The sequence below is a fragment of the Phoenix dactylifera genome, chromosome 5 (genome assembly GCF_051530095.1).
Source record: "Phoenix dactylifera cultivar Ajwa chromosome 5, Ajwa_hap1_PhDact_Kaust_v1.1, whole genome shotgun sequence".
In the NCBI taxonomy this organism is placed as follows: domain Eukaryota; kingdom Viridiplantae; phylum Streptophyta; class Magnoliopsida; order Arecales; family Arecaceae; genus Phoenix; species Phoenix dactylifera.
Window position 1 is genome coordinate 22001802 of NC_143194.1, and position 143365 is coordinate 22145166.

At 43.6% G+C, this 143365-nt stretch overlaps 7 protein-coding genes, 1 long non-coding RNA gene and 1 pseudogene across 12 annotated transcripts; 5 read left to right on the forward strand and 4 right to left on the reverse strand.

Moving 5' to 3' along the window:
• Positions 1-19442: 19442 nt before the first annotated feature.
• LOC149753490 (uncharacterized) lies at positions 19443-36050 on the reverse strand. Its single transcript, XM_089923533.1, has 5 exons — positions 35646-36050; positions 35247-35536; positions 34933-35160; positions 34750-34842; positions 19443-19844 (listed from the first exon to the last, which is right to left on the reverse strand). The coding sequence occupies exons 1-5, from the start codon at positions 36001-36003 to the stop codon at positions 19443-19445; spliced, it is 1371 nt and encodes a 456-aa protein (XP_089779659.1). The 5' UTR covers positions 36004-36050.
• Positions 36051-36883: 833 nt separating this feature from the next.
• Positions 36884-39128, reverse strand: LOC149753491 (uncharacterized). 4 transcript variants are annotated; one of them, XM_089930733.1, is made up of 4 exons: positions 37680-39128; positions 37278-37583; positions 37160-37182; positions 36884-37011 (listed from the first exon to the last, which is right to left on the reverse strand). In XM_089930733.1, exons 1-4 carry the CDS (start codon positions 39083-39085, stop codon positions 36971-36973), a joined length of 1776 nt encoding a protein of 591 aa, XP_089786859.1. In that variant the 5' UTR covers positions 39086-39128; the 3' UTR covers positions 36884-36970. The 4 variants fall into 4 exon arrangements, with proteins under 4 accessions (XP_089786859.1, XP_089786858.1, XP_089786856.1 ...); XM_089930732.1 differs by having other exon boundaries at positions 37127-37182; XM_089930730.1 differs by having other exon boundaries at positions 36904-37011; positions 37095-37583.
• Positions 39129-44741: 5613 nt separating this feature from the next.
• LOC148700091 (uncharacterized) lies at positions 44742-50329 on the reverse strand. Its single transcript, XM_089930734.1, has 7 exons — positions 49958-50329; positions 46962-47138; positions 46638-46882; positions 46318-46521; positions 45932-46215; positions 45437-45829; positions 44742-45329 (listed from the first exon to the last, which is right to left on the reverse strand). Exons 2-4 carry the CDS (start codon positions 47128-47130, stop codon positions 46336-46338), a joined length of 600 nt encoding a protein of 199 aa, XP_089786860.1. The 5' UTR covers positions 47131-47138; positions 49958-50329; the 3' UTR covers positions 44742-45329; positions 45437-45829; positions 45932-46215; positions 46318-46335.
• A 374-nt stretch (positions 50330-50703) lies between these two features.
• Positions 50704-53650, forward strand: LOC103706868 (7-deoxyloganetin glucosyltransferase-like). The gene is made up of 2 exons (XM_008791126.6): positions 50704-51403; positions 51502-53650. Exons 1-2 carry the CDS (start codon positions 50893-50895, stop codon positions 52422-52424), a joined length of 1434 nt encoding a protein of 477 aa, XP_008789348.4. The 5' UTR covers positions 50704-50892; the 3' UTR covers positions 52425-53650.
• A 16555-nt stretch (positions 53651-70205) lies between these two features.
• Positions 70206-72013, forward strand: LOC103699677 (7-deoxyloganetin glucosyltransferase-like). Its single transcript, XM_008781683.6, has 2 exons — positions 70206-70841; positions 70932-72013. The coding sequence occupies exons 1-2, from the start codon at positions 70331-70333 to the stop codon at positions 71852-71854; spliced, it is 1434 nt and encodes a 477-aa protein (XP_008779905.4). The 5' UTR covers positions 70206-70330; the 3' UTR covers positions 71855-72013.
• Positions 72014-76905: 4892 nt separating this feature from the next.
• Positions 76906-78657, reverse strand: LOC148703468 (uncharacterized). The gene is made up of 2 exons (XR_015987114.2): positions 78338-78657; positions 76906-78100 (listed from the first exon to the last, which is right to left on the reverse strand). It is a non-coding gene; the product is annotated as an uncharacterized LOC148703468 (long non-coding RNA).
• A 5-nt stretch (positions 78658-78662) lies between these two features.
• LOC120111566 (translocon-associated protein subunit alpha-like) lies at positions 78663-81932 on the forward strand. Of its 2 annotated transcripts, XM_039128912.3 has the most exons (5): positions 78663-79144; positions 80125-80202; positions 80391-80594; positions 81270-81341; positions 81593-81932. In XM_039128912.3, exons 1-5 carry the CDS (start codon positions 79016-79018, stop codon positions 81641-81643), a joined length of 534 nt encoding a protein of 177 aa, XP_038984840.1. In that variant the 5' UTR covers positions 78663-79015; the 3' UTR covers positions 81644-81932. The 2 variants fall into 2 exon arrangements, with proteins under 2 accessions (XP_038984840.1, XP_038984841.1); XM_039128913.3 differs by lacking the exon at positions 80125-80202.
• A 3898-nt stretch (positions 81933-85830) lies between these two features.
• On the forward strand, positions 85831-85928 carry LOC120111807 (small nucleolar RNA R71; annotated as a pseudogene).
• Positions 85929-101679: 15751 nt separating this feature from the next.
• On the forward strand, positions 101680-102408 carry LOC120111708 (uncharacterized). The gene has a single exon (XM_088722985.1). It carries the CDS (start codon positions 101680-101682, stop codon positions 102406-102408), a length of 729 nt encoding a protein of 242 aa, XP_088579111.1.
• Positions 102409-143365: the final 40957 nt, after the last annotated feature.

Here is a 143365-nt window from a genome sequence, read left to right on the forward strand (position 1 = left end):
TCGATAGGATCCCCATCCCGGACCAAGAAACTGTAGTATCTGTCCGGCTGACGTGGTACTCTACCCGATCGCCTTAATGGTGCATCTAATATGGGTTCTGGATCTGATCTAATCAAATCCGACTCAACTGGTTCAGTAGATGGTGTCGGATCTTCTACATGTTGAACTTCTCTAAGCTCAACATTAGAGCTATTTGTTCCTTCACCAATGAATTTCTTTTCTAAGAAAATTGCTCTATTGCTTACGAACAACTTTTGTTCTTCAGCAAAGTAGAAGTAATATCCTTTAGTTTCTTTAGGGTAACCAACAAAGAAACATTTGTCAGACTTGGGTTCAAGTTTGTCTGTCTTCAAACGTTTGACGTACGCCAGACACCCCCAAATTCTAAGGTGAGAGAGCATCGGCTTGCGTCCAGTCCACATCTCATGTGGTGTTTTATTTACAGACTTACTTGGAACCTTATTTAGAATATAGCAGGCTGACTCAAGAGCATATCCCCAAAAGGATATGGGCAGATTAGCAAACCCCATCATGGATCGAACCATGTCTAACAGAGTTCGATTTCTCCTTTCTGACATACTATTATATTGTGGTGTATCAGGAGGAGTCCATTGGGAGAGAATTCCATTTTCTCCTAGATATGTCAAAAATTCACTGGAGAGGTATTCACCTCCTCGATCTGATCGAAGAGTTTTAATACTCTTTTCAGTTTGTTTTTCTACTTCATTACGATATAATTTGAACATTTCAAATGATTCAGATTTATATCTCATTAAATAGACATAACCATACCTAGAAAGGTCGTCTGTAAACGTAATGAAATATGAATACCCACCTCTAGCATCTGTGCTCATTGGCCTACATACATCAGAATGTACAAGGGTCAATAAATCACTGGCTCGTTCACCTTTTCCGGTAAAAGATGATTTGGTCATTTTACCAAGAAGACATGATTCACAGGTTGTCAATGATTCACAATCATTAACATCAAGGATTCCCTCTTTACTTAACCTGTTCATCCTGTTCTTGTTAATATGACCTAGCCTATGATGCCAAAGGTAGACATCCGTGACATTATCTATTCTAGGGCGCTTATTGGATTTATACATTACATGAACAGGCTGTGACAAAATGTAAATGCCATTACTCAGAATTTCATTCATTACAACAACACCATTCCAAATGACATTGCAATAATCCTTTTTTATTGATATTTCATAACCATTTTTGGCCAAAAGGCCTACAGAAATGATATTCAATAGAAAACTTGGACAATAATGACAATCACTAAGGACATTTACATAAGAGCTGAATTCAAGTTTAGGAATTCCTAAAGCTAGAACTGGAACTGGTCTTCCATCTCCAACATTCAGGAACCTTTCTCCTTCTTCAAACCTCTTACTGACTTGTAGCCTCTGCAACGAATTGCAAATATTAAAAGGACGACCGGTATCCAATACCCAGGTCGAATTATTACAAATAGAAAAATTGCAAGGTGTTATCATATAAGTACCTTGATTGGCAACTGATTGCCCACTTTTCTTAGGCCGGTTCGGATCGAGGGATGCAATGTAAAGAGGACAGTTCCTCTTCCAATGTCCTTGCTTCTTGCAGAAGAAGCACTCCGTCTTGCTCTGATCAGCCTTTTTATTCTTTTTCTGACTAGGCTGAGCATGGTGCACCTGTTTCTTTTGGATTTTATTTTTCTTTTTCCCTTTCTTAAAGGAGCGACCCTTGGATGAACCTCCCACTAAGTTCACCGTCTTCTTAAGAAGTTGGTGATCATTCTCAAACGTCTGTAGTAACCCCAACAATTGGTGATAATTCACTACAGGTTTCGTCATACGAAAATGAGTGAGAAAAGGACGGTATGATCCAGGCAATGAGTTTAGTATGGCACCCTTCCCCAATTGATCATGAAGGGGAAAGCCAAGAGAGCTTAGACGCTCGATCAACTCAATCATGTACAGTACATGATCAGTTACCGAGGTCCCATCTTTCATTCGGGCGCTGAAGATGGCACAACTAGTTTTGTGCCTCTCAACGTCGTCAGGAACACCGAATGATTCATTCAACACTTGAATGATATCTTCCGGCTGCGTATTCTCAAAACGCCTACTAAACTCATCACTCATTGCTGCCAACATGATGCATCGAACAGTGATCCGGTCACTGAGCCACTTCTGATAAGTGTCTCTGGCCGATTTTGATGCATTAGCAGTGGGCTGCTCAGGTGCTTGATCCGTTATCACATAAAGGATCCTCTCATGCTCTAGCACTATTTTCAGTTTCCTATGCCAATTATTGAAATTTGGACCAGTCAACTTGTCATTGTCCAACAATGAGCGAAGTGACAAATTAGTGGCCATTTCTGCATAAAAAAAATTTGGCTATTAGTATATGAATTGACTAAACTCAATAGACTTGGACTTTAGTCTAAAGGTATTCCCACTATTTTATACAAATTGGTAGCCTCTACCTCTAATTCGAAAAATTACTCCTAATTTTTTAGTGGGCACTAGAACCCAATAGATCACATATAGGCCCGAGTGTGGCTCGGCCAACCCATATGCACCTATTGGTAGGTTCTTAACCAATTGCTTCACCAAGCAACTTCTAGTGATGATTTTGCCCTAGGTTTTCCGGCAGGCGTGTGGCGCCTCCACCGAATATCCTAGTCAGGTCCAACCATTAAATGATAGGGTTAAGTCTAATCAACTAATAGACGACCAAGCCCGAGTGTGGCTCGGCTCACCTGACCGCCTATTGAAGGTACACTTAACTCATCATATATTGAATGACAATTCCAATGCTTGATAAGTACCAGGCATGTGGCGCCTCCAATAATTATCAAAACATTGGACCCATTATCACCCAACTTAATGGGAGGCTATGACCTGGTTATCCCCATAACCATTTCATTTTAAGGACCTAATAATTTTAGAGGATTTCATAATTAGGATATATGAGAAGATCCGGTTAGTCTAATTTCTCCCACTGACTTCACCAAATCAGATTAGACTCAAACCGGTTAAGGAGACACCTAAATCAGTCATACTAATTTTTCTTAAGGCATGGGCTAACTCGAATCATTAAGTGATCCAATCAAAATGTGATTGACCATGTCGGCCAGGTAAGTGAGATCGGTGGAAGGGATATGCCATTAACTCGACAAAGACGAATCAGTGTGAGTAGCTCCCAATTAAAAACCACCGGTCAAAACTGCCAAACTTACCTTAGACACCGACTGGTTAATCAATTTCGATTTGATTACTCAAATGACTCGGGCTACACCTCTGAGCCTAAATCAAGTTCCATCTTGGTCTAATCAAAGACATGGAATTGATCAATCTACAACTATTGTATTTAACCTAGAGTTTTCTTGACCTAATCTAGTTACTACTTAATTAGATTTGATCAACTAACTCTAATTAGACCATGTTTGATTCTAACCTTAGGTCTAACCCAATCCTAAGAACTTGATTCAAGCTAACCCATATGCCCAAAGAATTATGCAATGTAAATTAATTGAGTTACAATTCTATTTCATAACACTTAATTCTCAATTAAGTTTAGACTTATGAAAATTTTGATCATTGCATATTTCTTTTTAATTACATATTAATTACAATCTTTCAGTTCTTAAAACACATTTTCAGATCTGAGTTTTTGTAATTAATCACATGTAATCAGATTTAATTCATGTTTAAGTCATTATGTTTTATGTTCATGCATCACATATATATAACAACATGAATTAATACAAACAACATACATCTTATGCATTTGTTTTTTCACTTTTATTTTCAGATCTAATTTGTTCATTAAAATCAGAGATCATATGAATCATAAACTTTATTTAGATCTAATCTAAACAATATTATGATTTCAGATTTATTCATGTTACTAATCCTAACACAAACATGCATCATACGCATCCAAAATTTCAGATCTACTTAATCATGCATAATCAGTAATTAAATCAATCATAAAAAGCACTTTAGATCTAATCTAAACATGTTAATGATTTCAGATTTAATTACAAGAATTAAAACATAAAAGTTTAAACATAAACCTGGCTCTAATACCACTGAAAGTTATTCCTAGGTTCTTCGGTGTTTAGCATGCTGAATTTTTTTTTTTTTTTGAAAACCATGGCTGAACCTGATCGGGTTGCCTACATACCCCTTCACAAGGAGAATCAAGCCACACATAGTTCTTTTAAAGTTTCAAAAATACAGCGAAAAAATGAATCAAACAATTTAATTCATGCATGCTTACAAGATCAAATCTAGAAATCAGCATATTAAGAACACATAGGATTATGCCGGAATCGTTTAAACAATTATGCTAAAACTTTTATGCATGATTAACTATCAGATCTGAAACTTAAGAACTCTATTCCAATTAATCTCTGAATATCCATCGAATGGATTCTGGAGATATCTCCATGGGGAGCCCCAAAAGAGGGTAAAACCTCGGAAAATCGGACCTAGACCTTGACACCATAATAAATGATTAATGCTAGATTAATACCTTTTATGATGGATGAAAGTTGTGAATCTGATTCTTGACTTCGCAGCCACGCACATGAATGGCCTCTACGAGAAGTACACGCGAAGTCCTGAAGGATCTTCTTCCGCAACAGTGCTAGCAGCTGCAGAACACTTAAAAGCTGAAATCTGCCCACCGGGATTCAATCAACTCTTGATCAATTGTCTTGAAGTAGATAGAGATGAGGTTTGTAAGGAAAGTAGAGGATTCAGATCTGATCTTGAATCTTCTAGATATTCATCCTGAAAATCCTATCTAAAATGGAGAAGAAGAGGAGGAGGAGGCGGGTGAGGAAGAAGGCTGCAATGGATGTGTTTTCGGTACCCATGTTTGACCCCTTTTAATGGCCTCCGAATTTTCATTCAAAATTCAAAATTTATTTTCAGAAAATCTCCTTTAGTTGGCGCATGCAAAGGAATAGGAACAACCCAAATCAGATCTCAACCAAATCTGATTTAAATTCAAATTTTAAACACATGTGCAAGAGGGGAGGAATTTGAAATCCATGCAGCAGAATTTTCCTACCTCTTGTCGCATATATTTCATTTGAAATTTGAATTTAAATGATTCAGAGGTTCACACGCCAGCTAGGGAAGTTATTTAATGTATGAAATCATTTAATATATTGCTTAATGTTTGAATTCAAATTCAAACAGCAAACAATGTCGCCATGTGTCAAGCAATGGGTCCATGCGCCATGCAATAATTTTGGTTTATTTAAAATTCATGAAATCCAATTCCATGTCACCACTAATTGCCACATCATCTGAGCCTAATCCTCTTGGGTTGCACCTAATCAAATTTGGTCAAACTCAGATTAAAACAAAGCAATTTGGTTGAACCCAATCTAATCAGGTGAGATCCTGATTGAGCTCAAATTGAATCCAATTCAATTTTTGGCTCATCCAAACTCAATCAAATTGAATTAATTACTTTGTGTTGGACCTAATCCAATTAGGTCAATCCCCAATTAAGAACAAATTAATTTAAAATTAATTTGATCAGCTTAAGTCCTTTTTGGTTCTGATCTAATCCAATTAGGTCAAAACCCTGATTGAGCCCAAACTTGAATCCAATTCAATTTGGCTCATCCTTAGCACAATTACTCAATCAAATTGAGTTTATTAGTAATTTAATTACTAATTAATCTTTCAATAATTACTTTAATTATTTTATAAGATAATTTGCCAATCAAATTGACCAAATTACCCTTGAATGATTCTTAATCATTCATCAGCTTTCTTGATCAATCAGGAATCTTCTATGCGTGTGACCTCATAGGTTCGAACCTAAGCCGATAGTATAGGAACAATTTCCTACACTAATCGATGTGACCATCTAGCAATGGTATCCGACGTCCGGATAGGCCGAATATATGCGAAGCAAATATTCTGGAATCCTGAACTATGGTTACTGTATAATTCAATCCCTTTGACTCCTAATGCCAGGATGACTTAGAGCTCACTGTCAACCCTATAATTAGTACATCCATTATGTGATTAACTTTAGATATCCCGTGACTCCTCACTGGGATTACCCTGGCCAAGGTTTTGCTAAATTAATCACAAGACATTATCTTCTATTTTCAGGAGGGGTCAATTCCATCTTGACTCACAACTGACTACGCAAGTACTTGACTGCACCTAGTGGCCTTCCGTCACTGAATTAGAAATTCAGGTAGTCCGGTACCAAAGTACAGTGAGTTGCTTGCTAGTCATAGGTTGCGGTCTCAAATCAGAGGGCCAAACTTATACCTATATCCACTCGGAACATCTCTCGACAGTAGAGCATTCCGAAATTGGTCACGTTCAGTGAAATGTACTTCTACACTTCACCTGTGTGGCATACTAGTGTCTCCACACTCCTTGGTTAAGAGGACAACTAACGTATATGTCACACAACGACCTAATCTCGATAATGCTGTCGTCCTAGTAACAACATATCATTTGGTCGCGAACAAGTTTAAGGACTCAAAGATAAATCCTCCTTTATCATAACATAAGTCCTAAGGACTTCATCATATAAGAGTTCATTTGAAGATGAAATGATGAATAATGTCAAATAACACTTTATTAATTTGTCAATTCATTTACAAAATTCAATCATCAATATGCTGACGATTGACATTTAGGATACAAATCTCAACAACTCCCACTTAGTCTAATGCCAATCGGCACAGTATCTAATACCTATCTTCGACTTGTGTTCGTCGAACTCTTTGATGCTGAGAACTTTGGTAAATGGGTCAGCCAGATTTTCTTTTGTGTCAATCTTCTGAAGATCAATATCACCTCGATCGATGATCTCTCGAACCAGGTGGTAGCGACGTAGAATATGCTTGGTCCGCTGATGTGCTTTGGGTTCTCTTGCTTGAGCTATGGCCCCAGTATTGTCACAAAATACAGGCACTGGACCATCAATGAAGGGTGTCACTCCAAGCTCGGTGATGAACTTCCGCAACCATACAGCTTTCTTGGCGGCATCAGATACTGCGATATATTCTGCTTCACATATAGAATCTGCCACTGTATGCTGCTTGGAACTCTTCCAGCAGATGGCCCCACCCTTAAGAGTGAAGATATATCCTGACACGCTCTTGCTATCATCTTGATCTGACTGAAAACTTGAATCAGTATATCCCTCAAGTTTTAAGTCAGAATCACCATAGACAAGCCACTGATTTTTAGTATTTCTCAAATACTTAAGGATAGTTTTTACAACCTTCCAGTGGTTGCTACCTGGATCAGACTGGTATCTGCTCACTACTCCTAGTGAGTATGCCACGTCTGGTCGAGTACATGTCATGGCATACATTATAGATTCCACTGCCAAAGCATATGGAATTCTATCCATACTCTCTCTTTCTTGAGGGGTTGTCGGACAACCGCTTTTAGAGAGGTTAATTCCATGGCCCATCGGAAGATAGCCTTTCTTGGAATTAATCATACTGAACCTCTTCAGTATAGTATCAATGTATGTGGATTGGGATAATCCAAGCAATCTTCTAGATCTATCTCTATAGATCTTCATCCCTAGGATGTAAGATGCTTCTCCCAAATCCTTCATGGCAAATTGAGATGATAGCCAAACCTTTATTCCTTGTAATGCAGGAATGTCATTTCTGATTAAAAGAATGTCATCCACATACAAAATAAGGAATATAATAACTGAACCATTTGCCCATTTATAAATGTAAGGTTCCTCTTCATTCTTAATGAAGCCATATGTTTTGATTACCTTATCAAAACGTATATTCCAACTCCGTGCCTACCTGGCGAGTGTTCACAGGTATTGCGGGAACTCCTTCAGTTCAGGTAGCCATAGTCACTCAGGGCTATTGTACAATTTACTATAGCTTGACTTCATTTCGTCTAGAGCTCGTGTTGCGTAACGAGACTACAAGAAAAGAATGAAACTAGAAGTTGTTGGCAACTAGTGAACCCGGCGGTTCAGCCGGGTGAGAGGTAGATCTTCCCATGGGGGAAGCTTGCTTTAATCCATAAATGGATTTTTGAAGCTTGCACACTTTAGACTCATCTGCAGATGTAAAACCTTCAGGTTGTATCATATACACTTTCTCTTCTAAATCTCCATTTAGAAATGCGATCTTTATATCCATTTGCCAGGTTTCATAGTCTAAATGTGCTGCTATCGCAAGCACAATCCGAATGAACTTGAGCATTGCCACAGGAGAAAACGTCTCGTCATAGTCAATGCCATAACGTTGACGATAACCCTTGGCAACCAGACGGGCTTTATAGGTCTCTACCTTTTCGTCTGCGCTCCGTTTTCTTTTGAATCTCCACTTACACCCTATGGATTTAATTCCTTCGGGTGGGTCAACTAATGTCCAAACATCATTGACCTTCATGGATTCCATTTCGGATTGCATGGCTCCAAGCCATTTATCAGAGTCATACCTCTGCATTGCATCCATATATGTGATCGGATCCTCATCGTTTTCATCAAGTTCGATAGGATCCCCATTCCGGACCAAGAAACTGTAGTATCTGTCCGGCTGACGTGGTACTCTACCCGATCGCCTTAATGGTGCATCTAATATGGGTTCTGGATCTGATCTAATCAAATCCGACTCAACTGGTTCAGTAGATGGTGTCGGATCTTCTACATGTTGAACTTCTCTAAGCTCAACATTAGAGCTATTTGTTCCTTCACCAATGAATTTCTTTTCTAAGAAAATTGCTCTATTGCTTACGAACAACTTTTGTTCTTCAGCAAAGTAGAAGTAATATCCTTTAGTTTCTTTAGGGTAACCAACAAAGAAACATTTGTCAGACTTGGGTTCAAGTTTGTCTGTCTTCAAACGTTTGACGTACGCCAGACACCCCCAAATTCTAAGGTGAGAGAGCATCGGCTTGCGTCCAGTCCACATCTCATGTGGTGTTTTATTTACAGACTTACTTGGAACCTTATTTAGAATATAGCAGGCTGACTCAAGAGCATATCCCCAAAAGGATATGGGCAGATTAGCAAATCCCATCATGGATCGAACCATGTCTAACAGAGTTCGATTTCTCCTTTCTGACATACTATTATATTGTGGTGTATCAGGAGGAGTCCATTGGGAGAGAATTCCATTTTCTCCTAGATATGTCAAAAATTCACTGGAGAGGTATTCACCTCCTCGATCTGATCGAAGAGTTTTAATACTCTTTTCAGTTTGTTTTTCTACTTCATTACGATATAATTTGAACATTTCAAATGATTCAGATTTATATCTCATTAAATAGACATAACCATACCTAGAAAGGTCGTCTGTAAACGTAATGAAATATGAATACCCACCTCTAGCATCTGTGCTCATTGGCCTACATACATCAGAATGTACAAGGGTCAATAAATCACTGGCTCGTTCACCTTTTCCGGTAAAAGATGATTTGGTCATTTTACCAAGAAGACATGATTCACAGGTTGTCAATGATTCACAATCATTAACATCAAGGATTTCCTCTTTACTTAACCTGTTCATCCTGTTCTTGTTAATATGACCTAGCCTATGATGCCAAAGGTAGACATCCGTGACATTATCTATTCTAGGGCGCTTATTGGATTTATACATTACATGAACAGGCTGTGACAAAATGTAAATGCCATTACTCAGAATTCCATTCATTACAACAACACCATTCCAAATGACATTGCAATAATCCTTTTTTATTGATATTTCATAACCATTTTTGGCCAAAAGGCCTACAGAAATGATATTCAATAGAAAACTTGGACAATAATGACAATCACTAAGGACATTTACATAAGAGCTGAATTCAAGTTTAAGAATTCCTAAAGCTAGAACTGGAACTGGTCTTCCATCTCCAACATTCAGGAACCTTTCTCCTTCTTCAAACCTCTTACTGACTTGTAGCCTCTGCAACGAATTGCAAATATTAAAAGGACGACCGGTATCCAATACCCAGGTCGAATTATTACAAATAGAAAAATTGCAAGGTGTTATCATATAAGTACCTTGATTGGCAACTGATTGCCCACTTTTCTTAGGCCGGTTCGGATCGAGGGATGCAATGTAAAGAGGACAGTTCCTCTTCCAATGTCCTTGCTTCTTGCAGAAGAAGCACTCCGTCTTGCTCTGATCAGCCTTTTTATTCTTTTTCTGACTAGGCTGAGCATGGTGCACCTGTTTCTTTTGGATTTTATTTTTCTTTTTCCCTTTCTTAAAGGAGCGACCCTTGGATGAACCTCCCACTAAGTTCACCGTCTTCTTAAGAAGTTGGTGATCATTCTCAAACGTCTGTAGTAACCCCAACAATTGGTGATAATTCACTACAGGTTTCGTCATACGAAAATGAGTGAGAAAAGGACGGTATGATCCAGGCAATGAGTTTAGTATGGCACCCTTCCCCAATTGATCATGAAGGGGAAAGCCAAGAGAGCTTAGACGCTCGATCAACTCAATCATGTACAGTACATGATCAGTTACCGAGGTCCCATCTTTCATTCGGGCGCTGAAGATGGCACAACTAGTTTTGTGCCTCTCAACATCGTCAGGAACACCGAATGATTCATTCAACACTTGAATGATATCTTCCGGCTGCGTATTCTCAAAACGCCTACTAAACTCATCACTCATTGCTGCCAACATGATGCATCGAACAGTGATCCGGTCACTGAGCCACTTCTGATAAGTGTCTCTGGCCGATTTTGATGCATTAGCAGTGGGCTGCTCAGGTGCTTGATCCGTTATCACATAAAGGATCCTCTCATGCTCTAGCACTATTTTCAGTTTCCTATGCCAATTATTGAAATTTGGACCAGTCAACTTGTCATTGTCCAACAATGAGCGAAGTGACAAATTAGTGGCCATTTCTGCATAAAAAAAATTTGGCTATTAGTATATGAATTGACTAAACTCAATAGACTTGGACTTTAGTCTAAAGGTATTCCCACTATTTTATACAAATTGGTAGCCTCTACCTCTAATTCGAAAAATTACTCCTAATTTTTTAGTGGGCACTAGAACCCAATAGATCACATATAGGCCCGAGTGTGGCTCGGCCAACCCATATGCACCTATTGGTAGGTTCTTAACCAATTGCTTCACCAAGCAACTTCTAGTGATGATTTTGCCCTAGGTTTTCCGGCAGGCGTGTGGCGCCTCCACCGAATATCCTAGTCAGGTCCAACCATTAAATGATAGGGTTAAGTCTAATCAACTAATAGACGACCAAGCCCGAGTGTGGCTCGGCTCACCTGACCGCCTATTGAAGGTACACTTAACTCATCATATATTGAATGACAATTCCAATGCTTGATAAGTACCAGGCATGTGGCGCCTCCAATAATTATCAAAACATTGGACCCATTATCACCCAACTTAATGGGAGGCTATGACCTGGTTATCCCCATAACCATTTCATTTTAAGGACCTAATAATTTTAGAGGATTTCATAATTAGGATAGATGAGAAGATCCGGTTAGTCTAATTTCTCCCACTGACTTCACCAAATCAGATTAGACTCAAACCGGTTAAGGAGACACCTAAATCAGTCATACTAATTTTTCTTAAGGCATGGGCTAACTCGAATCATTAAGTGATCCAATCAAAATGTGATTGACCATGTCGGTCAGGTAAGTGAGATCGGTGGAAGGGATATGCCATTAACTCGACAAAGACGAATCAGTGTGAGTAGCTCCCAATTAAAAACCACCGGTCAAAACTGCCAAACTTACCTTAGACACCGACTGGTTAATCAATTTCGATTTGATTACTCAAATGACTCGGGCTACACCTCTGAGCCTAAATCAAGTTCCATCTTGGTCTAATCAAAGACATGGAATTGATCAATCTACAACTATTGTATTTAACCTAGAGTTTTCTTGACCTAATCTAGTTACTACTTAATTAGATTTGATCAACTAACTCTAATTAGACCATGTTTGATTCTAACCTTAGGTCTAACCCAATCCTAAGAACTTGATTCAAGCTAACCCATATGCCCAAAGAATTATGCAATGTAAATTAATTGAGTTACAATTCTATTTCATAACACTTAATTCTCAATTAAGTTTAGACTTATGAAAATTTTGATCATTGCATATTTCTTTTTAATTACATATTAATTACAATCTTTCAGTTCTTAAAACACATTTTCAGATCTGAGTTTTTGTAATTAATCACATGTAATCAGATTTAATTCATGTTTAAGTCATTATGTTTTATGTTCATGCATCACATATATATAACAACATGAATTAATACAAACAACATACATCTTATGCATTTGTTTTTTCACTTTTATTTTCAGATCTAATTTGTTCATTAAAATCAGAGATCATATGAATCATAAACTTTATTTAGATCTAATCTAAACAATATTATGATTTCAGATTTATTCATGTTACTAATCCTAACACAAACATGCATCATACGCATCCAAAATTTCAGATCTACTTAATCATGCATAATCAGTAATTAAATCAATCATAAAAAGCACTTTAGATCTAATCTAAACATGTTAATGATTTCAGATTTAATTACAAGAATTAAAACATAAAAGTTTAAACATAAACCTGGCTCTAATACCACTGAAAGTTATTCCTAGGTTCTTCGGTGTTTAGCATGCTGAATTTTTTTTTTTTTTTGAAAACCATGGCTGAACCTGATCGGGTTGCCTACATACCCCTTCACAAGGAGAATCAAGCCACACATAGTTCTTTTAAAGTTTCAAAAATACAGCGAAAAAATGAATCAAACAATTTAATTCATGCATGCTTACAAGATCAAATATAGAAATCAGCATATTAAGAACACATAGGATTATGCCGGAATCGTTTAAACAATTATGCTAAAACTTTTATGCATGATTAACTATCAGATCTGAAACTTAAGAACTCTATTCCAATTAATCTCTGAATATCCATCGAATGGATTCTGGAGATATCTCCATGGGGAGCCCCAAAAGAGGGTAAAACCTCGGAAAATCGGACCTAGACCTTGACACCATAATAAATGATTAATGCTAGATTAATACCTTTTATGATGGATGAAAGTTGTGAATCTGATTCTTGACTTCGCAGCCACGCACATGAATGGCCTCTACGAGAAGTACACGCGAAGTCCTGAAGGATCTTCTTCCGCAACAGTGCTAGCAGCTGCAGAACACTTAAAAGCTGAAATCTGCCCACCGGGATTCAATCAACTCTTGATCAATTGTCTTGAAGCAGATAGAGATGAGGTTTGTAAGGAAAGTAGAGGATTCAGATCTGATCTTGAATCTTCTAGATATTCATCCTGAAAATCCTATCTAAAATGGAGAAGAAGAGGAGGAGGAGGCGGGTGAGGAAGAAGGCTGCAATGGATGTGTTTTCGGTACCCATGTTTGACCCCTTTTAATGGCCTCCGAATTTTCATTCAAAATTCAAAATTTATTTTCAGAAAATCTCCTTTAGTTGGCGCATGCAAAGGAATAGGAACAACCCAAATCAGATCTCAACCAAATCTGATTTAAATTCAAATTTTAAACACATGTGCAAGAGGGGAGGAATTTGAAATCCATGCAGCAGAATTTTCCTACCTCTTGTCGCATATATTTCATTTGAAATTCGAATTTAAATGATTCAGAGGTTCACACGCCAGCTAGGGAAGTTATTTGATGTATGAAATCATTTAATATATTGCTTAATGTTTGAATTCAAATTCAAACAGCAAACAATGTCGCCATGTGTCAAGCAATGGGTCCATGCGCCATGCAATAATTTTGGTTTATTTAAAATTCATGAAATCCAATTCCATGTCACCACTAATTGCCACATCATCTGAGCCTAATCCTCTTGGGTTGCACCTAATCAAATTTGGTCAAACTCAGATTAAAACAAAGCAATTTGGTTGAACCCAATCTAATCAGGTGAGATCCTGATTGAGCTCAAATTGAATCCAATTCAATTTTTGGCTCATCCAAACTCAATCAAATTGAATTAATTACTTTGTGTTGGACCTAATCCAATTAGGTCAATCCCCAATTAAGAACAAATTAATTTAAAATTAATTTGATCAGCTTAAGTCCTTTTTGGTTCTGATCTAATCCAATCAGGTCAAAACCCTGATTGAGCCCAAACTTGAATCCAATTCAATTTGGCTCATCCTTAGCACAATTACTCAATCAAATTGAGTTTATTAGTAATTTAATTACTAATTAATCTTTCAATAATTACTTTAATTATTTTATAAGATAATTTGCCAATCAAATTGACCAAATTACCCTTGAATGATTCTTAATCATTCATCAGCTTTCTTGATCAATCAGGAATCTTCTATGCGTGTGACCTCATAGGTTCGAACCTAAGCCGATAGTATAGGAACAATTTCCTACACTAATCGATGTGACCATCTAGCAATGGTATCCGACGTCCGGATAGGCCGAATATATGCGAAGCAAATATTCTGGAATCCTGAACTATGGTTACTGTATAATTCAATCCCTTTGACTCCTAATGCCAGGATGACTTAGAGCTCACTGTCAACCCTATAATTAGTACATCCATTATGTGATTAACTTTAGATATCCCGTGACTCCTCACTGGGATTACCCTGGCAAAGGTTTTGCTAAATTAATCACAAGACATTATCTTCTATTTTCAGGAGGGGTCAATTCCATCTTGACTCACAACTGACTACGCAAGTACTTGACTGCACCTAGTGGCCTTCCGTCACTGAATTAGAAATTCAGGTAGTCCGGTACCAAAGTACAGTGAGTTGCTTGCTAGTCATAGGTTGCGGTCTCAAATCAGAGGGCCAAACTTATACCTATATCCACTCGGAACATCTCTCGACAGTAGAGCATTCCGAAATTGGTCACGTTCAGTGAAATGTACTTCTACACTTCACCTGTGTGGCATACTAGTGTCTCCACACTCCTTGGTTAAGAGGACAACTAACGTATATGTCACACAACGACCTAATCTCGATAATGCTGTCGTCCTAGTAACAACATATCATTTGGTCGCGAACAAGTTTAAGGACTCAAAAATAAATCCTCCTTTATCATAACATAAGTCCTAAGGACTTCATCATATAAGAGTTCATTTGAAGATGAAATGATGAATAATGCCAAATAATACTTTATTAATTTGTCAATTCATTTACAAAATTCAATCATCAATATGCTGACGATTGACATTTAGGATACAAATCCCAACAATCATAATTTGGGCCGCAAGCCTAGCATGGGTAATGGCTCATGTGGACTGCAGACGGAAGAGGGAGAAGAGGATGCCTATTTAGAGTCCGACTTCCTCCTCCAATCCCGTCGGAAGGAGGAGACTAAGGAGCCGATCCTTCCATGATTAAGCCTTGAATTTCATCTATAAAAGGGGCTCTTCCCTTTCCTCTAGGATTTATCTTTGGAATCCCTCATTTAGAGAGTGGTTTTGAGTTTATTACTGCAGAGGATCTCGAAGATTTTGCCGTTGATCCAGCCAGAAGAACTCTTCGGAGGTAAGTCTTTGTTGACATCCCCTTGTTCCCAAACTATTACACATGGGCTTATAGGACTAGGTCCAGTGGACCTATCCAATAGTCGCTCGCCACATTACCCTCCTTGTATATAAACTATTCAAGATCAAAACATAGAAATAATTCATTATATAATCAGCTGCATATATGCCTCGGGATTTGGACTGGCCCACCAGATCTGGTCCATCAAATAATTTCTTGACTACTTAGAATAACATGAATCTTTCATGTCATAAAAACACCTCGTGCTCTTTTATTTCAAATGATTGGATAAGGGTTCCGCCATACTTTTCACTTTGAGAACTTCTCTCAAAAGTCGAGCGCCCCTGGGGAATTTTTTTAACAGACCTCTTCGCTATCTAGTTGATGTGGGACTAAGTCCGAGATCCCTTATTCCCACAACATAGCCCCCCCAGCGGAGGGGTCTGTGCCGGGGTCAAGAGCTCTCAACGAAAGCACCATTATTGAGGTCAAGGTGAGGTCGGCCTCCGGCCCGTGCGTCCAGCACTACGGGGGGATCTGCCGCCTTCCGACCTCGTCCCCACCAGTCTCAGACAGCGGTGGCGACTGCTTCTCTTCAGAGGTATTGTCCGCTTTGGAGCAGGTCGAAGCCTTCCTCATGGTTTTGCCCTTTAAAAGGCGCCTCTGAAGAGAAAGGGGTTGCCCCCCTCTATTTAAGGAACAGACCTCTCTGCTATCTAGTCGATGTGGGACTAAGTCCGAGACTCCTTATTCCCACAACACATCTTTTATTGGTTGAGCCAAACGACAAAGAAGACTGAAAGGATTAATAAGAAGTATGGCTTCCTCGTAGAATAAGACAACCGCTAAGAAAGGAACAAAAGAAGTTACAAAAGAGAGAATTCAGAGTGCTTCTAGAGTTGTTCTTGCAACTAGGAAAAGACAATCGGCAATATTCAGAGAGCAAACTTGGCAAATTGACGCAAAGCAGGGAATTGGAGAGGATGAATTACAGATACTTAGGCACCACCCTAGTGAATGTCACAAAATTGCTAAGAATGAAAGAAACTTTGTGGCTACAAAAATCAAGATCTCAATGGCTACAAAATGGAGATGGCAATATTAGGTTCTATGCCCAATCAATTGTTTTTAGGAGGAGGAGGAACATAATTTTGCAGGTTATGAACTCAAAGAGTAGTGAAGAAGGAGGATTCTATTGTTGTTGCCTTTCTGCATTTTTTGAAACAAAAGGTGGACTTCCTCCTAGGATCTAACACAACCATGCTCTCAGCTCATGGACAATACTATCCATGTAGGGAAGTCAGTATGGATGAGATTATAACTACCCAGCACCTCACCCAAAAAGACTAGCCGAAAGTTTTTTTTTTTTTTGGTTTCCTAGTTCTCTATAAGTACCCAAAATCTTCTCGATGAATAATCAATATAAAACTAAACACAGGACCGCACAGGTCCTCACAAAGATTGAGAAAGAACTAGAGTCATTGAGATTGGACAAATGTTCATGGTCTATTGGAAAACAGGATGTGTATAAAGTTGTATGTCATTTCTTCTCTATTCACTCACATGCTTGATGCTTGGGAGGCATTTCATGTGGTCTAGGTTTTCGAACCCTACCAAGCCGAAGCATTCTAACATATAGATTATGTAATACTATTTATAAACCGATAGTAAGATCATTAGCTAATAGACTTAAGATGGTGTTGGGTTCACTAACTTCCATGCCCCACAACGTTTGGAGTGGACTTATAATGTCGAAATATAATTTTCATAATGACTGGACCATCTAAAATCTTCCTCTAAGAAGTTCGACTTGTTGGAAGGTTGTGTATAAAAGTAGCAAAGGATTGATTGGGTCATTCGGATGGACGATTGGTGATGGAAGCTCGATCCATATATGTGTGGAAAGATCCTTGGTTTTCAAGCTAGCTTCTAGAATGGCCTGTCCTTTGGATGCTAAGGATATTGATCTACACAAGAAACAACTAGTTGTTACTACCTAATGGTTAATGGAAAGAAACTCTAATGAGAAACATGTTTCCAATATTCCGTTGATATCTATGGATGGCCATAAATGGAGAGGTGTTACTACAAGAAAATACATATTCAGCGACTAAGATTCTAGTCACCGAATAACCATATTTGGTCGCCGAAATCTTTTCGCGACTAGAATACTCTTCGTCGCCGAACCATAGTCACTGAAAGATTTTGGCGACCAATATTGTGTGGTCACCTAAGGTACACCAACAACGACCAACGTTTGGTTGCCGAAGAAACTTTTCAGCGACCAAATTTGTTGTCGCTAATTTCAACGCCGATCAAATAGTTGGTCGTGGAATGTTTGTCTTCCGCTACCAAAAAAATGGTCACTGAATGTCTATCTTCCCCCACCAATAGTTTGGTCGTAGAATGTATTGGAATGCATTGGCAACAAACATTTTTTGGTGGCAGAAAGTATTAACCTGTATTTAATTAATAATTCAAATTATAAGCTTAATATTTATTTTTGGGCTCGTTCCAAATCCTATACAACCAACACAGCCTATCCATTATCCATATTGCACAATATATTTGCTCATCCAAATAGAAGTATACACAATGTTGGAGAATCCATAATCATTCATTATAAATATCATCATCTATAAGTCTAAAGTCAAGCATACCTATTAACCATTCATCAAAATGTTTCATCCATACCATATGTTAAGGTGATAATCATCACCAAACACCTCAAAATGTAAATTAAAAATTCCAAAATATCTGATCTTGCTATTCATCCAAACAACCATCATGTAGACAAAAATATGAATAAACCAAAAACTGGATTCTGCTTGTAGACAACTCCACCATGATCATCTGAACAAAAGCTATCCATGTACCAGAAACTAGATTTCACATGCTCATAACTCCACCATGTATCTGAGAAAGCAAAAAAGAATACACAATCAATAACCACATGTGAAAAATAATAAACTAAAATTCAAGTATAAGTTCACAATGACATTTCGCTTAATTTGGTCCAAATCTCTAAATAACCTACGTAATATAAATGAGAATACATACCAACGAGTATTTGTGCCACCAGTTGAATACATGGCCCCATCATGATGGATAGATGACTTGTGCATTTGAGTCTTTTCCTTTAAGAACTCTGTCACCAAACTTGTAAAATGTGCAATTTGCTTCTGTTCTTCCTCTCGCTCTTTCTTTTCCTCCTCACGCTCTCTCCTTTCCTGCTCCAATTGCCTCCGCAGCTCTTCACGCTCCATCTTCATCTCCTCCATCTCAGCTTTAAGTTTCTGCAACTCCCCAACATGGTCTTGTGACACACGACTAGGTATGGAAGAAGATGAAGAGGGCTTCGGCCCATCCTCAAATCCAAGAATGTATCTCTTCCTTTTTCTAAGTGCCTGCCTAGACATCTCCTCTGATGTTAATTGCACACCGGATTGAGAAGATTCTTCTCGCAAGCTCAACATCTTTGACTGTCAATGCAAAGGTAACAACAGAATTAAATGTATATATAACCTTGCAAAAGCAGAAAGTGATTTAAATGATTATTAAGATTTTAGATACCTACATGTTTCACGGCGCAAATAGGATCAATCCACTCTTTGTTCTTCTTAGTATGAGTTTTCTTATAGAATTCTGGAAATTCAAGGTTTTCAGAACCATTAAACTCTGGCTGCAAAGTGTAATTTAGATTAGCATATAGCCACTACATAATATGAAAACTAGAATAACTGTCAGATCTACTTGCATAAAAGAATTCCAAAAATATACTTGCAGCAAACTAGAATAAAAAATCTACTTGCAGCAAATTGTTTATTTTACAATAGCCAAAACTATCCCATAGACCGTTTTACAGGCAATTCACTAAAAATATAGCCAGTACATACTCAAAAACATATTACCTGTATAGTCATTGTTGCAACAAATGACCGAGATCCTGAACAATAATTGTACTCAAGCTTTTTCCTATTTTTTTGCCAGCTTTTGATCTCACCTTCAAAAAAATACAAATTAAAAATCTAAAGAAAACATTATGATCAAATATTTTACTTATAAACTCTGAAGCACTAAATATGTAAGTTACCTTGTGTTCTTTGCTTTTCCACACATCGTCAATTAAGTGGCGCCAATCCTCTTGAGTCACATGTTCGTATGGATGACTATAAGGGTCCACATGTAAGACGTTCTTAAGATGCTTGTAATGCAATTTCATATTGTGCCTCCAATTTCTGTGAATATTGTAGCATTTTCTGTGGACAGCTTGCTGAGCTACTAGATTGCCATGATAATCATCCGAGATTTTGAACTTGTCCTAAAAACATAAGTAAAATCATTATGTAGTATGATCAATGCAACTATTACAAGTACCTAAAAAAATATTATGCAATAAATAATTACAAGGACAGATTGTATGATAGCAGATTGAGTAGCCTCGTCTACATGACGCCACGTCGGTATGCCCTTAATTGGACACATTCTCCTAATATACACCCCCAACAGACTGGCTACCTTTGGGGCATTAATACCATATAAAGCATTCCACTCATCAAGTACTGGAATGGAAAGCTTTTCTCCGCCATTCTGGGCAATGAGCTTATCAATTCCTTTCCCAACTGTCTTACCCCGCACGCGCTTTGATGATGAACCTGCTAAAATAGTTAAATACTTTAGGCCATAAGACAAACCTGCTAATGATAGACAGAGAACGCAAAAAAAAAACACAAAACCACTGAAATGCCATCATTTTACCAAGAGTATCTTAGCAATAACAAGATTCAGAAAGATGAGTTTCTCACCCACGCTGTTGGCAATATTAGGTTCTATGCCCAATCAATTGTTTTTAGGAGGAGGAGGAACATAATTTTGCAGGTTATGAACTCAAAGAGTAGTGAAGAAGGAGGATTCTATTGTTGTTGCCTTTCTGCATTTTTTGAAACAAAAGGTGGACTTCCTCCTAGGATCTAACACAACCATGCTCTCAGCTCATGGACAATACTATCCATGTAGGGAAGTCAGTATGGATGAGATTATAACTACCCAGCACCTCACCCAAAAAGACTAGCCGAAAGTTTTTTTTTTTTTTTTGGTTTCTTAGTTCTCTATAAGTACCCAAAATCTCCTCGGCGAATAATCAATATAAAACTAAACGCAGGACCGCACAGGTCCTCACAAAGATTGAGATAGAACTAGAGTCATTGAGATTGGACAAATGTTCATGGTCTATTGGAAAACAGGATGTGTATAAAGTTGTATGTCATTTCTTCTCTATTCACTCACATGCTTGATGCTTGGGAGGCATTTCATGTGGTCCAGGTTTTCGAACCCTACCAAGCCGAAGCATTCTAACATATAGATTATGTAATACTATTTATAAACCGATAGTAAGATCATTAGCTAATAGACTTAAGATGGTGTTGGGTTCTCTAACTTCCATGCCCCACAACGTTTGGAGTGGACTTATAATGTCGAAATATAATTTTCATAATGACTGGACCATCTAAAATCTTCCTCTAAGAAGTTCGACTTGTTGGAAGGTTGTGTATAAAAGTAGCAAAGGATTGATTGGGTCATTCGGATGGACGATTGGTGATGGAAGCTCAATCCATATATGTGTGGAAAGATCCTTGGTTTTCAAGCTAGCTTCTAGAATGGCCTGTCCTTTGGATGCTAAGGATATTGATCTACACAAGAAACAACTAGTTGTTACTACCTAATGGTTAATGGAAAGAAACTCTAATGAGAAACATGTTTCCAATATTCTGTTGATATCTATGGATGGCCATAAATGGAGAGGTGTTACTACAAGAAAATACATATTCAGCGACTAAGATTCTAGTCGCCGAATAACCATATTTGATCGCCGAAACCTTTTCGCGACTAGAATACTCTTTGTCGCCGAACCCTAGTCACTGAAAGGTTTTGGCGATCAATATTGTGTGATCACCTAAGGTACACCAACAACGACCAACGTTTGGTTGCCGAAGAAACTTTTCAGCGACCAAATTTGTTGTCGCTAATTTCAACGCCGACCAAATAGTTGGTCGTGGAATGTTTGTCTTCCGCTACCAAAAAAATGGTCACTGAATGTCTATCTTCCCCCACCAATAGTTTGGTCGTAGAATGTATTGGAATGCATTGGCAACAAACATTTTTTGGTGGCAGAAAGTATTAACCTGTATTTAATTAATAATTCAAATTATAAGCTTAATATTTATTTTTGGGCTCGTTCCAAATTCTGTACAACTAACATAGCCTATCCATTATCCATATTGCACAATACATTTGCTCATCCAAATAGAAGTATACACAATGTTGGAGAATCCATAATCATTTATTATAAATATCATCTATAAGTCTAAAGTCAAGCATACCTATTAACCATTCATCAAAATGTTTCATCCATACTATATGTTAAGGTGATAATCATTACCAAACACATCGAAATGTAAATTAAAAATTCTAAAATATCTGATCTTGCTATTCATCCAAACAACCATCATGTAGACAAAAATATGAATAAACCAAAAACTGGATTCTGCTTGTAGACAACTCCACCATGATCATCTGAACAAAAGCTATCCATGTACCAGAAACGAGATTTCACATGCTCATAACTCCACCATGTATCTGAGAAAGCAAAAAAGAATACACAATCAATAACCATATGTGAAAAATAATAAACTAAAATTCAAGTATAAGTTCACAATGACATTTCGCTTAATTTGGTCCAAATCTCTAAATAACCTACGTAATATAAATGAGAATACATACCAACGTGTTGCCCAGTAGATACAACCCAAGAGGGGGGGTGAATTGGGTCTTTTAAAACTTTTAACCTACTTCTGAAAGTTTTTGATTAATTATGCTAAGTTGTATGGATGCACAGTGAAAGTCAAACTTAGCAACAGTTTGATGTATAGAATGTGACTTGATTGAATATGCTTGCAACTAAAGGATGCGCGGATAACAGTTAAGCAAGCAATCTATCTAAGTAAGTAAGTGTGTTAGTTAGACAATGACAAGAGGCATTACAAACACAACAAACATATAGTGGTTCGGTGCACCCCAGCACCTACATCCACTCCCCAAGACCTCTTGGGAATTTCACTATAATCCTACAGATTACAGCCGGTTGTTTTACAAGCTCACAACCCAACTTGCGCACAACGAACTCGGTCGGTTTTCCCAGGCTCACCGACTAGAACCACTCCGATTGTTTTCCCGGGATCACAATCGAACCCTTACACGTTGGTTTTACCCTCGGCTCACCAACAAACCTAACACCGTTGGTTTTCCCTTTGGCTTACCAACAAACCTTAACCCCTTGATTCAATCCCTTGATTGAATCAAGTTACAGGATATTAAAACAAAGTGTAAAACAAATCAAAGCTTCTTAAATAAGCAGATATAACAATATAAACAAAGAGAGTAAAGAGAAGCCCTCAAACGAGTTTTGAAGATGAAGGAGCTCGGCTTCTTCTTTACTTGACCCTCTTCTGATTTGGCACGAAGTAGAGGATTTCCGAGGCAGCACACGGATGAAGAGGAAGCTTTGGGATTCACCTGGATGCTCTTCTTCTCTCTATTTCACTTTGAATGGCCCTTTTTGTGCTTATGGGAGATTTTCCTTGTAATCTCTTTCCTAAATGTTTTCTCCCACTTCCCTCTATTCTTCCCTAGCTCTTTTCTTGTTTTTATAGCTTTAGATGGCGTAGAAACAAGAATATAGCCGTTAGAGACAAAAATAGAGCCGTTGGACACAGTCTGCACTTCCTGACAATATTACCGTTGGGATCGGAGTCGACTCGCGCGATCAGGAGTCGACTCGTCTGTTGCAGGAGTCGACTCGTGCTTTACTGGAGACGACTCGGCCACTGTTCCAAATTTGAATTATTGTGCATCCTCGACTGGGAGTCGACTCGACTTAACCCGGAGTCGACTCGCCAACATCTGGAGCTGACTTGGCATTTTCGGAGTCGGCTCATCCCATGAATTCAGAGGACATACTTTCTGATTTTCTTCCTCGAGTCGACTCGAATTCTCTTGGAGTCGACTCGGCTCTCAGAGCCCGAAAACTGATCCTCTGTATTTTTGGCTTGTCTGGTCTTGGAGTCGACTCAAATTGTTCCGGAGTCGACTCGGCTCTCAGTTTTCGAAACACAGCCTTCTGCCATCTTGGTGTAGCGCTGCCTTGGAGTCGACTCGAGATGTCTGGGAGTCGACTCGAATCTCAGAGTCCGAAAACTGCTCTCTGACTTTTTCCTTGTGTTCCACTGAGAGTCGACTCTCGCTTTCTTTGGAGTCGACCTGCCAACCATTGGAGTCGACTCGCGTTCCACAGGAGTCGACTCGAATCTCAGGGTCGAAAATCGCTCTCTGACTTTTGCCTTGTTTTCCTTAGGAGTTGACTTGCCAGCTATTGGAGTCGACTCGAGTTCTTTAGGAGTCGATTCGCCTCTCAGGGTCCAAAATATCTTTTCTGTCTTTCTGTCTGTTACTCCCTGGAGTCGACTCGTTCTACTCTGGAGTGGACTCGACAAGCATCGGAGTCGACTCGAATTCCTCAGGAGTCGACTCGAAGACTATTCTTTTGAATTTTCCTTTGAATTTGCTCCTCCAATTTGAATCCTTTGAACTTGAGACTTGGGCCAATAAATTGTAGCTATCTTCCAACTTTTCTTGAGAGCTTTGGAGGCCTTCTTGTGTTTTTCCAACTTGCTATGTTCCTTGCAAAATAAATATCTTTCTCCTTGCAACACAAATATTAGTATTTATACTTCAAGGTTTTGTGATCATCAAAATCAATCTTTAAATCAATCTTTGGGTCATCAGTCTCCCCCTTTTTGATGATGACAAAACTTGGAGTATATGCAATATAAAATATATTGTGTTCTAGAAGTAATACATAGCTAAGTTGCATGAAGTAGAAAACATATATATTTAAAAACATACTTCATGATAATGCTTTAGATTTAATCAGCTTAACACAATCAACATATTTCAATTTAAGCTGAGTTGGTGTTCAATGCAAAACACAAAGCATTATGAGCATATACTTAGATATTTCTCCCCCTTTTTGACAACATCAAAAAGATAGTGAAACATTAAGCACAAAGATAAGAATACTCAAATATTTCTTTTTCTTATTGTACTCTGATTTGCATGTCAAATTATTGCAAGGATATGAATTATATAACTCAAGGCAATAATATTAGAATCAGATTAAGGAGCATAGATCAGAGACAATTAAGATAATTTCAGAGCAGAACACATCGAATGTGATTTCAAGAAGTTTTCTAATTTGATACCACAGATAGTTTTCTAATCAAGTGTAGGTGGAATCTTTCTTAAGTTAATTCAAAAAGTACCACAAATGATATTCAAGGAAAAAACACGACTGGAAATCTAACCTCTCTTCAATAATAAGTATGAAAGCTTGTTCATTTAAGAACTTTTGCCCAAAATATTAAGTATTTTATCAACATGAGAGCAATTTAATTAATTTTCAGAGTATAAGATCAAAACTCATATACTTGAAAAACATATCATCATGTTGGATCATTAATTCTTAATGACTTCAAAGTTCTTTAATGATAATAGGAGCATTGGGGCACAAATACCAAAATATGGATTCATGCAATTTTTGATATATCTTAGAGCTCTCTTAAAGACTTTCTTTTATTCCTTTAGAAAATAAGCACAATTTGATACATAAAAATAGGAATTGGCACAAAATTTAAGTTCTAAGGAGCAAGCCAATTAGGACTCATTAGTGAATTCCAAAATAGATTTTCTATGAGATACTCAAGAAAATTCAACACATTATTCTCCCCCTTTTTTCATTAAGTTAGAGGCTCTTAAGATCAACTATTTGAATTGTAATTTGGTTCATGATTGATGCATAGGATATACTAACCAAATAACAAGCCTCAAGGTGTATCGTAAAAATTTTCAGATTTAAATTTCAGATGATAAATATTGGAGAGCATTAAGATCACTTTTCATTTAGTATTCTTCCTCTCTCCTTTAGTTATAGATTTATGCGATTAAGTTTCATAGGACCTCTCCTTCTGAAATTTTCTTTCTCCCCCTCAATTGATCATTCCATTTAAGAGTTTAGAATTTGAAGATAATGTTCAATAAAATTGTCAATCTCAAAAATATATTTTCTATAAGTTTCAGCTTATTTTCATAAGACTCAAGGTTTGAGATAAGACAACCTTTATAGAACTCATCTCAAGGTAATTAAAGCATGTCTTGCAATATAAGGAGGTTCATCAAAATCAATCCATAAAATTCAAGGTATGCATCATCTGATACCAAATTAAAGTATCTTTAGAATATCTAAAGCTCCCCCTCAAAAGATGCATTCCTCTTTAATCATTCTTTTCTTTTGATATCGAGAGTGTAGAGTGATCTATAATTATTCAAAATTTATAGTAGTCACTCTTCCTAATCCTTTAAGAACAAGTTATGCTTTCTCCTAATCTTAGAGAAAATATATAGAATTATTAATCAGAAAATGATTCATTTGAAGCTCAGTTTCTTTCAAAAGCATTTACATTTTCTTTCTTTTAGAATCATTTAAGTGAGCTGAAATATTTCTAGCTTTAAGATCATTCACTCTATTTTGTCTTTAATAATGTAGGAGAGAAAAACATATAGATGATCATTGAAATATATATATTTATAGAACTCAATTTCTTAATCATAGTTTTTCAGCAATGTATACATGAAGCACAATAAATATTTTTAATATCAAAATAAAATCACATATTTAAAAATATTTGCTTGCAATCAAGATCATTGATCATTTAGACCAATATTAGTAGATTTTAATGATAAGAAAAGTTATGTTTCGGATGCGTATCGGAGCAATCAACCAAAGGCATCAAAATTAATTCTGTTTTTCTTACATTAAGATGTTATTTAGAAATCATATGGAGTTTAAGCTTTTATACAAAATCAGATTCTGAATTTTCATAAGAATTTCCAAGAAGGCTCTCAAAATTTGAGATATGTATCTTCTACTTTGTAGCTCATCTTAAATTACTAAGATTGAAAACACATATTTCAATAACATTAGAGCACTTTCAGAATCTTTGTATTTAGTATTGAGTTTCGATACAAAATGGAGGATATTTTAACAAGTATTAGGATATTATGTATCAAAGTTAGGCAAGTAGAAAGATAGATCAAGATTAATTCATTTTGCCTAAATAGAGATATCTTTCTCTTCTCATTTCAACTTTCACATTTTAACGATGATTGTGAATGACAAATCTGAATTTTCTTACCAAACAAAATTTTATGTAGTATTTCAAACAATCAATCAAATTGTCCAAGCATGAAACATTACAAAATATTGAGAATCCATAATTTAAAGCATCATGCCATATACAAAATATATTATGTGTTAAGTCATGCATTAGAATATTAAGAGTAAGAATGTTAAGGATCAAAATCAATTCTTTTCAAATAAACTCCCCCTGTTTAAGTATTATCTTGCAATGATTTCATCCTTAAAGTGTGTTTTCAAGTGATTAATAAATTTGACTTGATTCTTCTTATATAATTTCATTAACTTTGTCTTTCATTTTTACTTTCTTATGCTCTATACTCTATTTGCTCCCTATCCGGTGGAGTTGGGAAGGGGCACGAGGTACTACCACTAGCCTCCCTCTTGTGCCGTCCCTAATATGCCCTACACCGAATAGTTGGGTCAAATAGTGCCGGGTACTACCACTAGCCTCCCCATTGGCACCATCCCTATGATGAGCAATATATAAAGGTTAAAATATTTACTTCAAACTCTCCCTGTTTAAGTGTAATTAATTATGGATTTTATCCCTTTCACAAGTCAAATATATTATGCTTGTTTTGCTTTTCCTTAAGATGAAGTATTTGCCTTTACTTAGATTTTACTTCTCTTGAATAATATCCATTTTCTTTTCTTTATCTCTCTCTCTTTTTGTTATTCTCAAGTAATTTACATGAAAGAGCAGAATAAAGAATTAATCTTATGTATCATATATATGTATATCATGCAAACAACATTTTCATTATGCTCATGGATTCATAACTTCTCACAAGTTATTTTACATCCAAAATTTTAAGCATATACTTGTGTATTTCATGGTTATGATATAGGCTAAGAAATCATTTAGTTTGGGCAAACCATGAAACAGTTTCTAAAAGTATAAGTCAGTCAATACACATATAGACATGATATCAAAAATTAATAATTAAAGAATTTAATCATGCCATCATAAGATTTAAGTTATTGACTTTGCTCAATTAATTTGTGAGAAAGGTATCTAAAATTACCTATTCATTATATATATTCTTCAAGCCAAACTAGATTTCTTATGTGTGAACTTTTGGCTGAAGAAGATCCTCTCTCTTGTTTGCATGTGAATGTTTATTGTATCTTATGTGGAGGTGTCCTTCAAGTTGAAATCACTCATTTTCTTGCTCAAGGATTCTGCATTATTAACAAACTCCTTTTCTTTCTTGAAAGAAAGTCTTTAGTTTCTTTAAGATACAAACCATTCATCCAACATATTTCTAACTAGATGACTCAATATAAGATAAGACAATAGTTGATTATTGAGTCACTATACTCAAGAGATTGCCTAAATATAAGTAAGTACATATCACTTGAACTAAAGAGATAGTTTCATTAACCAAGATAGTTCAAGGATAAGCATGTAAGTCAATAGAAAGATTTATCAAGGTCAAATTAATTTCTTATTTCCAAAATCAATTTAGTTTAGATTCTATTTGCTTAAGATAATTATTAATAAGACATGTTAGCTAAGTTTTAATCAACTTTATCTTAAACAGTTGTTTCTATCAAAATTCTGATTATGATTTATTTGTTATCAATAAAATATGATTCATTAAAGTTAGATTGAAGTCTTGCACAAGATCACATAATGAGCATACAATCTGGTCTACTAGCTGTATGCTAAAATAATTATTCTATCATGCTTCAATACAGCTTTAAAACAATAGATCTACTTTGCTCATCCTTTTCAAATTCTACAAGATGGGGTCATAGATATACCTTCTTCATGCCAATCTTCTATAAGAGTTTTCTTGTGGACTAACGTTGGTCAATGAAGATCCCCTTTCTTATTTGTCTTAATTTGGAGTTTGAGAGAAGATGTTAATTCATTCATCATACATATTTCAAACTCACCTTACATGAGCTTAGTAAAATCTTCATATAATTCTTCATTAGTAGAACCAAAAATGATGTCATCAATGCATACTTTGAGCAAATAAGATATCACAAGTTCTTCTTTTTGATGCATAGATTTATCACTATTACTCTCTATCAAAAAGGTTACTTAAGCTTTTGTATCATGCTTTTGATGCTTGTTCCAAATCACACATTGCCTTATCATATATGTAATGTCTAATTTTTTTTAAAATATGGTGGTTATTTTACATAGATCTCCTTTTTAATGAAATAACCACATAGGAGTGAATTCTACACATTCATTTGACAGAATATAAAGCTCATGAAGCAAACGAATGATAATGGTGATCTTTACTTCTAGTCATGCAAGAATCTTATCAAGATCTATTTCATCTTTTCTTGATTTAGTCTTTTAGTAGTCATCAGTTTTTCTTCATTAAGTGCATTTCTGAAAAACTTAATTTGGTTATAATTATTAACAAGTTTTCAGATTGTTATATGTAAAATATTAACCATATACATACATAATTTAATTTTAGTATCTTGATAATAAATCATTAGTCTCATAAAGAATAAAATGACTTGATATTTTTGCAACTAAAAACTTTTCATTGAATATTCTATATGCATTGCTTGATGAATGATATCCAAGGATAGACATATCTCTATCAGATTTGGCATTATTTTCATAAGAGCATATCAAGCATAACATGTACGACTGAAAAATATGAAAGATATGCAATGGTTCATTTTTCATTTTTCAGAAGATCAAAATTTTCATCAAAAATAGATCTAATAGAAATCATATGTATGACAAGCAGTGATGATAGTCTTTTAAAAATTATTTAAGTAGATGACTATCATACATAATTGTCTTTTTCATTTCTTCAAGAATTCTATTAACCCTATTTTACTTATGATGTCCTTGGAGCTGAAATAATTGAATTTAATATTATTTTCTGTATAACCTTAATCAGGATTTTGGTTTTCAACACTGTGCCATGATCTTCACAGTTTGGAAACCTTTTTCATTTGAAACGCTTTTACAAGATTTAGTAAATACAGAAAAATACTTCAGTTTTATTTTCCAAGAACAAATCCAATGTAAGCTTTTGAAAACTTAGAGATGGAAACAACATCTTTAGATTTAGAAATAATTTTTGTTTGTTTCCTTAGTTAGCATGCATAGCAAAACTTTGACCTTTAAGTAGATAATCTAAGTAAGCCTATGGCAAGGTCTTTTGAGATTAAGTACATACTAGCATGAGTTGATTCTATGTGCCAAGGATGGTTTCTTTAATCTTGGTATTCATAGTGCATATATTCAAAAGCATACCAAGTACACATTATCATATCTATGATCAATAAACAATAATGCCATGGATAAAAACTCTCAATCAAGCATATAGAGAATTCATAGAATTAATCTTAATAATGATTAATCATTTAGCAACTTTATCCAATGGTGAGTAAAGTATCCTATAAAATGAAGTGATTTGATTATATTTCCAAAAGTATTTTCTATATCACAAAATTGATCAACACATGCAATTCATACTTTAATCAAATACTAAAACAAAAATAATGATGAGATGCAAGGATTACTGATTTTATTATTATTATTATTTAAAATTACTTTTCATAAGTATATTTTAAGTTTCAATATGTCTAGAACACCCATTTGTATGAATCTATTTGTTTCATGGGTATCTTGGCACATCTATGTCTACATCCTCATATTTTCATTTTGGGTACCCAAGCTTGCTTGGGTCCTTGAGAGTTAGGACATATGGTTCCTTTTGGAATCCAAATCTGTTTGATAGTAATAACTTTACTATTTAATTTAATTGTGTTAGAACGATAGGTAAAGTTGTTATGCCCATTCTTTTCATTTTTGAAATAGGTTATCTTATTTAATGGTTTGCTTGGTGAATTGATAACCTTTTTTTCTAGAGATTTATGACTAAGTGAAGGAGTCAAGCTAAATTTTGATTTATCAAAATCAGCATGTTGGCTTTCAAACATCATTTTTAATCTTTCTGAACTTACAGTGAATTTGTTAATAAAAGATCTTAATTGATTGATTTCTTTACTTAAGTTTTGATTTTCTTTAATTAAATTCTGATTTTTCTGAATCAATTGTTCTGAATTTGACCTTAAGATTTCATTTTCAGAATTTAGTTTATCTTGTATTTCATCATTAGAATTTCTTTCTTTTGAAATTTTCAAATTTAGTTTCTTAAGATTTTTATTCTTCACAGCTAATTTTCTACATTCACCATACAAATCATGAAAAGCATTTAATAATTCATCATTAGAGAATTCTTCTTGAAAAACATTTGATGTAAGAGAAGATTCAGTTTTTACCTTGTCTTCTTGTGCCATAAAGCACAAGTTAGTTACTTCTTGTAGTTCCTTGGAGCTAATATCATTATTGTTGCTCCTAGCTTTTATTTCCTTGCTTGACTCTTCCTTGGTCAAGACTTTCTTCCTTTTTATCTCTTTCTTTCTTTCTTGCTTCCTCTTCTTCTTTGTCTTTAGGAAGCTGATTTGCCTCGGAGTCGACTCGGTCCTTATTGGAGTCGACTCGGTTAACTTGAGGGTCGACTCTGGAATACTTGGAGTCGACTCGACTGAGATGGGAGATTCAACACCTTTTTCTGCAATCTCATTGTTAGTAGGCAATTGAAGCACATGTGAGCTAATCTGAGATTTATCATAAATATTTTCTAAAGTATCCCAGATCTCCTTAGCAGATAAGCATGCAGAAATTTCATTAAACTTCGTTTCTTGAATAGCACAATATAATATGTTCATAGCATTAGCATTCAATTGTGCTAAGTCTTTTTCATTAATAGTTTGAGAGAGTGTGTGAAGGTCATTTATTATAATTTTTCATAAATAATAGTTTTGTGATTGAATAAAAATGCGCATGCGTATTTTCCAATGTGTATAGTTTATGCCATTAAATAGTGGAGGTGTATCAATTGATTGTCCTTCTCCTAGAAAACTATCAATTTGAGTTGTCATGATCTTTGGCTCTAGTCGGTTAAGACTACAAATAATATTTGAGCACCTGCTCTGATACCACTTGTTGCCCAGTAGATACAACCCAAGAGGGGGGGTGAATTGGGTCTTTTAAAACTTTTAACCTACTTCTGAAAGTTTTTGATTAATTATGCTAAGTTGTATGGATGCACAGTGAAAGTCAAACTTAGCAACAGTTTGATGTATAGAATGTGACTTGATTGAATATGCTTGCAACTAAAGGATGCGCGGATAACAGTTAAGCAAGCAATCTATCTAAGTAAGTAAGTGTGTTAGTTAGACAATGACAAGAGGCATTACAAACACAATAAACATATAGTGGTTCGGTGCACCCCAGCACCTACATCCACTCCCCAAGACCTCTTGGGAATTTCACTATAATCCTACAGATTACAGCCGGTTGTTTTACAAGCTCACAACCCAACTTGTTGTTTTACGAGCGCACAACGAACTCGGTCGGTTTTCCCAGGCTCACCGACTAGAACCACTCCGATTGTTTTCCCGGGATCACAATCGAACCCTTACACGTTGGTTTTACCCTCGGCTCACCAACAAACCTAACACCGTTGGTTTTCCCTTTGGCTTACCAACAAACCTTAACCCCTTGATTCAATCCCTTGATTGAATCAAGTTACAGGATATTAAAACAAAGTGTAAAACAAATCAAAGCTTCTTAAATAAGCAGATATAACAATATAAACAAAGAGAGTAAAGAGAAGCCCTCAAACGAGTTTTGAAGATGAAGGAGCTCGGCTTCTTCTTTACTTGACCCTCTTCTGATTTGGCATGAAGTAGAGGATTTCCGAGGCAGCACACGGATGAAGAGGAAGCTTTGGGATTCACCTGGATGCTCTTCTTCTCTCTATTTCACTTTGAATGGCCCTTTTTGTGCTTATGGGAGATTTCCCTTGTAATCTCTTTCCTAAATGTTTTCTCCCACTTTCCTCTATTCTCCCCTAGCTCTCTTCTTGTTTTTATAGCTTTAGATGGCGTAGAAACAAGAATATAGCCGTTAGAGACAAAAATAGAGCCGTTGGACACAGTCTGCACTTCCTGACAATATTACCGTTGGGATCGGAGTCGACTCGCGCGATCAGGAGTCGACTCGTCTGTTGCAGGAGTCGACTCGTGCTTTACTGGAGACAACTCGGCCACTGTTCCAAATTTGAATTATTGTGCATCCTCGACTGGGAGTCGACTCGACTTAACCCGGAGTCGACTCGCCAACATCTGGAGCTGACTTGGCATTTTCGGAGTCAGCTCATCCCATGAATTCAGAGGACATACTTTCTGATTTTCTTCCTCGAGTCGACTTGGATTCTCTTGGAGTCGACTCGGCTCTCAGAGCCCGAAAACTGATCCTCTGTATTTTTGGCTTGTCTGGTCTTGGAGTCGACTCAAATTGTTCCGGAGTCGACTCGGCTCTCAGTTTTCGAAACACAGCCTTCTGCCATCTTGGTGTAGCGCTGCCTTGGAGTCGACTCGAGATGTCTGGGAGTCGACTCGAATCTCAGAGTCCGAAAACTGCTCTCTGACTTTTTCCTTGTGTTCCACTGAGAGTCGACTCTCGCTTTCTTTGGAGTCGACCTGCCAACCATTGGAGTCGACTCGCGTTCCACAGGAGTCGACTCGAATCTCAGGGTCGAAAATCGCTCTCTGACTTTTGCTTTATTTTCCTTAGGAGTTGACTTGCCAGCTATTGGAGTCGACTCGAGTTCTTTAGGAGTCGACTCGCCTCTCAGGGTCCAAAATATCTTTTCTGTCTTTCTGTCTGTTACTCCCTGGAGTCGACTCGTTCTACTCTGGAGTGGACTCGACAAGCATCGGAGTCGACTCGAATTCCTCAGGAGTCGACTCGAAGACTATTCTTTTGAATTTTCCTTTGAATTTGCTCCTCCAATTTGAATCCTTTGAACTTGAGACTTGGGCCAATAAATTGTAGCTATCTTCCAACTTTTCTTGAGAGCTTTGGAGGCCTTCTTGTGTTTTTCCAACTTGCTATATTCCTTGCAAAATAAATATCTTTCTCCTTGCAACACAAACATTAGTATTTATACTTCAAGGTTTTGTGATCATCAAAATCAATCTTTAAATCAATCTTTGGGTCATCACAACGAGTATTTGTGCCACCAGTTGAATACATGGCCCCATCATAATGGATAGATGACTTGTGCGTTTGAGTCTTTTCCTTTAAGAACTCTGTCACCAAATTTGTAAGATGTGCAATTTGCTTCTGTTCTTCCTCTCGCTCTTTCTTTTCCTCCTCACGCTCTCTCCTCTCCTGCTCCAATTGCCTCCGCAGCTCCTCACGCTCCATCTTCATCTCCTCCATCTCAGCTTTAAGTTTCTGCAACTCCCCAACATAGTCTTGTGACACACGACTAGGTGTGGAAGAAGATGAAGAGGGCTTCGGCCCATCCCCAAATCCAAGAATGTATCTCTTCCTTTTTCCAAGTGCCTGCCTAGACATCTCCTCTGATGTTAATTGCACACCGGATTGGGAAGATTCTTCTCGCAAGCTCAACATCTTTGACTGTCAATGCAAAGGTAACAATAGAATTAAATGTATATATAACCTTGCAAAAGCAGAAAGTGATTTAAATGATTATTGAGATTTTAGATACCTACATGTTTCACGGCGCAAATAGGATCAATCCACTCTTTGTTCTTCTTGGTATGAGTTTTCTTATAGAATTCTAGAAATTCAAGATTTTCAGAACCATTAAACTCTGGCTGCAAAGTGTAATTTAGATTAGCATATAGCCACTACATAATAAGAAAACTAGAATAACTGTCAGATCTACTTGCATAAAAGGATTCCAAAAATCTACTTGCAGCAAACTAGAATAAAAAATCTACTTGCAGCAAATTGTTTATTTTACAATAGCCAAAACTATCCCATAGACCGTTTCACAGGCAATTCACTAAAAATATAGCCAGTACATACTCAAAAACATATTACCTGTATAGTCATTGTTGCAACAAATGACCGAGATCCTGAACAATGATTGTACTCAAGCTTTTTCCTATTCTTTTTGCTAGCTTTTGATCTCACCTTCAAAAAAATACAAATTAAAAATCTAAAGAAAACATTATGATCAAATATTTTACTTATAAACTCTGAAGCACTAAATATGTAAGTTACCTTGTGTTCTTTGCTTTTCCACACATCGTCAATTAAGTGGCGCCAATCCTCTTGAGTCACATGTTCGTATGGATGACTATAAGGGTCCACATGTAAGACGTTCTTAAGATGCTTGTAATGCAATTTCATATTGTGCCTCCAATTTCTGTGAATATTGTAGCATTTTCTGTGGACAGCTTGCTGAGCTACTAGATTGCCATGATAATCATCCGAGATTTTGAACTTGTCCTAAAAACATAAGTAAAATCATTATGTAGTATGATCAATGCAACTATTACAAGTACCTAAAAAAATATTATGCAATAAATAATTACAAGGACAGATTGTATGATAGCAGATTGAGTAGCCTCGTCTACATGCCGCCACGTCGGTATGCCCTTAATTGGACACATTCTCCTAATATACACCCCCAACAGACTGGCTACCTTTGGGGCATTAATACCATATAAAGCATTCCACTCATCAAGTACTGGAACAGAAAGCTTTTCTCCGCCATTCTGGGCAATGAGCTTATCAATTCCTTTCCCAACTGTCTTACCCCGCACGCGCTTTGATGATGAACCTGCTAAAATAGTTAAATACTTTAGGCCATAAGACAAACCTGCTAATGATAGACAGAGAATGCAAAAAAAAAACACAAAACCACTGAAATGCCATCATTTTACCAAGAGTATCTTAGCAATAACAAGATTCAGAAAGATGAGTTTTCTCACCCACGCTGTTGGCAATAATAGGTGGACTTGAAAGCTCGTGGGTTTGCTGGGTAGAAAAGGTGGGGAGCAGAGTAGGTTGGGCAGCCATCACGGGCACAAGTTCAGCATCTCCAGAAGAATTCAGTCCTTCATTATCAGATGGCAGATACTCTTCATCATCATCGCCATTGCTAATCTTGTTCGGTCCTTCATTACCATTCTGATTTGAACCAAACAATGCCTTGGACATACCCGGTATGCCAAGAGCCTTTAATCTCATTGAGTTCATTTCAATCCTTTTTTGCCTTTGCCTTTCGTATCCCGTCAGCTTCTGGGACAAGCACCCAGGCTTCACAAATTTTTTACCTACTTTGTGCATCTTTCATAATAAAAACCAGATAGATACATTACATTCAGCCATAAAGAAATATGGAGTAAAAAGTACATCACACTCTCGATAAAAAACAGAAGCATGTAAGATAAAAATGGATGATTTTCATTAACATATAAAACAGAAGCATGTAAGATAAAAATGGATGATTTTCATTAACATATAAAACAGAAGCATGTAAGATAAAAATGTTCAACTTTGCTATAGATAGATCATTAGAGAAATATATCATGGCTCTAAATCTACGAGTGTATCACTGTCACTATCAATGTCTTCTTCATCGCTAGGCTCCTCCATTACTTCATCGACACTCCCCCCGGCTTGATCTCGCCCACGACACAGCAAAATGACCTCCTCTTGAATAATTTCAGCATCAATATCATATCTGCGCAAATTCATTGTGGTTGGCTCTTCAATGAAAATTGGTTCAACATCATTGGTTTCATCTTGTTGGAATGCATGATTGAGAACAATGGTTTCTTCAACATCATTGGGTTCTAAATCACTCATCTGTGGCACATCCCATATACCTCGATGTTTGAATCTTTGGACAACTTTCCAATTGCCACGTCTCTCTGCAGTGTCATTAATATAGAATACTTGCTGCACTTGACTCGGTAGTACAAAAGAATCATCTTTGTACCACCGACTTCTTGTATCAATGCTAGTGCAATGCGCATCAACGCAGAAAGTTTTTTTACTTCCAGTGTTGAACCATTCGCATTGGAACAAAACAACTTGTTATCCGAACATATATGTTAATTCCCAAACTTTGCACAAGTAACCGTAGAAGTCAATCGGTTGCCCTTCATGGTCCCCTTCAACAACTAACCCACTATTCTGGCTTTTGCGGCGGTTGTCACGTTCGATGGTATGGAATCGGACACCGTTACAAAAGCACCCTGAATATATGTTGACTATCGGACGAGGACCGTTGGCCAATGACCATAATTCATCAGTAGCTTCCGGTGATCGCTGGTTTCGAAGTTGAGTCATCTATAACAAAAAAGTGACATAATATGTTACTTCACTTTCAAATGCAAGGATAACGGTCCTACATGTTAATTAATTTTGCTTACGCGATCTTTGAACCACTTGGGAAATTCTTTACGTTGTCTGTTTGTGATGTCAACTTCACTCTCACCTTGTATGTAGTTCTTGTGTTCCCTATTCGACATTCCGTAACGTATAAGTAACATATAAGTCTAAAACAACTAAATATACAATAGCTGAACCTTAATAAGCAAGTTAAAAAAACATACTCTCGATATTGATCCACTTCTGAACTATTGTATAAGACAAACCATTCAGCCATCTCGAGTTCATTGACCGGCACATCAGGTCCCCTTCGGATTAACCCAAATGGTCGGGCACTTTGAGTGAAGACTGCTAACCCCGTGCCATGATCACCACCGTCATCATTCCTTTCTTCTCTGTTAAACACTGTTTCGATTCCATTGAGGTACATTGAGCAAAATGTTGTACTCTCTTTAGAAATATAAGCCTCAGCGATAGAACCTTCTGGGTGAGCTCGGTTGGCAACAAATCCTTTTAGAACTCCGAGTAACCTACGATAAATAATAGCTCAATGTTAATAGAAAAATTCTTACATGTACAATAATATATATGATTACTATTCCTACTATACGGTTGCAAACAATTACCTTTCAATTGGATACATCCATCGATATTGCACTGGCCCTCCAAGAATAGCCTCGCGAGGCAAGTGAATAGCTAGATGAACCATGACATCAAAGAAGGCAGGAGAGAAAATCTTCTCAAGCTTGCAAAGAATAAGAACAATTTGGTCCTCTAATTTTTTCAAATCAGCTTTTTTTAATGCCTTGGAGCACAATTGCTCAAAGAAATTGCCTAACTGAAATAATGCAGTATTAAGTTTTTTGTTGAGGTACCCACGCATTCCAACTGGAAGAAGGCATTGCAAAAGAATATGATAGTCATGACTTTTCAGACCCGATAATTTACCACCTTGAGTACTTACACAGCTAGATATGTTTGCCGCATAGCCATCTGAAAACTTAATCGATTTTAAAAAATCACAAAACCCTTGTCTCTCTTGCGGGGACAATGTGTACAATGCTGGAGGCTTCTCATAAGATCCGTTCGCCCATTTTTTTAGGTGTAACTCCTTCCGTATACCCATATCTGCCAAATCCATGCGTGCTTTTTCTGTATCCTTGCATTTCCCATCTACGCCCAGTAATGTCCCAACAATATTTTCTGCAATGTTCTTTTCTATGTGCATGACATCCAAGTTGTGACGCAGCTTGAGTGTTTTCCAATAATGGAGATCAAACAAAATGCTTTTCTTGGCCCAAATCGTGTCAGCATCTTTGCCCTTTTTTCTTTTCTTATTAATGCTTGGATGCTTGCCCAACGGCTTGTATGTCCCTGAATTAATTTGCTCCAAGATCTCTTCTCCCGTGAACTCTCGTGGCCTTGACCTGTCCTCACTTTTACCATTAAAGAGCTTGCTCTTTCGCCATATGTGGTTCTCAGGCAAGAAACGCCTCGCACCCATATAGCCAATCTTACTCCTCAAACGTTCTGATGAAGCATCTTCGTTACAAATGGGACAAGCCAAATAACCTTTTGTTGGCCATCCAGACATGTTACCATATGCAGGAAAGTCATTAATGGTCCACATGAGAGCAGCACGCATTCTAAATGTACTTCCACTAGAGGCATTATAAGTTTGCATGCCATCCTTCCAAAGCTCTTTCAACTCATCAATTAATGGCCTCAAGTAAACATCTATTTCTTTACCGGGAGCCATTTTTCCGGGAATAAACAATGACAGCATACAAAATTGCTCTTTCATACACTTCCAAGGTGGAAGATTATAAGGCATCACGATAACGGGCCACATACTGTACGATGTGCTCATATTTCCAAAAGGATTGAAACCATCGGTGGCTAGCCCTAACCTCACATTCCGCGGATCCTTGGAAAAATCAGGATGTTGCCGATCAAAGTTCTTCCATTCCTCCCCATCAGCCGGATGTCTTGATGTTTCGTCATCCACTCGCTTCTCCTTGTGCCATCTCATATCTACAGCTATTTTCGGAGACAAAAATAAGCGCTTCAATCTCGGTGTCAGGGAAAGTACCGCAAAATTTTATGAGGGATCTTCTTACCGTTACCATCATTCAGCTTATATCTAGGCTCATCATATATAGGGCATTTCTCCAGGTTCGCATTCTCCTTCCAAAAAAGAGCACAATCATATTTGCATGCATGAATTAGCACATATCCCAAACCCAAATCTCGTAAAAATTTCTTGACTTCATAAAGGGTCCATGGAACAGACTTATCACACTCCGGTAGAATTTTCTTGTATACCTTCATGTTCATGTCAAAAGAGGAATTGCTCCACTGGTTGTACACCTTAATATGAAGCATCTTAATAACGAATGATAATACTGTAAAAGTTTTGCAACCAGGATAAATGGGTCGTTGAGCATCATCGAACAACTTATCAAAATTCTGTGCATCCTCCCTCCCCAAGTTATTAGGCAATTCGTCAATATCGTCATTCATGAAAGCGCCCATGTAAACATCTTCCAGCATATTAGACAATTCTTCCCTATCATCGGTGCCATCCCCAGCCATTCTATCCTCAACACCTCCACCATTGTCACAGTTAGCATTATTTGAAACACAAGATTGATGCACGTGAACCGATTCTCCGTGTTGCACCCAAGTCTTGTAAGAAGGCGAGATTCCTTTCAACATCAAATGAATCTTGACAACTTGAATGCTTTATTTTTTGTCATTCATGCACTCGACACAAGGACACCAAATATCATTTGCTGAGCCTAAATTTGCCACCACAAATTCAATAAAGGACTTCACCCCTTCTTTATACTCTTTACTCTTCATTCTATTTTTTATTGTTATCCAACTCTTGTCCATTTTGACTGACCTACAAAGTACTTCATCAAGTTAGATTGATTAGTTTATAGATTTATTTTTGTATCCTGCAAAAAAAAGTTGCAGCAGAAAACCAGGGACGGCCCAATACATTTGGAGGCCTAAGACAAATTCAGTGAATGAGACATTTTCTTTTTATTATTATTATAATCATAATAAATTTTAATAAGTATAAAATAGTTAAAAAAATGATATGAAAATAGATAGCTGTCAAGTATACTATTTCAACAAAGATGCATGAATCTAACAAAGATAGACAAGAAGCCTCTTCAGTTTAATATAATTCTTGAATAGGAGCATGAAAAAATATTTAGTTTAAAAGAAATCCCATCTCCCATCTCCCATCTCCCATCTCCCCTCTCCCCTTCCATACCACAGCACGGCAACCATTCAACCCAAATAGAAAGGGGAAGAAAAAATTAAAAAAATCTCCACCCTCTAAGAAGTCCATCTCCAATCCCCCTATCTTTCTTCCCGATGGCCCAGCTGGATCGGAGTAACGTGAGGGAAGGAAAACCAAGACCAAAACACTCCAATCCCCCTATCTTTCTCCCCTCTGTTTCTCTCCACCCAAAACAAAACCACCGTCCCCAAATCCCTCCTCGCTCTCTCTCCCTGCCGGCCCAAGAAAAGGACCTCGCCCCAAATCTCCTCCCCGGTGGCTGCGGCGGCGGCGAAGGAGGAGAAGCCCTCCGCGGTGGCTGCGGCGGCGGCGAAGGAGGAGAAGCCCTCGTCGGTTTCTTCTTCTCTCGCCTCGCCTCCAAATTTCCCGACAAACCCCGAGGATCCCCGGCCACCGCTCCCTCTCCCTCTCCCTCTCCCTCCCAGCCTCTGCTAAATAAATGGGTTTCTTCTTCTCCCGGCTCGCCTCCAAATTTTCCGACGACCCCCGACGACCCCCGGCCACCTCTCCCTCTCCCTCTCCCTCCCGGCCTCTGTTTCTCTCCCAGCTTATCAATTCCCCTCCCGGCTGGCCTCCTAATTTCCCGACGACCCCCGGCCACCTCTCCCTCTCCCTCTCCCTCTCCCTCTCCCTCCCGGCCTCTGCTAAATTAAAATCCAGAGAAGAGAACGTACCTTGGGACGCCGACGCCGAAGGGATGAGCGAACGAGCGAACGGGCGATGCCGACGTGTAGGTGAAGGCGACGTGCGGGTGAAGGCAAGGAGAAGAATAGAGAATTAGGTTTTTTTTTATTTGGTTTCCCTGCATCCATACTTTTTGCAACTAAATTTTTTTAGTCGCTAGAGATGAACCTTTAGGGACCAAAATTTAGTCGCCAAAAATTTTACCTCCAGCCCGCACGAAATACTGGACTCGCTCGAACTTGGTTTTGATTTTCCACGATCAAATATGCATTTAGTTGATGTAGAACAATCATTCAGTAACTAAAAAGGATGCGTGCAAATTTATTTCTAAGCGGATTTTCGATCCTGCCCGTAGGATGTTCAAGAATTCTATATATTTTTAAGCAAATTTCCGTTCCCGCCACATCCTCATGCCGCGTATCCTGTCGATCCGTATATTTATTTGATAAGGAGTCAAGCATCGAGCTCGAGCTTTTAAAATTATATTATAATAATAAAAATAAAAAAAAATTTAAGTATGAAGAAAAGTTGTGGGATTGAGATTTAGCCGAAGAGACAAGGATATGCATGCCTAAGTGAATTAAGGTGTCAAACGGCACCGTTTGAAAATAAGCAGTTTTTTTTTTTTTTTTGAACTTAGAAATTAGCATTTTATTGGGGCTAGCACAACATCGCTCGATTTACGGGAACCTTCCACTACCAAAAGTTTGGTCACTAAAAAACTCAAACTTTCTGCCCAATTTTTTTATCGGAAAAAGGCGCCATTCGTAAAAGTTTTTCTGGACTAAATTTTTTTTAGTCGTTGGAGGTGAATTTTAAGGACCAAAATTTAGTAGCCAAAAGTTTTACCTCCAGCCCGCGCGAAATATTGGACTCGTTCCAACTTGGTTTTGCTTTTCCGCGACCAAATATGCATTTCGTCGGTGTAGGATAATTATTCCGTAACTAACAAGGATGTTGGTCGCAGATAGCCTTCTTTTCAGCGACGAAACGTTAGTCGCCAAAAGTTTAGGATAATTATTCCGTAACTAACAAGGATGTTGGTCGCAGATAGCCTTATTTTCCGCGACCAAACGTTAGTCGCCAAAAGTTTTACCTCCACCCCGCCAACTTGGTTTTGCTTTTCCGCGACCAAATATGTATTTCGTCGGTGTAGGACAATCATTCAGTAACTAATAAGGATGTTGGTCGCAAATAGCCTTATTTGCCGCGATCACAATTCATGTAGTCGCCGAAAGTGATCGCTGAAAGTGTATTTTCTTGTAGTAGGTACTTCTCTATTATTGAGTAAATTGCTTTCTAGCTAACATTTGCTGGGTCTAAAATACTTGCACTAATAGGTGCCCAAAAGTCGTATCTTCAACTAGGATTTTCTGCAGTGTGCGAGCTGCACCATAAGGCTATATAGCCCTCGGTGGCAATCATTACAAGATAGGTATTGTGTATGATACGATACATACTCATGGACCCGCTATGTTTGATGGTTGTACAGCCTACGTTGGGCACCGTCAAGAGATGGATAGTGCATGCTATATATGTAATCCAATTAGAAAGTAGGAAGATTTTTCTCAATTCGCTCAACTCAATCTTCCCAAAAAAATTTTTTGAAGAAGATGGAAGAATTGCAAAAATAAAGCTTAAATCCCCTTTACTTCTATTGATGATAAAAAAAAAACAAGATATACAATCTATGGAGAGGATTGAGGAGAGCTCGGGAACAGGAGCTGGCCGGAGGAGCATGTCAATAGAGGGAGAGGAGCATAGCTTCTCTCTCTCTCTCTCTCTATCTTGCTTAGGGAAAAGATAGACGGACGTGAAAATAATTTTCCAATATGGCGAAGGGAGGCCTCGAGTCCAAACTAACGAAACTTCTCCATCTCCGCATGGTTATCAAGCATGTCCTAATCTCAATCCGACGGTCATGGTTTGGCGTGCAAAAAAAAAAATATATGTATATAGAATAGATCGATCATACATACCTAATATTAATATATCTGTTGCTGGAAATTGGACCCGGGGGCGACCGTCGGCCGGAAGGGGGAGGCTCCGCCGCCTGAGCGGTGGGTGGCAGTCCGTCAGCGGGTGGCGTCTTCCTGGAGACCTGCAAGAAGCCGGTGGCCGGGCTCTCCGGCACCGGAGCCCAGCCACCGGCCCTCCGATGCCTAAGTCAGCACAGGGGCAGTATGTGGAGAAAGATGGACCGAGAGAGATGAAGAGAGAGAGAAATTAGAGTCCGAGAGAGAGAGAGAGTCCCCCCCTTTCAGTGGAGAAGTACTCCTTTTATAGAGAGGGCTAGTTCACCTGTGATGTGATAGAGTCTGCCGTACGATCAGTCTTTTAATGCCCGATCATGTAAGTCAATGCCATCATCGCAGGAGATTAGGCCGGAGCCCAAATCGTCATGGAGCCACGCCGTCATTTATGGGCGTGTGAGTTTGCCGTGAAAGGCTGGGTGTCCGTAGGCGATGGAAGCCATACGCCTTAATTGTTGAGTAAGCGGAGGGCCTGCGAATACCATGCGCTTTGATTGTTGAGTAAACCGGGAGTCTGCACGACTCGTATACATCGGTTGTTGGTGAAGTCAACACGTAATCTCCCGACTAAGCTATGGGAGGACGTGGCCTTAGGATATGGTTTGGGCGTTCTTGGGTTGGCCAGGCTAAGTATCGCTAAGTCGGACCCTGCCCAGAGGGTCCGCTCGGCTGGCCCCTCCTCAGCGGAACACGCTCAGCCGGCTCCTGCTCGGAGGAACGCGCTCGGGTGGTTCCCGCTCGGAGGGAGGCGCTCGGCCGGTCCCTGCTCGGAGGCGCGCGCTCTGGTGGCTCCCGCATGGGGGTTTGCTTGAGCGGCTTAGCCTGCTTGGCGGGCCTCTGCTCGGCGGTAGGCGCTCGGCCGGCTCCTGCTCAGAGGAGTGCGCTCGGCCGAGGATGCGGCGACACTTTTCCCCCAACAATATCCTACAAAATAGAAAATAAAATATTCAAAACAGATTCGGAATGAACAACAAATCAATCCATAGAAATTCGGCCGAATGCTGAACTACATAAAAGTAGGCAATCCAGTTGGCCCTTCTATTAATTTTTCTGTAAATGTTTCTAACCATACACGCACTGCAACCCGCACTACAAAAGAAGGAATAACTCCCGGCGCTTTTTTTTGTCTCTACCGACGCTTATAAGCGTCGGCGAATTCCCAGCCCACGCTTCGCAAAGCGTGGGTCAGACGTCGGGCAGGTGGGCGTGGGTCGGGTTTAACCCGACGCGTCAACAAAGCGTCGTTGGTCTATGCCGACGCTTTTAAGCGTCGTGCCTTTTATCAGACTCCGACGCTCATAAGCGTCGGCGAGAAGGGTTGGTTGCTATGGTTTTAGGCCGACGCTTAAAAGCGTCGTTAAAGGCTTGCTTTTCCCGACGCTTTTAAGCGTCGTTTATTTTATCAGACTCCGACGCCTATAAGTGTCGGCGAGAAGGGTTGGTTACTATGGTTTTAGGCCGACGCTTAAAAGCGTCGTTAAAGGCGTGCCATTAGGTTTACGTTCCTGTTGCTTTTCCCGACGCTTATAAGCGTCGGCATTAAATTTTTTTTAAAAAAAAATTTTTGTAAAAGTAATTTTTAAATACTCTGTGTACATTAAATTCTTACAAAACAATAGAAACAAATACACTGAATCACATATATAACAAAATACGAGTCACAAACAAGAACTTTGATTACATTCATATTATCATATTTGATTACATTGTACTTCAAAAACATTCTAAAAACATACAAGTCAAATTCCTAAGTACACAATCTACAATATGTATCAAGGGTCGGCATCATCATCTCTACAATATTGTCATTAAGCTTGGGGCGAGCCCAGTCAACCAAGCTCTGCTCCTTGCTCGGGCGAGTCTTGTCCACAGACCGGCGTCCTATTAAGAGCTCAAGAAGGACAACCCCGAAGCTGTAGACATCACTCCTAGCTGTCAAGTGACCTGCTCATAGAATAAAATATGATTCAAAATGAACTCACAGCAATTAATTAGAAAAGCAAATGAATGGATGTTGCATTCCATTCTAACAATGAAGGGAAGCGGAAGAAGGCACATAGGTTTTGATAGATTCTACTTATCATGTTGCTCAAAAAAGATCTCATGATCATCATACAAGATTAATCAAAGGAATCTCCAAAATTTTAAAAACATACAAGTCAAATTCCTAAGTACACAATCTACAATATGTATCAAGGGTCGGCATCATCATCTCTACGAGTAGATGAAGTATCATCAACCTACAAGAAAAAAAATTATTTTAGAAACTAAAAATACGAAAGTCATCACGCTCATACAAGAATACATTATAATTACATAAAATATTCAAATAGATTTAGTTATGTACCGAAGGAGCAAATCTCTGCAAAAAGGATGAAATATGGTCAAGCTGGTCCTGCAAAGATTGTATCTTCAACTCTTGGCTTTGCTTCAACTCCGCCATATCAGTCATATGACTCTGCCTCATCTCCTCTATCCTTGTCTCATATGACTGCTTTATCTGTGCCATCTCTGTCTTCAAACTACAAACCTCTGCAGTGCTAGTACCTTGTCTGGCATCTTGGGTATATCGGCTCACTGCAGACAGCTGAGTGGGGGTAACTCCGATACCGTAACCCCTCACGCGACCATAACGTTCTGGGCCCATCAATTCGGCATAGACCTGAGCCTCGACGCGACTGGCCGCGTCGGATGATGATGACTCCCCGATGCGCTCTGAAATAAGATTTGTAGCTCTTTCCTATATCTCTCTCAAAAAAACAAACAGTCACATTAATAATTTAAAAGAAGTAAAATTAATTAAAAAATTATGATAAAATAAAAATGAATACATAATACATACAACTATATCTCTCGACTCGTCCCGGACAAAGCTGCCATCTCGGTGAGTGTGGGTCATCTTATAAAATTCTACCTCACCAGGCTCCCTTCCATGCTCTACTATCTACACATACGGAAAGTATATGGGCAAACTATATATCATGATACGTGCTATATGTTAGTAGAGTTTCAAATAGTTTCAAAAGAACTTACGAATTCATTTCTACGTCTCGCATAACTCTTCGAGCCTGAAGTATGAGGAACTGCTTGAGATGCTCGTGCAGCTCTACCAATATTAGAATATGTCTGCCAAAATAAAAGCACACAGTATAATATGATTCAATTTATATATTTGCAATCTATATTAGTAATAAAGATAATAGAAGATATTGAAACAATATACATGACCTGTCCTCTTTCAGAAAATCAGTAGTGAACAAGCTCCCTCCACTGCTGAGGGTATACATCAGGAGGAGTCACACGAGCAACCTCCTCCTCTGTCATACCCTCGCGCTTGAAGTCCGTCTTCAATTTTGCTTTATATTCTTTCCATTTGTGGTTGAGGGACTTTAGCACCCAATCATGGCTCTCTGGAGGGAGTACAAACTTACCCTACAACAAGGTACAGAATGTTATAATAATATTAAACCTCTAAAATAAAATTATGGTACAAAGCAAATTAACATACAGAAGGTGTCGAATTAAAAAGAATAAATTCAATTCATTACCTCTATAAGTTTAAGAAGCTCAACCTTATACGAAGGAAGCATGTCATTCCACTTCGTATAGTTGAGCGGACATAGCTGACCCTTGCGTGCAACCGATCCTAAAAAGCTTGATAGTAGACTTCCAGCTCTATTGATGGGCTGCCCCAATTCGTTGCATCGGATGATGATCTTCTCACCCGGAGGAAGCTTCCACACATCCTTTGCTTGAGTGGGTCCCCGTCTCGTCCTCACCGTCCCTTGTCCATCTATTAAAATTAAATAAAATATGTCTTAAAAAGTTGAAGACAAATATGAACATAAAATATGAACTTTAAATCGAATTACCCTGGATCCGGAGATCATCCTCCGGGCAATCAGCAGGAGGCTCGCGCTGAGATCCTGACTCGTGCTGCTGATGCTCATATGGCTGCTGGGACTGTAGGGACTGATCAGAAGTAGATCCCACCTGAGAATGCTGGAACTCCACATCTCTAAATCGTCTCCCTCGGGGCATATTGTTACCTGGTATGCACAAAAAAGAATCAATATTTGGTTAAATGATAAATTTATACTAAATAAAGTTCCATTGCCATGGAGGCATCATCATCTTGCTAGAAATTTTAATGCTTTCATGGTCGTAAACATATTACTGCATGGTTGTAAGACTTGAAAAGAATGACATCAACTTTTGGTTGTTAGACTTGAAAAGAATGAACCAAATTGGACACGACATGCTACATTATAGATGTTCTTTTTGCTCTGAAAGAGACCACCAAGCTCAATTAATTGACACCACAGTTGGAGAGCATACAGAAATGATATCTGTATTCAAGATGAAGGATATATGTAAATGCAAGTGGGCAACACATACTATGCTATTTTAGATTTCCGGAAAGAGAGAAAGGGGCATTTTAGCTAGCCTAGTTAACTACTTTACCTGGATTAGTCCAAGGTACTAGCATTATACATGTATGTCAAATACTATCAATTGTTCCATGGAACGAATCTTGATTTTGTAAAATAAAGAGAGAACACATCTCAGACTTGTCCCAACAAAATGCATAAGAATCCAAAAGCTTCTTACATACTGTTGCTGCTTCTATCCCAATAGACATCAATATCTTGAATTATCTTATCGTACTGGATACATTGAAGCAGGGAAGTGGGCAGGTGATTGGTTCCACTAAGATCCAACTTGAGCTCTCAAGTGGAATGAGGGTCCAAGTAAATCATCTCCATGGTTGATTCCATCAGACAGAGAGCACTGAGATCAAAATGCTTTTCTGGCTTTTGAGCTGTTTCATATGGTGGAGGTGTTACTTGAGAGGCAGCCTTTGGTTTCATGGCTTAGCACGTTTCGATGGTCGAAATGGGGGGCATTATCACTGCCTCCGATCAGTTCCTGGTCTATCCCAATAGTTTGATTTGAAATGACTCTGTAACGTTCAAGTATCGTAGTAGAAATGGCCACTGGAATTGAGTGGTGCAATACCTAACTGCCACTTCAGTTATCATCTGAAGGATGGGTAGTTTAGGTGCTAATTTATGTGATTTATAATTTAGACCATCCATTTTAATCTGGCCATCATCACCTAACCTTTTTAGTGTGTGTGAGTGTTCAGCATAGGGAGTAGGAAAGAACAGGAAGACTGTTCAGCATCGGATTCCAATGAAGCCATAAACCACCTTCCAAAGCAGCAATAGATGAATCATCATTTAAACAATATAATTGCATAATTGGCGCTTGAAACCAATGTTAACTCTCAACTGATTCAAGGAACAGATGCCTACCAATTAGCTAAAGATATTGATTCACTAAAGATATTGCCAACCCAGATCGTCCAGCACGTGCAGTTCTGCCCACACGATGGATATAATCCTGTTTTGCAACAGGACACAAGAGGCAATGAGTAAGTGATTACAAGAAAAAGAAAAGCCAACGTTCAGAAATCATCTTTAGAACAATTGACAGAGATGAGAGGTGCACAAAAGTAGGCCTTCTGTTTATTTGGGAAATTTTTTCATTCGAGAGTCCAAGAAGCATAAAAAATGATATCAGGATCAGGAAAATATGATACAAGTAATCACTAGATTTTTAATCAGTATAAACTAACATTTAATGCACTATGAACTACAACAAAGAAAGCTGATTTTTTAAGCATAAAAATACAGACATGTAACACATTGCTTGACAACAATATGGTCTATGATTAATTAGTTAAAAGTAGAAATGACAAAGTCAAAAGAAACTGTCATCGTTATCACAATATTCACTCAAATGTAACTAAAATTAGCAATTACAGAAGACTGTAGAAATTACAACTGTGCATCACCCAAGCTGAAAATGTGTCAACCCAGTCTACACAAACATAATCCGACTAAATCTATACTTCATAACTACTGAAGATACAGAGTAATCAGAATTTTTTCAACATTAAAAGGTGCACCATCTTTTACAACACTGGAAAGCTTAGTCTACCTAAGCATGTGGTCTAAAGTCAAAATGCAGCACATTGACCCTCTCAATGCATAACTTCCTGATTAAAAGAAGATCTAAAGTTTGTTCTCAAAACCAAGCTCCAATGACCAAATTGAGTGATACAAACCTTAGAATTGCTTGGAATATCATAATTGATAACCACATCCACCGAAGGGATATCAAGACCTCTACTAGCCACATCCGTGCATATAAGAATGTTACATTCTCCAGCCTTGAACTTGTTCAAAGCTCCCAATCTCTTGGCCTATCAGAAACAGCAATTGAAAAGAGTGTCAATGATGATTCATCTTACAGTTGCTCCCAAATGCAATGTAAGGTGGCATCTACATCAACTTCACATTCCATATCAGGATCCTATCCTTCATTGCTACCGTCCTTTCTTGGCAACAAATCACTAGCAGTTGGAACATACAACAAATTATTCATTTTAACCAAGCTTTTCCTCGTTACAACAAGTTCAAATGGTACACTGCTAGAAAAATCTTGAAATTCTATACAAGCTTCAAACAATTTACTTAGCCTAGCTACTGGCTTGCCGCTGAACCTTTAATTCATAACAAATTTCTAAGGTAGGTAGCTCTTGGCTGAAACTATCTACCACAAAACCTAAATTGACAGAGAGAGCACGGAAGGAGACCTAATCATATTTTGTAAATTGTCCCGCAGTTTATGCCCATGGCGAATAAAGATCTGATCCTAAACAATAGGAAGAAGACTAAATGAACGTGACCACAGTTTAAACCCATGCTTCAAATCCTCAGACTTTAAAATATTACATACCAGAGAGGAAAATCGCAAGGCTTAAAATAAATACATGGTTGAGGATACTAGGATCACTTACCTCAGACGACGGCGAGGTCGACGGTGGCCGAGTAGCTAGGGCTCGGGATGGAGGATTGATGTCGGCGCGCAGCTAGGGCATCGACCGAGAGAGGATGGGCAGCAGGAGGAGGAGGAGGAGGAGGAGGACGAGCAGCAGCAGGAGGAGGAGGAGGAGGAGGAGGCTTACCTCAGAGGAGAAGGAGGAAGACGGCAGCGGGGAAGCACCGGCTCGCGATGGAGGTGGGAAGTCGGCGCGCGCACAAGTAGGGCATCGACCGATAGAAAATGGAGGAGAGGGGGCTGGGCGAACGGAAGGAGGAAGACGGCAGCGGGGAAGCACCGGCTCTCGATGGAGGTGGGAAGTCGGCGCGCGCACAGGTGGGCATCGACCGATAGAAAATGGAGGAGAGGGGGCTGGGCGAACGGTTGGAGGGTTTGATGTTTTCTAACGACGCTTTTATGCGTCGTCGTCTCTAAATCTTTTACCGACGCTTTTAAGCGTCGTTGTATCTAAACCTTTACCGACGCTAGGAGAAAGCGTTGGCAAAGGTTGGCGCTGAGCCAAACTTTTCCGACGCTTTCCCCTAGCGTCGGGAAAAAAGAGTCGGCAAAACTCATATTTGTTGTAGTGCCGACCCCAGGGCTGGAATCCAGACGTAAGATGATGCCAACTTTTCGTCAAACCCGTCCTCGGTACGTTTCATACTTTTCCTCACGATATCTTTCTGACATTTTCTTATGGACAGGCTGTGATCAATTTAAATTGTCGCTCGCTGGTAGCCCTCCAAAAGAGGTGACGCTGACACTCCTTCCTAATGGCCATATAAAGCTCGGCAACCAAGCCCTTTACATCTACCAAATAAACAGCCAAGCCCTTTACATTCTTCAACCAAAATAAGGAAAAAACCGCCTTCTACGCGCGCGCACGGGGAGAGAGAGAGGGAGAGCGGAAAAATGGCTTCCACAGTTCCAGAGAGGCCTCATGCAGTGCTCATCCCCATCCCAGCCCAAGGCCACGTAACCCCTATGCTAAAGCTAGCCAAGCTCCTCCATTCCCGTGGCTTCTACATCACCTTTGTCAACACCCACTTCAACCAAAACCGCCTCCTCAGGTCCGGAGCCATCTCCTCCCTCGACAGCCTCCCGGAATTCCGCTTCGAGTCCATCCCGGACGGCCTCCCTCCTAGCGACGAGGATGCCACCCAGGACGTCCCCTCCCTCTGCGATTCCATCCCAAAAAATTGCATTGCCCCATTCCGTGACCTCATCACGGAGCTCAATGACCCTTCCTCTCCTACACCCACGGTGTCATGCATAGTTTCCGACGGGGTCATGAGCTTCACACTCGATGTTGCCAAGGAGCTCCGAATCCCCGAGGTCTTGTTCTGGACCCCTAGTGCATGCGGCGTCATGGGCTACCTCCACTACCAGCATCTCATTGAAAGAGGCATCTTTCCTCTCAAAGGTTGCTAGATAACTTTCCTAGCTAGGTTAAATCAATAGATACAACCACAATATCGAGTCATCAATATTTACAGTTCTCCTCTCTTAATTGGTGCGCAGATGCCAGTGATCTCACTAACGGATATCTCGAGACCCCCATCGATTGGATATCGGGGATGAAGAATGTCCGGCTAAGGGACTTGCCAACCTTTCTTCGTACGGTAGACTCCAAGGACATCATGTTCCATTTCTGTAACCGTGAGGCCCAGAGATCATCCATGGCGTCGGCGATCATATTAAACACCTTCGACGAACTCGAACGTCCTGTATTGGATGCGATGGCATCGATGCTCCCTCCGATCTATACCATAGGCCCTTTATCCTTGCTCTCTCGCCAAATCACCACGAGCCCATTAACGTCGATAAGCTCGAACCTGTGGAAGGAGGACCCAGCTTGCTTGGAGTGGCTCCAAGGGAGAGAGCCCGGGTCGGTCGTGTACGTGAACTACGGAAGCATTACGGTGATGACGAACGAGCAGCTGATCGAGTTCGCGTGGGGGCTGGCTAATAGCAAGCATGATTTCTTTTGGGTGATCAGGCCTGACCTTGTGAAAGGTGACTCAGCTGTGCTTCCACAAGAGTTCTTGAGCGAGACCAAGGAGAGGGGTCTGCTGGCGAGCTGGTGCCCGCAGGAGGCGGTGCTATCGCACCCCTCCATCGGAGGGTTCCTGACTCATAGCGGATGGAATTCGACGTTGGAGAGCATATGCGGTGGAGTGCCGACGATAAGTTGGCCATTCTTTGCCGAGCAGCAGACTAATTGTAGGTATGCCTGCACGGAGTGGGGCATCGGGATGGAGATTGACAGCAACGTAAAGAGAGAAGAGGTGGAGAGGTTGGTGAGGGAACTGATGGAAGGGGAGAAGGGAAAGGAGATGAGGAGGAGGGCGGTGGAGTGGAAGGAGAGTGCAATCAGAGCAACGCAACCAGGTGGTTCTTCTTTTCAGAATTTCGACAGGTTGGTCAAGGACGCGCTGCTATGAAGAAAATGCGTTCATATTGATGTGTAATCAGATGCATGGAACTAGGACTTATGTAACAGTTTATTCCCTATGGTTGTAATGTGTTTTGATCCTGCTATTTCTTTCGAGCAATAAATTATCTTGTTCCCTGCAATGTCACGAATGACACTAGCTCTACTGATAAACGTACCTTGATCAAAATATATGAGAATCGTAAATTATCATATGGGTGCCAATTGATATATAGTTTCTCACGTAAAAGTTAATTTGCAGTAGTTATGACATCTTTTTGAAGATTTGAATCACACCAATAAAAAATCCCACGCGTGCTCTGCTGGGAGTATACATTTTTTTATATAAGTAAATAAGATTTATTATAGCTCTAAAAAAGCACTGAAAAAGGCTTTGTTTTTTTGTAGTGGTAGTTTTCAATGCTGGAAACAATATATAAAATTTTAGTCAAATCTGGATAAAAACAACCATCCGATGATTCTACAAAACAACACTTTTCTTCCAAGCCATGGGGGTTTCATCCTTAACATTTTGCTTTTCTTTATTTATTTTTTTTTAATAATATAGGTCCCATATGAGGAGGAACACACCAACAACTATATACAGATAAGTGGAAATCAGAAAATAAAATATGTGCAAAATTGCAAAGAATATTTATGCAAGTCAAGTGGAAAAGGCCTGGCTTAGCCTAAGCCTATCTGCAGAATTTTCTCCAGATTTGATTTTCGAGAGCGAAATGGTTTATTTTCGTGTATCAAGAAAAAAAGTTCCGGCGGCGGGGTTCTAGTTTTAAGATTACATCTTTGTCGGTCGATGGGGCTGGTTCAACTGATTGGTATTACTAACTATTCTAAACTTTTAGAAAAGTCCAATGTTTAAACCCTGTTGATGCCATATTGTACATGATATCTTTGAAAAACTTAAATAGTTTGATCAGGTCACATCAGTTACATTAATAATGTGACAGAAAAATTGCATGTGCATTGAGAGAGTAGCTGTGATGAATACACAAGTCAAAAAAATGTGAACGTGGCTGCCATTGTTGACCTATTCTGCTTGTCGACGGAGGCTAAGGTCAACAATTATTGGATTCAACGAGCAGATAACAAGAAGGCAAGTGGGGGATGCAAGGGATGATGCAACTCATTTAGGATTTCTCCTAGCAATAAAATATAGAGATACAGTATGTTACGGAGGCTAAGGTCAACACTATGGTTCCCAGGTAATGGATCCATTGCCCTTTCCCATCAATCGGGAAAGACTAAAAAAAAGGATGCCGGCTTTGGTCGGTAACATAAAATCCAATGATCCTTGTCGTGAGCAAGAAAGAAACTACAAGAGATGGGTCTCCAAGGCTATCTTCAGCATGATTCCGATTCCCGTAGTTAGTTTATCAACTAGTCTCTTGTCGGTCCCTAGCCTCCTGGCACAAGCATAGACCATGACAAAGCAGCCACCCATAGATTAATTCCGTAATCAAGCACTGCTTGAGATTTGACGATCTTGAGCTGGAGACTCAGTCAAGAATCGAAAACGCTGAGTTAATTAATCTGCAATCCAACGTAATCGGAGACGCAGTTCATGAAGCTATTATGTCAGCCATGGCTCTATATGTAACTTGAAAGCATCGTGTACTGGACCAGGAAACCTTCACCTATAATTATTATCTAAATTTTGTTATTATGTTACTTTCTCCTGTTTTCTACAAGGATCTTATTGGCCACTTCGCATCCGTGTGATGTCACAAAGTGATGGGAATATGTTTGCTGCATAGGAGGAGAAAATGAGGAATTTTGATGAGATCAAACATATCACAATTTCGACTAGCATAGAACTATTGCCGTCCTTGAATCTAACCTCCATGTTGTAGCTGCGAAATAATGCCTCAGTTGATTTCTCGTAGTTCCTTTTCCGGAGTGGTTGCCATGAACCAGGACGAGCAAGAAAGCAAGTAGGGACTGTTTGGCCCGACATGTGACGTTAAACGGCTGGCCAGGTCCATCCCCCCTTGGGGTGGACCCAAACAAAAAGCCAGGGCTGATCCAGGAAAAGTTTGCGCCTGGCGTCAAGGAAAATTGGACCGACTTAAGAAACATCCAAGCAAAACAAATGAGTGGATTTAGCTCGCCATCGCTGACCAGCGCAACGATGGCAACATGGTGAGAGCAAACTCTGTGGTGAGGTTCCCTCAACTTTGACCCTTGAAGGTGGCCAAACCAAGGAGGACAAGCAACGACAAGAAACTAAGGCGGAGGCCAAGCCAAGCCCAACCTCCCCAAATGCCCACTTGATGACTTTGGAGGTCAGCCATTTTTCATTATTGCCACGCCAAGCCGAACCTCATGTTACGCCTGACGAGGATAACTTGTTTCTCTTAGCACTGGGCACAGCACGCGTTGGCCCTGCGCGCGCGGCCTCAGCCTTGCGCAATAGGCGACCGACCCACTCGGGCACCACTGGATACTGCGCGGCGTGCGCAACCTTGGTCATTCAGGCCTTGGCTGGCGCGCACGTGCGCAAGGAGCAGGCGCGCGGCCAGACCGCACGGACACACAAGGAGTAGGCGCGAGGCCGGCAGAATGCGTGTGCGCGAAGAGGGAGCATTGCCAGCAGCCCCGCGCGCGTGTGGCCTGCGCGCCTCAGGCCCGGGCGCCTTAGGCCTGGGCTAGCACACGTGCACGCAGGACACGGGCGCTGGCAAGCGGCCCCGCGCGCACGACCCATGTCCGCACGCGGGGCGCGGCTATCCTTGCGCGCCCAAGTCAGGTCCCGCGGACGCAAGGGCGCCCAAGACCATCAGCACAGTGGCCAGACCAAGCCAACCAACCAAGAACCGCAGGAGATAGCAGGCGGCCCCTGGCCTGCCCATGCCCACGCGCGGACCACTAGATTGCATGTGCCAAGGGCCAGGCCAGAACGCCATGCCACAGCCAACTGCAGAACCATGGCCAAACCGCAGGGCCACAACCAACTGCATGCTGCAGCCAACCGCAGGGCCACAACCAACTGCAGCGCCATGCCATAGCCAAACCGAAAGCAGCCAACTGCAGGCCACAGCCAAACCGCATGGCCACAGCAACTGCAGCGCCAGCCAACTGCCAAGGCCACAGCCAACAGCAGCGCCACAACCAGCCAACCTCACGGAACCACCCAAAGGGCCTGCTGCAGCACCACAACCAGCAAACCGTAAGGAACAACTGGTCAAACCACTCAGCAACTGGACAACAACCATACCATCTCATCAGCCAACACCAATGCAAGGTTTGCAGCAGTTGCCATCAAGTTATCCAGCCATGAAGGAGTTAGAACTGCAGAAACACATGGCACCCTTTCATGAATTGTAAAGGCCTATATAAAGGCCTAAGGGAGGAGTGTTGGGGGACTTTTGGAATATTTTTTAGCCACCATAGAGTGTGTTTGGCTGCAAGGCTTGGGTAGGCATAGTGCCTGATTTCGGTCCTTAGGCACTTGGGCTAAGGTAGGGTAAATCAACCCTCCTTAAATTAGGCTAAGGTTGGGACATCAATCCCTCCTTAGAGTCATTGTATTTTCTTTCTTCAATTGGAATCAAAGCAGCCACTTGTTGCCTTAAGTATCTATTTGAGTAGTCCACAATTGGCCTTATTTGCCAAAGGTTCCGAAAAGAAAATCATCCTCCATTCTTAGCCAAGTCAAGCTTAGAGTTAGAAGGAATCAAAAGTGCCAAATTTCCACATTAGCCCGGCGTTATCTATCATCGGTCAAGGCGGCACAACATCCCAAGGCCAACACCAAGGAGCAAAAGGGACGTTATTGGTGTGGGAGGCGACTGACCAACGCGACGACCCCACTACTGTGATGTTGGCCCCCCTTCATGATGAACGTGTTGCCCCAATTCCTAGATACTGACATGAACTGTCTTCATGGATCTACGAGGCCAAGATTGGAAACCTCCCAAATTGACTCACCTTCAAGAATTTCTTTGGGTGCCTGAGTCACCACATGGAGGATGAGTTGTATCATATCACTCTGATCATTTCTTGCCATAACAATTGCCCTTACTAAGATTATAACGGTTGTATTGACAACAATAGATATAGGATTATTAGGCTTAATAGAAACAACTAAAGCACAAAAAAAAAAAACCAGGAATGGAGACTAGACATAAAAAGTTAAATATAAAATAGCAAATAAACAAATGATTGGAAATTAAATTAAACCCTTTCAGCTGTCTGATTGATGAAGGAAATGAAAAATCCAACAATTAGTATTAGAATGCCGCTAATAGCTTATTAGGGTTTTCGAAAAAAAATGAAAGGATGTCCGGAAGATCACCCAAATTCATTAAAAGAAAGAAAAAGTACAACAAAAAAAGAAAATAAAAAAAATAAATACTGGAGAACTAACAAGCCCAGCTAGTCCGTGCAATATTGAGTAGCCCCAGCCCGACAAATCCCATCGCCCCAACAACCCTAGCTAGCCTAAATAAGTACCAGCCCAACTATCTTATCTAATTTAAATTCAAAAGTCCTAGTGACATCCAGCTAGTCTCCATCGAGATGACCCTCTATAGAAGGACTTTGATCATAGCCATATCCTTCGAGGAAAAGTAAAGCAGGATAAATCTACCTTTGCACTATTGACCATTGGATCATCCATTACTCACTTTGAGATCTATGATGGTAGACGAATGAAGGACTTCGTAGCACTTTTAGAGGCGTGCATGAACCAATGGTGGATGGCCGCCAAGGAAGGCGGATCCTTCCGTCGCGCAAGGATACAATCGTGATCCTTCCGTCAGATATAACCATGACAAGTGGCTCCTCCACCATACCACCATATAATTCCATGTCCACCTCTTCGACCTTGTCGTCGAGCTTTATAATTCAAAACAAGTATATTGAGCCTGATAAGGAACTGGAACTAGACCATTTAGCCAGCCTAGATCCAAGAGTAGCCCAGACAAAAGAAGAAGTAGAAGTTCGAAGAGAAGACGAAAGCAGACTCTATCTCCTCCTCAAACTCCGACAATGAGAAGTTCTTCGGCCTCCGCTTCAACCTTATTTAGAGCCTCTCCACCTCTCTCCCTTCCACCATTAGAGAACCCAAGCCCCAATCGAAGCACGTTGTCAAATTCCTTCGATCTTCCTCTATGAACACAGCCGCCACCAATGCTTAGACCGGAACTAATTGCCATCAGGATTCCTTGGTTCCTTGGTTTAAGAGATTGAAACCCCTTTTTCTGGGTGGGTTTTGCATCACTGATGACTTGTTGCCACTGGCCGCCGATCACCAGTTAGCCAGCCGTGAATCTCCTAACCTCCAGTACCCCACCAGCAGCCACACTCTCTTTCTCTTCGTTAGTTAGATAAAGAAAAAAGTTTATTCTCTCCTTCTCTCTCCTTTCTCTCTCTTGTTTCTCTCTCTTTATCTGGACTTTATCTGTCTACTTTTTCTCTAGGATTGTTGGATTCGATAAGGACTCCTCACGGTGACTTTGAATCTACCTTGGTGAAGAATTTTGATCCATGGTCGTCGACCGGTGTTACAACCTCCACCTTGGCCTTTGTCATACATTGTTGCATTTGGTCACCCCCAATTTTTATTGAATCATCTGCACTCTAGTTCAACCATGATTAGATGATATTCGTTTTGATCAGACCAACCAGAGTATCTGGCACTCTTGCTTGATCAGCCCAAGCTAGTTAGCTAGTTTATATTCTGATGTCAATGGACAGTTAAAATTTTGTATTTGAATATTTGAATTATTTGATCATGATGGAGTTAGTAGGTGGATCCTTTTAGCTATAATCTGTTAATTTTAATTTATGGAGTTCATTAGAAAATTGTTCATCTAGGCCTTGTATGAACTTTAGGGCACCGCTATAGGGTTCACGCGGCCATGTCATGTGGTCAATCTAGATGACAAGTTCTGGGCGTGACAAAAGTGGCATTGGAGCTTAAGATTTAGGAATTCTAGAGTTTAGGTTCAAAGTGGGTGTGAATGGGAAAATCTTTAAATTGTGCATAAAAAATAAAAAAATAGAAACACAGGTTATGACTTGTTAAATACACTCCGGATATTGAAGCAATCTTAACATGATGAAAATAACTCGTGTAGGTTGACATGGGGTGAGGGAGTGGACATGGGCATAATAGAAAGCCGACCTAATTTGCTGATGGCTTCATTGCTTGAGCATCCTCTGAACAACAAGAAGGTGCTCCACCCTTGCCGACCAGGGGTACACATTAGTAGGAACACTCCAACGACCCCACTAGAAGTATTTCAGAGACAGAAACTCCAGAGATGGGAACCTCGTGTGAACCTTAAATTCAGCCTGGGAAAACACTCTATGCTTCTCAGCTGATGCAAGCAATGATGCAGCAACAAACTGCTTTCAAATTAGATATGGTAAGAATGATGGAGATGCAGCAACAGCCGCAGCAGAGTTTCATGGAGTAGCAGCAACCATTTATGCAGCAGCAATAATAATTTATGCAACAGCAGTTGCTGTAGCAACAATTGGTGCACCAGCAGCAGTTGCAGCATTAGGAGTAGGTGTTTCCTTAGTAGCAGTAGGGGGTTAGAGTTCAGCAAGAGCATCATTTTAGTTTGACAGAATTTAAGAAATTTGCACCATCAGCTTTTAAAGGCACTTCTGTCCCTTTTGAGGCTAAGACCTAGCTGAATGAGATGAAAAAAATATTTTAATGCCATGAGATCACTACAAAAGAAAGGATATCTCCCGACGGTTTTTTTGGTCTCTACCGACGCTTTTAAGCGTCGGCGAATTTTCAGCCCACGCATCCCAAAGCGTGGGTCAGACGTCGGGCAGGTGGGCGTGGGTCCGGTTTTTGCCGACGCTAAGGGAAAGCGTCGGTAAAAACAGGGATTTTCCTACGCTAATAAAAGCGTCGGCAAAAACGACATCTGCCGACGCTTTAAAGTGTCAGGAAAGCCCAAACCAGTTTTGGGTTTTCGCCGACGCTTTAAAGCGTCGTTATAAATATTTTTTTTAAAAAAAATATTTTAAAAAATATTTTGAATCAGAGCCTCGATTCCTCCCAATTTCCTCTCCGCCTCCTTCATCGCATCCCTCAGATCCCACAGATGCCCCATGCTCGCGCTCAGATCCATCTGCACCACGTCGACCCCCTCGACGCCGGCGATTGCCTCGATCTCTGCCAGCCCCGCCGCCGTCTCCACCTGGCACATCACCAGCAGCTCCTCGTCAACCCGCGCCAGGTAGCCATCGTCGATGCCGTAGGCGGAGGCGCGCACCACTGTGTCGGCGGACCCGCGGACGCCGCGCGGCGGGAAACAACAGAACGGCGAGCTCGGTGGCGCCGGGGGACTCGATCATGGGGAACATGAGGCCCTAGGGGCCGGATGGCCGGATGGTGGAACTGAAGTTGAAGCACCTCAGCTTGGAAGATTGCAAGATCTCATCCTCGCTACGAGAAGTCAGAGCAACCTTTCGCAAGATCACCGCCCAAATCTATAGCCCAAGAAAATCGAAAGACCCAAACAACTCAAGCACGCAGGCAAAATAAATGATCATGAAACTTTCTAATTAAACTAGCTGGCTGATAGCAAGCAACAAATCTTTTTAAATTGAAGTATAACTCTCTAAACAGATCAAAGCGCAACAATCTCAACTTAAAGACCCCCCAAAAATGGATAAAGTCATCCAAAAAACCATAGCCAAGCATCAAGAGGCCTCGAAAACCAAAAAGCCTCACCAGTTCATCATCATGCCTGAAGCTGAAGCGCTGTGGCAGGGGCTCTCCGCCTTGATCCTCGCGCTCCAGCAGTTCCCCATCAACAAGAACCCGAACAAAGATGCGCAACCAAACGAGAGGAGTCCGCCGCCAGATCCGCAACCAATACCACCGGATCCGGCCACCAGACCCTCCGCACCTCCCCTCCCTGCTTCCGCTGCCGGATCCGGCGACCGAGCCGGGGCGGAGCTGGCTTTCTCGTGGCTGGAGCGGGAGGGCGGCGAGGGGGAGGGGTTTTGAGCGGCCCGTGGAGGGGAGAAGAGGCGATGGAGAGTAGTTTTTCAAGGGGTGGGTGGAGAGGGGGGAGAGGGGGGAGAAGGTCATGGCAAGGAAAAGGAGCCCCATGGGGGTCCGATCCCGAAATATTTTACAACGGGGTCTGACAAGGGAATGACGACGCTTTTTAGCGTCGTCTTAGGCCTGCGATCCCGAAATATTTTACGACAGCGTGAGGATGGCTTCTGAAAAGGGATTGACGATGCTTTTTAGCGTCGTCTTAGGCCTGCGATTACACCGACATGAATTAGCGTCGTTTTTTGCCGACGCTTTTTACAAGCGTCGCCACATTTAGATGATAGACCGAAAATTGCCGACGCTTGTAAAAAGCGTCGGCAAAAAAGCATCGGTAAAACCGACTTTTCCTGTAGTGGATGCATTCCCTGAGGAGGACAAGGTCACATTTGCTACATTTATGCTGCTAGGAGAAGCAGATACTTGGTGCAATGTGCAAAGAGGAAAGATGGGGCAAAATGTTGCACCTTTAACTTGGAAAGGATTTAAGAAAATTTTTCGTGACAAGTATATTCTTTAGAGATGAGATGATAGAAGTTTCGAGAATTTACCCAATTAAAGTAGGAGAACATGATGGTCGCTTTATCTGCTGCAAAGTTTGAAGAGCTAGCTAAGTATGCTTCAGAACATGTGGAACATTAAGGTGAATAAGCTGAGAAGTTTGAAAGAGGACTTAAAGCCCGAATCAGAAAACAAGTATCCACTTTTGAGTTGTCTACTTACAAGAATGTGGTTAATAAAGCTTTAGTGGTTAAAAGGGGCATGAATGATACTCAAGAAGAGAGGAAAAGAATTATGAAAAAGAGGAATAGATAAAATGGTTCTCCAAATCAACATGACAAGAATACTGAATCAAGGCCCAAGAAACAAACTACTACGAGTGATAAACTCAATGCAAGGATGTTGTAAAATGCTATAGATATGGCTGAATGAGAATTGTTTTTTGTGTTCCACAAGGTAGTCATCTGCCCTAATAGTAGCAAGCGACAGACGACATGTATCTCAACTTGTTCAAGAAGCTCCACCAAATCGAGCATCTCAGGATGGACAACAACAATGAGGAGGGCAACGAAAGCCTAGAACTCAAGGGCGAGTCTACTCCCTTACGGAAAAGGATGCCAGTGCTTCTAACTCTATGGTCACAAGCATTTGGATCTGACCCTTAAGTTATTATTTTTGATATATGCCTAGTGATCGTAGGAGATTGGATTGCCTATCTAAGTTTGAGATAGATTTGCAGCTATGGGTTATGATATGTGACAGGTACGACTAGAGTCTCATCCACCCATGCCTGTATTTTGTTTGATCATAGAGCTACTCATTCTTTTGTATCATTTTGTTAGAGAAAATAATGCAATGATTCCTATGCCATTAGAGGTTGAACTTTGTGTCTCCATCCCAGTGGAGATGCTATTTTAGTTAGCTCTATCTGAAAAGATTATATCTTGAGTATTGGAGGTCGGAAAATGAAATAGGATGTTTCCTTTGCCAAAAATAATCTAAGCCATACAAGCTAGGCGACTCCTTTGAAAAGGTGGTGAATGACACTTATTCATAGTAATGGGCACCCAGCGGAAAGTGCTCAAGCTAGAGGATATTTCTATTGGGAAGAAATTTTTTGATATCTTTCCAGAGGATTTGTCGGGACTATCTCTTGATAGAGAGATTGAGTTCTTCATTGCTTTGATCCCTAGCTCCAGACCAATTTCTAAGGCCCCATACCAGATGGCTCTAGTTGTGTTAAGGGTGCTAAAGTAATAATTGCAAGAGCTATTGGACAAATTTCATCAGGCCTAGTGTATCTCTCTGCATTGTTCATCAAAAAAGAAGATGACAATTTCCAGCTTTGTACAGATTACCGAAAAATAAATATAGTAATAGTAAAGAAAAATACCCTTTATCGAGGATTGATCAGTTGCAAGAGGCACAAATCCTTTCAAAAATTGATCTTCCCTACGGTCATCATTAGTTGAAAATAAGGGCTAAAGACGTACCGAAGATAGCTTTCAGAACTAGATATGGACACTATAAGTTCTTGGTCATGCCATTCGGGTTGACAAATGCACCTGCAACCTTTATGGACATTATGAATTGGATGTTCAAGCCTTGCTTGGATCGGTTTGTGGTAGTATTTATCGATGACATTTGAATCTATTTAAAGAGCCTACAAGAGCATGAAGAACATTTGAGGACAATATTATAAACTCTTACAGAAAAGATTTACGGTAAGTTGTAGAAATGTGAGTTCTGATCAAATAGTGTCATCTTTTTTGGACACGTGATCTCCAAAGATACTAACTCTATCGATCCAAAGAAAGCAAAGGCAGTAGTTGAGTAAAGTAGACCTGCTCATGTGTCCGAGGTGCACAACTTTTTGGGAATGGCAGGATCTTATCAGAGATTCGTTGAGGGATGCTCTTATAATGCCATACCACTATCTCATCTAACTCAGAAGTAAGAAAAATTTGAATAAATGGAAGATTGTGAATAGAGTTTTTAAAAGTTAAAAAGATGATTGGTGACAACTCTGGTGTTGGCTATTCCATCTGGGATGGAAGGTTTCACCATCTATAGCGATGCATCTTGTAAGAGCCTTATTGTATTTTGTTGCAGAATGAGAATTTAATAGCCTATGAGTTGAACTACCCTACTCATGATTTGGACTTAGCGGTTGTGATCTTTGCTTTAAAAATATGGAGGTATTGTTTATATGGTGAACATTGCAAAATTTTTATGGATCATAAGAGTCTAAAGTATATCTTTACTCAAAAGTAGTTGAATTTGAGGCAAAGAAGATGGTTGGATCTATTAAAAGATTATGATCTAATTATCAATTATCATTTCAGAGCTAATGCTTTGAGTAGAAAATTTTCGAATGAATTAGTGGCGCTAATCACTACACAAAGAAACATTTTGTTATATTTAGAGAGATACGAGATTGAGGAGTGATTCCATGATCCTTAAGTTCGATTTACTAATCTTACAATGCATCCCACCCAAATTGAGAGAATTAAGTCATTCCAAAAAGAGGATTCAAAATTGCAGAAGATAAGAGAAGTAGTAGAGTGTGGTGTCCAATCCAAACTTTATGTATATGAGGATGGCTCCTTAAGGTTCGGTGGCAGATTGTGTATTCCTAAACTTTCAAAATTAAAGAATGAAATTTTAGAGGAGGCTCATAATTCAGCTTATATGGTGCATCCAAGAGCCACTAAGATGTACCGGGACCTAAGAAAATAATTTTGGTGGAGTGGTATGAAAAAGAATATTATTTAGTTAGTAGCTCAGTATTTAGTGTATCAGCTGGTAAAAGCAGAGCATCAGAGACCTGCTGGACCATTGCAGTCTATTCTCATTCCTCAAAGAAAGTGGCAGCATATCACTATAGAATTTGTGACTAGCTTGCCAAAAACCTCATAGGATAATGATGCAGTGTGGGTGATTGTTGATCGGCTAACTAAGTCAGCACACTTCTTACTATTTAAATTTGGTTCCTCCTTAGAGAGATTAGTGGGTTTATATATAAGCAGATTGTAAGGTTGCAAGGAGTTCCAATTACCATTTTGTCATATAGAAAGAATAGATTTGTTTCAAAGTTTTGGAGAGGTTTTCATAAAGCCCTTGGAACCAAATTGAGCTTCGACCCAACTTTCCACCCCAAAACTGATAGGCAGTCAGAAAGGACCATCCAAATTTTAGAAGATATACTAAGAGCCTATGTTATGGATTTAATAGGTGCATTGGATAGTCACCTGTCACTAGTAGAGTTTGCCTACAATAATAGCTATCAAGCAAGTATACAAATGTCTCCTTTTGAGATGTTATATGGCTGGAAGTGCCGATCTCTTATTTGCTCGAAAGATGTAGACGAGAGCCTGCATCATGGATTTAGAAGGTGCATAAGATAGTCACTTGTCACTAGTAGAGTTTGCGTGCAATAATAGTTATCAAGCAAGCATATAAATAGCTCCTTTTGAGACATTGCATGGCTAGAAGTGTGGATCTCCTATTTGTTGGGATGATGTTGGCGAGAGAAAATTATTAGGCCTAGAGATAGTGCAATAGACTATGGTCAAGATTCAAGTGATCAAATAATGACTCTGTATAGCTCAGAGACGACAAAAGAGTTATGCTGATAAGAGAAAGGAAGAGTTAAAATTTTAATTGGAGATCATATTTTTCTGAGAGTTCACCGACTAAAGGTGTGATGGGATATGGGGTTCGTAGCAAATTGAGCCCTAGGTATGTTGGTCCTTTTTGATATTTTGGACAATGTTGGAGAGGTGGCATATCGAATGGCTTTGCCACCGGCTTTATCTAGTATGCACAGCATATTTGATGTGTCAATGTTGAAGATATATATTCCATACCCTAGTCATATAGTTGCATAATGAGCCATTGATCTTCATGAGGGTTTGATTTACAAGGAGTTTTCGATACGAATTGTGGACAGAAAGGATCAGGTATTACGGTATCAAATTTGTTTTATGAAAAGATAATGGAACAATCATTCGGAAAGAGAGGCTACTTGAGAGCTCAAAGAAAAGATAAAGGTTTAGCATCCACAACTTTTTGAAACTTGAGGTATGTTAATTTCAAAGGTGAAATTATTTAAAGGAGGCAACAATGTGAGGGCTCGGTCCATTGACCAGCCTGCACATGATTTGGGCCACAAGCCTATCATGGGTAATGGCTCATGTGGCCTGTAGACGGAAGAGGGAGAAGAGGACTCCTATTTAGAGTCCAACTTCCTCCTTCAATCTTGCCGGAAGGAGGAGACTGAGGAGCCGATCCTTCCATGATTAATCCTTGAATTTCATCTATAAAAGGGGCTCTTCCCTCTCTCTAGGATTTGTCTTTGGAATCCCTCAATTAGAGAGTGACTTTGAGTTTATTACTGCAAAGGATCTCGAGCATTTCGCTGTTGATCCAGCCAGAAGAACTCGTCGGAGGTAAGTCTTTGTTGACATCCCCTTGTTCCCAAACTATTACGCATGGGCTTATAGGACTAGGTCCAATGGACCAATCCAATACTCGCTCGCCACATTACACTCCTTCTATATAAACTATTCAAGATCAAAACATAGAAAGAATTCATTCTATAATCAGCTGCATACATGCCTCGGGATTTGGATTGGCCCACCAGATCTGGTACATCAAATAATTTCCCGACTACTTAGAATAACATGAATCTTTCATGTCATAAAAGCACCTCCTGCTCTTTGATTTCAAATGATTGGAAGCCTTCATGTAGGCTCTAAGAGATTTCGACATACTTTTTGCTTTGAGAACTTCTGATTGTTCATGCAAGAGTCCTAACAGGTTGTCCACGATACATGGCAAATTCATGCTACTCAGTCTCCCACATATAATGTCTCTCAAAAGTTAAGCGCCCCTGGGGATTTTTCTTTTTTGTTGTTGTGATGGAAATGGTTGTTATGGACCATCCATCTTTTATTGATTGAGCCAAACGACAAAGAAGACTGAAAGGATTAATAAGAAGTATGGCTTCCTCGTAGAATAAGACAACTGCTAAGAAAGGAACAAAAGAAGTTACAAAAGAGAGAATTCAGAGTGCCACCAGAGTTGTTCTTGCAACTAGGAAAAGACAATCGGCAATATTCAGAGAGCAAACTTGGCAAATTGAGGCAAAGCAGAGAATTGGGGAGGATGAATTACAGATACTTAGGTGCCACCCTAGTGAATGTCACAAAATTGCTGAGAATGAAAGAAACTTTGTAGCTACAAAAATCAAGACCTCAATGGCTACAAAATGGAGATGGGAATATTAGGTTCTATCCCCAATCAATTGTTTTTACACTACAGGAAAAGTCGGTTTTACCGACGCTTTTTTGCCGACGCTTGTAAGCAATTTTCGGTCTAACGTCAAAATTTGCCGACGGCAAAAGACGACGGTAATAAGCGTCGGTTTAGTCTCCGGCCTAAGACGACGCTAAAAAGCGTCGTCGGAAGCCAACGCACCAGGTTAAATCCCAACCCTCTTCTGACCACCCCCGTCGGAAGCCACCCTCACACACCAGTCTCTCTCTCTACCCTCGAGCCTCATCTCTCTCATCCCTCCTCCCTCCTCTCTCCAGGTTTCCGTTTTCCCGGCCACCGCCCTCCTCTCTCTATTTAACCAGTAGTATTACCCACATCTTTCTCGCCCATTCCTCGTCTTCTCTCTCTCTCTAACCCATCAAAGGTGCCTTCTCATCATCATCGCCGCCCCTCCCTAACCCCCTCTGGATTCAAGAAGCAGAATGGCTCCGGCGATGATGTCTTCGCCCGCCTCTTCGCCGCCTCCCTTGGATCCCGACTCCGCCCCTCTCTCCCCCGAACCACGGATCCTCAAGTCCCGCCTCGTCGCCGGCGAGACCCTCTACGGCCTCTTCCTCTTGTGCTCCTCCCCGACCCTCGCCGAGATCACCGGCCTCGCCGGCTACAACTACGTGGTCGTCGACATGGAGCACGGCTCTGGCGGCATCGTGGAGGCCCTCCCCTGCCTCCGCGCCCTCGCCGCCACCCGCACCCCGGCCATCCTCCGCCTTCCGAAGCTCTCCGCCGCCTGGGCCAAGAAGGCCCTCGATCTCGGCCCCCAGGGCCTCATGTTCCCCATGATCGAGTCCCCCGACGCCGCCGAGACATCACTCCTATTATCTGCACTCGCCAAGAAATTTGCGATCTTCTCTTTGTCTTCACCTCGTCCATAAACCTCAGACTCAATAACAACTGAGAAGGTCTCTCGATCGGGAGTCCTTCCTGAGGTGGACCCCTCTGCCAGATGGAATTTTGCCCTCTCTTCCGTGATCTCGCCCAATCTCTTATTGATCGTTTTTATCTTTTGAGCCATCTTACAGCAAAAAGCAATTTGGTTGTCAGGAGAGAAGAAGTCGCTAACCATTCCGATCAGCTGGTTATGTCTCTGGATCCTTCGTCGCAGGGCTTCGTACCGGAACTCATCCACCACGTCGTCGGCATCGAAAGCTGCATCCTTGAGCTTCCTCAGCCAACCAGCCAGAGCTTTGTCGCGGATGGATCTCCTCTCGGCATCATCGAGTACATCACCGATCGTTGACAGCACGCTCTGCAGCCTCTCGATGTCAGAGTTGACTCTCCGTGCCAATCCCAGCTCTTCCCAAAATCTAGAACCCAGCTTCCCGATCACGACTTTCAGAATGGGCGAGGCAACTGCTATTGCTGTTGCTTCTGCCATCGCTGAACACTCCACGGATAGATTTGCGCAGGAGATTGTAAACGGTGAGGGCTTGGTGAGCGGAGGATGCTTGGGGTTGGGGGTTTCCAAGTTGACTTAGACCATCATCTGGAAGAAGGGTGCTGGGGGCAGTGGATGTGGGGATTTTCCGGCAGGCGGCGGTGGAGGACGTGCGGCGGTGGAGGAGCACGGAGGTGGACATTGGGGAGAAATTGAGGAAACGAGGCTCTGAATCAAAATATTTTTTTTTAAAAAAATTTTTTAACACACGCTTTAAAGTGTTGTTAAATTGGTTTTTAGCGACATTTAAAAGCGTCGCTAAAACACGTCGCTAAAAACCGCCTTAGCGACGCTTTCCAGAAGCGTCGACAATTCTTTTTTCCACTCTGACATAGCCGATCCTTTGGCGACGCTTTTAAAAGCATCAAAAGAAAACTGACTGACGCTTATAAGCATCGGTAAAGGCCTAAAAAAGCGTTGCCAAATCTTATTTTTCTTATAGTGTTAGAAAGAGGAGGAACAGAATTTTGCAGGTTATGAACTCGGAGAGTAGTGAAGAAGGAGGATTCTATTGTTGTTGCCTTTCTGCATTTTTTGAAACAAAAGGTGGGCTTCCTCCAAGGATCTAACACCACTATTCTCTCAGCTTATGGACAATACTATCCACGTAGGGAAGTCAGTATGGATGAGATTATAACTACCCAGTGTCTCACCCAAAAAGGCTAGCCGAAAGTTTTTTTTTTTTTTGGTTTCTTAGCTCTCTATAAGTACCCAACATCTCCTCGGCGAATAATCGATGTAAAACTAAACACAGGACCACACGGGTCCTCACAAAGATTGAGATAGAACTAGAGTCATTGGGATTGGACAAATGTTCATGGTCTAATGGAAAACAGGATGTGTATAAAGTTGTATGTCATTTCTTCTCTATTCACTCACATGCCAGATGCTTGGGAGGCAACTCATGTGGTCTAGGTTTCCGAACCCTACCAAGCGTAAGCATTCTGACGTATAGATTATGTAATACTATTTATAAACCGATAGTAAGATCACTAGCTAATAGACTTAAGATGGTGTTGGGGTCTCTAACTTTCATGCCCCACAACATTTGGAGGGGACTTATAATGTAGAAATATAATTTTCATAATGACTGGACCATCTAAAATCTTCCTCTAAGAAGTTCGACTTGTTGGAAGGTTGTGTAAAAGTAGCAAAGGATTGATTGGGTCATTCCGATGGACGATTGGTGATGGAAGCTCCATGTGTGTGGAAAGATCCTTGGTTTTCAAGCGAGCTTCTAGAATGGCCTGTCCTATGGATGCTGAGGATATTGATCTACACAAGAAACAACTAGTTGTTACTACCTAATGGTGAATAGAAAGAAACTCTAATGAGAAACATGTTTTCAATATTCCGTTGATATCTATGGATGGCCATAAATGGAGAGGTGTTTGGTACTTCTCTATTATTGAGTAAATTGCTTTCTAGCTAACATTTGCTGGGTCTAAAATACTTCCACTAAAAGGTACCCAAAAGTCCTATCTTCAACTAGGATTTTCTGCAATGTGCGAGCTACACCATAAGGCTATGTAGCCCTTGGTGGCAATCATTACAAGATAGGCATTGTGTTTGATACGATACATATTCATGGACTTGCTGTGTTTGATGGTTGTACAGCCTGCAAGGGCATCGTCAAGAGATGGATAGTGTATGCTATATATGTAATCCAATTAGAAAGTAGGAAGATTTTTCACAATTCGCTCAACTCTAACTCCCCAAAAAAGAAGATGGAAGAATTGCAAAAATAAAGCTTAAATCCCTTTTACTTTTATTGATGATAAAAAAAAAAAAGATGTACAATCTATGGAAAGGATTGAGGAGAGCTTGGGGACAGGAGCTGGCCGAAGGAGCAGGTCAATAGAGAGAGAGGAGCCCTCTCTTCCTCTCTCTTTATCTTGCTCAAGGAAAAGATAAACGGATGTGAAATTAATTTTCCAATACCGCGAAAGGAGGCCTCGAGTCCAAACTAACGTACCTTCTCCGTCTCCACATGGTTATCAAGAACTTCCTAATCTCAATCCAACGGTCATGGTTTGACGTGCAAAAAAAAGTTATATGTATATAAAATAGATCGATCATACATACTTATAAATATAAATATATCCTAAAAAAACAGAAAGTAAAATATCCAAAACAGATTCAGAATGAATAACAAATCAATTTATAGAAATTCGGCCGAATGCCGAACTACATGAAAGTAGGCAATCCAGTTGGCCGTTCGATTATTTTTTCTGTAAATGTTTCTGGCCATACACGCACTGCAGCCCGACCCAGGGCTGGAATTCAGACGTAAGATGATGCCATCTTCTCGTCAAACTGGTCCTCGGTACGTTTCATACTTTTCCTCACGATATCTTTCTGATATTTTTTTATGGACAGGTGCTGATCAATTTAAATTGCCGCTCGCTGGTGACCCACCAAAAGAGGTGACGCTGACGCTCCTTCCGAATGGCTATATAAAGCTCGGCAACCAAGCCCTTTACATCTACCACATAAACAGCCAAGCCCTTTACATTCTTCAACCAAAATAAAGAAAAAAAAGCCTTCTACGCGCGCGCGCGGGGAGAGGGAGCGAGAAGAAGGAAATATGGGTTCCATGGTTCCAGAGAGGCCTCATGCAGTGCTCATCCCCTTCCCAGCCCAAGGCCACGTAACCCCTATGCTAAAGCTAGCCAAGCTCCTCCATTCCCGTGGCTTCTACATCACCTTTGTCAACACCCACTTCAACCAAAACCGCCTCCTCAGGTCCGGAGCCATCTCCTCCCTCGACAGCCTCTCGGAATTCCGCTTCCAGTCCATCCCGGACGGCCTCCCTCCGACCGACAAGGATGCCACCCAAGACATCCCCTCCCTTTGCGATTCCATCCCAAAAAATTGCATTCCCCCCTTCCGTGACCTCATCACAGAGCTCAATGACCCTTCCTCTCCTACACCTGCGGTGTCATGCATAGTTTCCGACGGGGCCATGAGCTTCACACTCGATGTTGCCAAGGAGCTCCGAATCCCCGAGGTCTTGTTCTGGACCCCTAGTGCGTGCGGCGTCATGGGCTACCTCCACTACCAACATCTCATTGAAAGAGGCATCTTTCCTCTCAAAGGTTACTAACTTTCTTAAGTTAAATCAATAGATACCGCCACAATATCGATTCATCAATACTTACAGTTCTTCTCTCTTAATTGGTGCGCAGATGCCAGTGATCTCACTAACGGATATCTCGAGACACCCATCGATTGGATATCAGGGATGAAGAATGTCCGGCTGAGGGACTTGCCAACCTTTCTTCGTACGCTAGACTCCAAGGACATCATGTTCCATTTCTGTAACCGTGAGGCCCAGAGATCATCCATGGCGTCGGCGATCATATTAAACACCTTCGACGAACTCGAACGTCCTGTATTGGATGCGATGGCATCGATACTCCCTCCTATCTATACCATAGGCCCTTTATCCTTGCTCTCTCGCCAAATCACCACGAGCCCAACAACGTCGATAAGCTCGAACCTGTGGAAGGAGGACCCAGCTTGCTTGGAGTGGCTCCAAGGGAGAGAGCCCGGGTCGGTCGTGTACGTGAACTACGGTAGCATTACGATGATGACGAACGAGCAGCTGATCGAGTTCGCGTGGGGGCTGGCTAACAGCAAGCATGATTTCTTGTGGGTGATCAGGCCTGACCTTGTGAAAGGAGACTCAACTGTGCTTCCACAAGAGTTCTTGAGCGAGACCAAGGAGAGGGGTCTGCTGGCGAGTTGGTGCCCACAGGAGGCGGTGCTATCGCACCCCTCCATCGGAGGGTTCCTGACTCATAGCGGATGGAATTCGACGTTGGAGAGCATATGCGGTGGAGTGCCGACGATAAGTTGGCCATTCTTTGCCGAGCAGCAGACTAATTGTAGGTATGCCTGCACGGAGTGGGGCATCGGGATGGAGATTGACAGCAACGTAAAGAGAGAGGAGGTGGAGAGGTTGGTGAGGGAACTGATGGAAGGGGAGAAGGGAAAGGAGATGAGGAGGAGGGCGGTGGAGTGGAAGGGGAGTGCAATCAGCGCAACGCAACCAGGTGGCTCTTCTTTTCAGAATTTCGACAGGTTGGTCAACGAGGCGCTGCTTTGAAGAAAATGCGTTCATATTGATATTGTAATCAGATGCATGGAACTAGGATTTATCGAACAGTTTATTCTCTATGGTTGTAATATGTGTTATGATCCTTCTATGCTTTCGAGCGGTAAAATTATCTTACTCCTTGTAATTCTAAAATTCTTTGTTTTAGAATTTTGACTTAATTTTCTCGGGAAAAACAGTTTATTTCCTTGGGCCAAGAAAAAAAATCCTAGCGGCGGGGTTCTAGTTTTAAGATTATATTATAGTTTAACTGATTGATATCAGTAACTTTTCCAAAACTAGGGTCCACTGTTTAAACCTGTTAGTGCCATATCGTACACGATATTTATATATATATATATATTTGAAAAACTTAGTTGGTCAGGTCACATCAGGTACATTAATAATTTGACAGAAAACTGGCACGTTCATTGAAAGAGTAGCTGTGATGAATAAGGATGGCGATAGCCATTGTAAATTTACAAGGTCTGTCGACGGGACAAGGGGCGGCCGACAAGGAATGGCCCATGACTCGGTGGACGCCGCAAGGTTCATCTCCTTTCGCAGCAAATGCAATACAATCTGCTTCAGATTCTTACGGGATCTTTAAACAGATTTGTCTTTCAAACAAAGTTGGAACGACATTCGATTAGCATCTCTCTTGCTCCTGTGAAGATCCGTGCGGGCGCGTATTTAGTCCCACATCGGTTATTCGCTGGATAGATCTTGGGTATTTATACAGGATCAAGGAACCCAAATAGTAACTTCTGGCTAGTCATTTTGGGTGAGATCCTGGGTTGTTACAAATGGTATCAGAGCAGACCTGGCCCATAACCTATGTGGACTAGGAGACACTGCAGCATGGATCCATTGGGGTTGACCACGGACCGATCATGGTGTTTGTGATTAGATTTGAATGGATTTGAACCCTTAGCCTAACGAGAACGTCAGGGCTTGAACGGGGGGAGTATGTGAGGATCCGTGCGGGCGTGTGTTTAGTCCCAATCGGTTATTCGCTGGGTAGATCTTGGGTACTTATACAGGATCAAGGAATCCAAACAATACCTTCCGGCTAGCCATTTTGGGTGAGGTCCTGAGTTGTTACAAATGGTATCAGAGCGGACCCAGCCCATAACTTATGTGGACTAGGGGACACTGCATTACGGATCCATTGGGACTGACCACGGATTGATCGTGGTGTTTGTGATTAGATTTGAATGGATTTGAACCCTTAACCTGACGAGGACGTCAGAGCTTGAACGGGGGGAGTATGTGAGGACCCGTGCAAGCGTGTGTTTAGTCCCACATCGGTTATTCGTTGGGTAGATCTTGGGTACTTATACAGGATCAAAGAACCCAAACAATAACTTCTGGCTTGCCATTTTGGGTGAGATCCTGGGTTGTTACAGCTCCCGTGTGAGGCCAAGCACTAGATGGATTCACATGAGCATGGCATCAGATCGAGCCATCTCTTCTGCTCCTGCGCGACACCAAGCACCAGATGGGTTCACATGTGCAAAGTCTGACCTCATTGTCTGGCCACAAGTAAAATGGGCAAAACGTGTCCTTTTACGAGCCGAGTTAGACCTTTATTTCCTGCAACAGTCCTCAGATAAGCGTTGCAATTGTGGACCATCACCGCCTTTCGGCATTCTTCAAAGCTCTCTACTAATGGTCCAACTTGCCGAGCGGCAGAAATGCACGGCCGTTTCGCACGTTATTGTCTTATACATAGTGCACGATTTATTTTATCACTAGCTTGCAACGCTGACTTGATCAAAAGGTACTCCATCCGCTTTCTTAGGTGCCGCTGCACCTTTATTTAACCAATATCATCTCATCTCTTCACTTTCCCTCGTAGAGTCTAGGGACTTCTAGCTCCATTTCAAGCTTCTTGCACCAACTTCAAATTTTTCGCCATTAGTTTCCAAAGTATACGTACAGTTTACTACATCTGCCAGCTACCCTTGAACGCGTCAATTTAATCCTACTCCTCGACCAGCATCGATGGATCTCACTCTCGCAAAGAGATAAAATAAAAAAATAAGGATAAAATGGGGGCTCTAAGATCCTGCCATGGCTGGCCAGTACAAAAGTCAAAAAAATGTGAACGTGGCTGTCATTTTTGACCTATTCGGCTTGTCGATCACTATAATAAACTATGTTACTATGAATATTCGAAGTTTATAGATAAAATATTATTGGATTCAACGAGGAGATAACAAGAAGGCAAGTGGGGGATGCAAGCGATGATGCAACTCATTTAGGATTTCTCCAAGCAATAATAGAGATACAGTATCTTACGGAGGCTAGGTCAACATCATGGCTCGATCCAAGCAATAATATATAGAGATACAGTATGTTACGGAGGCTAAGGTCAAGATTATGGTTCCGAGGTAATGGTTCCATTGCCCTTCCCCATTATTCGGGAAAGTTCAACAAAAAAAAATGCCAGCCTTTGTCGACAACATAAAATCCAATGATCCTTGTCGTGCTTAGGAAGCAAGAAAGAGACTACAAGAGATGGGTCTCCAAGGCTATCTCAAGCAACCTTCCGATTCAAGTAAATATTTTATTAACTGGTCTTTTGTCGGTCCATAGCGTCGAGGCGCATGCATGCATAGACCATGACAAAGCAGCCACCATAGATTCCGTAATCAAGCATTACTTGTGGTTTGACGGTCTTGACCCGGAGACTCAGTCAAGAATCGAAAGCGCTGAGTTAATCAATCTGCAATCCAACGTAATCCGAGACGCAGTTCATGAAGCTATTATGTTAGCCATGGCTCTATATGTAATTTGAAAGCATCGTGTACTGGACCAGAAAAACTTCACCTAGTCTTATTTTCTAAATTTTTGTTATTATGCTACTATCACCTAGATCCTAGTACAAGGATCTTACTGGCCACTTCGCATCCGTGTGATATGTCACAAAATGGGAATATATATATATGCTTGCTGCATAGGTGGAGAAAATGAGGAATTTTGATGAGATCAAACATATCCCAATTTCGACTAGCATAGAACTATTGACGTCCTTGCATCTAGCCTCCATGTAGTTGCTGCCTAGTAATGCCTCAATAGTTTTTTCTCTAGCAGCCAGTATGTATCCAGGTCCTCTTTCGGAGTGGCTGCTATGAACCAGGACTAGCAAGAAAGCAAGCAGTGACTCGTTTGGCCCGGCATGTGACGTTAAACGACTGGCCAGATCCAACACCTCGTGGGGTGGAGCCAAACGCAAAGCTAGGGCTGATCCGGGAAAAGTCTACGCCTCGTGTCAAGGAAAATTGGACGACTTAAGAAACAACCAAGCAAAATAAATGAGTGGATTTGGCTCGCCATCATCGACCAGCGCAATATGATGGCAACATGATGAGGGCCAACTGTGATTGATGGTTCTCCGTCTGTGTTGCCCCCGAGTCCTAGATACCGACGTGAACCATCTTCATGGATCTACAAGGCCATAGATAAGGATCGAAACCTCACCTGATCGACTCTGGCCGGGCTCTCCAATATTTAAGTTCAAAAGAGTTTCTCGGTGGCAAAAGGATTAAAAGAAATGATAATGCTGGTACTCGAGCCGTGGAGCATTCATCTTCTATCAAAAGCCTTTTGGGCCTTTTATAGCAGGGATTCCGCATCATCAAATCATATTCGAGCAAACTTGAGATCTTGTTATAACAAACTGTTGGTGTGGGATAATAACCAAGGATGTGCTGCAAATACCTCATGCGTCATAGAATTGCTAAAATCACGTGCGCACCTAGGTGAAGAGATCAAGTTGCCTCTACCACGAAGTAGTTTCGCTTGGCTTGGATTGATCACTAAGGTCACCAGGCTAAGCTGAGCGACTTCGGCTTTGTAGGTTAGCCGCTGCTCATTCCAGCCTCTAGGTCAGCTCCAGAGGCCCAACCAAAATTCCTTGGAGAATTTCTTTGGGCGCCCGAGTCATCACATGGAGGATGAGTTGTATCATATGGCTTCGATCATTTATTGCCATAACAATTGCCCTTACTAAGAGTATAACTGTTGTATTGACAGCAATAGATATAGGATTATTAGGCGAAATAGAAACAACTAAAGCAAAAAAAAAACAAAAACAAACCATGCATAGAGATTAAACAAAAAATGTTAAATGTAAAATAGCAAATAAACAAATGATTGGTGATTAAATTAAACCTTTTCAGCTGTCTAATTGATGAAGGGAATGAAAAATTCAACAATAAGTATTAGAATGCCGCTAATAGCTTATTAGGGTTTTCTAAAAAAAAAAAGGATGTCTAGAAGACCACCCAAATTCATTAAAAAAAATAAAAAGTACAACAGAAAAAGAAAATAAAAAATAAATAAATGCCGGAGAACGAACAAGCCCAGCTAGCCCATGCAATAGTGAGTAGCCTTAGCCCGACAAATCTCATTGGCCCAACAGCCCTAGCCAGCCTAAATAAGTCCCAACCCAACTAGCTTATATAATTCAAATTTAGAAGCCCCAGTGACACCCAACTGGTCTCCATCAAGATGACCCTTAGCAAAAGGACTTGGATCATAGTTGGCAAAAGTAAAGAACGATAAATGATGCAAAAATAAAATTGGTCTCCCAAGTGCAGGAGAATCGCACAAGTAATAAATTCTCGGGAGTCCGAGGTTGAATCCTCAGGGAACGAAATATATATGAGATTATTTAATATAATTTTAGATTAATTAATTCAATAAATTTGTGGATTAAAATTATGTTTTGATTTTCAGAAATTAAAATCGGAGAACAATATAGCAATAAACAAAGTTCAATAAAATAAAGATGGTAGGGATCTGGAATCCCCCTTGACGATATTGCATCCAAGAAATAAACTCTATGATTCTTGATTAAAAATGAGTGGTAGGATAGATCTAATCATGGTATATGTTTCATGAACATATGAACTCAATTTCTAAGCATTCGTCGTGCTTTCTACGTCTACGACGAATCAAATACTAAAGCAATCCATATATTAATAATCATAATCCATTTAAGAACTATCTACGAAATAACTATGCATGGATCAAAAACATATCAGTAAATATAATTCATTCAAGGCAAAAGTTTAGAGTTTACTTCAAAGAGCAATACATCAAAGGTTCATCCATCTCCCTCCCTAAGAAATTAGCCTTCCATTTCACACATTAATCCCCCTTTCATTTTCTTTATTTTTTTTTCTCTTTTCTTTTCGGAAACAGGGCCTCCCCTGTTTCCTCTCTCTGTTTTTTTCTTTGAATGGGGACTTCCTTCCAAATGAGGGATGACAGACCCTCTTTCTTCCGAATGGCCTACCAAAATAACCAGCTCATTTCCCCACTTTCTCGCACGCGATGACGACCAGCTGAGATGAATCCCTGATCCCACGGGATGCTCCCTCCGGAAGGATCGGACGCGTAAGGTGAGGAGTTGCATGCTGGGACGCGTTGCTTGAGATGCGGACGCGTGCGGGATCAGGGAGAAGCTGAAGATCATGGGATGCTGGAATCTTCGGACTCGGACGGGAGAAGCGCAACGGACAGCAGGGATGCTGGGACGCGTGGACTGATCGCGAGTTGATGAGCCGCATGCGGACGCTGCGAAGCTTCGCGGGGATGAATGCATGGATTCGGATGATGTGCTGTGGGTTGCTGGCGCAGAGAAGACGGAAAACAGTTCCTTGGGGTCGCAAATTCGGAAGACGCCCGGATGGATCGCGCTCTTCCACGCTGGCGCTGTGAACTGGGATGACCTGGAGAGAAAGGAGATCCGAGAGGAGCTGGGACGCGTGGACTGCGAGGAAGATGCTGAAGGAAGCTTGGACTGATCACACGAACACGGGATGGGAGCTGGAGCTTGAAGCTTGGGAGGCCAGGAGATGAACTCGGACGGGAGTTGGGATGCATGGCTTTGGACTCAGGTTGCTGGATGCTTCGTGGACGCACAGGAGAAAGACCTGATTGCGGGTTCCAAGAGCTGGGAGAAAGGGTCTTCGGACGTGGCAGCTGATGCGGGGGTGACGGCTGGGATGAATGAACTCCAAAAGCCTTTGAAATGGGGGAAAGAAGAGAATGCTCATTTCTTCCACGCAGGCGGAGACGTTGAATAGATGCCGGCTTGCAAAAGACTGAAGCTGCAACGAAGTAGACAGCTGAACTTGACCTCCTCCTAGTGTGCAACTGGGGTCGACCCATGCGGTTGGCTGGTCACCTGCGGTGATGCATATTTTTGGACCCGATGCGCATTTCAACTTGATTTACGATCACCTGCACCCCAAAAAAAATAAAATATTAATGCAGCACTGTTATCATTATTTGTTAGCAATAATGCTAATTTAAGTGATGTGTAGATCGCACTTTTGTGCTCTCATCACACCCTCCAACTAGCTTATTGCTAGTCTCTAGCAATTAACGAGCAAATAATAAAATGAGAGTACAAAAGGTGTGGTTTAACCTTTGATATTTTATTAGAACTAATTGCATAAAATTAAAATAAGTACTCACTTTCGTAGGAATCACGATTGCACTTAGCACGTGCAACAAGCCGTTAAACCCCTAGGTTACCCTAGTGGACGAGTGTTGTCTCGTGAGGGTTTTCAGGGATGCTACCACTACAGAAAAATGGGCCTTTCCCGACGCATTTTTACCGACGCTAGGAGGAAGCGTCGGAAAAAATTTCACCGCTCATACATTTGCCGACGCTTTGATTTGGCGTCGAAAATTCTTAGGAGTAGACGACGATCGGGCCTAAAACGACGCTTATAAGCATCGTCAAAAATCAAATTCACATCAAAACGAGCGCCCCACCCCCCCCCCCCCCCCCCTAGCATCCCAATCGATCAAATCCTAGCTCCTCTGGCTTCTCCTTCCTCCTCTCCGACGACGAGCGACCGACCGACCCTTGTCCTCTCCGGCGCCGAGCGACGTCCGACGCCAAGCTCCTCTCGTCCTCTCTCCTCTCCGGCGCCGAGCGACCGTCCGCATCCTCCTCTCTCGTCTCCGGCGCCGAGCGACCGAGCCCCGAACCAGGGAGGCGAGACGATGGAAGGCACCAGGCTTCCCCGACGATTCAAATAAAATGCCTTCCTTGATCCATACTTCTCGTTTCGGTCTCTCCCACCGCCCTCGTGGTGGTTCTCTTCGTCGTGGCCGGAAATACCCGGGACGGGCTCCAGGGCGTGGATGGTCCAAGGCCAAGGGCTGTTGGTCGGCTCCACAGTCGCCGCGGCAGCGGTTGGTGAAGTTCCGGAGCCGGGTGGTGGTGATCATCCCCGTTCGCTTCGCCTCTTCCTCGGCAATCCCATGATCCAGGTATCCCCTCCTCCTTTCCTTCTCTCCTTTGTTGTAGTTCTCAAGTTTTTGGAATTCTGGTTGGCTTCTTGGTAAGGATGTCTTGTAAGTTCTTGATTGGAATACACGAAATCTTGATTGCATTCTTGGTGACAATATCTTGAAATTTTATATTTTCAAGTCAGCATTCTTGACCTAGAGTCATTCCTGGAATTAGGTGTGGAAAAGCTTCCTCTTAGAAAGAAGATGTTAGCCTAAGTAACTGTGGATGAAGTGTTCCAGAAATTATAAACTGTCGGTAGATTAATTATCCGAAACTTCTTTCTAGATTATGGGTTTGGCTCTGGGATCTTGATCAAATTCTTGCCCTGTTTCAATATTCTTGCGAGCACTGTTATTGGGTGTTCTAAACCTATGGGATGACAATAAATGAGTTTCGGATAGGTTTGATTCAGAAATATATAAGCACTGTCTGTATCTGTGCCAATGACCAATCTGATATGGGTTGACAGAGGCCAAGATTGTGACTCCGAAACATGGAGGCTCTACACAGAGCTACTGGTACCGTGTTTATGATATATAGTCTCCTTGGGTATTAACTGGTACTTTGAAGTAGAGTGGTCATATGTTGTATCAGTTTGTTCTGGTTTGTGTCTAATACCCATAATAGTAATAATAAAAACAAAAATATTAGCAATAACAATAACCTATAAGCTCATACTTATAACTTGTTAGCAAACTGTTGGAGCGAAAGGATCATATGAAAACCATGAGAAAGTTGACTGAGCAATGATCTATAAGCATTATCCAGACTACCAACCAAGTGAAATAGATGATTTTAAGATATGTTGAAACAGATAAATTCATATATGATATTGGTATCTGTTTTGTGCAAAGTGTATCCCTAGTTCAGTTGTTGTAAGTCTTAATTTTCCTTAATGCTATGCCTTTATTTGTTAACATTATTAATATCAAGCATTTCTATCCATTGCCTATCACAGGAGTTTTTCAATGCATCGGTGCCGTTTTCTGCTCAAGCGACATTCCCTCATAAATTTGCTGCCAGCAAATTCTTGCAGGTAGCTGCCTGTATATAGCACCTGCATTTTTCTCATGATATCTTGCCCTGTGGAAACATCCTCCTTTGGATTGGCAACTAGTCTTTTTTTGAACGAGCATGGCTATATTCAGTTAAGTTGCATATATATTCATATAGTAAGAGATTATGCTATAGTTTTGAGACTCTACTAATGTGTTCGTACTGCAGCCTGGCTTATTTGATTTAGTGGGTACCATAGTTTATGAGATTGATCATCGACGATATCAGAGTGTGTTTTATAACGGTACCATTGAAGTTGTGGAGACCGGAGGTTTCCTCAGCATAGAGTCTGTCTTCCTTGTTACTCTTGGAGCTGCCTTCATTGGCCTTTTTGGATTGTGGGCATATGGTCAAATACAACGATTTTCAAAGGTAAGCTACTTTAATGAATTCCTTCATATTCTATAAAATATTGGTTGTGATCTCAGACTGTTTGAATAAAGGAATCATATACTTTATGCTCCTCAAGAGTAGATGTTGACAAGGATTTCAGATAGGCAAATTTGTTATTCATTTTGGTGTACTTGATATATATTAGTTCTACAAGTCAAAATCTCTGCCAGATGGTATTAGTTGCTGTTTACCACTTGATCATTATTGGCTGAAGCCTGTGCTTTTAGACTGATGTATGAGCTGCGACATTGTTGAACCTTTGGTGCATGTGCTATATATTTGTCAAAATTAGTATCCATATTTTGCTTCTGGTGTTTTTCATGTCATTATTGTTGTTCTTTGGTGTGAACCTTATCAGAGTCAAGATGTGGTACAGGTCTCAAAAATTCCTGCAGGAGGCTTAAGAAACCATATTTTCAGTATAAGTCAGACTTGAGCTATTAACTTGTATTTAAAAACAAACTAAATCTACTTGTATTAAACAATTGCTAATGACAGACTTGTTGACTGTTTAATTACTGTTAGTACACGTCTTTTTTTTTCAAAAATTTAATAATGGATAAAGATATCGACTTGCGAAAATTGAGTTCTTGCTCATTTAGTGTTGTCGCATACAATTAAATTGTTCTTATGTTCATGTATAATTCTTCTTAGAAAACCAAGAGCATGCCTAAGGTGGAAGTAGGTACTCGAGCGGCTGATGCTAACATGGATGAATGGTTGCAGGTGAGTTATTAGCTGCTGCAGTATCAAATCAACATTCCTTTTTTGTGACCATCTTGTGCTTAGCTTATCATTTTTTTTCTCTTCCTCACACATATCAACACCTGCTACTTTTCTGACAGAATATTGGTATTAATGGTTCATGTTTGCTGTTTGCTCCATACTCTTTGGTTTTAAGCCTGATCAGATCCACTACATCCCGAGAGAAATGAAACCTTTTCTCTTTTTTGTGTGTGTTTATATTTGTTGTCCAGGGAACTGCATATGCTCAGTCACTTTCAAACAAGTCGAAGAAGAAGAAGTAGATTTCCATGTTCTTCAGGGTGGTTTCTATCCTTTAATCCAGTTTTATAGAGCAGGAAGATGAGAGAGATTCTGACAACATGGTAGTTTTCAAGGCTGTAGGTGAGAAACTTGGACACAAATGTTATGTCCATGTAGCTTTAATGTCAGCATCTAGTGTGTTTAGTAAACTGATTTTTTTGTGTGTACTACAAGGAAAAAATATTTTGGGAAAATTCAATTTTGGTGAAAACTGTTGTTTATGCATTATGCATTCTTAATGGTAAAAATGAATTAACGTTACTTTCTTCAGCTGCATAACGGTGATGTGTCTGTTTGGGAAATGCTGTATATGCACGCCGGACTAATTCTTGGTTGTCTCATGATCAATGAAAAAGTTCTGTCCACCAGAATATAGTGAGCTCCTAATTGCCAAATCTGCTAGTTACAGAAGTTATCATGTATCTCTTTGTATTTTGCTTAGCAGGAAAATACTGAAGAGTAAATTAGGAAAAGATTACCATCCACAGAGAATTTATGGAAATTGGGATAGAGGTGATGACGAAAGAAACATGCTTTTACCTGGCAGATGTATAAGAGCCCGTAGCATCTTATTGGTGGCTCATTCGCTTGGAGATTTGGTATCAGAAACTCGCAATTGTATTTGGCAATTCAACATATCCAAGTGAAATAGATGAGGTTTATCTGTTTCAACATATCCAAGTGAAATAGATGATTTTGGATGTTCACTGTTGTTTCTCGACTTGCAAAAATTTTCCCCAGTATTTTTGCTCTTGTATTTGGCAATTCCCAGCTGCTTTTATCCGACTCTGCTCGTGATGCAGGGCGTCCATGAATCTATAATGCATGTTTTTTGGTATCTTTGTGCGTGCTGCGAATGGATCTGGGAACATGGCTTTAGCTCTGTTTTTTCGTATTTTTATTTTTTTTAAAAAAATGGAAATCCCGACGCTTTAAAGCGTTGGTAAAAAAAGTGGTTGCACGCCTTCGCCGACGCTTTAAAGCGTCGGTAAACTATATGCCTACGCCGACGCTAAAATGCATCGGCAAAAATAGATTTACCGACGCTTTAAAGCGTCGGTGAAAACCTTTTGATTTCTGTAAACTGGGCATTCTTTGGGCTTTCCTGACGCTTTAAAGCGTCGGCGAATGTAGTTTTTGCCGACGCTTTCATTAGCGTCGGGAAAGCCCCTTTTTTGCCGACGCTTTCTCCTAGCGTCGGCAAAAACTTTTGCCACTCCGGTATCGCCAACGCTTTTGCGACGCTTCTATTTGCGTTGCGGGGACTTTAGCCGACGCTTATAAGCGTCGGAAAAGGTTATAAAAAGCGCCGGGAAAGATGAGTTTTCTTGTAGTGTACCCACAAACATCATACATGATATAACATGACATGAGATCATAATAAAAAAAATGTGAAATAAATTCTAAGCTAATACACATGTAATTAATCGATATATATTTTCAAGTATGGCAACTGTCAAAGCAAGGAATATAAAAGTGTAGTGTGCATCAAATCATATGACTTTCTCAGAGTACTAATACCTCCACCACAACAGAGCACCGCCTGAGTTTTAGGTGCACTACTCAAGTCCACAAATGTTTTCTACAATTTATTAGAACCTGATCCATCAAATTTTCAGAATATCACATGTTGTCTAAATTTGTCAAGAATGGTTCGCATGTAAAGAAAGAGCTATCAATCTCAACTAAACAACCCGGGTACACAGAGGTCCAATACAATGGAGTCAAACCAGCCATTACCACATGTGACTAGGTTCAGCCTAACCAACTCATTCATGCTTATTTTTATTTCATTTTTTTTTTTCAATACACATGACAACTACAGCTATCCAACCCCATTAGGCTCTAGTAAGGTCCATGTAGCGAGCTTTCAGTCAATGACCCCCGATCCAGTTGGCTCAAGACATTAGGTGAAACACCCCTCGGACTTAATTACTCGAACCAGACTACGCCACGAGGCCAGACTTGTCATCATAAGTATTTTTTTTTTTTTTGAATAATAATTATGCAAGAAAAGAAATGATAGACTGAACCATATAAATATTTTTATTATATATGTGACTGCATCGTGACTATAGGTCAACCAAAGTCGGATCATAAGGCACCTAAGTAATCTAGTCGGGATATTCAACCTCTATCTTTATGTGAAAACCAAATCCTGAACCTTATGGTACGAACAAGGATACTCATACTTCTTTTATGGATAAGGCTAACAAAAATGCAGTTAACAAATATGAACTCCTGAGGCCTTCCTATTGTCATTAAGTACACGTGTGGGGATCTAATAATAGGTCTCTGATTAGTCATAGTATGCATGTGTTCCTTGCCTTAATAGTTGTACACACTCAATATGAAAATACATGTGCATTTGCTCAGAAAAGAAAGTAATAGAATAAATCAAATGCAAAAACAAGTTTTTTTTTTTTTTGATCAAAATATTTCCCTCCCCCCAACTTAAACATTGCATTGTCCTCAATGTAAAAAAATGCAAGAAAACTATATATGAGAGACAATAGAGAAAATAATAGAGAGAAGAAGAATACCTTGAGCTGTTGATTTCCAGAAAAGAAGACCTACAAAATAAGAAGAAAACTAGAAATAAAAGAAAAAAAATAATAATTCTAACTAATATACACATACCTTGGCCTTCATGTTCAGTCATAAGAAGGCTCCCCCAAGGAAAAGGAGTCCTCTTCATCTGCAAAATTTTCAAGAAAAGGTTTTAATCTGTGTCCATTAACCTTAAAAATTTTGCCATCCTGTGGATTCTCAATTTCAATTGCCCCGTGTGGAAAAACAGTTTTTACAATGAAAGGACCTGTCCATCTTGATCGTAACTTTCCAGGAAACAGATGTAAGCGAGAGTCATACAAAAGAACTTTTTGTGCAGGCTCAAAAGATTTTCTTAGAATTGAGTTATCATGCCTAATTTTCATTCGTTCTTTACAAAGTCCAGTATTGTCATACGCATCCCAACGAATTTCATTCAATTCACTTAATTGTAATTTTCTAGCGAAACCAGCATCTGACATTTAATCGACGCTTGACATTTAATCGACGCTTGACAGTGCACAAATCTTTCAAAAATTTTGCATATGAAGGCACTTGTTTGATTGCATCAAGAAGAGGTACATTGATTTTTACTTGCTTAAAAAGCTCAAGAATTTCAGAGTTTGGTTCAAGCTTTTGCAAGGGCTTTAATCTTTGTGGAAATGGTGCAGGAAAAGGACATTTAATTTTTTCAGTAGATGTTGGTGCTTCGGTTTCTTCATTATCCTTTTCTTTTGTCTTGGGAGGGTCAGAATCAGGTATGACTTGTGTTTGTTCTGGGACTGGTCGGTCAATAATCTTTCCACTTCGCAATGTTATTATACTCTTTGCTTGCTCTTTATGCGAAGTTGAAGATGATGCATTGCTACCGCCGTAGACTTGAGGGTTAGGTTGTGGTTGAGCTGGTAGCTTACCCTTCTCTTGAGCACTTAAAGCAGTGGTCAGCGTTGTCAGTTGATTTCTTAATTTATCATTGATTTTAGCTTGACCTTGCATGAAAGATTGCAAAGTTTCTTCGAGACTGGATTTTTGAGGGGGTGCATGTGCATAATGAGGGTGCGGAGGTGGAGGAGTTGGGTTATATACTTGTTGAGGTAGGTCATTCCTCCACCTGAAATTTGGATGGTTCTTCCATCCAGGGTTGTAAGTACCTGAAAAAGGATAATTGAAAGATTTTTGATAGGTATTCATAACATTGGCCCGATCATGCAAGACTTCCTTGAATGCGGGTATTGTGGGGCAATCAGTGGTGAGATGGCCAGGCATCTCGCAAATCCTACAACACTCGTTGTTATGCTCTACGGTCTTGACGGGTTCAATCCTTCTAAGTTCAATTTCCTCTACCTTCCTAGTAAGGGCTGCCATTTTAGCCTGAATATCATCTTGAGTACTAAGGTTATAAAGGCCCCCATGTCCAATGTTAGTAGGCTTAGGCAAAGGTTTATTCACTCTATCCCCTGTATCCCATAATTGTGCAGTCTCTGCGAGAGAGTCTAAATAGTCCCATGCCTCATCGGGTTGCTTTTCCAAAAATAGACCATTGCACATAGTCTCTATAAATTATTTTAATTGTGGAGACAATCCCTCGTAAAAGAAACTAATGGTTCTCCATGTTTCAAACCCATGATGAGGACAAGAGAGTAGCAAATCTTTAAATCTCTCCCAGCATTCATAAAATGTTTCATGGTCTTTTTGCTGGAAATTACTAATGTGCCTTTTCAAAAAGTTAGTCCTTTGTGCGGGAAAGAATTTTTTTAAGAATTCTCTTTGCATATCATGCCATGTTCCTAACGATCTTGGTCTCAAGGAGTTCAGCCATATTTTGGCTTTATCCTTCAAGGAAAAAGGAAACAAGGTTAATTTAAGGACATCTTCCGATACATTTGGCACTCTAAATGTGATGCTAATTTCCTCAAAATCCTTAAGGTGAAGATAAGGGTTCTCGGATTCCATTCCATGATACTTTGGCAGCAATTGAATTACTCCTGGTTTGATTTCAAAGTGTCCTACATTTTCAGGAATAATCATGCATGAAGGTTGACTAGTCCTAGTGGGATGTAAGTATTGTCGAAGTGTCATAACTGGGGGTCTACCTTCATTACCATGGTGACTTCCTACATCATCATCAGCCATCTCACCAGATCTGAGATTTTGCGAAAAAGTTTCAATAATGTGATCTAAGGAATTGTCAAAAGGTTGTCGACTCAGACGTCCAGTGTTGTCCCTATTCCAACCTAGCATACAAAATTTCAGAGTTTATTTATTTGTTTGTTTTTTTTTTGTTTTTTTTTTAATGATTACCCTTGATCTTTTCTTAAAGTTCTTATCAATTTTCAAGTAGCAACAAGGGTTAATGAGATATGATGATAATAAAATTCTGATTCTAAACAAAAAAATTAAACACAGAAAATTCAAAGCAGACAACAGCAAAGTTTATATTAATTTAATGGTCGTAAAAGTATCAGAATATCAATCAGACCGTTCAGATGAAAGAAACATGTGTCCTACAGCAGCCGACGAAATTTGAGTGCAATCAGACGGTGGATTACTCAGATATCAGAGTTTGATGCAGACTGTGCAGGGAATAAAAAAACAGCAATAAAGATTTTTTTTCTTTTTCTTTTTCGAAACAAAAAGACTAACTACTAAAGTACTAATTAAATCTAAAAATTATACTAATAAATCAGCCGTTCCCCGGCAACGGCGCCAAAAACTTGATGCAAAAATTGATAGTCAACTTTAAAGACCACGCAATAGCACGTATCTAGTAGGATAGTGATTACGGGTATCGATCCACAGGGATTGGGGTACAGTTGTTTTTTTTTTTTTAAAAAAAAATATTTAAAAAGAAAGAGCTGGTGAAGAAAATTAAACTAAGGAATTTTAATAAAGCAAAATGCAATTAAAAGGATATCAGTTTGGGAGAAACCTAGGGCAAGGAATTCACCACTAACATCGAGACAAGGGTTATTTATATTTTAATTTATTCTTGGATAAACATGCAAATTGGCTACAAGCCTAATAGACATTCGAATAAAATTTCACAGAAGTAATTTAGGCATAATCCATCTTTAGTTTAGTATGAAATGTCTACCCTAATCTAAGGTGGTAGCACATCGCATCTTCCTTAAGCATGAACTATCTTATTTTTACTTCAATGATCATGAAGAGCAGTTGTATAAACTTCATATTTAAAATCACAGAAATTAAATATGAGATGAAATAAAATATTCATTAGAAGCAGAATAAGGTTTATACAATTCCAAGAATAGAAATTAAAAATATAAAAACCCTTGGCCCTTTGTTAGGGCTACATCCGGCCCTGGAGAAGAGATCAGCCCTGCATGGAGTTGGAGACGGCAGCAGCAGCACAGCAGCAGGCTCCCATCTCTTCCTTCATGATTTCTTTCTTTGAAATATTCCCAAAATAACAAAACTCTTCTCTCTCCTCTTATTTTTTTATTCTCTCATGTTCCCGTGGCTCACTCCCTCCCCTGTTTCCTCTTCTTCTTCCCGTGGGACTTGCCTCCGAGAGATTGATCTTCGGCTGCAGGGGGTGACGAGGACGTGGAGCAAAATGCAAGGGATGCTGGGATGAATCCGTGGATAAGATTTGATGCAGCTGGTGGATGCTGGATATGAGAAGGAAGCAGAGGATTTTTTTTGGATGCAGAATAGGGGAGTTGAGCGAAAGAAGAAAGATGTTGGGAGATTCGGATAAGGATGGAACGGCGTGGAAGAAACAGGATGGGGTGGAGTTCGGATTCGGAGGTTGGGAGGAAGTTGGGATCTCGGGATGAAAGGAGTAGATCTCGGCTGGATGGTTGAGAGGTAATCCGAAAGCAGAGGAGATGAAGACGAATCGAGGGGTTGCTAGGATTTTGTGGAATGACTGAAATGTGAACGGGATGATAAGTTGGGAGGTATCACGGAAGCATGAGATCCGAAGATAATCTATGGAATCAATCTAGAACGCTGGGAGGAACGTTGGAAGAGGACGTGGAGCGGGATGGGCATTCGGATGAGAAGGATGTTGGGACGGCTTCAACGCAGAGGATACGTGGTTTGTTTGAGGTTGTGCGGGCTGGGTTTTGATTTTATCCCACGGATCATGCGACTCTATTCCAGAACAGGGGAAGATGCTGGGACGTTGGGGAGTTCATGAGATCAAGATGGGATTCTATTCCGAAGAAGGGGTAAAGCTAGATTCGTGAAGAGATAAGAGCATGCTTCATTTGGCTGGGAACCGGAAGAGGCCAATGCTAGAATTCTTTAGGATCCGTGCGGCTAAAGATGATATATTTTGAGATCTGTGAGACAATTGATCGAACGGATTGTATTATTTTTAATGTTAAAACAGGAGAATTGGAATGAGTGAGAAGAAATTTAGGTGAACTTGGAAAGCACTGAATTTTGGAGAAGAGTTCTTGGAGTCGACTCCGGAGAATGTAGTGTCCGTTTAGGCTTTACCTAATTGAGCTCGACTCGACCTGCATGCATTAAGCTTAATCAATAAATAATCAAATCAAACTTGAATTATCTTTGATAATTTATTAACATGCAATGATGAAGGTAACACATTTTTTAAGTTGAATTTACGAAATATGTGAATTAAAATAATGATAAGTGCTATGAATAAGATATTAATTTATGCACTATTTAGTACTTATCACACCCCCCAACCTACTTTTTGCTAGTCCTCGAGCAAAATAAAAAAACTAACTCACTTTCGCAGGAATCGCGATTGCATTTACCATATGCAACAAGGCTTTAAACCCCTAGGTGGCCCTAGTGGACGAGTTTTGTCTCGTGAGGGTTTCCGGCTCAGATACCCACAAACTGTGATCTCTTTCCAATTTATTTTATCGTTACATAAAATCTAATTTCAAATGCATAAGTGCCAATAATTTCAAAAGTACACAAAGTTTTAATTACTAAGTCAGCCCAAATCTTAGGTCAGTATGCAACTTAAGTTGAAGTTATTAAGTTTCTGTTAGAGAGTTGTAAGGCTAATTTATACTTGGGTGCTCGGTGATGTCTGGACCATACACAAGCTAAGGCTTTAGATTTTCCAAAATACTGCTAAAACTAGTAGTTTCCAAAAATTGGTCAGATAAGACCTAATCACTGATTCAAAATCATCCTACCTTGCAGGATTTCGAGAGTTGTGGATGTTTACTTTAATACCTCATGGGCTTTATCTGTAATATTCCAGTTTACTCGAATTTTTACAACGACGGCTTTCACACTATCGTCTTTTTCAAGGTCAATATTATTTCTCTTTTTCTCTTTTTTTTATTATTATATTTTTTTTATTTTATATTTATTACGCACTTTTACTCTTGTAATGATTCCTCCATGTAACGAGCATTCAGTCAACACTCCCACACCAGATGGCATAAGGTGTTAGGCATCAAGACTCCCCTACGGACCTATGCTCGGGTTCCTCATTACAAGCCCGCTGACCTTTGACGATAGGTAGCCCTTTTCGATGTACCTGACTAAATTCACTTTTTTTTTTCTTAAACAATAAATATGGGATAATAGTGAATTAGATAGGAATGATTCATCAGGACTCAAGGTTGCTACTAGACTTAGCAACATAATGTTGAACCTAATCCTTAGAAGTGCAGGCTATGTGTGTTGTGAAATTCTAAAGTAAAAATTATCTTACAACTCGCTAAAAGAATATTTAATAAAAAGAATTCAAATTGACTTACTCCTGACTAGTTATTGGGCTTTTTAGATTTTATATACTTTGTGTGATTATCATTTCAGCACTAAGGCATAAAAATTAGGTTTTTTTTTTGAAATTCATTTTTTTTTTGAAATTCACTTAAAAATGTGAAAATGCGAAAAATTCCTTCAAAAATTCAAATCCTATTACCCCCCAACCTAGATCAGACATTGTCCTCAATGTTTTTTTTTTTGAATATTATATTATTATTTTTATTGTTTAATATATTTTTTTTATTTTGGACGAAAATATGATGCATATGGAGGATATAAGCATTTTACCGTAGTTGCATCAGTAATATGAGGGATCCTGTTAAGAAAATAAAAAAAATACGACAAGAAAATATGCAAAAATAACCTACGAGAATTGGGTTGCCTCCCAATAAGCGCTAAGTTTAACGTCTTCAGCCAGACGCAGTGCATCCTTATCAAATCATACCGGGTTTATGCGGGGTTCTCCAAGGAAGAAAATTTGTGGAAGACTGATTGTCGGGCACAGAGTTATACTCTTCTGATCAGTCAAGTCAAGCATGCACTAAAAGAAAACACGTCAAATCCTTGTATTTGCCCTAAAATCACTAGACAGCTCCTAACTGATTTGAAGAGGGCACCTAAGCCTCCAATCTGGTCTAATGAACTTAGTTGACCAGGTAAGCTCCCAGGTAAGTGGGGGGGTCACGATGCGTTGCAAAGGTCCCACTTAAAAACCATTTGCCTCGAACAGATGAACTGTCTTCCTTAAAGGGACAAAGCTTGCCTAGACATCAACTGAGCCACAGAGCGAAATTGGTGCAACTTTCGGTGATCTTCGTCCTATTGAGCTCGAATGTCCCTAGGGGCCAATGTCTAATTGATTTTAATTAATGTGATAGCTATGTGAGAATTGATTCACCTAATTTGGGCAAGAATCTGGTGATGAAATTCAGTTCTTATCTTGTTGGGGTGATTGCCCTTACTATGTGCGGATTAATTGGTGTATGTGTATCAAGCATGCATTCACACTTTTGCTGAATTTAAAATCAAACAATCACCACACAAGGAAATTTAAATAAGAAATGTTCAGATGTTACCAAGAGGAATTTTTCCAGCAATTTTTAAAGCAAACCTTTACAGCATTCCTTTGCCAATAATTCCCTTTCTGAATGTCCCAAACTTCCTCTTTGGTTCCTGATCAAATGATACCAAGAAAAATCAAAAATTAGTAAGAGAGGAGAAGGAGATAAGGAAAGTAAAAATAGAAACTATTTTTATTTTATTTTTTTTACTTTTCGAAATTTTTTTTTTGAAAATTTTTTTTAATAAAAAGAAAAACAACTATGCTACCAATCCCCGGCAACGGCGCCAAAAACTTGATGCAAAAATAAAATTGGTCTCCCAAGTGCAGGAGAATCGCACAAGTAGTAAATTCTCGGAAGTCCGAGGTCGAATCCTCAGGAAACGAAATATATATGAGATTATTTAATATAATTTTAGATTAATTAATTCAATAAATTTGTGGATTAAAATTATGTTTTGATTTTCAGAAATTAAAATCGGAGAACAATATAGCAATAAACAAAGTTCAATAAAATAAAGATGGTAGGGATCTGGAATCCCCCTTGACGATATTGCATCCAAGAAATAAACTCTATGGTTCTTGATTAAAAATGAGTGGTAGGATAGATCTAATCATGGTATATGTTTCATGAACATATGAACTCAATTTCTAAGCATTCGTCGTGCTTTCTACGTCTACGACGAATCAAATACTAAAACAATCCATATATCAATAATCATAATCCATTTAAGAACTATCTACGAAATAACTATGCATGGATCAAAAACATATCAGTAAATATAATTCATTCAAGGCAAAAGTTTAGAGTTTACTTCAAAGAGCAATACATCAAAGGTTCATCCATCTCCCTCCCTAAGAAATTAGCCTTCCATTTCACACATTAATCCCCCTTTCATTTTCTTTATTTTTTTTTTCTCTTTTCTTTTCGGAAACAGGGCCTCCCCTGTTTCCTCTCTCTGTTTTTTTCTTTGAATGGGGACTTCCTTCCAAATGAGGGATGACAGACCCTCTTTCTTCCGAATGGCCTACCAAAATAACCAGCTCATTTCCCCACTTTCTCGCACGCGATGACGACCAGCTGAGATGAATCCCTGATCCCACGGGATGCTCCCTCCGGAAGGATCGGACGCGTAAGGTGAGGAGTTGCATGCTGGGACGCGTTGCTTGAGATGCGGACGCATGCGGGATCAGGGAGAAGCTGAAGATCATGGGATGCTGGAATCTTCGGACTCAGATGGGAGAAGCGCAATGGACAGCAGGGATGCTGGGACGCGTGGACTGATCGCGAGTTGATGAGCTGCATGCGGACGCTGGGAAGCTTCGCGGGGATGAATGCATGGATTCGGATGATGTGCTGTGGGTTGCTGGCGCAGAGAAGACGGAAAACAGTTCCTTGGGGTCGCAAATTCGGAAGACGCCCGGATGGATCGCGCTCTTCCACGCTGGCGCTGTGAACTGGGATGACCTGGAGAGAAAGGAGATCCGAGAAGAGCTGGGACGCGTGGACTGCGAGGAAGATGCTGAAGGAAGCTTGGACTGATCACACGAACATGGGATGGGAGCTGGAGCTTGAAGCTTGGGAGGCCAGGAGATGAACTCGGACGGGAGCTGGGATGCATGGCTTTGGACTCGGGTTGCTGGATGCTTCGTGGACGCACAGGAGAAAGACCTGATTGCGGGTTCCAAGAGCTGGGAGAAAGGGTCTTCGGACGTGGCAGCTGATGCGGGGGTGACGGCTGGGATGAATGAACTCCAAAAGCCTTTGAAATGGGGGAAAGAAGAGAATGCTCATTTCTTCCACACAGGCGGAGACGTTGAATAGATGCCGGCTTGCAAAAGACTGAAGCTGCAACGAAGTGGACGGCTGAACTTGACCTCCTCCTAGTGTGCAACTGGGGTCGACCCATGCGGTTGGCTGGTCACCTGCGGTGATGCATATTTTTGGACCCGATGGGCATTTCAACTTGATTTACGATCACCTGCACCCCAAAAAAAATAAAATATTAATGCAGCACTGTTATCATTATTTGTTAGCAATAATGCTAATTTAAGTGATGTGTAGATCGCACTTTTGTGCTCTCATCAATAAACCTTCCTTCGCACCATTGACCTTTGGATCATCCATTGCTTGCTTTGAGATCTATGCAGGCAGACGAATTAGAGACTTCATAGCACTTTTAGAGCCATGCGTGATCCAATGGTGGATGGCTGCCAAGGAAGGTGGATCCTTCTGTCGTGCAAGGATAGAACCGTGATCCTTCTATCAGATATAACCAGAACAACTGGCTCCTCCGCCATACCACCATGTAATTCCATGTCCACCTCTTCGACCATGTCGTCGAGCTTTATTATTCAAAACAAGTAATATTGAGCCTCATAAGGAATAGAAACTGGTCCATGTAACCGACCTGGATGCAAGAGTAGCCCTAACAACAAAAATAAAAAGAAGTTCGAAGAGAAGACGGAAGCACACTCTATGTCCTCCTCAAACTCTAACAACGAGAAGTCCGCTGGCCTCCACTTCCGCCCTATTTACAGCCTCTCCCCCCCCCCCCCCCGTCCCCTCTTTTGCACCCATCGGAGAACCCAAGACCCGATCGAAGCTCGTCGCCAGATTCCTTCAATCTTCCCTAATGAACACTAGTTGCCATCAATGCTTAGACTGCAGCTAATCACCATCAAGATTCTTTGGTTCCATGGTTTAAGGAATTGAAACCCCTTTTTATAGGTGGGTTTTGCATCACTGATCGCTTGTTGCACCAGCCGCCAACCTCCAGTTAGTTGGCATTGAATCCCCAAACCTCCAGTACCCCACCAGCAGCCACCCTCTCCTCCTCTTCCTTGGTTAGATAGAGAGAAAATCTTGTTCTCTCCTTCTCTTACCTTTCTCTCTCTTTCCCATTCTTTCTCTCTCTTATTTCTCTCTCTCTCTATCTTGACATTATCTCTTTACTTTTTCTCTAGGATTTTTGGATCCGATAAGGACTCCTCTCAGTGACTTTGAATCTACCCTGGCGAAGGATTTCGATCCATGGTCGTCGACTGGTGTTACAGCCTCCACCTTGGCCCTTGTCGTATAATGTTGGATTTGGTCATCCTCGATTTCTGTCGAATTATCTGCACTCTAGTTCAACCATGATCAAATAAAATTTGTCTTGATCAGATGAACCAGAGTATCTGGCATTCCCCCTTGAACAACCCTTGCTAGTTAGCTAGTTTATATTATGATGCCAATAGATAGTTAAAATTTTGTATTTGAATAAATTGAATTATTTCATTATGATGGAATTAGTAGTTCGATCCTTTGGGCAATAATCTGCTGATTTAAATTTATGGAATCCATTAAAAAATTGTTCATCTAGGCCTTGCATGAACTTTAGGACATCGCTCTAGGGTTCATGGGGTCAACTTAAATGACGAGTTTGGGAGGAAACAGAAGTGGCATCGAAGCTTAAGATTTAGGAATTCTAGAGTTTAGGTTCAAAGGGAACGTGAGTAGAAAAATCTCTAAATTGCGCATAAAAAATTAAAAAAAATAAAAACAAAGGCTATGACTTGTTAAATACACTCTAGATATTGAAGCAATTTTAAGATGCTGAAAATAATTCGTATAGATTGATATGGTGCGAGGGAGTGGACGTGGGCATAATAGGAGGCCGACCCACTTTGCTGATGGTTCCATTTGTTGAGTGCCCTCTGAACAACAAGAAGATGCTCCACCCTCCCGACTAGGGGTACACATCAGCAGGAACACCCTAAAGACCCTACTGGTAGTACTCTGGAGATGGAAACTCTGGGGACATAATCCCTGGGGATGGGAATCTTGGGTGAACCTTGAATTTAGCCTGGGGAACTACTCTACACTTTTCAACTGATGCAAGCAATGATGCAACAACAAACTACTTCCAGATCAGACATGATAAGAATGACAGAGATGCAACAACAGCATTCATGGAGCAGCAGCAACTGCAACAGGAACAATTTATGCAGCAACAATTGCAACAACAACAGTTGATGCACCAGCAGCAGTTGCAGCATAAGCGGTGGGTGTTTCCTCAGTAGCAGCATGGGCCTGGAGGTCAGCAGAAGCATCGTTTTTGTTTCACAAAATTTAAGATGTTTGCACCATCAGCTTTTAAGAAACTTATGACCCTTTAGAGGCTGAGACCAAGCTGAACAAGATGGAAAATGTTTTTGATGCCATGAGATGCCTTGATGAGGACAAGGTCACATTTGCTACATGTAAGCTGCTAGGAGAAGCGGATACTTGATGGAATGTGGAAAGAGGGAAGATTGGACAATATGCTTTACCTTTAACTTGGAAAGGATTTAAGGAGGTTTTTCGTGACAAGTATGTTCCCAAAGCTTGAGGCCATAGAAGTTTTGAGAATTTACCCGATTAGAGTAAGAAAACATGACAATTGCTGAATATGCTACAAATTTTGAGGAGCTAGCTAAGTATGCTCCAGGATAGATGGAACATGGCAGTGAATGAGCTGACAAGTTTTAAAGTGGACTTAGAGCCCGAATTAGAAAACTACTATCCACTTTTGAGTTGTCTACTTACAAGGATGTGGTTAATAAAGCTTTAGTAGTCGAAAGGGGCGTAAATGATACTCAAGAAGACAAGAAAATAATTATTAAAAAGAGTAATAGACAAAATGGTTCTCCAAATCAATATAGCAAGAATACAGAATTAAGGCCCAAGGAACAAACTACCACAAGTGATAAAACTCAATGCAAGGATGTTGTAGAATGCTATAGTACGAATCAAATGATATTTCTGTTCCAATTTCTCCCGCTTGAACCCCACTATTACAGAGAGTGCAAATGGTTGAATGGGAACTGCTTTTTGTGTGGTCAATAGGGCCACAAGGCAGCCATCTGTCCTAATAGTAGTTAGCAACAAACACAACAGGCAACTCAACCTATCCAAGGAGCTCCAGCAAACTGAGCATCTCAGGATGGACAACAATAACAAGGAGGGCAACAAAATTCTAGAACTCAAAGGGGTGTCTACCCCCTTACGGGTCAAACCCTTATGATATTATTTTTGATATATGCCTAATGATAGTAAGAGATTGGTTTGCCAAACTAAGTTTGAGATAGATTTATAGCTAAGAGTTGTGATATGTGACAGGTACAATTAGAGTCTCATCCATCCATGCCTATATTTTGTTTGATCCTGGAGCTACTCATTCTTTCATATCTGTCAGTTTTGTTAGAAAAAATAATGCAATGATTCCTATGCCATTAGAGGTTGAACTTTGTGTCTCCATCCCAGTGGAGATGTTATTTGGTTAGCTCTATCAGAAAAGATTGTATCTTGAGATTGGATGCAGAAGAATGAAAACAAATTTACCGATCCTAGAGATGAAGGATTTTGATTTCATCCTTAGGTTGGACTGGTTGGCAGTGTATTATACCACAATTTACTATTTTTAAAAAATAGTGAAGTAAAGAAACGGCTGTGACAGGTTTTAGAGTGAGAAACACTGGTTCTAGAGAGAGAAGCCAACGGCTACTTTCTCTGGCTGATCCGTAGCCTAACGGCTAGTTTCCGGCGGCCGCGCAGGGGCTCAACGGCTGCCGTGGTGGTGACAAGGGCGCCGGGCTGTTCCCGCACGATCGCTTCTGCATTGGGTGTGCTTTCTGGTTGTCTTCCTTGCAGGTGGCCATTTCCATGGAGCGGCAGGGGAAGCGGCCAGCGGAGGAGCGGAAGGGGAAGCAGCCTGCGGAGGGACCGGCGAGAGGAAAAGGGGCCCAGCCAGCGGAGGGACCGGCGAAAGGCAAAGGTACGTACTCCGGTGCCTGGTCTAAGCCGGGGCCGTGGGTGACTCAGTGGCCCACGGCTGCTGAGGTGGAGCGGCTGAGCCGCCGCTTCCCGGAGGTCCTGGTACTCCCGGAGGAACCGATCGCGGCGGCTCGGCTAGCATGGGAAGGGCGGGCGGCGGTGGCACGCACCTTCGGCCGCCGCGTTCCGGTGGATTGGGTGGCCAAGGACGTGGCCGCCCGAGCGAAGCTTCAGGAGGTGGTGGCCGTCCCACTCGCGGACGACTACCTTGCCTTGAAGTTCCGGTCGACGGAGGACCGGGATCGGGCCCTCGGTAAGGGCCCGTGGGTGGTGGCGGGGCAGCTCCTCGCCATGTCCCCCTGGGTACCGGACTTCGAGCCCGAGGAAGACGCCGTGAAAACGGCTCTGATTTGGCTCCGCCTCCCCCGCCTTCCGCCGGAGTACTGGTCGACATCGACCATTCTCCACATCGCCGCTCGGGCGGGCCGGCCGATTGCGGTGGACGAGGTTACCGAGCAGCAGGCAGCGATGGGCTTCGCCCGCGTGAAGGTGGTGGTCGACGCCTCCAAACCTCTGTTACCGGGGGTTTTGATCCAAGGGAAGACGAAGGTGCGATGGCAGCCCTTCGTCTTCGAAAATGCTCCGGCGATCTGCCCCAGGTGTGGTCGTATGGGACATGGGGTGGCGGCTTGCCGCTTCCCGGCGACAGACCATGAAAAGGGGGGGTCGAACTCGGGGGTGGCGGACCCGGGTGGTGGCTCGGATCAGCCGCCTCCGGCTGCTGGTGAGGAGAACCAAGGGCCGGTCTACGGCCCTTGGATGGTGGCGACGCGGCGGAGACTCCAGCGGGAGAACCGCCCGCCGCAGTCGGGAGAGACGAGCGCGCCCGACCCGGGTTCGGGGCAGGCGCTGGCCCGCCAGCCGCCTCAATCGCCCAACCCGAACTCGCCGGCGGACACCGACGGCTGGCAAAAGCCAACGAAGGTGGCGCGCCGGCGGTCGCCGCTGGCCGGAGGGGGTGACGGGCTATGCCCGGTTCCTTCCTTCAAGCCCCTTCGAGTCGACCTGGCCTGTGAGCCAGGAGTCGACCCGGTCGGTGAGCCAGGAGTCAACCCGGCCGGGTTGGGGAACTCGGGGCCAGCCAAGCGGGTCGACCCAGTCACTCGACGGGCCGACCCGGGGCCTAGTGGGTCGACGGCGGCCCGGGTCCACAATCAGAAGAGGCCCCGGCCACAAGCGGGCCTTGGCCTGCTCGGGGGCCTTGGGCCGGCGGCCCAGCAGGCGGCGAGGCCTGCCCGGGTGCCGGCCCAGCGCGCCCGGGCCCAGCGAGCCGGGCGCCGGGCTCGTGGGCAGGCTACAGTGGACCAGGGCGTGCCCCGCACCGGGGGCGCGCCCCACACCGAGGGGAAGTCCTGCGTAGCGAACGCGCCTCGCGATCAGGGCGCGCGTCCGCAAGGGGAGCAGCGGGCTGCCCCTGCCACTGACGCGCGGCCCGTGGACGGGACGACCCAGGCCGAGCCTGGGGCTGGCTCGCGGGCAGCTACGGGCCCACAGGCCCTGGTTCTGGGGGGCACACAGTCACAGGGACAGGGGGCTCTGACGGAGCCGGATCTCCTGGCCCAGGAAGAACGGACCCTGGCCGGACCCCATGGGGCACCTGCAGGGCCTTTCCAGTACTGCCCACCCTGCCAGGTGCAGGAGTCTGGGTTGGGGACCTCTATGGTTACTGGCCAGGCTAGGCCCAGGGGCGGGCCGAGCGAGCCGGGGTTATGGGATATTCATGAGGGCCTTGGGAGTAGCCCAGATGGGGTCTTTCGGTTCGGCCCTCCGCCACCGATCTTAGATATGCCGGAGATGACTGCCCCAGGAGGGTGCGAGGACGGGGATCACCCTGTCTCGCACTTGGTGAGGAGCACGGCCGAGCTTGGCTCTCGGCCTCCGGCTGGGGATGAGCTGGGGGTGGCTGCGCCTAGCGGGAGTGGGGCCGGGGACCACCTCGTGCCGCTTCTGGGGGGGTCTCAGGCGGTATCGCTGATGACAGGGGGGGTACGGATCACTCGACTGCTGTGCAGCGCATCAGGGCGGCAGTCATGCAGGCCGTATCCACCGAGCAGCGGGAGGGCCCAGGTAGCGCGTTTGAAGTTGATTCCGTGCTCCAGGGGGAAGATGGGTCGGAGGCCGACTACGTGGACTGTGATCCATGAGGGTCCTAGCCTGGAATTGTAGGGGGCGGCCAAGCCGTCCTTCATGTCTTCCTTCAAACGGTTAGTGCAAGTCCATGATCCGGAGATCTGCTTCATTAGTGAGACCCGGCTATCTGGCGAGGGGCTTGTACGTTTGAGACGGCGCTTGGGGAGGGACTGGGAGTCATACGCAGTCGATTCTCGGGGGCTGTCGGGAGGTATCCTGCTACTATGGAGGCGAGGGGTGGCGACCTTTGATGTCTTCCACAACTGCCCCCAGCAGGTAGTTATGGTTGTCTCGGCACCGGATGCTGCTCCATGGGTTTTGTGTGGGGTGTATGCGAGCACGGATTATAGGACCAGGAGAGTCCTCTGGCAGGAGATTACCAGCCTTACCGCCCAGGGTCTCCCGACTATTGTTGTTGGTGACTTTAACTGCATATTGAGTTTGGGTGACAAGAGGGGTGGGGCAGCCTTTATGGACAGAGCGGATAGGAGGGAGTTTCACGATTTTGTGTCACGCACTGGCCTGGTGGACTTAGGGTTCTCTGGACCGAAGTTTACATGGTGCAATAATCAGCTCGGCAGTGCTAGGGTATGGGAGCGTCTAGATAGGGCATTTGCGTCCCCGGACTGGATCCTCCGTTTTCCTACATGCAGAGTTAGTCACTTACCTCGGATCGCTTCAGACCACTGCCCCTGCTGATCTCCACATCCTCGGGACCTAGTCACCACAGCCCCTTCCGCTTTGAGAAGGTTTGGCTATCGTACCCACAGTCCTGGGACATTGTTCGTGAGGCATGGTGCATCCCGGTGCGTGGAGATGCAATGCACCGGGTGTCGCGCAAACTAGAATTGGCCAAGAGGCGTCTTCGGCGGTGGAACCGTGAGGTTGTGGGCGATATCTTCCGGAGAGTAGAGGGGGTAGAGTCTGCGATCTCTGAGTTGCAGCGGAAAGAAGACCTAAAAGGTGCGCTCTCGGCGGATGACATGGGCGACCTTCGGGGGCTCCTAGCGACCCACCACTCACTACTACGGCAGCACGAGATCTTCTGGCGACAGAAATCTCGAGTTCAGTGGGTACGTGAGGGGGACCGTAATACTAGCTTCTTCCACCGGACCACGATCATCCGGAGACAGCGGAGTACGATACACTCGCTACGAGATGGGTCTGGACTTCGGGTGGAAGGGGAGCCTGCCATTAGTCAGGCCCTGCTGGACTTCTTCCGTGACAGATGGACGGAGGATGAGGTCTCCGGCGACCGAGACCATCCCATGCGGATGGACGCGAGAGTCGAGGATTCGGAGAATGCAGCCCTGGTCCGACCAGTGTCGGCACAGGAGGTTCAGGAGGCAGTCTGGGCTTTGGCTCCAGACAAGGCCCCGGGATCGGATGGATTCCCCCCGTTCTTCTTCCGACAGTACTGGGGTATCATTCGGGTAGCAGTGGTAGAGGCTATTCAGTGCTTTTTCTCTCAGGCGCGGATGCCTGAAGATTGGAAAGCCACCTTCATCACGCTCATTCCGAAGCGTCAGGAGGCGGTGGAGCCAGGCCATTTCAGACCCATTAGTCTGTGCACTACCTTGTATAAGGTTGTGGCCAGAATAATGGTCCGAAGGATGAAGCCTCTATTGCCTGGCATCATCAGTCAGGAACAGGGGGCGTTTATAGCTGGCAGAAACATCTCCCATAATGTTTTGCTGGCTCAGGAGATGATGTGGGACCTGCAGCGAGCATCGAAGCGACGTTGCTTGATGGCTATCAAGCTGGATATGGAGAGAGCTTATGACAGGATCAGATGGAGTTTTCTTCAGCAGGCACTCGAGGCGTACGGTTTCCACAGGCAGTGGGTTGGCTAGGTCATGGGGTGTGTCAGGGGGCCAAAGTTTTCTATCTTGGTCAACGGCACACCTTCACCTTTCTTTGAGTCCACCATGGGGCTGCGCCAGGGATGTCCTCTTTCTTCTTATTTGTTTATCCTGTGTGCTGACATTTTGTCTCGTGATTTGCATAGGGTGTGTGCCCGCAGGGAGTTGGAGGCCTACGTCCCTGCCCCAGGGGCTAGTCCTTTGTCCCATTTACTTTTCGCTGACGATTGTCTTCTTTTGGCCAGGGCGCGGGTTTCTGATGCACGAGTCCTCCGGCGGGTGGTGGCGGACTACTGCGTGGCGTCGGGTCAGAGAGTTAACTTCCAGAAGTCAGCGGTCCACTTCAGCCCGAGCATGGAGAGCAGGGTTAGACAGGAGATCAGAGGGATTCTGCAGATATCGGAGCAGGAGGAGCCACTGACCTACCTGGGTGTTCCGATCACAGGCCGCAGACTGCGAGTGGCAGAGTGCTCCCACCTGGTGCAGCGGGTGGAGAGCAGGTTGGAGGGATGGAGAGCGGCTTCCCTGTCCATGATGGGGAGACTGACCTTGATCAGATCGGTGTTGGGGTCCATGCCAGTATACCTCATGGCCAACACCGTGGTTCCGAAGACGACCCTGCTAAGGGTCGAGCGACTGCTGCGATGTTTCCTGTGGGGGTCTTACGGTGGAGGCCGCGGAGTGCACTTGGTGGCTTGGGAGCATGTCTGCCGGCCCACTAGCATGGGCGGTCTCGGAGTGCAGTCCCTACTGGAGCGGCGCGAGGTTCTCATTGCTCGGCATGCAGCTCGTTTCCTGCTAGAGCCACACGGGCTGTGGAGTTAGGTGATGGCGGCCAGATATGGCCGTGAGGTCTCAGAGGCGGCATGGAGAAGGCGGCGAGTCTCCTTCATGTGGCGTGAGATTGGGAGGTACTTGCCGTTGGTGTCGGCGAACACCAGGTGGCTGATTGGCGATGGGCGGAGTATTGATGTGACTGCGGACCCATGGGTGGACACCATCCCACTGAGGTGTTGGCCGACCATGATCGATGTTGAGGCAGTGGAGGGATTGCGGGTCTCCGATCTTCTTGCCCCAGGAGACTCAGCATGGGATGATGATAGGCTGCGACAGTTGTTCGGAGGACACCTAGCTGAGAGGATCCGGTCCCTTCCAGTGCCAGGTTGTGGGGGGGCTGATGTCAGGGTTTGGGGTACCTCTTGCCGGTCCAGTGTCAGACTGGGAGACCTTGCCAGGGTTATCCAGCAGGAGCATGAGTCGGGCCAGGATTATACTTGGATCTGGAGGTCCGGGCTTCACCCGAGGGCGGCACTCTTCCTTTGGAAGGTGGCATGGGATCGCCTTCCGACGAGGGCAGTGCTGAGTAGGCGCGGTTGGGGGATCCCTGCGGAGTGCGGGACATGCAGCGTGGAGGAGTCGGTCGACCACGTGCTCTTCCAGTGTACGTGGGCGAGGTCGGCATGGTTGTGGGCAGGGTTCCCGCAGGGGGTTTGGTGTGGGAGGCTTCAGTTTTTACGGATGATGCAGCAGTGGCTGGCCCGGCCGCAGATATGTTAGGAGGATATTCGAGCGACCTGCACAGCACATCAGATCTGGCTGGCGAGGAACGCCTGCACCCTTGGTGAGCGCAGGGTGTCACCGAGGTTCGTTGCAGAGCTCGCGCGAGTACAGGCATTGGAGTTCAGCCCCTCTTCAGATAGACCTCTGACAGCTCGGGACACCTGGGGTTCCTTTCCTGCTTCGGCAGCTCCTCAGCTGGTGTTCTTCACCTGGGAGCCCCCACCCCCGAGTTTCCTCAAGGTCAACTTCGACGGATCGGTCCTGGATGGAGGTTCGCGAGGTGGTGCGGGTTTTGTGATACGGGACCCGCACTCCAGAGTGGTGGCAGCAGGTGGCTGTCAGTTGTTCGGCACATCAGTTCCCGGGGCAGAGCTACGAGCTGCCTGGGCAGGTATTCGATGTGCGAGGCAGGTACTGCAGGCTGGATCGATTGTCTTGGAGGGCGACTCGGCTACAGTCATCAGCTGGATCCGGGCGGGGCTGAGGGGTGAGGGCTTAGACCACCCCTTGGTTCGGGATATTGGGATGATGTGTGGGGTTGGGGTGGCCATCCAGGCCAAGCATGTATTCAGAAAAGCCAATGGGGCAGCTGACTGGGTGGCTGCCTTCGCGGCTCATCATTCAGGGTACACCTTTTGGTTTGGGGAGGGAGAGTTGCCACTGGCTCTCCGTGAGCTAGTGTTTTTTGACTTTATTGGGTGTATTCGTACACGTACTGTATGAGAACCCGTTTTCAGCAAAAAAAAAAATAGTGAAGTTTCAAATTTTTGGCCAACCAGAGTTTAGTTTTAGTGATAATAGGATGTTTTCTCCACCAAAAATGGTCTCAGCCATACAAGCCAAGTGACTCCTTCAAAAAGGTAGCGAAAGAGTATTAGTCGTAGTAATGGGCACCCAGTGGAAAGTTCTCAAGCTAGAGCATATTCCTATTATGAAGAAATTTTCTAATATCTTTCCAAAAGATTTGTCGGGACTACCTTCTAATAAAGAGATTAGGTTCTCCATTGACTTGACCTCTAGCATCGGACCAATTTCTAAGGCCCTATACCATATGGCTCTAGTTGTGTTAAGGGAGCTAAAGGAACAACTGCAGGAGCTATTGGACAAAGGTTTCGTCAGGCCTAGTGTATCTCCTTCGGTTTCTCCTGTATTGTTCGTGAAAAAGAAAGATGGCAATTTCCAGCTTTATATAGATGTCCGAGAAATAAATAAAGTAATAGTGCAGAACAAATACCTTTACTGAGGATTGATCAGTTCCAAGGGGCACAAATCCTTTCAAAAATTGATCTTCGCTCCAGTTATCATCATTTATAAATAAAGGCTAAAGACATATCGAAAGCAGCTTTCAAAACTAGATATGGACACTATGAGTTCTTGGTCATGCTCTTTGAATTGACAAATGCATCTACAGCCTTTATGGACCTTATAGAAACTCCATTAAGATTCATGGCGATATATATTTTTTTATTTAAAAAAAATAACTTCTTGAGGATATTCGATTAATCTCTAACTAACCAGAGCTAGTTTTTTATTCAAAAATAAAACAAGAAAAGAAAGAAAGCTTTGCAATTGAATTCTAATGCAGAGTAGGGGTCGATTCCTCAACGTGTGAGTCGACTCCTGAAGACAGAAAGTAAATGAAAACCACAAATCGAACAGCAAAGAAAAACATTTTAGAGTTATTTTAAAATAAGATTTCCAGAACGCATAAAATAAATTGCAGAAATTAAACTGAAACTTAAAACACGGATTGCATAAAAAAATAATAGATTGCATAAAAGGACAATTATAAAAGTAAAATGAAGATTAGAAGCCTAATGTTTCTTCCGTTCTGCATAATAAAATGTAAAAAAAAATAGCAATCGCGTTGTTTCTCTCCCTCGGTGGGACTCCCAAGAGAAATGACTTTCTTCCTCTCTCTTTTTTGGAAAATAGAGCTCCTCTGTTTCCTCTCTCTTTTTTTTTTTTTGAATCAGAGCTCTCCCTGCCCAGCCGAGCACCTTCCCTTTATATAGATCGCCCCCACCCCTGGAAGCCGGCGATAGATCCTATGATTTCACATGGAGAGGAAGGGGAACGGACGCGTGATCGCTGGGAGGAATGCACGCGAACGACTGGATTGATGGGATTCGATCTCCGAAAGCTGGCCGCGGGATCGCTCACGGACGAGCTGGCCGTGCGTGAGATGGGCGGAAGAAGAGGGCGGACGCGGGATGCAGGAAGACTAGGGGAGGAGGCTAATCCGGAATGCCCATCCCGGCTGGCCGTGGGATCGCTGGGAGGGAGTTGATCACGGAAGAAGATCCGTCACGAATGATCATGCGCGGTGCCTAGAGGATCTGATCGCTGGGACACGGAGCGGACGTGGGAGGCTGGGGTGCAATCTTTGGATGCATCTCGGGATGTGGGGATTACGCTAAGAACGCCGGGATGGAGGGTGCACGTGGATGCGTTGTGAACGCGGACGGAAGAAGAGGCGGACGCTGGGTGCTTCGTGGAAGGTTGAAGAAGAGGATGGTTGGATCACGAGGATGAGGTCGGACAGATGGATGGATCGCGGGGCCCGGGACGCGCGTGGGATGTGCGGAAGAGATGCGGAGGAAGCTGGAACGTTGGATGCTGATCCGCGGGAGGGTGATGCAGGGCTGCTGCTGAAGTTGGAAAACCTGGGAGCGCGGGAGGAAGAAGAACAGTGGGAAAAAAAATTTGTATCGTAACACTGTTCATTTAAACAGTTTCATCACGAACACTGTTCATATGAACAGTTTCATCACGAACACTGTTCATATGAACAGTAATTTCAGCAATGAACAGTAATTTCAGCAATGAACCATAATTTCAGCAATGAATAGTAATTTCAGCCATTGTTCATGGGATTGGATGCTAAAAAGGTCTTTTCTTTTGTGATGAAGTGAGAGTGGTGCAAAAAGAAGGGATGCATGGTTGAAATGTGCCTGATCACAATTGATTGAGGTGAACTTCTGTCCATAACAATAGGGATGAATCGTGATGATGCAGTAGAAAGATAGGAAGTGACCTAGGTTTTAGATGGGCTTGGTCCGGAAGGACCTTCAATTACAATAAAAAAATCAAAATAAAGAAATACATCTTTTCAAGAGTTATATGCAGGAGAACTTTAGAAAATTAGGTCCAAAAGAGTGCTAAAATGTGCACAGATGTGCACTTAACACACCCCCAAACCTGAATTTTGCTGGTCCTCAAGCAATATCCTAACTCACTTTCGCAGGCATCGCGGTTGCATTTAGCAGATGCAACAAGCCGTTAAACCCCTCGGTTACCCTAGTGGACGAGTGTTGTCTCGTGAAGTTTTGCAGTGAAATTATCCACAAATTTCATCAGTCAGGGATTTCCAATATTTAGCTCGAAATTTGAACAAGTATTATTGTATGAACCTAGAATTGTAAGGACAATAGAGACTTATTGCTATCATATTTAAACTGACTCTAACTCAAGTTCCATTACACTCCATCTATCTGCTAATAAGTCAAGAATGTAGTGAGGTGCAAGATAGTATCATATAAATGAGTGGCTTTCACTTACTTCCAATATGATCGCTCTAATTTTCAAGATTTTTTAGAGTTAAATGATAATGAACACCTAAGATTTAATTTTCAATCAGACTGAATGCTAAGAAAAATGACTTGTGAATATCTAGCCTTATTAAGCTTTCTACCTAACCTATGTAGCGAGTGTTAGGCCAATGACTCCCGATCCAGATGGCTCAAGGCACTAGGTGTAAAGATACCCTAACAAGCTTAATAACTCAAGTCAATTAGGCTCCAAGGCCGAATTAGTCACTCAGAGTTTAATCTTAGTCATTCTCACCTTTTTACGCGAACACTCACTACTTGTCAGGCAAGAGACCCGGTTACTCAGTGAGAAGACTTAAAATAAACTCATTTTATTAATATATATATATATATTAAGGTGTTTATCACATACATAACTTTAAATTATCTAGAAGATTAAAAGTCTTCATATTAGTTGCAAGTTTACATACCCCACTATTCATGTGCTTACATGTAGGTGCTAAATCATCTTCTATCATGTTAGCAGGAGACAGGTGGGACGAAAACTCAAACTCGAACTGCTATCATATTCCTTAAGTCAAAGCAATTCCTAGTTTATACAGCTAAAAAGATTAGAATTTGAGTTAAAAATTTAAAATCCTCCATTTTCTCTCTTTATTTTAATTTTTTCTTTCTTTTTTTTAAATAGACAGAAAAATCAAAAATATTCTCACCCCCATACCTAAATTCAACATTATCCTCAATGTTGAGAAAATTAAAATAGTAATAGGGCAGAGGAGACATTACCTGATATTGGACCTTGATATGGCTGGATAAATTGAAGATTAGGAAAAATACCCCCAAACCTGCATGTTAGTAATTTTAATCTTTACATTTTTGGGTTGCCTTCCAAGAGCGCTAAGTTTTATGTCTTCAGCCAGACAATTCTAATTCACTTATAATAGACAGGGTGGGTGAGAAGTGTCTCCTCGACTTTTGGACTAAGATACTCAAGGTATGATTTTAAACGATGTCTATTGACTTGAAAAGACCCACCATCCTTGGTATTGCATATTACTACCGCACCATATGGATGCACTTTCTTTATCTTGTATGGGCTAGTCCAGCGAGATTTTAGTTTTCCAGGGAATAGATGTAATCGAGAATCATATAAAAGAACTTTTTGTCCTTGGTGAAACTCCTTACGAGCGATCATTTTATCATGCATGACCTTCATGCGATCCTTGTACTTCTTAACACACTCGTAAGCATCAATCCTAATTTTCTCAAGCTCATCAAGCTGAAGCTTTCTATGCTCTCCCACCTTGTCGAGATCGAAAATTAGGCGTTTGATTGCCCAATAGGCCTTGTGCTCTAACTCGACAGGTAAATGGCAAGCCTTGCCATAGACAATCTTATATGGAGACATTCCAATTGGTGTTTTGTAGACCGTACGATATGCCCACAATGCATCCGTTAACCTAAGGGACCAATCCTTTCGAGATAGATTGATAGTTTTCTCAAGGATGGATTTGATTTCCCTATTGGAAATCTCAACTTGTGATGCAAAAATAAAATTGTTCTCCCAAGTGCAGGAGAATCGCACAAGTAGTAAATTCTCGGAAGTCCGAGGTCGAATCCTCAGGGAACGAAATATATATGAGATTATTTAGTATAATTTCAGATTAATCAATTCAATAAATTTGTGGATTAAAATGATGTTTTGATTTTCAGAAATTAAATGCAAAGAATAATAAACAAAATTCAATGAAATAAAGATGGTAGGGATCTGGAATCCCCCTTGATGATATTGCATCTAAGGAATAAACTCTATGGTTCTTGATTAAAGATTAAATGTAGGATAGATCTAATCATGGTATATGTTTCATGAACATATGAACTCAATTTCTAAGCATTCGTCGTGCTTTCTACGTCTACGACGAATCAAATACTAAAGTAATCCATATATCAATAATCATAATCCATTAAAGAGCTATCTACGAAATAACTATGCATGGATCAAAAACATATCAGTAAATATAATTCATTCAAGGCAAAAGTTTAGAGTTTACTTCAAAGAGCAATACATCAAAAGTTCCTCCATCTCCCTCCCTAAGAAATCAGCCACTCATTTTAAAAATGAGTCCCCCTTTCATTCTCCCCTTTTCCTTTCTTTCTTTTCTTTTCGGAAACAGGAGAGGCCCTGTTTCCCTTTCTTTTTTTTTCCTTTTGACAGAGGGCCTCCTCTGTTTTTACCGAATGAAATCCTCCTTCTTCCCCAGCTGAGAGAGCCTCATATAGCTCGTGAGAACCCTCCAGCTTGCACGGGAATAGGCGCGGACGGCTGGGATTTGGAAGGGGATGCGAGAGATTCGCACGCGGTGGAGACACGTCGGCTGTGGATGCGGGAGAATCGGACGCGGAAACCTGACTGGGACTCGGATGATTGCGAATCCGGGAGGCTGCTGGGATGTGCTGTGATCGTAGATGCTAGGGATCGGTTAGGATGCGTGGAAGCTGAACCGTGGATGGCTGGGAAGCTCTAGGATGCAGGCGCGGAAGCTTGAACGCGGACGGATGCGGATGAGATGCTTCATGGGATGCTAAACGGCTGGCTTGATCGTTGGAACTGGGACGCGTGGACTGTGAGGAAGACGGAAGCCGCGGACGTGAGGAGATGCTGAGATACGGGATGCTGGGAACTCGGCTGAACATGTGGACTCGGAATGGATTGGGAGAAGCTGGATCGTTGGAGATCTGAGAGGAGCTGGAGCGTGGAAACATTGCGGGAGGAGCGGACTTGGATGGAAGTTGGGAGCAGGGCTTTGGAATCGTGTGACGGGCTCGGCTGAAGATGCTTGCAGATGGAACTGGAACGCAGACACTGATATCACAAGCGGAGAAGACGGAAACGATGCCTTGGGGTCGCGAATCCGGAAGCAGTGGATGCGGGAAGGCTTCACGGACGGCTGGGCTTTGCTCGTGTGGACGCTGGCGATGTCGTGATGCTGCGAGGAAGACGGAAGCCGAGATCTCGGGGGTTGCACGAACGCGGGATGATGGGGTGGTCGTTCGAAGTATGCATCCCGGCTGGCCGCGGGATCTCCGGACGCGTGAAGGAAGCTGAGAATCGGGATGAGGGGTCGCACGCTGGGATTTGGATGATGCGTTGGAAGGTTACACGGACACGGGGTGCTGGATGCTTCGTGGATGCACGAGAGAAACACTTGATCGCAGGTTCCAAGAGTTGGGAGAAAGGCTGATCGCGGCATGATTTGATCACGGATCCTGAGACGCGGACGGGTCTTGAGAGGGCTGATGTGGCTCACGGACACGTCAAGGATGCTGAAGTGCTTATGAACGGCTGAATCTAGGCTCTGCTCTGTAGCTGGGAAGAGATGAATTTATATAATGATAAAAATTATAATAAGTGCTAAGGATAAAATATTTAATCATGTAAATGTTAACACCTATTATTTATCATTATTTTGCTAGCATTAGGCTAAGTTAATTGGTACTTAGATCGCACTTTTGTGCTCTCATCAACTTGTCCTCTCGTTTATGGATAATACGATGTACCAACCTTATGAGTGATGTTGTACTTCCTAGCAAGGGTTTCAAAAATTCTATTGCAAAAATATTTTCCCCCATCACTAATGATAGCATGAGGGGTGCCAAAACGAGCGAAAACAGACTCCTTAAGAAACATAATCACCAATTTGTGATCATTGGTCTGACACGCGACAGCCTCAATCAACTTGGACACATATTCAACAGCAAGGAGTATGTACTGGTGCCCAAACGACATAGAAAAGGGATCCATAAAATCAATACCCCAAACATCAAAGATTTCTATAATTAAGATCAGGTTCAGGGGCATCTCAATTTTTTTGGAAATTTTTTTTTAGTCTTTGACATTGGTCACATGTTTTACAATACTCGTGTGAGTCATGGAATAGTGTAGGCCAATAGAATCCACACTGCAAAACCTTTGCAGCCGTCTTTTTACCACTGAAATGACCACCACAAGCATGGTCATGACAAAAGAAAAGAAATTTCCTTTATTCGTATTCAGGGATGCACTGTCGGATGATTTGATCAGGGCAGTATCTGAATAAGTATGGTTCATCACAAAAATACCTCTTCACATGAGCTAGGAAGCAAAATTGCTCTTGCTTGATCCAAGAGTTGGGCATTCGTTCAGTAACGAGGTAGTTGACTATGTCAGCATACCATGGAACATTAGTATGGAAAATCATCATTAGTTGTTCATCAGGAATCGTTTTGGATACAGGTAAGGATTCTGCAGATGACTCAATAAGTCGGTGGCCGGGGTTCCCGGCGCCGGCCCTCCGATGCTTAAGTCAGAAGGGGAGAAGTAAGAGGGAGAAAAGGAGGAGGATGTTTCTTTTCTGGATTTCGGTCCAACCCCCTCCCCCCATGGAGGGGTTCCCCTTTATAGAGGGATATTGTATTACCTGGGAGGTGACGGGGCAGATTGTCCTCTTTGTGATAATTGAGCATGATCATGTGCATTAATGGCGTCGTGGGAAATGAGACCGGATCAGACCGGAGTCAGTGAACTGTCGTGGTTGATCGGACCTGGTGGAGTGGTTCAACCGCCCGCTGTGGAGGGCCTGGGGTCCGTAGATAACAAGCGCATTGATTGTTGAGTGAACCGGTGATCGGAGAAGGTCATACGCTTTGATGGTCGAGTGATCCGGAGATCATCTTGAGTCGTGCTCATTAATGGTTGAGTGCACTGGAGGCCTGCAGAGGCCATGCGCATTAATGGTCTGGCGGTAGCCTGATATGGCGAGATTTGAGTGTCTGGAGTTAGGCTCCCGAAAGGTGTCAGGCCGAGGCCGAGCACTAGGGTGGGATGCTTCAGAACCTGGCATCCGACCGGGCACTGAGCGGGGCTGGCTGCCCCAAGTCGGGCGCTTGCGGCCCGGGTGTTGCCTGGTCGGTGCCTTCTGGTCGGGCGCCGGGCCGAGCTCGTTGCCTTAAGTCGGGCGCCTACGGCCCGGGTGTTGCTTGGTCGGCGCCCTCCGGTCGGGCTTCGGGCCGAGCTGGCAGCCTTAAGTCGGGCGCCTGCGGCCCGGGCGCTGCTTGGCCGGTGCCCTCCGGTCGGGCGCCTGGCCGAGGTGGCTGCCTTACATCAGGCGCCCCTTGAAATAGTATCTTCCGGATGATTTGAGTTTTTCCCCAACACTACCCCCCGACTTCCTAGTTCGAGCCGCTTGCGGGCTCGGACGCGGGAAGTAGTTCATTTAATGCCGCATTGGTAGGGACTGAGTTTTCGAATTTTGGTGACGTTTTGCACGTTTCAAGGTGATATTAATAAGGGGATATGGGGCGACGCCTTTTCGCCCTTCGAAACGGCCTCGTGTCGCGGGATCATGATGTGGCTTCGCGATCCGATGTGACGCCGCCTTGATTCGACATTCAAGGCGTCGATTCGAACTGGATATGCCCGTATGGCTCTCGGGATCGGCACGTGGCACGATCTAAACGGAACGTGGGATCCTGTTTCGCCGATCTGGGCTGTTGAAAAGGTTTATACAAGACCTCAACTTGGCCCTGAGGGTTTCTATTTGGCGACCTTTGCTGCTTATCCTCCAACTATCCCCTTCCCCGTTCGTCCGGCGGCCTCCCGGGACCTTCACTCCAGTTTCTCTTCATTTCTGGCGGTGATCTTGATAGGTGCTCTTTCGTCTGCTCGGGAGGCCCTTGTTCTCGTTCGTTTCCTTCTCCCTTCCCCTTTTTTTTTGTTAGGATGGGTCGTGGTCCCGATGAGGTTGGGTCCGCCATTAGTGTCAAGGAGATGGAAATGGCTGAGGAGTGGTTCTTCCCTCAGTACGGGTTCCGCTTGGAACCCGCGGGGTCGAGGGATCGGGTGACCAGGCCCCCTCCGGGCCGGATCGGAGTGTACACAAAATCACTCTGGGTCGGCCTGCGATTCCCTCTTCACGGGTTTGTGAACGAGTTGCTGGCGACATATCAGATCGTCCCGGCGCAACTTGTTCTGAATGCGTGGAGAACTATAGTCGGTTTTTTATCCTTGTGCCTTTTGCACGGGATGCCGACCTCCGTCAACGTTTTTTGGTGGTACTTCTTATTGAAGTCCAACCCGGGTGACGGGATGAGAGCACAAAAGTGCAATCATCGTACCACCATAATTAGTATTATAGTTAATTTTTAATAATAAAATTAATTAATTGACATTGTATTTGTGTTTGAGTGCAAGGAGTCCAAAAGACCCAATAACATTGGGTTTGAGTCCAATGCGCGGCAGCCCGAGCTCAATTCAAGTCCAGCCAGTCCATGCGATCACGAGAGACCCCAGCTCATTCCATGATCCAGCCTCCCACACCCGGACTGCAAGTATGATGCAAGCCGTAATCCAGCCGCATCCGTCTCCTCCTAGCATCCCACGAAGCTCGCGCCCGTCCGAGTCCGCCTCTCCCCGCATCCAGCGCATCCAGATCAGCTCCCTCCCGGCTTCTTCCGCTCCTCCCAACGGTTCACAACAGCATTTCTTCCTCCGTTTCTGCAGCTCCTCCCTCCTTCCGTGTCCAAGATCCCGTGATGCATGCAGAGATCCAGCCCGTCCCAGCCGTTTCGTGCATTCATCCCTCACAAAAATCATGCGTCTGCAGCTCCTCCCTCTTCCGTGTGGACCCGGACGACCGTCCCCTCCAGTGATCCCGCGATGCATCGTCAAGGAACCGCAGCCAATCTTCCATTCCCGATTTTAATCCATGATCCCAGCACCAAGCCGTCCACATCTCCAGCCTCCGACGCCGCGTCCGTGATCCACGCCTCCTCCCAGGCGCCCGTTCGAATGCAGTCCAGCCGTTCGTCCGCCTCCCAGCTTCTCCAAGAGATCCCGCGGCCAGTCAACCTCCCAGCAGTCCCACGGCGCCATCCACGGATCCAAGCCGTAACCGCCTCCTCCAAGTGATCCTGCATCCGTCCATCTTCCACGGCATCCTCCCATCGATCCCGGATCGCCTTCCATTCCATGTGCGATCTCGGATGATCGCCTCCTCCTCCAGCAACCGTCCCGTGATCCAGCCTCCTCCGCCTATGCTTCCGCCGTGATGCAGCCGAGATCCCGCCCACGGTCGCAGACCGCGCCCTCCTCCTCTTCCGGAATCCCAGCGGCCATGATCCCTCGCCCGTTTCTCTTCCTCCAGGCTCGGGCGATCTATAAATAGGGGAGTTCTCGGCAGGAGGAAGAGAGCTCGGAGTGGTGGTGTCCGGCGGGTCCAAGGAAACAGGGGAGCTCTTTTGAGAAGAAGAAGAAGAAAAAAAAGAAAGAGAAATGCTCTGTTTTGGTTTGAAAGAAAGAATAAAAAAAAATAGAGGAGGGGAGAACGAGGAGTTTTCTAATTTCTTTTTGTTGCTGGAGGTCCAAACCGAGAACGATTGGCACAGCGGTGTGAACAGGGTTCCCTTTGAATTGCTTTGGTAGCGCTCCGCCCTCCGCCGGAAAACCTGCAAGCAAGCCTCGCACCACCACCAGGGTAGTGGGGGCCCTCCGACGATCAAGTCAGGGGAGATCGAAGGAGAAGGAGAAGGAGAGGTAGCAGGTAAGATGATACTCTGGAAAATCTTTTCTTACCCTCCCCCTTCCCCCCCCAGCCCCATATATATCAGGCTGGGGGGTTTTTCTGGGGATTGGTCATCGTGTGGCACGATGGGGTTGCCACTGACGTGGCCGTTACAGGGCGTCGTGGGGCAGCGCTGGGTACGGCCATGGCAGGGCGTAGTGGAGCTCCGCTTTGTACGGCTGTTACAGGGGATCGTGGGGCAGCGCCGGATTCGACCGTTGCAGGGAGTAGTGGAGCAGGGGGCCGCGACGTGCCTCAGGGAAACAGTCTGTTGTTGTCAAGAGATTGCCGACCCGAGGTCGGATTGCTGGATCAAGGGGCAACCGACTCGGGGTCGGACTGCGGAGCTGAAGATATCCGACCCGAGGTCGGATTGCTGGATCAAGGGGCAGCCGACTCGGGGTCGGGCTGCGGAGCCGAAGATATCCGACCCGAGGTCGGATTGCTGGATCAAGGGGCAGCCGACTCGGGGTCGGGCTGCGGAGCCGAAGATATCCGACCCGAGGTCGGATTGCTGGATCAAGGGGCAGCCGTAGTCTTCCTGGGTGCGCGTGCCGGTCACGTGGGGCATGGTGGCTAAGTTCCCCCGTAACAGTAGCCCCCCACTTCCGAGCCTGGAACCAGGAGGGGAACGGGTGAAGGGAGTGACGCTTCGAGATTGCCGCCATCCCTCGGAAAGGTGCGCGCGCTCCGAGCTCCCCGCCTTCTTTATGGCGTATGGCGGTTGTCGCTAATCTGGCAGTCTGCGGATTTCGGCGGACATCCTTCCTTAATGGCGTCGATTCGCCTTTGGGGCGCGAACGATCCTTCGGCAGCCAGGCGTCCTCTGGCGTCACCCGCCTTTCCGCCTATTTAACCGGGGGCCCTCCCCGTCCGCCTTTCTCTCCACAGGCATCCTCGAGTTTCTCCCTTGTGCTGCTGCCGTTGCTGTCGGACTGTTCGTTCGCTCCTCTTTTGACGCTCTCGGAGCCGTTCTTCCTTCCCTTCCGGTGAGTTGCCCCATTCTTCAATTTAGGGCTCTCCGTACTTTTTCCTTTCGTATTAGTGTAGCCCAGTTGTTCCGGTCCCTTCTCCCCTCTTGACCCCATCCTGACCGTAGATTCTCTGGCCATTAGGGATGGACGAAGTAAGAGCGGACCGCATTCAGTCGGAGCTGGTCCCCGAAGACCAAGATAGGTTCGTGGCCCGGTACCACCTTCCCGAAGCCTGCAACGTTACGCTCCCGGGGCCTGAGGAGAGGATGTCCCATCCTCCTCCAGGAAAGGTCGCCATCAATGAGGACATCCTTCGGGCTGGGTTCCGCTTTCCCCCCTCGGACTTAGTCGTGCAGGTGCTTCGAGGTTTAAGAGTGGCGCCGACGCAACTGGTGCCGAACTCATGGCGTGCCCTGACGGCCTTCCAGGTTCTCTGCCGCATGCACGAGGTTCCCGCCACCCTGAATATCTTTTGGGAATGCTACGGCCTGAACGGCCACCCCCGGGACAGAGGGTGGTGGTGCTTTGCGGCGCGGCGAGGGTGCGGCCTCGTCAAGGAGGCTCCTTCCTCCATTCATGGCTAGAAGGAGCGTTTCTTTTTCATCGACGTAGATCCCTCTTGGAGAATCGGGACAACCTGGGAGACGCCGATGAAGTCCCCGATCGGCCTATCGAGGTTGTCAAGGGAGGAGTCCGATGGCGTCGCCGTTTTGACGGGGTTGGTTGCCGAGGGCCGGCTCCCCCCGGTGGCTCGCCTTATTTCCGAGGATGCCTTGGTGAACGTCGGTCTGAGCTCGGTGCCCGCCGACCGTGAGCCCGCCATCACTCCTTCTTTTTTAGCTCTTTTCTCCTCTTTCGTTTCTTCTTTCCATCAGTTTCTCAGTTTCTAACCATCTCGTTCTTTTTGCAGAAATCGACGACGTCATGCAGTCGGACAGGGCAATGGCTGTTAGTAGGGCGTCCCTACTGGAAGCGGTCCGGAGGAAGAAACGGACTCCTCCGAGCGGGGTCCCACCGGCGAAGAAGCCCCGCCAGCAGGCGACTCCGACGCCGACAGACGGGTCCGGGCCCACCGATCAGGGGGACGCCGCGGGCTCGGACCGACAGTTGACGCCGTATCAGCCCTCCGGTGATGAGACTACCGCTTTTCCGGAGGTGTCATCCGGGCGCGCCCGTGGTCGGTCCCCAGCCCGGCCTTCGACTCGGTCGGCCTCGGATGATACGAGAAGGAGGGGCGCGCCGAGGCCCCGGCCGAGCGGGACCCTGTCGATTTCTGGCGCGGCCCCCGCCCCGAGCACGGTCGGCATGACTCTCCCTCAAGCAATGGGTAAGGGTAAGGCCGCAGAACCACCGTCCGGCTCCGGGGCGAAGTCGGGGTCGGCCTTCACTTTCGCCGGCGCCCGAAACCTCATCGAGACGGTGCTGCTGGAGGGTGACCGTAGGCAGGTCCGGCAGATGAGGATCCCTGAAGTCGGAGCTGCCAGCTGCGTCTGTCTCATGTCGGTGAGTATTCTTTTGGTCGCTTTCGTCATTTATAGGCTCTATTGATCCCCGTCTGACGCTCTCATTTTTCCTGTCTCTTAGCTCGCCCAGCACATGATCCGTCTGGAGGAGAGCCACGAGGAACAGGCGAGGCTCCTGGCGAAGGCCGAGAGCCGACTGAAAGCTGTAGAGGAGGGAGGCCAGGCTGCGGCGGGGAGAACGACCAGGGACCTCGAGACGAGGCTCCAGGTGGCCGAAGAGCGGGCACTCGGCTTCGCCGCCCTCGAGAGGCAACTGTTGGAGGCTCAGGAGCAACTCAAGGTTGCCTCGGGTCTCGAAAGCGAGATCAGGAAGGCGGAGGAGCGAGCCGAAAAGCAGTCCCGGAAGGCTGCTGACTTCCGGAAAAGGTGGGAGAAGGCCCAGCAGTTGGCCGACAACGCCCGCAACCGAACCCGATCTCTTGAAGCCAAGATGGCCGAATTGGAGTCGGCCTTGGAGGGGACTCGTGCGAGCAACCAGGAGCTTCATTCGCGCCTGGAGGAGGCTGAGGCTGCTCGCGTCGCTGTCGAGGCGAAGCACACGGAGGCTCGGGCCGATCTGCTGAGGGTCTCCTCCGAGGCGGACGACCGGATTGTGGCGAAGGTCATGGAAGCGAAAGCTCAAATTACGGAGCGAGCGGAGGCGGCGCTGGCCGAGAAGAGCGCAGAAATCGGGCGTCAGGCGGTACAGGCCTATCGTCAGTCCGCCGAGTTCATCCGTGACATGTCGGATGCGGGGTCCGACTCCTTTGCCTTAGGCTTCGATGAAGGCCTGGCAAGGGTGTCCACTAAATACCCCGGAATTGACCTGAGTGGGGTCTCCCTCCTCGACTCCCCTCCGATGCCATTGCCTGCCGGTTCTCCAACCGTCTCCCTATCCTTCGCGGACGTGCTCGCCGTTCCCGATCCAGGGGTTCCTCCAAGCTGACCCTCTGTACTTTTTCTTTGTTCTTTTCTTTGTATGTTGGCGTTTTGCCATGTTGTATGGGTCTCGGCCCTGATGCAACGAAAGTTAATGCAAACAAAGTGTTTCCCCATTTCACTTTCGTCCTTCCTCTTTTTAACTCTTGGTAGCGTCTCGCCGACTCCTGACTCTTGAAGTTCCTCCGGCACTAGGCCAGGCATCCGAGGGTTAGGCCTCAGAAAATTCTTCCGGCGCTAGGCCAGGCATCCGAGGGTTAGGCCTCAGGAAATTCTTCCGGCGCTAGGCCAGGCATCCGAGGGTCAGGCCTCAGGAAATTCTTCCGGCGCTAGGCCAGGCATCCGAGGGTCAGGCCTCAGGAAATTCTTCCGGCGCTAGGCCAGGCATCCGAGGGTCAGGCCTCAGGAAATTCTTCCGGCGCCAGGCCAGGCATCCGAGGGTCAGGCCTCAGGAAATTCTTCCGGCGCCAGGCCAGGCATCCGAGGGTCAGGCCTCAGGAAATTCTTCCGGCGCTAGGCCAGGCATCCGAGGGTTAGGCCTCAGGAAATTCTTCCGGCGCTAGGCCAGGCATCCGAGGGTCAGGCCTCGGGAAATTCTTCCGGCGCTAGGCCAGGCATCCGAGGGTCAGGCCTCAGGAAATTCTTCCGGCGCTAGGCCAGGCATCCGAGGGTCAGGCCTCAGAAAATTCCGCTCATTGGTCGGCCAAGGCTGGCGCAAGCCGAGGCGACCGGTCGGGGCTTCAGGCTAGTCTGCTCCCGAGATGATCATCGGGTTAGCCTGGCATCCGAGGACTGAGCCTCGGGAAATTCCGCTCGTTGGTCGGCCAAGGCTGGCGCAAGCCGAGGCGACCGGTCGGGGCTTCAGGCTAGTCTGCTCCCGGGATGATCATCGGGTTAGCCTGGCATCCGAGGACTGAGCCTCGGGGAATTCCGCTCGTTGGTCGGTCAAGGCTGGCGCAAGCCGAGGCGACCGGTCGGGGCTTCAGGCTAGTCTGCTCCCGGGATGATCATCGGGTTAGCCTGGCATCCGAGGGCCGAGCCTCGGGGAATTCCGCTCGTTGGTCGGCCAAGGCTGGCGCAAGCCGAGGCGACCGGTCGGGGCTTCAGGCTAGTCTGCTCCCGGGATGATCATCGGGTTAGCCTGGCATCCGAGGGCCGAGCCTCGGGGAATTCCGCTCGTTGGTCGGCCAAGGCTGGCGCAAGCCGAGGCGACCGGTCGGGGCTTCAGGCTAGTCTGCTCCCGGGATGATCATCGGGTTAGCCTGGCATCCGAGGGCCGAGCCTCGGGGAATTCCGCTCGTTGGTCAGCCAAAGCTGGCGCAAGCCGAGGCGACCGGTCGGGGCTTCAGGCTAGTCTGCTCCCGGGATGATCATCGGGTTAGCCTGGCATCCGAGGGCCGAGCCTCGGGGAATTCCGCTCGTTGGTCGGCCAAGGCTGGCGCAAGCCGAGGCGACCGGTCGGGGCTTCAGGCTAGTCTGCTCCCGGGATGATCATCGGGTTAGCCTGGCATCCGAGGACCGAGCCTCGGGGAATTCCGCTCGTTGGTCGCGCGCCTATCACTTGCCGCTCGACGGGGTTTCTCCGTGGCCAGCTGCGATCGTATTTCTCCTCCTCTCGAAGCGTCGCCTGGGGAACACCAGAAGGCTATTAAATGCTAATTGAGGCGTTACCTGGGAAATCGGATCGGCCAGTTGCTGCTTGCGAGGAGTGCCAGTTAAGCGGCCGCGATACGCGCGTTCTTCGAGGCGGATGCGGCCTGGGCACGTGCGGAGATACGTGGGTCGTGGGATACACGCCGCCCGGAGTGTCCTGCATGAAGAATGCAATTAAGGAGAACGACGCTTAGGAGGTCGTGGGAGGATACGCCTCGAGAGCCGGAACGGCTCCGGATTCGATGCGCCCGCATTTATTGGAGCCACCCGCATCGGAACGACCGGGGGGCCACAGTTTGGCTATAAATATAAGTGCAGGTGCGGTGGAGCCTGCCAAGCCGGAGCTGTTCAGGTTGCCATGGATCGTGGACCTCCTCTCCGGTGCGTGGCTGGAAAACCCCTGCCGGAGGAACGGGAGGCGCGCCCCTCGCGACTTCCGCCAACTAGCCGTTTCATCTGGGATCAACAAGGAGATTCTCCCCGGCGGAACTCCGCTCTAGGCGTTTCATCCGGGATCACATCCCCCCTCTTTTCAGTCCCACCTCCCGATTGAGCTCTGCGCTAGACGCTTCATCCGGGATCGCGCCTCCTCGCGCTATTCTCCCTTGTATTCCTTTCCTCCCCTTCTCCTGAGGAGGACCGGAATATCCCTTGGAGGTGGCGTTCCTCTAGAAGCAGTGCGAACTTCTTCTTCGTCCGCGCCGGCTCTTCGTCTTTTGCGTGAGGCGTCGATGGCGCCTCCGGGGGAAAGCACCCACGCCCGGTGGGATTGCAGCTGCTTCGGATGGAGGGTTCGGGATCCCAGATCTTCAGCTTAACGGAGTCCCCACCTCTTCCTTACTTTCTTTACTCCCCAATTCTCCTCTGGGAATTCTTTGTAATCACACGAACACGCCATTGTAACCAGGAATTATTGAGATGAAAAGGACTATACATTTTTTGAACTGTCTTTCTGGCTTTGTCTTTCTACTGGTAATACACCCGTAGGTTAGCGAAATTCCAGCTCCTTGGAATTTCTCGACCATCTAGGGCCTCCAACTGGTAGGAGCCAGGTCGGTTTACCCAGCGAACCCTATACGGGCCTTCCCAATTCGGCGCCAGCTTCCCACCTTCCGCGGGTTGAGATGCTTTGGCTCACCTTAGCACCAGATCTCCGATTCTGAAAAGTTTTGGTCGGACCTTGGAGTTATAATATCGGGCCACCCTCCGCTGATACATCGCCATCCGAACCTGCGCCATTTTCCTCGCTTCTTCCAAGAGGTCCAGGTTTCTTCGGAGTTGCTCCGAATTGGCCTCGGGTCGGTGCGTAGCCACCCGGGGCGAGGGGAGTCCGAGCTCCACGGGGACAACCGCTTCCGTGCCATAGGTTAGGCTGAAAGGCGTCTCCCCGGTAGGGGTCCGATGCGTGGTCCGATACGCCCAAAGGACGTTCTCGAGTTCTTCGACCCAAGCTTGCCCCGTCCGACCGATTCGCGCCTTAATTCCTTGGAGGATTGTCCGGTTTGTCACCTCGGCCTCACCGTTGGTTTGGGGATGCGACACAGATGTGAACCGATGCTCGATCCCGAATTCCTCGCAGAAGTCACGGAAATGCTTGTTGTCGAACTGTCGACCATTATCCGAGATGAGGACCCGGGGTACCCCAAATCGGACAATGATGTTTTTCTTCACGAACTTCCGGACTTGCGCCTCCGTGATAGTGGCCAGCGGCTCTGCCTCCACCCACTTGGTGAAGTAGTCGATTGCAACAATCAAGAATTTCTGCTGGGCGGAAGTGACGGGGAATGGTCCGAGGATATCCATTCCCCACTGTGCGAAGGGCCAGGGTGCGGTGATTGGTGCCAAGGGGACAGAAGGGACTCTCTGGACGTTGGCGTGGCGCTGGCAGGCGTCGCATTTCCGTACGTGATCCTTTGAGTCCTCCAACAAGGTAGGCCAATAATAGCCTTGCCTCATGATCTTGTGCGCCAAGGACCTAGCCCCCGAGTGCGATCCGCAGACGCCTTCATGGACTTCGCCGAGGACGTAGGCCGCCTCCGAGGGGCGGAGGCACCTTAAGAGGGGGGCGGTAAACGAGGTCCGATACAGCCTCCCTTCATAGAGTACGTAGTGGGCGGACTTCCTGACAAGTCGCCGAGCTTGATCTTCGTCTTCAGGGAGGATCCCTTCGGCGAGGTAGGCGACGAGCGGGTCCATCCAAGACGGCTCTGGATCAATCGCCATCACCGCTCCAGCCTCGCCGATGCTCGGGGCATCCAGGGTCTCCAGGTAGATTGCCCTCGACAAGTTGTGCGCCTCTGCGCCCACCAAGCGGGACAACCTGTCGGCCCTGGCATTTTCGCTTCTGGGGACCTGCTGGATGTCGACACTGCCGAGGTCGGGAATGAGTGCTTGCACCTTCCGGACGTAGTTCTGCATGGTCGGGCTCCGGGCCTCGAACTCCCCACGGACCTGCCCGACCACCAGCTGGGAGTTGGTGAAGACCTTCAAACGCCGGATGCCGAGCTCCTCGGTGAGTTTGAGTCCCGCGACTAGGGCCTCGTATTCCGCCTCGTTGTTGGTAACTGGAAATCCAAACCTCAAGGCATACTCGGCTATCACTCCATCAGGACTGGTAAGGACCAGCCCGGCCCCTCCACCCTCGGGGTTCGACGACCCATCGATGTGAAGCGTCCAGGTCGGGAGGTCGAGGCTGGGCTTTTCCGGCGGTCTAGGTTCCGCCTCCTACACCGTGCACTCAGCGAGGAAGTCCGCGAGCACCTGGGCCTTGATGGCGGGTCGAGGCTGGTAGCGGATGTCGAACTCACCGAGTTCTACTGCCCACTTCACCAGCCGTCCCACATTCTCGGGGTTGCTGAGGATCTGTCGTAACGGTTGATCAGTTAAGAGGGTGACAGAATGGGCCTGGAAATAGGGGTGGAGCCTCCTGGTCGCGGTCAGCAGCGCGAAGGCGATCTTTTCAACCTTCGTATACCGCGTCTCGGCGTCCCGTAGGACCCGGCTGATGTAGTACACAGGCTTCTGGAGCTTTGCCTCTTTCCGAACCAGCACCGCACTGACCGCGGTTGGGGAGACCGCCAGATAGAGGTAGAGCATCTCCCCTTCTTGCGGCTTGGACAGTAGGGGAGGAGACGCCAGGTATTCCTTGAGCTGGTCGAATGCTGCTTGACATTCGGCCGTCCAGAGGAAGTCTTTTGGGCGTTTTAACATCTTGAAGAATGGTTGGCAGCGTTCGGCCGATTTTGCCACAAATCGTCCGAGCGCGGCGACCCTTCCAGCGAGCTCCTGAACTTCCTTTACTTTGGTCGGAGGGGACATACCTTGGATGGCCTTGATTTTGTCCAGGTTGGCTTCGATACCCCGCTGGTTGACAATGAAACCAAGGAACCTCCCGGCCGAAGCGCCAAAAGCGCACTTCGCTGGGTTCAGCTTCATGCGAAACTTCCGTAAGGTGGTGAAAGTCTCCTCCAGATCCACGATGTGCTGGTCTGCCTGGCGGCTCTTCACCAGCATATCGTCCACGTACACCTCCATGTTCCGGCCGATTTGCTCTTTGAAGATTTTGTTGACGAGGCGCTGGTAAGTGGCGCCAGCGTTCTTCAGACCGAAGGGCATTACCTTGTAGCAGTACAGCCCCCGGTCCATTATAAAGGCAGTTTTCTCCTCGTCCTGTGGGGCCATCATTATCTGGTTGTAACCGGAGAAGGCGTCCATGAAAGACAGCAGCTGATATCCGGAAGTCGCGTCGACCAGTTGGTCTATCCGCGGAAGCGGGAAGCTATCCTTAGGGCACGCCTTGTTCAGGTCGGTATAGTCGACGCACATCCTCCACTTCCCGCTCGCCTTCCGGACAAGTACAACATTTGCCAGCCACTCGGGGTAACTCACCTCCCTTATGAATCCTGCCTCCAAGAGTTTGTCTACCTCCTGGTCGACCACCCGGATCCGATCCGGGGCACAGTGTCTCTTCTTCTGCTTCACTGGCCGGTGGGTCGGGTCGACGTTGAGGGCGTGAGAAATGACCTCCGGGTCGATCCCAGGTACATCGGCCGCCGACCAGGCAAATACATCGGCATTGGCTCGGAGGAATTTCACCAACCGGGCCCGAGCTCCCGGGTCGAGATTGGCGCCGACCCGGACCATCCGGTCCCGGCGGCCTTCCTCGAGGGGAACTTCGACCACACCCTCGGCCGGCTCCCCCTGCCGCAAGGCCACCTCGTCTCTGGCATCAAGGGACTCGACGCTTAGGGCTTCTGTGGGCTTCTTCCCTTTGAGGGTCGCTAGGAAACATTGCCGTGCGGTCGGTTGGTCGCCTCGGACCTCCCCGATCCCGACCGCCGTGGGGAACCGCATGAGCAAGTGGTACGTAGAGACCACCGCGCGAAGGGCGTTCAGTCCGGGTCGTCCGAGGATAGCGTTGTAGGCCGAGGGAACACGGACGACCAAGAACCCGAGTCGCACCGTGGCTTCTGCGGGTGCGACGCCCGCAGTCACAGGCAGCTCAACGACACCTTCCGCCGGGACAGCGTCACCGGTGAATCCTATGAGGGGGGTGGATATTTTGTGCAACAATTGTCTGGACAAGCCCATCTTTTGGAAGGCCTCGTAAAACAAGATATCAGCTGAGCTTCCACTATCCACAAGAACACGCCTTACATCATAGTTTGCCATAGTGAGGGAGATCACCATGGCGTCATCGTGGGGGGTCTGAACCCCCTTTACATCCTCATCACAAAAGGTGATTACATTGCCGACCCTCTGTCTCTTTGCGACGGCCGCCCCTGACGCTTCCGTCGGGCCCCCTGCGTTCCTCACGGGCCGGGGGCAGCCCCCAGTGATAGTGTGGATCACGCCCGCAACGGGTCGATTCTGCTCCCGAGGCTCCGGAGGGGCCGGGTCGGCCGGACGCGGGTCTGCGGGGGGACGTCGGTCGCTCACATATCGACCGAGACGCCCCCGGCGGATGAGAGCCTCGATCTCGTCCCGAAGCTGGAAGCAGTCCTCCGTGTCGTGGCCGTGGTCTCGGTGGTACTCACAGTACGCCCGGGAGGGCCTCTTCCCAGGGATCCTTCGCATCTGTCTCGGGGCCGGGAGGTCCTCCCGCCCCTTGATCTCCATAAGGATCTGGGCCCGAGGAGTCAGGAGAGGGGTGTACCGGTGAAAACGTCGGGGTGGAGAACGAGGGCGTGGGGCGCCGTGGTTCTTCGCCGGCGACGGGCTTCTGCGCCGATGCTGAGGCGTCGGGCTCCTCCTCTGGCGTGCCTCTTTCCGCCTTTTCTTCCCAAGCTTTTGAGGGATCTCGGCGGCCTCCTTGCTCCGGTGGGCGGCCGCCTCCTCGGCGTCCGCATACTGGTTCGCCCGGGACAACAGCTCTGGGATGCTCCGCGGCAGGCGTTTGTCCAGGGAGAAGGTGAGTCTGCCCTTCCGGAAGCCACGCTTCAGGGCTGAAAGAGCTACCTCTTGACTCAGGTTCCGGACCTCCAGCGTAGCCCTGTTGAAGCGGGTAAGAAAATCCCGCAGGCTTTCTCCCTCGTTTTGCCGGACATCAAAGAGGGAGTCGGAGACCAGTCGCCGCCGGCTACTGACGGCGAAATGAGTGATGAAGAGGCGAGTGAACTGGTCGAAGGACCGGATTGAGTCAGCCTCCAGCCCGGCGAACCACGCCCTCGCCGGGCCACGGAGGGTTGCCGGGAAAGCCTTGCAGAGAAGGGGATCTGATGCTCCGTGGAGGAGCATAAGGGTCCTGAAACTCTCGACGTGATCCCGCGGGTCCGCCGCCCCGTCATAGGGCTCGATCGCCGGCATTTTGAACCCCGGCGGATTCGGGGTCCGCAGGATCCTCGAGGCGAGCGCCGGCTGGGAGGAGATCTCTAAGTCGGCGAAGGGATCTTTGGAATGGCCCTTCAGGACCTGGAGTTGTCGGTGGAGATCGTCCACCCGCCGGTCCAGGGAGCGCGACCGGTGGGTGGGAGACAAGGAGCGGCGAGAGGGGGACCGACTGGAGCGCGGGTTCCTCGAGGACTGGGGGGTCTGGGAACGCGCCCGGGCCCGCCTCTCGTACCCCGCGCAGCTCCGGTGGGAAGGTCCTGGCAGAATGGAGCGTGCTCGAGAATCCTCCTCGCGCCGGCGCTCCTCCCCATGAGAGAGGAAGGAGCGCGGGTTGAGGAGGACAGGCGAACGCTCAGGCAGCAGCGGCTCCTGAGCCCGCTGCGGCGCCCGGGACATCGCACCCTGCAGATTCTGCACCGCCTCCGCGAGGGTGCGAACCTGCTGGGCTAGCTGGTCGAACTGGGCGGCTTTGACCGTCTGAATGAGCGGTGGGGCGGTGGAGTGTTGCTGAGAGTGTGTTGGAGATGCAGCGGCCTCCCGGCCAGAGGCGCGAGAGGCCCCGCGACCGGAAGCATTGGAAGCTCCACGACCACCTCGCCGTGCCATTACGATCGCTCTGAGATCCGGGCCCTTCCTCTAGCGTCAACTGTTGCTGGGGGTCCAAACCGAGAACGATTGGCACAGCGGTGTGAACGGGGTTCCCTTTGAATTGCTTTGGTAGCGCTTCGCCCTCCGCCGGAAAACCTGCAAGCAAGCCTCGCACCACCACCAGGGTAGTGGGGGCCCTCCGACGATCAAGTCCGGGGAGATCGAAGGAGAAGGAGAAGGAGAGGTAGCAGGTAAGATGATACTCTGAAAAATCTTTTCTTACCCTCCCCCTTCCCCCCCCAGCCCCATATATATCAGGCTGGGGGGTTTTTCTGGGGATTGGTCATCGTGTGGCACGATGGGGTTGCCACTGACGTGGCCGTTACAGGGCGTCGTGGGGCAGCGCTGGGTACGGCCATGGCAGGGCGTAGTGGAGCTCCGCTTTGTACGGCTGTTACAGGGGATCGTGGGGCAGCGCCGGATTCGGCCGTTGCAGGGAGTAGTGGAGCAGGGGGCCGCGGCGTGCCTCAGGGGAACAGTCTGTTGTTGTCAAGAGATTGCCGACCCAAGGTCGGATTGCTGGATCAAGGGGCAACCGACTCGGGGTCGGACTGCGGAGCCGAAGATATCCGACCCGAGGTCGGATTGCTGGATCAAGGGGCAGCCGACTCGGGGTCGGGCTGCGGAGCCGAAGATATCCGACCCGAGGTCGGATTGCTGGATCAAGGGGCAGCCGACTCGGGGTCGGGCTGCGGAGCCGAAGATATCCGACCCGAGGTCGGATTGCTGGATCAAGGGGCAGCCGACTCGGGGTCGGGCTGCGGAGCCGAAGATATCCGACCCGAGGTCGGATTGCTGGATCAAGGGGCAGCCGTAGTCTTCCTGGGCGCGCGTGCCGGTCACGTGGGGCATGGTGGCTAAGTTCCCCCGTAACACTTTTATTCCTTCCTTTATTTTTTTTTATGTTTTATTTTGTAGAAGGAGGAGGCACTAGGCTTCCAAACTTCATTTTATTTCTTTTGTAATTATCCTTTTTATGTAATCAGTACATTTATTATCATGCAATCCTTGTTCTAGGTTCAAGTTAATTTCTGTTTTTTTTAATGCAATCTTTTAATTCTTCTTTGATGCAATACATTAAATTTTCTTTGATGCAATTTATATTCTAGGCATTTGATCTTCTTAGCACTTGTCTTCATCCATTTTAATGCAAAAATTCTCCTTTGAATAGTTAAACATTTCATGAATTCATAAATACTCTTTGATTTCTAAGTACTTGTCTTTTTATAAAAAAATATTCTCCGGTAGACTAGAGAATCCATCAACATCCTCAAAATAATATTTTTCTTTTATAATTCAAAAATCGATTTCAAATCCGAGTGAACGTTCTAATTTTTATGCAACTCCAATCGCCTCCCTGTGGATCGACCTCTTACAACCACTATTCTTCGAGTAAGAAAGGTAAGAGTAAAATTTAAATTTAACTTTTGTTCGTCGGTTCTAACAACGATCTGTCTAGCATATTTTTAGTTAGACAGGAAAGGACGAACAGAATTTTGGCGCCGTTGCCGGAGAGGCAAATCGAGAAGCAAGAACGATCACGAAGATCAAATTAGATTTTGGATGCCCGGAGTGAACGCACTCTGGTAGTAAGTTTTTATTTTTATTATTTTGATTATTTTCAGTTAATAATTTCGTAGTTATTAAATTCTGAAATTTGAAATTCAAAAAAAAAAATTCAAAAAAAATGGAAAAAAAATATATTTCAAAATTCAAAAATTCAAAAAGTTAAATTCAAAATTTGAATTCTGAAATTCGAAATTTGAAATTTAAATTTTAAAAAAATAAAAATAAAAATAAAATAAAAAATTCAAAATAAAATAAAATAAAATAAAAAATTATTAAAAAAAATCTATATTATTTTTGCTAGTAATTGATAAGGTGCAATCGCCCGAGGTTATCATACCTTTACTGGGGCTCCTCACGGAGTAATCTCCAGAGCTTATTCAACGGGCATTCGGAGATTAACTGACGCATAAGCATTGTGTTTAGTTTACATTCAAGTTATTGCTAAAAAAAAAAATTTATAAAAAAAATTTAAAAAAAAAGTAAAAGTGAAAAAAAAAATTGCTTGCTCATTTAATCAATACAACCTAATGACATTGCATAAACTTTTAAAAAAAATATTGATTATTTGCTGCATTTAGTATTAAGCATTTGCATAAAGTAATTAAGGGCAAAACCCATTAAAAAGATAAGATCGGGAAGTCATTACCTGTCCTTAGCCCAAAAATCACCACCTTGCATACTTATCCTAAGCCAAATTAAATTAAAATCAAATTAGACGTTGGCCTTAGGGTTTTCGAGCTCAATTAGGCTCTTGGAAAGAAGCGGCTGAAAGCCACTCCAGTGAGAATTTAGTAATTGGTGATGTCTAGGAAAGTTTTACAACAGTGAGAACTGTTACGGATATTGTGGTATCGGTGTATCCCTTCTGGCACCACCACACACCCCGGGACTTTTCTGGTCACTGATTACTGGATTGCTTAACTGGTAAGCTCAAGCTTAATCTGAAAGGGAGATTATGGGCTGTCTAATCTAGGAGAGAATTTCAGGAACTTTTTAACCTGATACATCTCTGTGCAACTAGATTTAAGAAGCTACTAAACCTCACTTAGTTCTAAGACTAATAGGGTCAAATTGTTGTGTGGTGTTGGTTGTGGTCATCTGTGTCTAGCCCTTCTCTTCTTTTAGGATTTCGTTCATTGTAGGAGTCGAGTCTAATTAAGTTGTGGAAAATGTATGCATGGTAGAAGGTCATTAAGGGATAAGTTAACCCCATTTGATCCTGAGATTGACAGAACTTTTCATCACAACCTGCGAACTGTAAACCAACCGTCGATCTCTACAACCGTCATGGCTGTATTCCCTAGCTTCAAATTCCATCACATCATGGGAACAACTATCTAGGAAGTTCATGGCTAAGTTCTATCCCATGGTAAAAACTGAAAAAATTAAGGATGCAATCAGAACTTTTAGAGAAAAATCTGAGGAGGAATTTTCCCAACTATGGGAAAGATTCCATGATCTTTTGGTCAAGTGCCCCCACCATGGGCTTGACAAGGCTGATCTAGTACATTTCTTTTACAATGGACTACCTCCAGCACATAGAAACATGATCGAGTCCATGCACAAAGGTAGGTTCATGGACCAAACCCCGAATCAAGCCTATGAATTTCTTGTTGACTTAGCCGAGAACGCCCAAAATTGGAGTAGCTATAGTGAGGAAGTAAATAGAGATGAGTTCGGGTCTAGAAAACCAGGTAATTATGAAATGAAAGCAGACCCAGAACTCAAAAATGTCATGTCCAATCTGGTGACTGGCATGAACAACTTAAGCAAAAAGTTTGATGCTTCACTATTTCCACTAGTTCCAGTTCATATAAAGAGTTAAATCCCATTATGAAAGTGGATCACGAGTCACATAGTTTATGTATCTTGTGTAATAGTTCTGAGCATCTAGTGGAGTGTTGTCCTAGTTTACCCAACATTAAGGCTGAACAGGCAAATGCTCTTAACTCATATAGTGCCTTCAAGAAGCCCACTCCCAATTCATTCAGCCCAGTCTACCATCCTGATAATAGGTTCCATCCAAATTTCTCATACAAGCAAAATGAACCTATTTAGCATCAAGGTGGTCCACCAGGTTTTCAGAAAAATTTTCCTAGGATAGGTCCATCACAAATAAACCAATCATTAGCTCCACCTATTCCTACTTATAGTGCCCCTATCCCTCAGCAAACTACATCATTAGAAGCCATGATGGCTAACATGATGAAGCAGCAACAAGACTTCATCCAACAGCAACAACAGACCAACATAGCTCAAACCCAGACTAATCAATTCCATGCGCAAGCGATTGCAAAACTTGAGGTTAGTCTGAGCCAAATAGCTAACTCTCTAGGGGATAGGAAGAGAGGTGAATTGCCCAGTCAGCCAGTACCTAACCCTAGTAGACAACAGAATCAAGGGCCGAGAGGCCAGTTTCAGATTGATTCTAATGGAAACCCTACCCATGAAGTCCAGGCAATTACCACTTTACAGTCTAGCAAGCAAGTGGACAACAAAGTCCAACTTCCTGTGCAAGAAAAAGAAGAAAAACATGAACCAAACCCCACCCAAAAAAAGGCACAAGAACAGGGAACACAAGGAATAGATGAGAAACCAATAGAAACTTACACACCTAAGGCTCCCTTTCCTAGTAGACTACAAGACTCAAAGAAAAAATCTCAGTACGATGAAATCATGGAAGTCTTTAAAAATGTTCAAATAAATTTACCCTTCCTAGATGCCATCAGACAGATCCCCTCCTATACAAAATTCTTAAAAGACCTAACCACGGTGAAAAGAAAAACCAGTATTCCTAGGCAAGCTGTGATGGCGGCACAAGCCTCATCTCTTATTCAACAACAGATTGCCCCAAAATATAAGGACCCTGGTTGCCCCACTGTTGAAATTAAAATAGGAGACACTATCATTCGGAGAGCCCTACTAGACTTAGGAGCAAGTGTAAACCTATTACCCTATTCTGTCTACACCGAACTAGGTTTGGGGGAATTAAAACCCACAACCATTACCTTATCATTAGCAAATAGGACTGTGAAGTATCCCAAAGGAATTGTAGAGGATGTGATTGTAAAAGTTAATGAATTCTACTACCCTGTGGATTTTGTAGTCCTTGAAACTGAACCAGTAAAAAATCCAGAAAGTCACATTCCGGTGATCCTAGGTAGACCATTTTTGGCCACTTCAAATGCTGTGATTAGTTGCCAAAATGGAATAATGACTCTAGCCTTTGGGAACATGACTGTCCAGCTCAATGTTTTTCATAGTAGTAGTCAGTCAACTGAGATGGACGATTTGGAAGAAATTCACATGATTGAGAATATAATTAGCAGTTCTTTTGAAGAGTCGAGTTATTCTGACCCATTGGAAAGATGTTTGGCTAATTTTGGTCAAGATTGCGAGTTAAGTCAAGAGGTTAATGCATTGTTAGATTCCATTCCTGTGATGGATACTAGCATATGGGCCACCAAGTTTGAATCATTGCCTATTTCGGAATCTCAGCTAGTGTCATCCAATGTCAAACCTCCACAACTAGAACTCAAAGACCTTTCCGAAAACTTGAAGTATGCATTTCTTGGAGAAAACAAGACCTTACCTGTTATAATTGCATCGAATCTAACTAAAGAACAGGAAGAGAAGCTGTTAAGTATCCTTCGGAAGAATCAGAAAGCTATCGGTTGGTCTATAGCTGATATTAAGGGGATTAGTCCTTCTGTGGTCCAACATAAAATCCATCTAGAAGAAGATGCAAAAATTTCTAGAGAACCACAAAGGCGACTTAATCCAATCATGAAGGACGTAGTTCGAGCCGAGGTCATCAAGCTCTTAGATGCAGGGATTATATACCCTATTTCTGATAGTCAATGGGTAAGCCCAGTTCAAGTCGTACCTAAAAAGTCTGGCATCACTGTGGTGAAAAATGATCACAATGAGTTAGTCCCTACTCGAGTCCAAACGGGATGGCGAGTATGCATCGACTATAGGAAGCTTAATGCCATGACTAGGAAAGACCACTTTCCTCTACCCTTCATCGATCAAATGCTAGAACGGCTAGCTGGCCACTCCCATTACTGTTTCCTCGATGGTTATTCTGGATATAACCAAGTCCCTATCGCACGTGAGGATCAAGAGAAAACCACATTCACCTATCCTTATGGCACTTTTGCCTATCATCGCATGCCTTTTGGGCTATGCAATGCACCAGCTACATTCCAACGGTGTATGATGAGTATTTTCTCCGACATGGTGGAGAAATTTTTAGAAGTTTTCATGGATGATTTTTCTGTATTTGGATCCAATTTTGAGGAATGTCTACACCACTTGACACTTGTTGTAGAACGCTGTAAACAGAAAAACTTAGTTCTTAACTAGGAGAAGTGTCATTTCATGGTAGAATCAGGTATTGTTTTAGGACACATTGTGTCACAAAGGGGAATTGAGGTGGATAAGGCCAAAGTAGAATTAATTGCTAAATTGCCACCTCCCAAAACTGTTAGGGAAGTCAGATCCTTTTTAGGGCATGCGGGTTTTTACCGCCGCTTTATCAAGGATTTCAGTAAATTGTCGAAATCTTTATGCGATTTGTTGGCGAAAGATGCTACTTTTAATTTTTCGCCAATTTGTATAACTGCTTTCGAAAGACTAAAGTCTGAACTAACTTCAGCACCCATCATAAGGAGTCCTGATTGGAGTCGTCCTTTTGAAATCATGTGTGATGCATCCGATTATGCCATAGGTGCTGTCTTAGGTCAGCGAGTAGAGAAGCTTCCCCATGTTATTCATTATGCAAGCAAAACTCTAAATGACGCCCAACTCAACTATTCCACCACTGAAAAAGAATTGTTGGCAGTTGTTTTTGCTCTAGATAAATTCCGCCCCTACCTGATAGGATCTAAGGTTCTTATTTATTCTGATCATGCCGCCCTTAAGTACCTTCTCACAAAGAAGGATGCTAAGGCAAGGCTCATTCGTTGGATCCTATTGCTCCAGGAATTTGATCTCGAAATTCGAGACAAAAAGGGATCTGAAAATGTAGTAGCTGACCACTTGTCCAGACTAATTGTTGAGTCATCTGCAGAATCAATACCTGTGTCCGAGACCTTCCCTGATGAACAATTAATGATGATTTTCCATACCAATGTTCCATGGTATGCTGATGTAGTCAACTATCTAGTTACTGAACGAATGCCCCGTTCATGGACCAAACAAGAGAAATTCCGCTTCTTAGCTCGTGTAAAATGGTATTTTTGGGATGAACCATACTTGTTCAAATACTGTCCTGATCAAATCATCAGACGATGCATCCCTGAACACGATCAAAGGAATGTTCTTTTCTTTTGTCATGACCATGCTTGTGGTGGTCATTTTAGTGGGAAGAAAACTGCTGCAAAAGTTTTGCAGTGCGGATTTTATTGGCCCACACTTTTTCGAGATGCGCATGACTATTGTAAATCTTGCGATCGATGTCAACGATTAGGAAAACTTTCGAGAAAGAATGAGATGCCCCTGAACCCTATCTTAATTATAGAAATTTTCGATGTTTGGGGTATTGATTTTATGGGTCCTTTTCCTATATCGTTTGGGCATCAGTACATTCTTGTGGCAGTTGACTATGTATCAAAATGGATTGAGGCTATCGCGTGTAAGACCAATGATCACAAAGTGGTGATCAAGTTCCTTAAAGAATCTATCTTTGCTCGTTTTGGCACCCCTCGTGCTATCATTAGTGATGGGGGGAAACATTTTTGTAATAAAATCTTTAAAGCCCTTATGAGAAAGTACAACATTAATCACAAGGTCAGTACACCATATCATCCACAAACAAGTGGACAAGTCGAAATTTCCAATCGGGAGATCAAGACCATCCTTGAAAAAACTGTTCATACATCTCGGAAGGATTGGTCTCTTAGGCTAACAGATGCACTGTGGGCATATCGGACGGCTTACAAAACACCAATTAGAATGTCTTCATATAGAACTGTCTATGGCAAGGCCTGCCATTTACCTGTTGAGTTAGAGCACAAGGCCTATTGGGCTATTAAACATTTAAATTTCGATCTTGACAAAGCAGGAGAACATAGGAAGCTTCAACTCGATGAGCTTGAAGAAATTAGAAACGATGCTTACGAGTGTGCCAAAAAGTACAAGGATCGCATGAAGATCATTGTTGCCCAGATAGACAACCCAAGAGGGGGGGGGGTGAATTGGATTTTAAAATAATTTAGCTATTTAAAACGTTGTGGATGACTAATTAAAACTATTGCAAGTTGTTTAATTAATTGCTATGTGCTGTGAGTGATATGAGAGTAAGAGAAAGAGAGACAATCAATCACAAACACCTAGTTTTATAGTGGTTCGGAGCTAACCCTTGCTCCTACGTCCACTCTCCAAGTCTCACTTGGGAATTCACTATAACTCCTTGGATTACAGCCGGTTGTTTTCCAAGCTCACAACCAAACTTGTTGTTTTACGAGCTCACAACGAACTCGGTCGGTTTTCCCTGGCTCACCGACTAGAACCGCCCTGATTGTTTTTCCGGGATCACAATCGAACCCTTACACACGTTGGTTTTACACTCGGCTCACCAACCAACCTCAATACCCTTGATTCAATCCCCCGATTGAACCAAGTAAAGACAAGGTGAAAATAAAAGGTACAAACAGAAAACACAGCTTCTCAAAAAGCAGATAAATAACCATATAAACAGAAGAAAAGTTAGAAGCCCTCAAACACGTTTGAGTTGGAGTTGAGTGGGGCTTCTCGAACTTCGGGTCTCCTCTTGAATGTGTAGTCGACTTGAATGCAGGAGGAGGCTTCTTTAATTGCTGGGAAGAGGAAGTTGGATGGAGTTAATGCCGCTCTTCCCTCTTTTCGTTGAAGAACAGGTTGCAGAGATTGAATGCTTGATTACTTTGAGTGGAATAGTTGTTCTCTACTTTGCTACAGTCTTCTGTGGCTATTTAAACCAACTCCCACGGAAACTAGCCGTTAGAGACCTTTTTCTGCCCGTTCTGCACACTCTGCACAGCCTGACAATATGTCCGTTGGTGGGTTGGAGTCGACTCGCGCGATCAGGAGTCGACTCGGCTGTAGCGGGAGTCGACTCATGCTTTTCGGGAGTCGACTCGGCAACTGTTTCGGATTTGAATTAAAGTAGCCTCTTCGACTGGGAGTCGACTCGTCTTGACCCGGAGTCGACTCGCCAACTTCTGGAGCTGACTTGGCATTTTCGGAGTCGGCTCATCCCATGAAGTCCACGGAGCCAATTTTTAACTTGGCCAACTCGAGTCGACTCGACTGTTCTGGGAGTCGACTCGGCGCTCAGAGCCCGAACTCCCGATCTTCTGTCTTTTGGCTCGTCCAGTCTTGGAGTCGACTCGAACTTCCCCGGAGTCGACTCGGCTCTCAGTTTCCGAAACTAAGTCTTCTGCCCTTTTGGTGTACCGCTGCCTTGGAGTCGACTCGAGCTTTCTAGGAGTCGACTCGGCTCTCAGACATAGCAGATTGGTCTTCTGTCTTCTTTGGGGTCGCGGTGTCTAGGAGTCGACTCGCGTATTGCGGGAGTCGACTCGAATCTCAGAGTCCGAAAAACGTTCTCTGACTTTTTCCTTGTGTTCCTCTGAGAGTCGACTCTCACTTTCTTTGGAGTCAACTTGCCAACCATCGGAGTCGACTCGCGTTCCACTGGAGTCGACTCGAATCTCAGACCCGAAAACTGCTCTCTGACTTTTCTGCCTGTGACTCCTAGGAGTCGACTCATACTACCCTGGAGTCGACTCGGTGAACATCGGAGTCGACTCGCGCACTTCAGGAGTCGACTCGCTGACAGGTTTTGAGTTGATGCTTTCTGTTCGTCTGTCTGTTCTCAGTCGGAATCGACTCGTACTGATCCGGAGTCGACTCGAGCTCGTGCCAGTGAACTTGATACGCTTGGAGTCGACTCGTGATACTCTGGAGTCGACTCGAGTCTCAGACTTTGGTTCAAGCTGACTTCTTAACTTATCCAAAGTATTATGAACCCAGTCTAGAGACACTTAGACAAGATTTTCACTGAAACACTTAATTGAATTCATTAGTAAACAAGAGATATACTCAAATGCTTTGAGCTCATCAAAATCAAATAGGGTTTTAATCAATCACTCCACAATCTCCCCCTTTTTGATGATGACAAAACATTGAGTATATGTAAAGTGAATTGCTCTATAAACAAGGAAGTAAAATCCATAAATAAATTCAGATGTCTGGTAATTTAATTTATCCAAGTTTGAAAGGTGTGAACAATAAATTTCGGAGTTAAAGCTCTCCCTTTCATTTGGAATTATATAAGCCTTCATATCATGCAATCAATTGTTTGGCTTATATATCTTTAATGATTTAGCTTGCTTAAAATTCAGATTCTCCCCCTCAATATATACAATCTACTTTGTTTTGATTCTAAGAATTTTTGACTTTTAAATTTTTGGTTTTTAGAGGAAAAATCTGTCAATTTGTTCTTGAGTAGGATTCAGCTAATCTCCGAATATCCCTTGAATAGATTCTGGAGATTACTCCATTAGGAGCCCCAAAAGAGAGATAATGAGCCTCGAGGAACCAAATCCACTTAGAACAAATTGTTGTGTGTTTTAAAAGTTGTTCTTTTTGTTGATTTTTATTGATTCCTTTTACATATTTCATACATATTTCTCCCCCTTTTTGTCATCGTATCAAAAAGGAGGTAAGCACACACAATCAATCATAGATCAAATGGCACAGAATTGAAGAAGATATGGCTACTCATTGTATTGATTTGTATGTAAATACATTTGAGAATACAATAAGTAAAGCAAAAACAATACATGTCAAAACAAAACACAAAAAGCAGCTATGGTCTCCTCGAGGATGTAGCTCCTCCTCTCGAGGATGTGGCTCCTCCTCTCAATCTGCTCTGCTCCATGAGGAGGGTGACTGCATCTGTAACATGCCCGAGCTGAGTGATAATGGACGAAGTGGCTCTGCTATGTGTAGTGGAGAGCTCAGTCACCGACGTCTGAAGTGCGTCCAGCTTGTCGATGAGCACATTCGACAAGCGCTCGGCCCCCTCGGTAGTGGTGTGCATGTCACGTCCTATGTCATCCCGCATCTGTCGAGTGGTGCTCGTGACCTCACTCATGCTATGGAACTGGGCCTGGAGCAAAGTCCTCATGTTGTAGATCTCTTCCCGCACATGAGCCGTCATGTCAGTCACGGCCGTCAGGGAAGGGACCAACGCTGAAGATGGAGCGGGAGAGGGAGCAGGCACTGAACCTCGGAGCTCCCGAAGCAGATCATCCCGCAGATCTCGGACTATCTCCTGCCGCAGCTCCCGGAGCTGCTCAGGAGCGATGCGGACCTCCATGGGTGGTGGAGCCGAGGAGGAGGGTCCGGCGGAGGTGGTAGGAGCAGAAGTGGATGGAAAGTCCGGTAAGTCAGGATAGTCAGAATCTGGCTCAGGACTAGGGGAGTGTCTGGTGGTCTGTGTGGTGATGGAGGACTTCCTAACCCATGTCCCCTCTATCTTCCGAAACCCCATCTTGTGTAGGGTCCCCGGACGCATGCGATCAGTCCATCGCAATGCGCGAAAGGGTTCCCCCTCAGGAATAGGAATCTCGTACTCCCTAAACAACAAAGTGAAGATCATACCGTAGGGTAGGGTGAGCCTAGGTCTGTCTAGTGGCTCACACAGGTATCGATAAATGAGTTTGGGGAAGTTGATTGGGGTGTCCTGAAGCATGTAGAACATGAGAGCTAGGTCTCTCTCAGATACAAAATCAAATCTCCCGGTCTTAGGGAAGATGGACCTAGACAATATACTCAGGAGGATCCGCACCTCAATCGGAAGTGAGCTAGCGGATACCTCGTCTAAGGGTGACTGGGGTGGATGCCCTAGAATGGCCGTAAGGGCCTCAACCCTGTCCTCGGGGTGTGTGGGAGCCACCCCTACTTGTGGAAGGTGGAGGATGTGGGCAATAGATCCTCCGTAATGAACAGAGGGACACCGGCTACCGTGCCCTCGATACCCCCATCTCTCCGATGGACGGTACCGTAAAACTCTCTAACTAATCTAGGGTAAGTTGGGAGATCTAATGTGAGAAAATACTCTAAGCCCTGGACACGCAATCTCTCACCTATGGTGAAACCCTCCCGGAAGAGATAGTCGAAATCGACATATCTCCCGGTGGTGACGGCCTTCCCGGCGCACGGCCTCGCGGGAACCGCCCTCGGCGGGGAACGAGCCGAAGGTTGTTGCCTCGCGGGATCGTGCCGAGCCTTGGAGCGCCTCTCGGGACCGGCCTCGGGTCGGGACCTCTTCCGGACTACGGTTTTACGCGGCATAATGACCTAGATTGGGAGGAAAACCCTAAGGGACGGTGAAAGGTTGACGGAAAAGGCTTGGGGACGACCGGGGACGACCTAGGAGTCGGCTCTAGGGCTTGTGAACAGTGGCGGCGGAGAATAGAAGTGTTTTCAAAACGACAAAGTTAGGGTTAAAAAGTCGGATCCCGACTGCGAGTCGACTCCACTGAGTCGCGAGTCGACTCGACCTCGAGTCGACTCCAGAATATGCGCGAGTCGACTCTCCTTATGCGCCAGTAGACCTCGAGTCGACTCCCGACTATATGCGAGTCGACTCCCCCTCTGCTGCCATCAATCTCGAGTCGACTCCCGCAAATGCGCGAGTCGACTCCCCCTCAGGAGCCGACTCTGAAACTTACTCGAGTCGTCTCTAACTTTGGCACGCACCTAAAAATCATGTTATGTTCGTGCCGAATGAGGGAAAATCACTAAATTATGATCTTATTTGATGATCATTGAAAAGAAACTCTATTTTAACCACAATCTAATCATCAAAATCAACGAATCTAGTGGAAACTACCACTAGGATGGATCAATCACTCCTAATCCCCTCCTAAGCACACTAAACCTTTCTTCACTTATGAGTTTTGTAAAAATGTCTGCTAATTGATCATCAGTACAAACAAATTGTAGTGTCACATCACCATTCAGTACATGATCTCTTATGAAGTGATGTCTTATCTCAATGTGTTTAGTTCTTGAATGCTGAATTGGATTTTTAGTTAGATTAATGGCACTTGTATTATCACAGTTAATAGGTATTTTATCTTGTTTAATGCCATAATCTTCTAATTGTTGTTTGATCCACAAGATTTGAGCACAACAACTCCCAGCTGCAACATATTCAGCTTCAGCAGTAGATAATGCAACCGAGTTTTGTTTCTTGCTAAACCATGAGATTAGGTTTTCTCCTAGAAATTGACAAGACCCGCTGGTACTTTTTCTATCAAGCTTACATCCAGCAAAGTCTGAATCTGTGTATCCTATTAGGTTTAGGCTAGATTCTTTAGAATACCATAACCCTATGTTCTTTGTTCCTATTAGGTATTTAAAGATTCTCTTTACTGCAATTAGATGTGATTCCTTAGGATTAGCCTGATATCTAGCACTCATGCAAACACTGAACATAATATCAGGTCTACTTGCAGTAAGATACAATAAAGATCCTATCATACCTCTATACAGTTTCTGATCTACAGATTTACCTGATTCATCTTGGCCTAATTTGCATGATGAGCTCATGGGGGTGCTGATTGACTTGTTTCCCTCCATATCAAACTTCTTGAGCATCTCCTTGATATATTTGGCTTGATTGATGAAGATGCCTCCTTCAGACTGTTTGATTTGAAGCCCGAGGAAGTAGTTCAGCTCTCCCATCATGCTCATCTCAAATTCACTCTGCATCAAATCAGCAAATTCTTCACAGAGGCGATTGTTAGTAGCACCGAAAATGATATCATCAACATAAATCTGTACTAGTAGCATATCTTGGTTTTTCTTTTTCAGAAATAGTGTTGTATCTACATTACCCCTAGAGAACTCATGTTCTAGTAGGAATTTGCTAAGCCTCTCATACCATGCTCTAGGTGCTTGTTTCAAACCATAAAGTGCTTTGTTCAATTTATAAACATGATTAGGGTATTGATGATTTTCAAAACCAGGAGGTTGTTCTACATATACCTCCTCATTAATATACCCATTTAAAAATGCACTTTTTACATCCATTTGAAATAACTTGAAGTCCTTAGAGCATGCAAATGCTAATAATAATCTAATAGCCTCAAGTCTAGCTACGGGAGCAAAGGTTTCATCAAAATCTATACCTTCTTCTTGATTATAACCCTTTGCTACTAGTCTAGCCTTATTCCTTATTACAATTCCATTTTCATCTAGTTTATTTTTATAAATCCATTTTGTACCTATAATTGGATATTCAGAAGGTCTCTCAACTAGATTCCATACTTTGTTTCTAGTAAATTGGTTTAATTCTTCTTGCATTGCATTTATCCAATTTACATCATTTTCGGCTTCTTCTATGTGTTTGGGCTCAAAGTGTGAGACAAAAGCTAGATGGTTATTTAAATTTCTAAGGGATGCTCTAGTCCTAACCGGTTGAGATGGATCATCTAGAATTAGTTCCTTAGGATGCCCGTGAGCATACCTCCAAGCTTTAGTTAGCCCATGATCCACAATAGCCTCTTGGCTTGATGATGCATCTTCAATCAATTTTTGATTGTCATCTTGTAATGTCATCTCATTTATCTTTTCTTCAAGAATTTCAGCATCATCATCAAAATTACCTTTCTTACTAGAGGAAAAATCACTAGAATCATCAAACACAACATGTATGGATTCTTCTATAACTAGGGTTCTTTTATTAAAGACTCTATAGGCTTTACTAGTTGTGGAGTGACCTAAGAATATGCCATCATCAGATTTAGAGTCAAATTTACCTAGATTATCTTTTCCATTATTATGAACAAAACACCTACATCCAAAAACATGAAAGTAATTAACTTTTGGTTTTCTGTTTTTCCAAAGTTCATAAGGTGTTTTCTTTATAATGGGTCTTAATAAAACTCTATTTAATATATGACAAGAAGTATTAATGGCTTCTCCCCAAAAGTACTTAGGGAGGTTACTTTCACATAATATAGTTCTAGCCATTTTCTCTAGAGTTCTATTTTTCCTTTCCACAACTCCATTTTGTTGGGGTGTCCTGGGTGCAGAAAAATTATGGGTTATCCCCTTTTTACTACAAAACTTATCAAATGACTGATTTTCGAATTCGGTACCATGGTCACTTCTAATAGCTATTACTGAGGTATCTCTAGCATTGGTTACTTCTTTATGGAATTTCTTAAAAACAGAAAATGCTTGATCCTTATGTGCTAGGAACATGACCCATGTGTACCTAGAATAATCATCTACAATAACTAGACCATATTTATTTCCACCTAGGCTTGTTGTTCTAGTTGGTCCGAATAGGTCCATGTGTAATAATTCTAGAGGTCTAGAGGTAGAGACACATTTTATGGATTTAAATGAGTTTCTAGATTGTTTGCCAAATTGACATGCTTCACATATTTTATTCTTTTCAAATTTTAATTTTGGCAAACCTATCACGGAATCTCTTTTAACTAGTTTAGTTATTGTGTCCATGCTTGCATGACCTAACTTACGGTGCCATAACCAACTAGCATCATTATCCTTAGTTTCATTAACAACTAAACATTGGTTATGTTTGGCAAGATCTTCAAGGTCTACAACATACACATTCCCACGTCTAATTCCTTTAAAAACTAAACTATTGTCATTTGGGTTTGTTATAATGCATAGTGATGGTTTAAACATAACATCATACCCTTTATCACATAATTGACTAATGCTTAATAGGTTATGCTTAAGACCATCAACATATCTAACATTATCAATAAAAGTAGAAGGGGTAATTTGAACTTTACCAATACCAATGATGTGACCTTGGTTGTTGTCTCCAAAAGTCACAGCACCTCCCTTCTTAGCTTCAAGGGTGAAAAATTGATCCTTGTCACCCATCATGTGTCTTGAGCAGCCACTATCCAAGTACCAGCAATTTTTGTTGACCTTGGCTGCAAGACACTCCTACACAAGCAGATCATATAATCTTAGGTACCCAAGTTTTCTTGGGTCCTTCATGGTTAGTCATATTGGTTCCTTTTGGAACCCATACCCTTTTAATTTTTCTTTTAGTTTTTCCTTTCCTATAGTCACATACATTTGCCTTATGTCCTACAGTTTCACAACAAAAGCAGATTACTTTCTTAGTTTTGCTTTCTCCAGCTTTAACAAAGAAGTTACTAAGAAGTTTTTGTTTATTTTTTGGTTTATACCCTAAACCCGCTCTATTAAATACTGCTCGTTGACTATTTAGTATCATGTTCAATTTTTCAGAACGATATGTAAACTTTTCTACCAAAGGTTTGTACTTTTCAAGTTCTTTAGTTAGAGTTTGTTTTTCGGTTTTTAGAATGTTTAAATCTTTTATGAGATTCTCGTTTAAGTTTTGTTTATTGTTTTTAAGTTCTGAAATTTCCTTAGTTAATTTTTCATTATCTTTACTCAAGGTATTAGTCTTTTGAGTTAAGAGTTGATTGCTTGTCTTAAGTTCTAAATTTTTTTTGATAAGAACATCTTTATCCTTAACTAATGAATCATACTTACGGATATAAGTTTGGTTAGTTACTTTTAGTTCTTTGTTTTTAGCATTTATAGCCTTATATTCAATCATTAGTTCATTAAAAGCATCATAAAGCTCATCAAAAGTAAAATCTAAAGGCGATTCGGACGTTACCTCATTTTCATTGGCCATGAAGCAGAAATTGGCCTTTTCCTCTTGTTCCTCATCCGATGAAGAGGATGATGAGTCGGAGTCGGATAGTGTTGTGACAAGAGCCTTCTTCTTCTTGTACTTGCTCCCCTTCTTCAGTAAAGGGCACTCAGCTCTTATGTGACCCGGCTTCTTGCACTCGTAACACCCAATCCCCTCATTTTCCCTTTCCTTACCTTTGTCCTTGCGGTAGGAATTTGAGGGGCCTCTCCTTTGATGATAGGACTTCTTGTGGTTGATGAATTTTCTGAATTTGCGCACAAGAAGAGCCTCACCATCATCTCCCTCAAGCTCTTCTTCTTCACTACTGCTGCTGCAAGACAAGTCTTTATTAGATGATGTAGATTTAAGAGCTATTACCTTTTTCTTATGGGAGGACTCTTCTTCGCTGTGCTGCTTCATTGTGAGCTCGTGAGTCATTAGGGATCCAAGGAGCTTTTCAAGTGGAAGCTTGTTCAAGTCTTTAGCTTCTTGGATTGCCGTCACCTTGGCTTCCCATGACCTTGGTAGACAGCGAAGAATTTTCCTGACAAGCTCACTGTTAGTATAGTTCTTGCCAAGGCTTTTTAGGCCATTGACAATGTCAGTAAACCTAGTGAACATGCATGTGATTGTTTCATTAGAATCCATTTTAAATAATTCATACTTATGAACCAATATATTTATTTTGGATTCTTTGACTTGATTCGTGCCCTCATGGGTCACTTCAAGTCTGTCCCAAATCTCTTTTGCAGAATTGCAAGTAGAGACCCTATTGAATTCATTTCTATCTAAGGCACAATAAAGCACATTCATAGCTTTAGAATTTAGTTGTGCCTTTCTCATGTCATGTTCATCCCAATCCTTTTCTAGTTTGGGTACCGTGACACCCTCTACATATATGGATAGGATGTATGGCCCATTTACTACAATGGTCCACATCTCATAGTCTTGGGCTTGGATGAATATTCTCATCCTAGCCTTCCAATATGAGTAGTCGGATCCATTAAAGAATGGGGGTCTTTGGGTGGACTGACCCTCAATGTGGGAAGATCCAAATGGGGTTGTCATTTCGATCTTTTACTCTTGGGTGGAAGAGTTTAGGCTCTGATACCACTTGTTGCCCAGATAGACAACCCAAGAAGGGGGGGTGAATTGGGTTTTAAAATAATTTAGCTATTTAAAACGTTGTGGATGACTAATTAAAACTATTGCAAGTTGTTTAATTAATTGCTATGTGCTGTGAGTGATATGAGAGTAAGAGAAAGAGAGACAATCAATCACAAACACCTAGTTTTATAGTGGTTCGGAGCTAACCCTTGCTCCTACGTCCACTCTCCAAGTCTCACTTGGGAATTCACTATAACCCCTTGGATTACAGCCGGTTGTTTTCCAAGCTCACAACCAAACTTGTTGTTTTACGAGCTCACAACGAACTCGGTCGGTTTTCCCTGGCTCACCGACTAGAACCGCCCCGATTGTTTTCTCGGGATCACAATCGAACCCTTACACACGTTGGTTTTACACTCGGCTCACCAACCAATCTCAATACCCTTGATTCAATCCCCCGATTGAACCAAGTAAAGACAAGGTGAAAATAAAAGGTACAAACAGAAAACACAGCTTCTCAAAAAGCAGATAAATAACCATATAAACAGAAGAAAAGTTAGAAGCCCTCAAACACGTTTGAGTTGGAGTTGAGTGGGGCTTCTCGAACTTCGGGTCTCCTCTTGAATGTGTGGTCGACTTGAATGCAGGAGGAGGCTTCTTTAATTGCTGGGAAGAGGAAGTTGGATGGAGTTAATGCCGCTCTTCCCTCTTTTCGTTGAAGAACAGGTTGCAGAGATTGAATGCTTGATTACTTTGAGTTGAATAGTTGTTCTCTACTTTGCTACAGTCCTCTGTGGCTATTTAAACCAACCCCCACGGAAACTAGCCGTTAGAGACCTTTTTCTGCCCGTTCTGCACACTCTGC

What these genes read in the sequence shown, in the direction of transcription:
- LOC149753490 (XM_089923533.1), bottom strand. Translation starts at nt 36,003, where the DNA reads ATGCACAAAGTAGGTAAAAAATTTGTGAAGCCTGGGTGCTTGTCCCAG. An exon ending in TATTATTGCCAACAGCGTGG is followed by an intron (nt 35,537 to 35,645) that starts GTGAGAAAACTC and finishes GTCTATCATTAG; the next exon opens with CAGGTTTGTCTTATGGCCTA. An exon ending in CTATCATACAATCTGTCCTT is followed by an intron (nt 35,161 to 35,246) that starts GTAATTATTTAT and finishes TTATGTTTTTAG; the next exon opens with GACAAGTTCAAAATCTCGGA.
- LOC149753491 (XM_089930730.1), bottom strand. Translation starts at nt 39,085, where the DNA reads ATGAGATGGCACAAGGAGAAGCGAGTGGATGACGAAACATCAAGACAT. An exon ending in TGGATGTATCCAATTGAAAG is followed by an intron (nt 37,584 to 37,679) that starts GTAATTGTTTGC and finishes TATTTATCGTAG; the next exon opens with GTTACTCGGAGTTCTAAAAG.
- LOC148700091 (XM_089930734.1), bottom strand. Translation starts at nt 47,130, where the DNA reads ATGCCCCGAGGGAGACGATTTAGAGATGTGGAGTTCCAGCATTCTCAG. An exon ending in GGATGATCTCCGGATCCAGG is followed by an intron (nt 46,883 to 46,961) that starts GTAATTCGATTT and finishes TAATTTTAATAG; the next exon opens with ATGGACAAGGGACGGTGAGG. An exon ending in AGCTTCTTAAACTTATAGAG is followed by an intron (nt 46,522 to 46,637) that starts GTAATGAATTGA and finishes ACCTTGTTGTAG; the next exon opens with GGTAAGTTTGTACTCCCTCC.
- LOC103706868 (XM_008791126.6), top strand. Translation starts at nt 50,893, where the DNA reads ATGGCTTCCACAGTTCCAGAGAGGCCTCATGCAGTGCTCATCCCCATC. An exon ending in AGGCATCTTTCCTCTCAAAG is followed by an intron (nt 51,404 to 51,501) that starts GTTGCTAGATAA and finishes ATTGGTGCGCAG; the next exon opens with ATGCCAGTGATCTCACTAAC.
- LOC103699677 (XM_008781683.6), top strand. Translation starts at nt 70,331, where the DNA reads ATGGGTTCCATGGTTCCAGAGAGGCCTCATGCAGTGCTCATCCCCTTC. An exon ending in AGGCATCTTTCCTCTCAAAG is followed by an intron (nt 70,842 to 70,931) that starts GTTACTAACTTT and finishes ATTGGTGCGCAG; the next exon opens with ATGCCAGTGATCTCACTAAC.
- LOC120111566 (XM_039128912.3), top strand. Translation starts at nt 79,016, where the DNA reads ATGGTCCAAGGCCAAGGGCTGTTGGTCGGCTCCACAGTCGCCGCGGCA. An exon ending in CTGCCAGCAAATTCTTGCAG is followed by an intron (nt 80,203 to 80,390) that starts GTAGCTGCCTGT and finishes TTCGTACTGCAG; the next exon opens with CCTGGCTTATTTGATTTAGT. An exon ending in AAATACAACGATTTTCAAAG is followed by an intron (nt 80,595 to 81,269) that starts GTAAGCTACTTT and finishes AATTCTTCTTAG; the next exon opens with AAAACCAAGAGCATGCCTAA.
- LOC120111708 (XM_088722985.1), top strand. Translation starts at nt 101,680, where the DNA reads ATGGCGGCCAGATATGGCCGTGAGGTCTCAGAGGCGGCATGGAGAAGG.